General features: G+C 41.3%; 2 protein-coding genes across 12 annotated transcripts; both read right to left on the bottom strand.

Moving 5' to 3' along the window:
* Positions 1-25,390: 25,390 nt before the first annotated feature.
* Positions 25,391-67,583, bottom strand: LOC122564354 (activity-dependent neuroprotector homeobox protein 2-like). Of its 7 annotated transcripts, XM_043719102.2 has the most exons (6): positions 67,451-67,573; positions 66,141-66,272; positions 59,390-59,859; positions 47,896-48,014; positions 34,201-34,290; positions 25,391-32,003 (listed from the first exon to the last, which is right to left on the bottom strand). In XM_043719102.2, exons 3-6 carry the CDS (start codon positions 59,406-59,408, stop codon positions 29,319-29,321), a joined length of 2,913 nt encoding a protein of 970 aa, XP_043575037.2. In that variant the 5' UTR covers positions 59,409-59,859; positions 66,141-66,272; positions 67,451-67,573; the 3' UTR covers positions 25,391-29,318. The 7 variants fall into 7 exon arrangements, with proteins under 7 accessions (XP_043575037.2, XP_043575042.2, XP_043575041.2 ...); XM_043719107.2 differs by lacking the exon at positions 59,390-59,859 and having other exon boundaries at positions 66,115-66,272; XM_043719106.2 differs by lacking the exon at positions 59,390-59,859.
* A 6,236-nt stretch (positions 67,584-73,819) lies between these two features.
* On the bottom strand, positions 73,820-124,797 carry LOC122564279 (nuclear transport factor 2-like). 5 transcript variants are annotated; one of them, XM_043718958.2, is made up of 6 exons: positions 124,721-124,797; positions 116,053-116,179; positions 115,261-115,332; positions 103,813-103,911; positions 103,229-103,348; positions 91,730-92,210 (listed from the first exon to the last, which is right to left on the bottom strand). In XM_043718958.2, exons 2-6 carry the CDS (start codon positions 116,149-116,151, stop codon positions 92,097-92,099), a joined length of 504 nt encoding a protein of 167 aa, XP_043574893.2. In that variant the 5' UTR covers positions 116,152-116,179; positions 124,721-124,797; the 3' UTR covers positions 91,730-92,096. The 5 variants fall into 5 exon arrangements, with proteins under 5 accessions (XP_043574891.1, XP_043574893.2, XP_043574892.2 ...); XM_043718957.2 differs by having other exon boundaries at positions 124,660-124,781; XM_087978464.1 differs by lacking the exon at positions 124,721-124,797 and adding an exon at positions 124,147-124,250.
* Positions 124,798-144,179: the final 19,382 nt, after the last annotated feature.

Raw genomic sequence — 144,179 nt, 5'->3', positions numbered from 1 at the left:
ACTACACTCGATCCCCAACTCCAAATCATCTATCTAAATTATGAATAATTGCAGTCTCAACACTGATCCCTGAAGCACGCCACTAGTTACTGAATGCCACCTGAAGAAGGGTTACACCCAAACGTTGACTCCTCCACCTCCTGATGCTGCCTGGCTTGCTGTGTTCTTCCAGCCTCCTGCTTGTCTATCTTGGATTCTAGCATCTGCAGTTTTTTTTGTCTCTAATCAGGATAGCACTCATTTATTCCCACTTTTTGCCTCCTGTTATTAACCAATCCTCTAAGCATGCTAATTCATTGCCTGTAGTGCCTTGCAATATTTGCTGTCTCTAATTGTAAAACTCTCTCAATACAACCAAATTCACATTATCACACTGGCAGGACTGCCAGTCAGCTGCTCTCAACACATGCTTGTTTAAAATCATGGCTCCAGAAAGACTAACAAGTTAACTATTATATCCACTTTGAACAGAGCGGCTAGGAGATAGGGTGGAGTGAAGCGAGGGCTACCAGGAGGTTTTTAAGTGGATGAGATTTTCTCTTGTGGTTCGGGAGGGTTTAAACTAGTTTGGCAGTGGGGTGGGAATCAGAGCTGCATATCTGAGAGGGGGGCAGTTGTAGATGGGGCAGTGACAAGATGTAGTGAATCTATCTGGAAGGTTTTTCATGTGATGAAACAAAGGGATCGGTTAAAGTGTGTCTGCTTTAACGCAAGGAGTGTCAGAAATAAGAGTGATGAACTTAGTCCCAAGTACTGATCCATGCTCGATGATGTTTGGCCATAACGGAGACATGGGGCAGGAATGGTTGCTAGATGTTCCAGGGTTTATAACGTTTAAAAAGACCAGGGAGGGTGGAAAAAGAGAAGGGGGTGTAGCATTACTAATCAGAGAGTGCATCACAGCTACAGAAACAAAGGTTGTTGAGGAAGGTCTGTCTACTGAGTCAGTATGGGTGGAAGTTAGGAATAGCAAGGGAGCAGCCACCTCATTGGGGGATTTCTAAAGACCCCCTAATAGCAGTAGAGAGATTGAAGAACTCATAGGCCGGCAGATTTTGGAAAAATGCAGATGTAGCAGGGTTGTTGTTATGGGTGACTTCAACTTTCCCAATATTGACTGGAACCTCCTTAGTGCAGATGGTTTGGATGGAGCTGTTTTTGTTAGGTGTGTTCAGGAGGGTTTCCTTACTCAGTACGTAGACAGACTGATGAGGGGAGAGGCCATTTTGGATTTGGTGCTCATCAATGAGCCAGGACAGGTGTCAGATCTCGCAGTGGGAGAGCACTTTGGTGACAGTGACCACAACTGCCTCACATTTACTATGGTCTTGGAGAGGGAAAGGAGCAGATATCAAGGGAAGATATTTAATTGGGGTAAAGAAAATTATGACGCTATCAGACAGGAGTTGGAAAGTACAGAGTGGGAGCAATTGTTCCACAGAAAGGGCACAGCAGACATATTTAAGGAGCAGTTGTTGCGAGTGATGCACAAATTTGTTCCTCTGAGACAGGGAAGAAGGGGTAAGATTAAGGAGCCTTGAATGATGAGAACAGAGGAGCTTCTTGTCAAAAGGAAGAAGGCAGCTTACGAAAAGTGGAGGAGGCAAGGATCTAGCACAGCTTTAGAGGATTACAGGCTTGCTAGAAAGGAGCTCAGAAATGGACTCAGGAGAGCCAGGAGGGGGCACAAAAAAGGCTTGGCAGGAAGGAATACAGAGAACCTAAAGACATTTTACGCATATGTGAGGAATAAGAGAATGATTAGGGAGAAGGTAGGGCCGGTCAGGGGTAGCGGAGCGAATTTGTGCGTGGAGTCTGAGCAGATAGGGCAGCCCTAAATTAGTTTTTTGCTTTGGTTTTCACTAAGGAAAGGGACCTTGTTGTGAATGATAACTTTGAGGAGCTGGGAAACAGACTTGAACAGATCACGATTGATGAAGTTGATGTGCTGGAAATTTTGGAAAATGTTAAGATTGATAAGTCCCCAGGGCCAGACCAGATTTATCCTAGGCTGCTCCAGGAAGTAAGAAAGGAGGTTGCTAAGCCGCTGGTGAAGATCTTTGCTTCCTCACTCTCCACTGGAGTCATACTGGAGGATTGGAAGGAAGCGAATGTTGCTCCTCTTTTCAAGAAGGGGACTAGGGAAATCCCTGGCAATTACAGACCAGTCAGTCGTACGTCTGTGGTCAGCAAAGTTTTGGAAAGAACTCTGAAGGATAGGATTTATGACTATTTGGAAAAGCATAGTGTGATTAAAGGCAGTCAGCATGGCTTTGAGAGGGGCAGGTCATGCCTCACAAATCTTATTGAGTTCTTTGAGGAGGTGTCAAGACTGGTCGACAAAGATCAAGCAGTGGATGTGGTGTATATGGACTTCAGCAAGGCATTTGATAAGGTTCCCCATGGTAGGCTCATTCATAAAGTCAGGAGGTATGGGATACAGGGAGATTTGCCTGTCTGGATTCTGAATTGGTTGGCTGACAAGTCAGAGAGTGATAGTAGATGGGAAGTATCCTGCCTGGAGGTCAGTGGTGAGTGGTGTCACACAGAGCTCTATTCTTGGGCCTCTGCTGTTTGCAGTTTTCATAAATCACTTGGATGAGGAGGTTATAGGGTGGGTTAGTAAATTTGCGAATGACACAAAAGGTTGGAGGTGCCATTGATAGTATTGAGGGCGATTGCAGGCTGCAGCACGACATTGACAGGATGCAGAGCTGGGCTGAGAAATGATAGATGGAGTTCAACCTGGATAAATGCGAAGTGATGCATTTCGAAAGGTCAAACTTAAATGCTGAATAAAGGATTAAATTCAGGAATCTTGGCAGTGTGGAGGAACAGAGGGATCTTGGTGTGCAAGTACATAGATCCCTCAAAGTTGTCACCCCAGTGGATAGGGTTGTTAAGAAAGCATATGGTGTTTTGGCTTTCATTAACAAGGGTATTGAGTTTAAGAGCCACGAGGTTTTGCTGCAGCTCTACAAATCCCTGGTGAGACCACACTTGGATTATTTTGTCTAGTTCTGGTCGCCATATTATAGGAAAAATACGGAGGCTTTGGGGACGGTGGAAAGAAGGTTTACCAGGATGCTGCCTGGACTGGAGGGCTTGTCTTACAAAGAGAAGTTGACTAAGGTCAGACTTTTCTATCTGGAGAGAAGGAGGAAGAGAGGTGACCTGATCGAGGTATACAAGATAATGAGCGGAATGGATAGAGTCAATAGCCAGAGACTTTTCCCCAGGGCAGGATTGACAGGCATGAGGGGTCATAGTTTTAAGATATTAGGAGAAAGGTATAGAGGGGACATCAGAGGTAGGTTCTTTACGCAGAGAGTTGTGAATGCATGGAATGCATTGCCAGCAGTGGTGGTGGAAGCAGAGTCATTGGGGACATTTAAGCGACTACTGAACATGGACAGCAAGGAGCTGAGGGGAGCATAGGTTAGGTTATTTGATTTTAGATTAGGAATAATTCTTGTCACAACATCGTGTGCCGAAGGGCCTATTCTATGCTGTACCTTTCTATGTTCTCTATCCCTTCAAGCACATAATGGCATGTTGGCTTTCATCTATTTCAAAATCCAAATTCTGAAATAACTTATAAATATTAATATATACCTGTTGCAAATTCCTCATCGCTTCTATCTGTCTCTCCAAACGATCCACTCGATCTGATAAGATTCGCATCCAACAGCATTTATGGCAGATATAATCCGCAGTAACCCTTGAACTCTCTTTAAACTCCCATATCTGACAAGAAGTACATATCACTGCAAAGGCCATTTTTGCTCCTTCACAATCTACAGACCCAGAAAATAACACTGTCTTATTCCTCTGCAAAACACTGCCCCAGGTTACATTAATAGCTATGGCTTATATTTTAAGTTTAATCAAGAGACTTATCTCCAAAAACATATAATCAAGAAAGAATCCACTGTACCCACTATTGCAGCCTTTCTCTTGGACAGACTTAAAACAACGATTAACTTCTCTGATTCTGTGCTGTGAACTTCGCCCAACGGTTCCTCCAAGATTAGTTGTGAATTTCACTGTTTGCTAATTTTCCCAGATGCACTCCGATGTCCAGCGATACACGAAATCAAACAGCAAAGGTGGTAACTGTGCAGGTTCTCTCTCCCCTGCACTGTCCTCACCATGTAATACAAACTTCACATTTTATCCTCGGTATGGGAGGTGTTACTTGGTCTTGTATGCCGGCGTCCTAAAAAGTCAATTTTGCTCTAGAAAATTTACTCTTAGCAAAATTTAACAGGATTCACTAGTTATAGCTGATCACTACTCGAAACATCGACTTTCCTGCTCCTCAGATGCTGCCTGACCTGCTGTGCATTTCCAGCACCACACGTTTTGACTGATTGCCAGCATTTGCAGTCCTCACTTTCTCCTGTTAATTCAAACTATACAATTACATGACCTCCAATTACTTTATTGGTTAATCAATAGAACTTTACTGGTGCAGTTTTATTCCAAATGGAATAATATTGCATTGATATAGCTTATTTGGTATTATAAAATCTAATATTTCTTTGCTTCATCAGTCAATTGAACATTCCAATCGTGTTTTGGCAAGTTGATGCTGGTGAGCAATCACAAATGTTCGATTCATTCAATGCAGTCTTCCAATCTACAGTAAGATTGGAACTCCATTTTTATCACCACATTGACTTTGTAATAATCAATATGGAATCTTTATGACCCATCTGATTTTGGCACCATCACAATGGGTGAGGGCCAATTATTATGATGCAGTTCAATAATGTTATTCTCCACCATGAACTTAACATCTTCCCTCACTCGAGCTAATTTCTCCCGTTTGAATCTGTAAGAATGTCACTGCCGGTGTTGCATTTCTCAAATTAACATTATTTTCCTGGTCTATTCTCACAAATTGATTTATGTTTCTGCAATAGCTCTTACCAGTCACTTCAATAGTTCTCCGGAAAATAAAGCCTTATCCTACCTAACCTTTTCTGTACCACTGATTATGCAACTTGATGACTCAAGGGTCAACTTTGGAATTTTCCATTTTTGATTCATTTGCCAATTTTTCTGATGTTCCTTTGCACTCCCTACTTATTTTGTTACCATCAGACTTTCTTACTGTCTATTCACCCTGACATAATATCTCTTTAACACATTAACATGACACTGTTGATTCTTTCTCCTGTCTACAGTACTCACTACAGGCAACAACACTATCACTTTGGATCCAGCAGCAAAATTAAGTTTTGATCTTTTTATCTGCCTTGTTTGTTGAGGACCCTTCAAATATTTTTGGCCAATTTCTATGCTTTGTGGTCAGTTTCTCTCTGAAACCCTATAATGCCTGGAAGTATGGTCTCTGAGCTTTGGTTTATCCTGTTTTCAATTTAAGTGATTCTCTCACCTTATATCCATATTACTATTTCAAAGGACTAAAACCTGTGGACTCATTGTGGATACACCCAATGTCAAGCAATAACAAAGGAATACCCTATCCCAATCATTTGGACATTCTTAACAATTACTTTGAATCATGGTCTTCAAAGTTTCATACAATTTTTTTAAAGCATTATGAGATTGTGGGTGATGAACAGAAGATAGAAATTACTTTATTCCCTAATTATTTCTTTAAATATTTGAGCCAAAGTTTGAAACTGATCTGATTGAGATCTGGATTACCCAGTGTAATGAAAAGTTAACATTTATTATGAAATCTATAAAAGCATAGGGGAACAAAGAAAGAAGGGTTTGACTGAAACAAGGGGTACTGCAAACAGAAAATGTAAAGGCAAACAGACCTAACAGCAAGCTTACACAATGCCATATCAGCAGTCAACAAATGAGAAAAGCAACTCCATATATGGAAAGGAACTCAAATGTTCCAGGCCTCTAGTCATGCAGATGCTGATAATGGGAAGCGAATTATAGTATAAAGGGAGTATGTGAAAGCTATCAAATGCCCCCTTACATGAGGCGTCTTGCCAATGTATTGGGTCCCTTTGCAAAGGTCTGAAATAAACTTTTTCTTTGCTCTTGTAAACATTTGAGTCGGGTCGATCTAATTTCCTTGTCACTAAACTTGGGGACTTGCGCGGGATCCTAAGACTGAGGAAGATTCTGAAGGTTCCCAGGAAGCGTAAGCACTAGCACCTTGAAGGTCTTTCACTTCAACTCAAGCACAAAATTGGCCCCTTTGCGCAAGAGTGCTGGGAATCTGTGGATCGCCCCGGCGCTAGGATCCGAATTGAATAGGGTTGGGGTAAGAGTTGTGTCTTAAGTAATCCTATATAGAGACTCGTTCTAAGAGAATAAATGACTCAGGATGAGGGTTCAGTGAACTCTTGCGTGATATTCCAGCAAAACTCAAGGGAAAGGATTGCTGTCTCTAGAGTGTTTAAGAGACAGAGTGGTTTTAGACTTGGAACCACCACTGACTGAGTTGGACTCGCCAAAGGCATATCGGGTACGTGTTTTCTTGGTTTACAAAAACCAAGGCATTGAGGCGGACGTGCCCAATGAGAGGGGACCTCCAGAGTTAAAAGCAAGTCATATTGGCAAATAAGATAACGGTACCGCGAGAGAGACAGAGCTGAACATTTTTCCAATAACACTTAAAATGGGCTCCAGCAAGAGCAAACAAAAAGAGGGTCCACAGAAGACTTGGAATGGCCAACCAAAAATACCGTACATGTTAAATAATTACGGCCCAGAGTCTGTAAAGCAGTTAGAATTGTGGATCAAGGAATGTGGTTTTCCGGAAGGAGGAAGTTTTAGTAAAAGTCAGTTGGAGATACTGAGGTCATGGCTGGAAGAGAGAGAGAGGAGAAACGGAGGGGTAAAACAGAACCTGTGAATTGGATTGCTTATAACATGTGGAAGGCTGAGGCTGATTTCAGAGAAAGAAAATCTCAACTAAAAGATAGATCAAATACACGTACGAGAACCAGCGCACACACAGATGCACGCGGGAAACAACCTAATGAAGCTGTAATGGATCTGTACAGTGTTTCAGATCCTGATCTTGATGGCTGCCCTCCGAGACCAGCAGCCCCTCCACGAGATCCGCCTCCGTAGGAAGAAGAAAGAGAGCAGACAGCGACAGGACAACATCTATACCCGAGGATTGAAGATTCCAAGTCAGCGGCCGCTGTCTCAGGGTCTGCTGAATCACTGGTAGCATCTCATACCCGCAACAGGTCGAAGCAAGCAGGCCAAAAGAAGGACGCCACTCCAAGACAGAAAGGCATCCAGGGCCTGTCTGCGATCAACCCCAGATGGACGATGAGTCAGACAGTGAGAGTACTGACGTACGGTCACCTAACCAGGTGTTCCTGCAAGCACCAGTGGTTGAAGTTGCAGGTCCAGAAGGGTACCCAGTGTTGGTCCACTGGCCACGGACCATGAAGGATTTCGAAAGTGCCTATGGACAGTTGCCTGACCCACGCGAGGTTGGCAGTAATAAGTTCGCCGAAGAAGTGACAAAGTTCTGTACCATGTCACATGAGATGATTCATCTCCTGGGATGAAAACTGGGCACCGATGTCACCAAGATCAGGTAGAACTGACCAGTCACAAACCTCCATGCCAAAGCAGCTGACTCATAGGCGGAGCAGAATGGAGACTTTAATGATTTTGTCACAGTAGGGAGGCATTCCCAGTCCGAATGGACATGACCAAAATTGCAATGTGTAAACAATGAGAAGGTGAGATAGTGTCCCTGTACCTTACGCACCTCACTGAAGTCCATAATGCCCACAGTGGACTGACACCACCCGACGATATAACGGCAGCAGAGATCACGCCATATGAGGCAACAGCTTCATCAATAGAATGAAGGACAAAATAGTGAAAAAGGTAAAAGACACATGTGTTACCTGGGACACGGGAAAGCTGAATTTGATAGAACAACACGCGATGCATACTGAAAAATTGCTGGCCCAAAAAAAAAGGACAAGCAGAAACTAAAGACAGAACAGCAAATACATAAGGCTCAGCTTACTCTAATGGAAATGGTCGTCCAGCCAATTGGAGGGAGGTGCTGCGGGAAAAGGGAGAGGCAGAGGTGGCGGTCATGGAAGAGGAAGCGGAAGAGGGCCTGATAGAGGTAGATCCGGCGAGTGCATTGTTTGCGGAGAAATGGACCACTGGGTGAGGCAGTGTCCATGCAGACAGCCTCAGTCAGCCCTGGAGGCTGGACAGCAGGGTGACAGATGGGGGAAGGTTAAGGTGGAGGTGGGCAGCCACAAGGTACAGGTAAGCCTCTTTCCCTTATGCTTAGCAAAGAAGACTCGCTTATGCTAATCTCTTCTACTAACATTATGGGCACTGAAACATGACCCACCTCCATATTGAGCACTGAGATTGCAGAGCGTGGACCATATCTTCAGTATAATGATGGTGCATATAAGTCAATGCCTACCTCTACGTTGTATGTGGAAAGTACACCAGTTACCTTTTTGGTAGATACAGGGGCAACATATTCGGTCCTTAAGTCAAGCCAGTTCAGAGAGTTGACACAAATAAGGATGGGTGGAAGGTTCCTGAACTCAATGGGTACATCAGGAGTCATGATATGAGAGAGATTTACTGCACCCCTGTCGTGTGAAACCAGTAATGGGGAAACATTCCAATTCTCATTTTTGTTATCGGAAATTTGTCCTTTCAATCTGATGGCTCGGGGTCTCATAGTGAGATTGGGATTGGATTTACTTAGCACCCCTACAGGCTTACAAGTAATATGAAAAGAAGAATTGCCAGTACAGGCTGTAAAATACGACCCATGACCCTTGATGTATGTCTATGAGTAGAGGCTAAGCCAGAGACCGATAAGTTCAGTGAGCTATTCACTCACCTTGGAAGCAAGTGAGTATGTTAATCCTACTAACACCAATTTTCTACCTAGAGATATGCTGCATTGCACAGCTCATATACACCGCGATGGGTCTGACAAATTGTATGAGAGGGATGAAATTACTGCACATCTGGATAGGACAGAGTCAGCATGGATTTATGAAGGGGAAATCATGCTTGACTAATCTTCTTGAATTTTTTGAGGATGTAACTATGAAGTTGGACGAGGGAAATCCAGTAGATGTAGTGTACCTGGACTTTCAAAAAGCTTTTGATAAAGTCCCACACAGGAGGTTAGTGAGTAAAATTAGGGTGCATGGTATTGGGGGCAAAGTACTAGATTGGATTGAAAATTGGTTGGCTAATAGGAAACAAATGGTAGTGATAAACGGCTCCATTTCGGAATGGCAGGCAGTGACCAGTGGGGTACCGCAGGGATCCGTGCTGGGGCCACAGCTTTTTACAATATAGGTTAATGATATAGAAGATGGTATCAGCAATAACATTAGCAAATTTGCTGATGATACAAAGCTGGGTGGCAGGGTGAAAAGTGATGAGGATGTTAAGAGATTACAGGGTGACCTGGACAAGTTAGGGGAGTGGGCAGATGCATGGCAAATGCAGTTTAATGTGGATAAATGTATGGTTATCCACTTTGGTAGCAAGAACAGGAAGGCAGACTACTACCTCAATGGAATCAATTTATGTAAAGGGGCAGTACAGAGAGATCTGGGTGTTCTTGTACACCAGTCAATGAAGGCAAGCATGCAGGTACAGCAGGTAGTGAAGAAGGCTAACAGCATGCTGGTCTTCATAACAAGAGGAATTGAGTATAGAAGCAAAGAGGTGCTTCTGCAGCTGTACAGGGCCCTGGTGAGACCACACCTGGAGTACTATGGGCAGTTCTGGTCTCCAAATTTGAGAAAAGACATTCTGGCTATTGAGGGAGTGCAGCATAGGTTCACGAGGTCAATTCCTGGAATGGCAGGATTACCTTACGCCGAAAGACTGGAGCGACTGGGCTTGTATACCCTTGAGTTTCGAAGACTGAGAGGGGATCTGAATGAGACGTATAAGATTATGAAAGGATTGGACACTCTGGCAGTAGGAAACATATTTCCACTGATGAGTGAGTGCCGAACCAGAGGACACAGCTTAAAAATACAGGGTAGACCATTTAGGACAGAGCTCAGGAGAAACTTCTTCACCCAGAGAGTGGTGGCTGTGTGGAATGCTCTGCCACAGGGGGCAGTAGAGGCCCACTCACTGGATTAATTTAAGAAGGAGTTGGATAGCGCTCTCAAAGATAGTGGAATCAAGGGTTATGGAGATAAGGCAGGAACAGGATACTGATTAGGAATGATCAGCCATGATTATATTGAATGGCGGTGCAGGCTCGAAGGGCTGAATGGCCTACTCCTGCATCTATTGTCTATTGTCTATTGACTGGTTCAGGAGATTGGTTAAACCAGATCAGTTACTATTGTGCGAGCTCTACTGGAATGATCACAGATGTGCAGTCAGTGTGAACTTATCCAAAGTCTGTGTGACAGCAGGTAGACCCAATCTTGTTGATGTGAAAGGTGCTTTTCCTCATGTGTTATTGGCCTAGAGATCCAGTGACAGGTGGCAGGATTTGGGACCGTGGGTACTAAGGGCACAAAAAACGAAAGATTGGGTCTTGAGGAACGATGTGGGGATCTGGTTCAGTGAAGACATGCGAACATACAGGAAGTAACTAAATTGGATAACTCAGGCAGATAGGGCAGTCCAGGTAACCTCTGCTAGCCCTGCAGAGCCTAGGAGGTAGCCTGGCATTTTCCTAAGGTAGAAGTGTTGGGCCCAAGTTTGAGAAAGGTCCCTACTGAATTGTGGGCAAAAGGCAAACATGATGTGGGGCTCATACGAGGGTGTGAACCCATAAGATTAACCCTGAAGTCTGAGTATCGTCCTTGCAGAGCACAATACCCGTTAAAACCAGAGGCTATAGAAGGAATTACTCTAGTCTTTGAATCCCTCCTAAAGGCTGGAGTGATAGTCCCCTGTGAAAACTCACCGGTGAGAACTCCCATTTTTCCAGTCAAAAAGGCAAATATTCCAGGTGAACCAGAGGAATGGAGATTTGTTCAAGACCTGCAGGCAGTCAATAATGCTGTTGTCCCGCGCGCCCCAAATGTTCCTCACCCCTATACTATATTGGCTCAAATTCCACCGGAAAGTAAATGGTTCTCTGTTGTGGATTTAGCAAATGCCCTTTTTTAGTGCACCGGTACACCCAGATAGTCAATTCTGATTCGCTTCTTCATTCAAAGGAAAATCATATACCTTCACGTGACTTTGTCAAGATTACTGTGAGTCACCCCACCATATATAATGAGGCTCGACGCAGGAGTCTGGAGACTCTTGTTTTAACCCCGGGGTCAGGGCTTCTGCAGTATGTAGATGATTGCTTAATAGCAGCACCAACAGAGTAACAATGTGAGAAGATACCCTTGCATTGCTCTGCCATCTAGCGAGGGAAGGGCACAAAGCCAGTCTCACAAAGCTACGAGTTGTGCAACAACAGGTGAAGTTCTTAGGTCATTTAATATCTGAACAAGGGAAGGCCATTGGTCAAGACAGAGTTCAAGCAATCCAGCAAATCCCAAAGCCTCACACAAAGAATCAATTACTATCCTTTTTGGGCATGTGCTCCTACTGTAGAATGTTTATCCCACATTACGCAACCCTTGAGGCGCCCCCTAAGTGACATAGCCCATGGCAAGGAGTTGCAGAACCAGAGTCCATTGCAGTGGACCCCAGAGGCCGAAAATGCCTTGGTTGAATTGAAAAAGGTGCTCCAAACTACACCTACACTGGTGATTCCGAATCCAAACAAGCCTTTTGTACAAACGGTAGATGAGAAGCGAGGCTACATGACATCTGTGCTGTTGCAGAATCATGGGGGATAATTGAGGCCGGTAGCTTATTTTTCGGCAAAACTTGAAGGTGTAGCAGCAGGATTGCCTGCAAGCCATGGCTGCAGCTGAAGAGGCTGTTGTAGCCTCCAGGCACATAGTCGGCTATGGTGAATTAACCCTACTGGTCCCACATGCAGTATCCTTACTGCTTTCCGAGCAAAAAAACAGCACACATGTCGGCAGCACGTTGGCTCAGATACAATACTGTGTTATTGGAGATGCCTAACATTACAGTAAAGTGATGGAACGTCCTTAACGCTGCTAGCCTTCTCCCCACAGAAGTAGATGGAGACCTACATGACTGGGTTGCTGTAGCTAATGAAATTTGCAGCCGGATACCAGCTTTGCAGGATTCACCACTTCAGAATCTGGATATGGATTTTGTTTGTGGACGGGTCAGCATTCAGGAGCAAAGAGACAGGCCAGAATTGTGTTGAATATGCTGTAGTGACTACCCATGAGGTAGTCAAAGCAGGATCACTCCCTTCTCATCTGTCAGAGCAAGCAGTGGAGCTGATTGCCTTGACTGAGGCCTGTAAATTGGCTGAGGCAAGGACAGTGAATATTTACACGGACAGCAGACACGCATTTGGGGTTGTACATGATTTTGGAACCCTGTGGAAACACAGGGGGTCCTTGACCTCCACCGGAAAGCCCATCACACACATTTCTGACCTCCTGGAAGCGGTCCTTTTGCCCACTTCAAATCGCTGTGTGTAAATGTGAAGCCCACACAAAAAATAACAATTCCATTTCTCAAGGCAATGCAAAGGCAAACTCAGCAGCAAGGACGGCAGCCCAGCAGCCACCAAGTGATCAGTTTGACATGTGAATGACAAGAATTTGTACACCAACAGCAGACGTACGGAAGTTACAGTCGCAGGCCACACCAGAGGAGAAACGTGAGTGGAGGGTAGGGTGCAGCATGAGGGAAGGGGTGTGGTGTGGCCCCAATGGTAAACCCTGTTTACTGCAATCATTATTCCCATTCTATGCCAAACTGACACACGGTAAGGACTGTGTGTCAAAAGGGGGGAATATACGACAGTATTTCGGCACACTGGTACTCTAAGGGATTCACTAACTACTCCCAGAAATATTGTGAACGATGTGTTATCTGTGCCACTAATAATGTGGGGAGGGAAATACAGATGAGTCAGGCAGCACACCCCCAACCCCAAAAACCCTTTAAACATTTACAGATAGATTTTATTGAACTAACACTCAGCGAAGGGAAAAGATATTGCCTGGCAATAGTTGATGTGTTTTCCAAATGGGTGGAAGCAGTCCCCACGTTTAAACAGGATGCCAGTGCAGTAGCCAAGGCTTTGCTAATGGAAATAATGCCGAGATGGGGCATCTCTGAAAGGCTTAGTAACGACAATGGGACACCATTCGTCAATAACACCCTACAGCAGATCAGTGATCACTTGGGAATAAACATGACACAACACTGTGCCTACCACCCAGCGAGCACTGGGGCAGTGGAAAGAGAGAATGCTACCCTAAAATATAAATTGACAAAATGTTGTGAGGAACTAGGGGTGACATGGACAAAGGCACTTCCGATTGTGCTAATGTATATGAGATCTAGGAGGAGAGGAAGAGCCAAGCTTAGCACGTTTGAGATTTTGTTTGGTAGGTCTCCCAACACAGGAATGGGCCCAAGACCTAGAGTAAGACAAATAACAGGCCACTGTGAGGATGAGATGTTATGTTACTGTATGAAACTCTCTACATTTTTGTCTCAAATACAGAATCAAGTAAAGGCAGCACTACCCCAACCAGCAGGAGGGAAGTTTCATGATCTAGAACCTGGAGACCGGATAGTGGTAAAAGACTTCAGGAGGAAAAGCTGGAAGGCAAAAAGGTGGCTGAGACCGTTTCAAGTGCTCCTTATAACACAGACAGCTGTTAGGATCGCAGAAAGAGCCACGTGGATCCACGCCAGCCATTGCAAATGTGTAGCTGGACCTGATAAGACATCAGATGACACCAGAACCAAATAAGTGCAAATAGTGGCTTGACACCTCATACAAATATGTGACTGCCCCAGCTCGCCCAGAATGTCACTAGTGTAATTAATCATATAAACGCGGCAGTAAGACCACCTCCCCCAGCAGATGACTCCTGGTTCCAGTGGCTTCCCTCCCTTTGGGAAGGATGGGGATACTGGATCCTACACACTCTACTAGGTGTAGGGCTGGTCATACTGATAGTGCTTTGTATAGGACCCTGCTTGTATACCTGCCTACGGCATTTGCTTATGAGTAAGGTGGGATACCAAATGGTAAAACAATCAGAGGCCCCACAGCAGGAAGACTTGATTACGGTATGGTGGGATGCATGCAATGTTGAAGTGTGTGATGTGTGAAAATGGGCTGTGTACAGGGCACACCAGAGCAAGTGACGATACCACCAGAGAGCTGTGTTACAGGTAGATGGTGTCTGAGGAAAGGCCTGGTGCTCCCTACGCAGTTTGATGTATAGATATCCGGCTCTGTAGGTTTTTGTCATTGTTGTCATGAAATGACAAAAAGGGGGGGAAATGTAATGAAAAGTTAACATTTATTATGAAATCTATAAAAGCATAGGGGAACAAAGACGTAACGGTCTGACTGAAACAAGGAGCACTGCAAACCAACAGAAAATGTAAAGGCAATTCACTTAACAGCAGGCTAAACTGCCATATCAGCAGTCAAGAAATGAGAAAAATAACTCCATATATGGAAAGGAACTCTAATGTTCCAGGCCTCTAGTCATGCAGATGCTGATAATGGGAAGCAAATTATAGTATAGAGGGAGTAAATGAAAGCTATCAAACGCCCCTTACATGAGGCGGCTTGCCAATGGATTGGGTCCCTTTGCAAAGATCTGCAATAAACGTTTTCTTTGCTCTTGCAAACATTTGCGTCAAGTTGATCTAATTTCCACAACACCCAGAGAAATACAAAAATGAATGAATTTTTCCTAAAGGCTTTGCTTCAGGAAATCTTATGGCATCATCCCTAATCATGAAAAGACACTGATTCACCTGCCTGGTTTAAAGTAAGGTTTTGACACAATCTATTAAGATCCTGCTGAATGGTTCTTTGAAAGTATCAGACTAAAGGCACAGATTTAATTGATAGTCATGGCATATTAGACAAATCTGACCATATGTTTACATAATTCTAGTCAACAAAAAGCTTTTAATATTTCAGCCTGCGTTTTCCTAATCTTAAAGTGATCCTCCATTGAAATTTTGTGAGCCAGTTGTAAAATCTGGATACTCAGATGAAACTACCACCTAATGGACCACTGCCCATTCCTTATTGGCTGGTATTTGGATGACCTCCATTTTATCAAATCATTGAATCTTACAGCACAGTACCACCTCTGCACTCCCTCCAGTGAAATCACATCCCTTCTATAGTGTCCAGAATTGCACACAGTACTTCAGCTTGTTAAAGGTTTTGCTGAAATCTATATAAACCCCACCAACTACATTATCCTCAAATTGCACGTGGCCTCCTCAAAAAATTAAACCAAAAAATTGTTGTGCATATCTTCATTCTGACAAAGCCATATTGACTATCCCTGATCAAACCTTATCTCTCCTAGTGGAGATTAACTCTCTCTTTCAGAATCTTCTCCAATAGTTTCACTACCATATTTTTAATGCCCTGGTTTATCTCTCCCTTCTTGACAGGGGAACCCCATTAGCTGCACTGCCCCTATGGCTAGAGGGGAATTAAAAATTTGATCATAACCCTTGGAATTTCCTCCATCATCTCCCAAACCAACCTGGCATACAAGTCATCCAGACATGGAGATTTGTCCCCAAATCAGCCTGCCAAAACCATCTCACTCTTCAAGACAAACTGGTCAAGAACCTGAGTCTCTTTCCAAATTTTGTACCTATACCCTGACTCTCCAAAGTGAAGAGAGATGTGAAGTCACTTAGCACCCTACCAATGTCCTCCAGCTCCCCACACAGTTTTCACCCTTGGCCACTAATGGACCATGTTCTTTCCCTGGTTATCTTCTTCCCTTTTACATGTAGAACAACTGGAGAGTCTCCCAAATGTTACCTGCTGGTTTTCTACACCTTTTTTCTTTCCTAATTGTTTTATAGGGTCTCTATGATGTTTCCTTTGTAACGATTAAAGCCTTTCGATTCATTTAATCTAGTCCTGAATATTCCCAGATAATCCAGAGTTCTCTTGGCTTACTGCTCTTACAAAAGGAAGATGTTTAGCCGGTACTCCCATCAATTCCATTTTAAAGCCACACCCCTCCAAAGTGCGGATTTACTCATAAATAACTGTCCCTGTCTAATTTGGCCAGATCCTCTTATATTTTAATAAAATCTGCCTTCTTCTGCTGTTTGCAGAAGACCTGGCAGAGATCAGATTTAAGAACAATTTCTTTTGAAGAAAGGATTTAATTCAGAATAGAGTTCTCAGATAAACAAATCGTGCTGCCAGAATGTGCATTATGTCATTGAGGAATTAAGGAACGAGAGTTTTGAGAATGCTTACCTCTGTTTGCAATAGCACAATTCCAGCGGTATTCATTTCACACACTTTGTTCTGTGCATGCGCCAATGTCAGCTGCCAACACAGCAGCCTTCTGTACAGTACTGTACAGAGAGCAGCTTTCTGTGAAAGGTACACTACACCTAGATTATCCCTTTTTATTTGAAAGAATGGAAGGGCATAGTGACAAGAATGTTAGCAAGAAGCATCCTGGTTATAAAATTGCAAAAGAGAGGCTATTACACTGGATATCAAAAGCTAGATATCAAAAAATATTTTTGAGTGTAAGGACAGAATGTGATATAGCTCACTTAACAGGAATGAGGGGGGGTCTACATGAGCAATATTTTTTAAATGTACTGTTAAATTTATTTTTGATAAACATGATTTATACCTTCATTCAGGCTGTGCTATACTTTGTGTTAAGACTGTTGAGCGATTGTGAGTGATAATCTTTGCTGGTCTGCCCCAATATTGCTGATAAGTCTGTGTCAGTATAATTTAGAAAGGGCCACCACATCTTGTGAAACTGCTCTGTTTTGTGGTGCACCATATTTGTGAGGTAGTCTTGGGGGGAGATGCTCCATCACCAGCCTATGCCATCCCATAAGACCTGGCCATTTTTCCAATGTCCAATTAATTAAAATGTTCTTCCTTGCACAGTGGGTAAGAATGTTACACAATCTCTTCCTGTATTCCCCCTGAGGGGGCAAATTTGGCAACACCAGAAGAAATACTGGATCCACATTAATTTCAATCCCCAGGATGTCCTTTTGGTCCCTTACTATAGCACTCCAGTATCTCTGGATCTTACAACATGACCAATAGCAGTGTATGAGAGTGCTGATACTAACTTTACATTTGGGAAAGCCCGGTGATGCTCCTCTTGAACCCAGCTAGCCTCTCTGGCACCATATAAGCCCAGTGTAAAATGTTCAATTGCATGGCCTGCACTGTTACATACTGAAATTTTCCATACATTTTCCCATACCTCCAATAATGTATCCTCTCCTAGCTCTCAATTCCACGTCCTACAGAATGCCTCCATGTCCCCTAAGGCACGTCCTTTCTGTAAATGATACAAAGTACTAACTGAAAGAGCGCCCTTACACCAGAGCACTCTTTCTCCACGTCTGACTTGCAAGGCTGAGCCAGGAGCACGGTCTTCCTCTAAAAGGAAGACCTTACCTGAAAGTACCAGAAAAAGGTCCCTATTAGACAATCCATAATTCTGACTTAGCTGGCTAAATTACATCAAGACCTCCCCCTCAAATAAATCTCCCAGACAAGAGATTCCCTTATTCTCCCATAACTTAAAGCCGGAATCCATTGCCCCAGGTTTAAATCCTTGGGTTTTCACCAGTGGGCCTGAAGAAGGGCCTGTGCCCGAAACGTCGAATCTCCTGTTCCCTGGATGCTGCCTGACCTGCTGTGCTGTTCCAGCAATAAAGTTTCAACTTTTCACCAGTGGGGCAAATGGAGAGATCTTAAAGCCAATTGCCCTAATCTTGCCTCATTATCCTCCAGGCTTTCACCATATTTAAAGTGATTGAACTCTTACACTGCTCGGTCACCATTTCATCTTAACCATAAATAATAGATTAACGAGGCGGCATCTCGACCGCGAGGCTCCAATGTCAAGCCAAATTGACTCAGAATTCCTGAGCCAGTCACCAACATATGCTAACAGGGCTCTTATTTGATATCTCTTCAAGTCCAGAAGATCCACCCCTCCCTCACCTGCAAATTGGAAGATTTAGTTAGGGGGTGCCTGCGACACCAAATAAAAGAACCTAGCCAACTATTGAGCATCCGTAATACTCGTCTTAAGAAGCAATACCGGAAGCATTCTCATGGGGTATAACAGGCGAGGAAGAACATTCATTCTAATCAGGGCTATTTGGCCTTACCATGATAACGGTAATCCCTCCCACTGCTGCAGATCCTGTTTTATCCTCTCCAGTAGTTGTACATAGTTAGCATTATACAGCTGGTGGAAGGCAGGGGTATTAAAAATTCCCAAATACAAAAAAAACCTTTTGACTACCATCTAAATGGGAACTGCATTCCATTCTTCAGATCAGGCACCTCCAGTAACTCCCCCCCCCCCCCACTAGCACGGCTTCGGATTTTGTAAAGTTGGTCCTGTAGCCCAAAACAACTGCCAAATAAGTTAAATGGTTTGAATCAAAGAACAGACTCCTCCAGCTTGGTTAAGAACAAAAAGGACATCATCAGCGTATCGGTAATCTTATGCTCCACCATTCCCACCACTGGCACCATTATTTCAGTATCCTCTTGATCACCTCAGCTAACGGTCCAATTGCCAAGGTAAATGACAGCAGTGAAAGAGGACACCCGATTATCTCTCCCAGTATTAAAGGTATTTCACTTAGTGCAGTTTGCGATGACTGCTACCTTATGATCATGATACAACACCACCACCCATCTGGCAAAAGATCCGCCCAGACCAAAGCACTCTAGGACCCCAAACAGGTATGGCCATTCGATCCGGTCAAATGCCGAGGGAGACCACCAAACCCGGGACCAATCTTTGCTGGCTTTGGGAGACCACCAAACCCGGGACCAATACTTACACTATATTCATTACCCTCCTGATATCGTTGGAGGAGCTACGGCCTTTAACAAAACCTATCTGATCTTCTTTTCTAATATGGGACAGGATCTTTTCCAACCTCAGGGCAAGCATCTTAGATAGAATTTTAAAAGCTACATTCTACAATGAAATTGGTCTGTGAGATGCACATTCTTCGGGGTCTTGCCTTTTTTTTTTAAGATGAGTGAGATATTAGCCTCCCTAAGAGTGGACTGTAGACAATCCTGTGCATATGAATAGCTATACATCCTCAGAAGTGGCACCACTAACACATTTATGTATTTCTTATAGAATTCACTTGGGAATCCATCTGATCCAGGCACTTTGCCAACCTGGAGATGGTTTATTGCTTCTTGTACCCTCATAGGCGCATTCAACAGAGAAATCTGTTCTGTGTTTATATTGAAGTGGCCCAGGTTCTCAAAAAAGGACTGCATTCTTTCTGCACCGTGTTCGCCTTTCTCCGAAGGATATAACTCTCAAAGATATCCCCTAAATCTAACATTTTTCTTCAACTAATAGGTAACCATACCAGCCTTCTCTCTAATAAAGATAATAGATTGGGAAGCTTTCTTCTTCCCAGCCAGATATCTACATGGCTTACCTCCGAATTCAAACAAACAACCTTTGTATAGCAAAGGAGACTTATATGCTATACAAAGCATACCAATCGCCTTCTTCACTATCCTATCTACCTGCGACTCCACTTTCAAGGAGCTATGAACCTGCACTCCAAGGTCTCTTTGTTCAGCAACACTCCCTAGGACCTTACCATTAAGTGTATAAATCCTGCTAAGATTTGCTTTCCCAAAGTGCAGCACCTCGCATTTATCTGAATTAAACTCCATCTGCCACTTCTCAGCCCATTGGCCCATCTGGTCAAGATCCTGTTTTAATCTAAGGTAACCTTCTTCGCTGTCCACTACACCTCCAATTTTGGTGTCATCTGCAAACTTACTAACTATACCTCTTATATAAATGATTTGGATGCGAGCATAAATGACAAAAAAGGACCCCGCACCAATCCTTGTGGCACTCCACTGGTCACAGGCCTCCATTCTGAAAAACAACCCTCCACCACCACCCTCTGTCTTCTACCTTTGAGCCAGTTCTGTATCCTAATGGCTATTTCTCCCTGTATTCCGTGAGATCTAACCTTGCTAACCAGTCTCCCATGGGGAACCTTGTCGACCGCCTTACTGAAGTCCACATAAATCACATCTACCGCTCTGCCCTCATCAATCCTCTTTGTTACTTCCTCAAAAAAAAACTCAAGCAAGTTTGTGAGACATGATTTCCCCACACACAAAGCCATGTTAACTATCCCTCATCAGTCCTTGCCTTTCTAAATACATATACATTCTGTCCCTCAGGATTTCCTTCAACTTGCCTACCACTGACATCAGGCTCACTGGTCTATAGTTCTCTGGATTGTCCTTACTACTACTATTAAAGAATGATATCACGTTAGCCAACCTCCAGTCTTCTGCCACCTCACCTGTGACTATCGATGAAACACATATCTCAGTAAGAGGCCCAGCAATCACTTCCCTAACTTCCCACAGAGTTCTAAGGTACACCTGATCAGGTCCTGAGGATTTATCCACCTTTACCAGTTTCAAGACATCCAGCACTTCCTCCTCTGTAATATGGAAATTTTGCAAGGTATCACCATCTATTTCGCTACTTTCATACCCTTTTCCACAGTAAATACTGATGCAAAATACTTTAGTATGTCCCCCATTTTCTGCAGCTCCACACAAAGGCCGCCTTGCTGATCTTTGAGGGGCCCTATTCTCTCCCTAGTTACCCTTTTGTCCTGAATGTATTTGTAAAAACCCTTTGGATTCTCCTTAATTCCATTTGCCAAAGCTATGTTCCTTTTACCCTCCTGATTTCTCTCTTAAGTATACTCCTACTGCCTTTATACTCTAAGGATTCACTCGATCTATCCTGTCTATACCTTACATATGCTTCCTTCTTCTTAACCAAACCCTCAATTTCTTTAGTCATCCAGCATTCTCTATAACTACCAGCCTTTCCTTTCACCCCAACAGGAACATACTGTCTCTGGATTCTTATCTCATTTCTGAAGGCTTTCCATTTTCCAGCCGCCCCTTTACCTGTGAACATCTGCCCCCAGTCAGCTTTTGAAAGTTCTTGCCTAATACCTAAATCAGTTATCTTTGGCCTTTCTCCAATTTAGAACTTCAACTGTTAGTGATGGAAAAGGATAGACCAGATCTATTTTAAATCTAATGGAATTATAGTCACTGGCTCCAAAGTGCTCCCCCACTGACACCTCAGTCACCTGCCCGGCCTTATTTCCCAAGAGTAGGTCAAGTTTTGCACCTTCTCTAGTAGGTACATCTACATACTGAATCAGAACATTTTCTTGTACGCACTTAACACTATGGCAGACCAGTCTATGTTTGGAAAGTTAAAATCCCCTACAATAACCACACTATTACTCTTACAGATAGTGGAGATCCCCTTACAAGCTTGTTTCTCAATTTCCCTCTGACTATTAGGGGGTCTATACTACAGTCCCAATAAGGTGATCATCCCTTTACTTGTTTCAGGAGTTCATTTATTTCAGTTAGACCTCAACAAAATTTTGTAAGTAAGTATGTGTAATCGAGAAGTATGAAAAGATGACCTATACAATTTGAAAAGAAAATAATAGACATTTCTACCATAGGCAGCACGGCAGCTCAGTGGTTAGCACTGCTGCTTCACAGTGCCAAGGACCCAGCTTTGATTCCCACCTCAGGCAACTGAGTGTGGAGTTTGCACATTTTCCCTGTGTCTGTGTGGGTTTCCTCTGATTTTCTCCCGCAATCCAAAAAATGTGCAGGTCAGGTGAATTGGCTATGCTAAATTGCCCATAGTGTTATGTTTATTATTAGGGGTAAATATAGGGTAGGGGAACAGGTCTGGGTGGGTGACTCTTCAGAGGGTCACTGTGGATTTGTTGTGCCAAATGGCCTGTTTCCATACTGTAAGGAATCTAACCTTAAAAAAATGCTGCCTTTCTAGTAAGAACATATAAACTAGAATTGGAAAGAAAACTCAACAGTGGCAAATATTTCTTATTCCCAAGGATACAGTGCAGGTTATGCTGTGGGAAGAATTGTTGGGAATAGAAAGTCATTCCAAAGCAGCGATGGAAATAGTTGGGATGTAGCCTTAGGGCTACACCCTCTAACATACACAAGCACAAAGAGACAAGCTACAAAGGTGCAAAAGTTGGTTTAAAGTATTTTAATAACAATAAAGCCAACCATGAATTTTGCATTTTTGGTGCGACAGGTTGCCATTTGATAGTACATGACAAACGCCTGACCACAAGACTAGGGTGTCGAGGATTACAAAAAAACCTGCGATAGAGTCAGAAGTAGGGAAAGGTCAGCTTCACCTTGATAAATTTCTGCCAAGAGCTCTGAACTGAGGAGTTAGGGTTCAGTAACTATTAAGAGCGGTTACTCAATGCAGCAAAAAGTTGAGGTTCAGAAAGGTTCAGCTGTTTTCAACTCAGTGAAGTGGTCTACTCAACGAAGCAGCGCAATTGGGAAGAAAAGCTCACGAGCACCAATTGTTTTGTAGAGAAATGTGATCACATTGGTAATTAAATGCTGCAGTGCTACCTTGTAAATACTGTGGGACTTAGTCTCAGGAAAAGAGATTGAGCAACTGGGTGAGTTGGAACCACCTATTGGAAGCCAGTTGCTATATCCTCAAGAGAGCACCTGGAACCTCTTAGGAAAGCAATAATTTAAGAAATTTCAGTGACTCAGTAATGTTTGATGTCAGTGTTGTGTTGAGAAATTTAGGGGACATCTTCACGATGTCTATTACTTATGTGCAATTTATGGTAGGCTTGACCACAATTTGTTTATTAATTCATGTTCACCTCACCTTAATTATGAATTCGAGAATAGACAGTAAATGCACTGTACTTTGCTAACATTTCAATTTATATTTTTGTTTACTCAAGTAACAGATTTCAGACTTCATTTATTCTATGAAAAGTTACTGGATCATAAAATCAAAAATGGAGAGTTTAGACTGGATCAAAAGGGAAATGGATAAATTGAAGCAACAGAGATTGCAGTGCTGTGTGTGTGTGGGGGGGGGGGGGAAAAAGAGAGGGGCAGTGGTGGTGGAGAAGGGAAAAACCATCAGCTCTCTCTTTCAAAGAGAGTTGGCACAGATACCAAAAACAAACCAGAGGATCACCTTTTAACTTGCAAATTTAAAATCTTGTGATAAACTGCCATTGTCACAATGTAGGAGTGCAGTTTTGGAACAAGTTAATTCGGCATTTTTTTCAGAATTTGGGTATGGAGACCTAAATCTTTAACCCTCAAGGATGTACCCTTGGCTATTACCTATTACCCTTGTTATTTGTAATCTACACTGGTGTCCTTGAATGACATTGTCTGAAGCTATGATGTCACATTTCGCATGCAGACTAACACCATATTCTACAGTACCACCAACTCTGACTGCCTGTGTTGTCACAGTTCTTGTCTAACATTACAGGTAGATGAATAGGATACTAAAAGTTGTTAATGATATATTTGACCATGCAGTGAAGTTTTAAGTCCACATTAAAATCAGTATGCTCTGATTCTTTAGCACAAATGTTGACTTTTTGTGGAGTGATAATATCTAGACTCTGCAAGATTGAGGATTTCTCTCAACTCCTCTAGAAAACATATCTTTGTCAGGCAGCAACCCTATGCTCTCCAACCTATCAGCTATGATTCTATCAAGATCTGAATGGCCTATTCAGGTTTCTATTTCTCATGGTCTCGTCTTTGTAATGGAAGTCCCTCCTCTTTGGATGCATTATCAGAAATCCATTCTGCACCCTTTCTTGCATCACATCTGAAGTGCACTGTCCAGGATTGAACACAATACTTCATTGGAAGCCAGTCCAAATGTTAGTTGTTAAAAGGAGGGCACTTCAAGATCACCTTTTATCTAGTGGAGTCCCACAGGGATCAATGCTAAGGCCACAATTATTTATATATTAAATGACAGATGAGATAAGTAAATATACTGTAACCAAGTTTGAAGGTGGCACAATTGGTGGGAAGGCAAGTGGTGAGGGTGACTTGGTCTGTGGTGGAATATAGACATGGCAGTGGGCAAAAAACTTTGCAGATAGAATATAATATCTGAAATTGTAAGGTTGGGCAAGTAGATTCGGTAGTAATTTCCCCATTTTAAATAAAGTACAAAGGCCTTGTGCATAAATCACAAGCAGCTACTCAGCAGATAGTAGGGAAGGTAAATCAAATGAAGCAAAAAAAAAAAGATCTTGGTAAAACTATATAAAGAACTAGTTGGACCATATCCAGAATATTGTGAACAGTTTTAGCTCCTTATTGGAGGAAAATATGCTGGCATTAGAGTTAATTAAATTTACATTGACTGTCCTCCTCCTTTTTACCAAAATTCTTCACTTCAAATTTAATGAAAATTTAAATTCAAATTTCATTTCGTTTGCAATGGACTACAAATTCCTCTCATTTCCTCTTGAAGTTGATTACCATCATTTGCAAATTTTTAAATAGGTGCCCTATGAAAAAAATGCAATGCTTCTTGTACTATACCTTGGGAACGTAATTGTTTTTCAGACTGGTGGAAGGTATATAATAAATTTACCAGTTTGTTTCCATGCCATCACTGTCTCTTTTATTCCATAGGCTTCTACTTGAAGAGCCTGCCATGCAGCATGTTATCAAACATTTTTTTCTTCTGGATCTATGAAGACAGTCAGTCAATCTGTTTATATGAATAGCTTAGCACACATTGTAAACTATGGCTCTGTGAATGTTCATGTAAATCCTACATTGGATTCTTCAGTAATGTGAGCAGCACAGAAGATGACACTTCCTTCTTGGATATAGTTAGAGAATTTACCACCAGTGGTTTTGCTTTTACAGCTAAACCTACTGAGGAAAATGATTACATTGGGGGAGGGGGTGGGTGTTGGTGCATGCTGCTGTTTGCCCCCAGGCAAATTTGCACACAATCCCAGAGATGAGGAGGATTCAAAGTATTGAAATTACTCAACAGTTGGATTAGATGGATGTACGGCAGGTTTTCCTCTAATAGCTGCAGTTCACACTGTGATCATTGTACCATACAAGCTGAAAACATCATGTGGCCATTGCCTACAACTTCCTCTCTTGGCACTGTTGCTCAGCCAAACTGCCATCATTTTAAAATTGCATTATTTAATGCAGACTCATTTTTATTTCCTTGGGAAAACAAGGACCTCATTTTTGTGCTAAATATCAGCAGTTTTAATTATAGATTGCTGCATTATAAGCTGGCTTCAAAAGTTGCAAAATATTCATTAGGTTTCTGACCCAGTTTTATATCAGCCTTATAATACACTAGATAGTTACATACAAATTAGAAATTTAATTTAGGAGACATTTCAATATAACTATTTCATAATGAAAGAAATGACTACACGAGGGTGAAAAAAAATGATGACCAAAAACCACAAAAATGCAAAACGTTGTGCTTTTTAATTCTGTACTTGAGAAAAATTAAACCAATGAACGAATATAAAAAGGTCAAAAATTCCAAACCTAATACAATACTTCATAAAAAGGTCTTCTGCCTTTTGGAGGGGTGGGGGTAACTTTATAAAACAAATCACTGCACAAATACAGAGACAACCTTTTTTATAAAAAAGGTGTTTTGTATTACTATGTACAAATAATTACATCACTAAACCAACACAAAAAACCTGTCAATACAACACAGAAGCACATGGACCACAAACACACTTTATACTGAATATGCAGAAACTGTGAACATGCCTGGTCAAATCATATCTGGCATACAACAACAAAAACCAATGGAAACAAAAAAAATGGCAACTTAACTAGCTTATAAGACATATGCTGGAAGTGCATGTAAATGGACATACAAATAGAACATGCCTTAGACGCTCAGTAATAGGCACCTTTTATAACAATGCAAAAAAACTTGTCTATTTAAATAAGCAATAATAGTAGCAGAGATACAAACTCCAACGCAGTTTTAAAGTATCACCACAACTCAAAATACATTTAAGGGAAACTTTTACTCTTTCCAAGGGCAAACATTATTTGGATCCTTTATGTATATCCTGCATATAAATATAATCAAAACTAAAACACAAACATTATCAGACCAACAGAATGTGTTTGTTAAATCTTTGTTTAAAAACAACTTTTAAATATAGGTATTTATCATGTACAATCCATGGTTCTATTGTAAGATGAGCATTTTAGGGAGGATACATTGGAGTTTAGCCATTAACAATGCAATAAATACATCAAGATCATTAAGCTACAAAGCCATGTAAACATGAAAAGAAATTGCACTATAAAAAGTGAGTTAATATCTAGGCTATACATTAAAAAATTAGCCAAGAATGCATTGCAAATAGTTCAATTTGAAAACCCAATTTACAGGAACAGAGTTCTATCAATTGTATAATTGAACTAGCTGTGAATGTCCATAGTTTAATTGTTAGTGATCAAGGACAATTTGAAAACATGCTATTTATAAATCAGATAACAATTAAAATCCTACCAAATAGGTTTCTTTCTCTTTCCTCCCACCCCGCCACTATTTTTTTCTACTGTTAACAGATGCACTAACTTGAATTATGGTCTGTACAAAAGGACTCATGTTCTAGCTGGTAATTACCTTGTTGACCACCTTTTACTAATCCTTTTTTCCCCCCAAAACACACCTATGTATTCCAAACTAAACAGTGCACAGTACAAGATGTGACTATATATCGGCTGGCTACAATTGACATGATACACAGGCTATAGGTTCATACTCAGAACTATGAATCAGATTCTCTACTAAGCAGAGTTGCTGAAAAGGAAGACAAGTTAATAGCTTTTTAAAAATACAAGTGATATGGCATAAAAGAAGTTAACATATGTATAGATGGTCAACATTTGATGGACATTTAACAGATTTCGCCAGCTTCTACTACATGCCACTTTTATAGAAATCATAAAAGCCCTACAATGTGGAAACCGGTTACTTGGCCCAACAAGTTCACTGTTGTCCATTTCCACCTTGACCTCAAGGCACAAATGAAGAGGTCAGAATAAAAACCACATTTTTGTGACTAGATCACCGGCAATAAATTGGAAAGAAAAATATAATTTGAAAAATGCTGAGTCAAGAAAAAAAAAAAGAGGTATTGCAAAAACAAACAAAGAGGAAAATCGCAAATTGCAATTTGTTTCTTTTTGCATCAGGGATGATTTAAGACCAGCAACTGCCTGCTGCTGCAAAGACCTCCACTGTTCTAAATCAAGGGCATCTCACGAATCAACCTAGAGAAAAATGAACCAAAGGCAGTAAAAAGTCAGTGTTTTTGTCTGAAAATAGAGTACTCACAAAAATGGAACAAACATACAGCAATGTTCCTGATAAGTATCATTAACTTCAAGTGACAATGAAGCTCCACGGTGCAACATCTCGGTCAGAAATATGCTCCTACAAAGTGCACATTGGATTCAGCAAGTTACAACTCAAACTGAGCAAATTTAGAAGCTAATTTAAACAAAATCAAGAGAGACAGAACTGAACATTTCCTAAAGAAACTAGCACCTAACTTTATTACAATACAAATTTTGCAGGGCTTATGAAAAAGAAGATTCTGTAGCTATTCCAAACTTACCTTTATAGCACACTAATAGATACAATTTCTAGTAACTGAAAAAAAAAACATCCTTGTAAAGCTATCAAGACTCTACAAGAAGCTCAAGATTTACATAATTCTGAAGCCACAGATTAATATCGGATTTAAAGGTAGCACATAATAGAATGGGTCTGCAGTGGAGTTTTTTTTTGGGGGGGCGGGGCGAGAGAGAGAGATTGCAGATGTGAATCTTTAAATACAGGGGACAGGCGTGCTGTTGATCTAAATGAATATTAACATCAGCTTTAATGGAGCTTTTCCATCTGCAATATGCATCCACCAGTTTTGTGTGAACAATGGTAAGCATAATTTTCTTGCCCACAAATCTGTATTCAGGAATGACAAGTATTTCAGGCAAAGAACACAATAAGTTATCTTCAATCAAAAACAACTTCCAACATTTAGAAGATTTATGTATCATTCTTCAGCAAAGATAAATCAAAGTCATGCTTTAACAGTACCTAAATAACAAGCTAACCATACATTTCAAAAACTTTAAATGTGTGGTTTAGCGATCAGAGGACACGTGTTATCATTTCCTCCATTCCTATACATTCATTCGCTACCCAGTGGACAGTACATACAGTAGCAGGAATCAATACCATTTTTAAAAATGTTGTTTAAAAGTTTTAGGATTGACAAGTGAGGGTTGAAACAAAAGCAGTGCATTCTTTACAGTACAGAAGTGGATTTTAAAACAATGCAATTAACAGTCTCAAGATTTCTTTTAATCATAGGTGTAGATAAATTCAATACCCAAATTATCTATGATAAAATATTCAAGAAAAATAAAAAAGTTGTGAAAATACAAATATTGAAAATTTAAGAGATTAAATGATCAGTAATGGGAAGTACATATGGGATTGTTCAAGTGGTCTGAGGATTAGTGATTTATAGGTTTAATCTCAAAGTTCTGATAGAAAGAGTTAAAATGAGATAAGCAGCAGCTCCGACTCCCATTAACAACTATTGAAAAACTATCAAAAGAGCAAATTTACGCTCATGCAAAGAGCGACAAGGCCTGTGCCGGAAGCAACTCTGCATCAAGAACAACCAAATTTCTATTTTCTTACCCTCCTGTGAAAAAATAATTCAAAATCATTTATCCCCAGAGGAAGAGAGACTGCCACATCAACCAAATTTAAAACAAGACATGAAATGCAAGGCAAAGTAAATTGTACATAAACTTAGTTGAACAACATTACAGGATTGTACATTAATCTCATTCTGTAACAACATATCGACAGCACAATCATGCATTGTTATCCAATTCCAACAAATTCCTTCTTGCTTTTACACAAGGTTACATATTTCTGAAAACCACTGAGTAACTAGGCAGCATAAGTGGTTTTAAATAAACATGACATTTTTGGCTTCAAGTAGGATTCAAGTTAAACATTGCTATTTAAGTTCCGCTTGGCCTCTAGTTTCCAGCCATAAGACATTTTAGCCAAATTAGAACAAAAGGCACACCTCCCCTCTAAAAGCAAAATCATTTGACCCATTTGCTCTTGTACTCTGATTGTCTGAGTATTGGTGTCTCCTTGCATTTATGTCAACTGGTGGAGCACCCATACCTTCACTTCCAATTGATTCATCCCCTTATGCAAGTTTGGGAATAGCAGCTGTCAAATATTTGTACCAAGATCACCCAGTTTGAGATTGTGCTTCACTTTCCTTAATTCAGTCATATTGAATCCCAAAAGCACATATGGTTTGTACTTCATTGCTTTCAAGCAGAGCCTTTGCTTATTGTCAAAGACAAAGGCAACATCATTTTTCCATAGCCACAAGATTGAAGATAACATCTCAATTTCTTTATTACTGGGGTATGGCTGCTTGTGAAAGTAGTCAAGTAGGAATAGCTTTCTTTCTTCATATGAGCGATCCTCAAAGCCTTTTGGAACTAGCGCCAAGACCATAGATGGGTCCAGTAATGGTGGAGAATGTGGAGTGTTTGCAGAGTCAGTTAACGCCACAGGGGAGGCATCAAAATTATTTGCTATCACATCAGTTTTTATTCGTTTAGGAGAAGGCAATGCCAAGTCTCTCTTATCCCCATTTGTAAGTTCATTATTGCACTTAGTGGCTGTTTCTGGAAATTCACGCTTTGATTGAACACCACTCTTCGACAAAATATCACTTTGCTTTTTATTAAGGCCTCGACAACGCAACAGATGAAGAGATATTGTTGAAGTTGTCATGCTGTCTGTGTATACACCAAGACAGTGAATGCACTTGAAAGCCGGTATCCTCAGCAGTGGATGAACCATTGATGCTACATGATGATCTTCTTGCAAATGGTTTTCATAGGTTATGCTTGAAAAGTGTTCTGAACAAAAGGGACATTTTGAACTTTGGGGCTCTATTACATTTTCTTCCATATTAATTTCATCTGTTTGCCTGCATACCTCAATTACTAAAGGTGCATGAGGGGTAGACATTTTGTTTGGAATAAGTGTTAAATGGATATCATTAGGACCCATTTTAGCTTCTGGCAATTTAACTGTTAAATTAAAACTACCACCATTTATTTCATGAACAGTTGATACTCCATCTTTAACATTTTCAACAGCTTCAAATCTCAATCCAGCATGCATGGCCTTCACATGTTCTGAAAATTTTGGGAGCTCATGGAATGTCAGAGAGCAGAACAAACAAGTCAGGCCATGCATTAGCAAATGGGACATTAGTACATTTTTATCCATATAACTTCGACAGAAAAGACACTTACTTGTTTGAGCACGCACTCTCTGCAAGTAAGTAGCACAGGCTACAATCTTCTCTGGTTTATCAGAATATTCCTCAATTTTATGTGCTGTTGCAACATGATTATCATAAGCACTCAGTGGCAGCAATGCACTGCACACTGAGCAACTCTTCCACTGTTGAGCCTTGATATTTTGTGTAGTATAGTCGACAGCAGCTGCAGGTTCTGCTGCACTCTGCTTCTGTTCCCCAGTTGCAGACATCACTGCAATTTCAGCAGGCAATCCTTTTGTTTGTTGTTGAGAAACAGAAGCAAGTGTATTTGTTTGGGAAATATTAAGTGGCACTTGCGATGTAGAAAACACCCCAGGTTTGTTACTCAGTATACTACCTGGAGTAACAGGCAAAGAAAACTGAACTGGGGTTAGAGTGTATGCAGGTACACCATTGACATGCTTGTTGCTTTGAATTAAGTGTCTCACTGTCTGGGAATTAGTTGGCAGGGCATTTCTGGGAATATTAGCTCCTGCTGTATGATCCACGGTCAATCCTTGTGGCATCAAAAACGCCTGAGGAAGGACCGGACTTACTGCTCGGATTGTAAGGTTATTCTGAGTGACCTGAAAAGTTGCAGATACAAGGTTAACAGGTGCTGGTTTTGGAAAACCTCCAGGACCAGCAGTGGACACAGTTACTGGAATAACACTGTTTTGCAAAGGAAAAGAACTCATGCTTGGTCTTAATGATCCCAAAGCTACTGGTTTAATATTTTGAGGAAGTGTCAATATATTAACAGCCTGTTGCACAGGTGATCTCACACAGGAAGTTGATGGTATAGGTAAGGTAATATTTGCTGTTGATGCCACACTTGGAAATATTGATCCAATTGGTCTGATACTTTGTGCTGGTGCAGCCGATTTAACACAGGAAAGCACATGTCCTGTTAATTTGGGATTAAGTGGTGGTACTGGTGATCTCACACTCGGGAGTACTGGCAGAGAAACATTGCTCCCCTGAGCCTTAGGAGCAATGTGCAGCCTAGGGCTTAGCTCAGTTATGTGCCCAATTGTAGCTTTTACAGGACCTACCACTTCTTTATGTCTATCCAGGATATGATATAGAAAGGCATCATAGGTGACCATTTTCATTTGGCATCCTTTACAAAAATACTTATATACAGAAAGTAATAACGGTTCCTCCACCTGACCAATGTAATTATTTAATAAATTGCCAAAGTGCGAAAGAAAAACATGTTTCTTCATGGCATACAATGACACCTCTTTGTATGAGCACACCCTGCAAAAATAAACAGGCTGGACTAGGTTTGATATTTTACCCTGAAACATTTTGGGTTGAATCGGTCTTATTTGATCTGTATTCACATGGTTGGCAGTGTTGTACACTTTCCGAGAATCAGAATGAAATATTTTAACATGTTTTTTCATACTTTTCTGATGAGAGATAAATGTGCAATTAGGACAACTAGTCATCAGTTCTACATCCATCTCATCCTCATGGGAACATCGCATATGACTTTTATAAGCAGAAATAAATTTTGTTGAAAAATTGCATAGACTGCAGCAATATGGTTTTGTTCGGTAAGCCTGCAAACAAGAATAAAGACATTTTTAAAAATAGAATAGAAATTAGAGAGATTTACATAGCACTTTACAGCCAAAGGTAGAGAGTTGCTTTGAACTGACCAGTGAAGTACGTAGTGATTTCTTCTACAGCGCAATAGTCAAGTTCCTGTGACCTTGCACCATACAAGAATCACAATTCAAATAAAATATTGGCAATGCAACTGTGCTATAGCCAACACACATTTTTTAAAAAAGTATGCGCTTTAGAAACAGTATCCCCTACTCAATCACATTACAGCGAATTTGCATTGTTAAAAATGCATGCTATAGCAGAACAACCTGTACTTTACAAGTGCAGTTATGTTTTATGCAGCAAACAAATAGCCAAATTATACACATGGTTTAAAAGTAGTAACTTGATTTTTTTTGAATTTCAATAAGTTTTAGTAAAAGAAATGTTGATTAAGACATCAGGAAAAAAAAAGATAATCTTTAGTGTTAACACTTCATTAACAAGATATGTTAACACAATCTTTTCATACTTAATCTATCCAAATAATAGTCCAATATAACATTTCTGATGTGACTTTCTACTAAAAGTAAAGACTTTTTGTCTAACAAGGTTTTGGGATTTGAACCCAGACCTTCTATCCCAAGAGACAGGGATACTATGACAAGACCGCAAATCCGTTTTTTTTTAAATATAAAGTCAACTATTCAGACAAAGATTGCATACCTGTTCTTCAAGCATTGCTATTTTGACATGATACATACAGAGTCATACAGAATGGAGACAGGCCCTTTGGTCCAATTTGTTCATGTCAACCACTTCCAAAACCAAAATAGTCCCACTTGCTTGAACTTGGTCCACATCCCTCCAAACCTCTTATTCATGTACTTATCCAAATGTCTTTTAAATGTTATGTTATAACTGTACCTGCATCCACCACTTCCTCTGGCAGTTCATTCTACATATGATCTACCCTCTAAAAACAGATGCCCCGCATGTCCTTGTTAAATCTTTCTCCTCTCACCTTAAAAATATGCCCCCTCAGCATAGAGAAAAGACCCTTGCTACACACCTTATTCACCTCACTCAATTTCATAAATCTCTATAAAAGGTCACCTCTCAACCTCCTGCACTACAGTGAAAGTAGTCCCAGCCTATTCAGCTTCAGTTTATAACTCAAACCTTCCATTCCCAGCAACACCCTAGTAAATCTCTACTGAACCATCTGCAATTTAATGATATTCTTCCTAGAGAAGGGTGATCAGAGTTATACTCAAGAGTCTGAGCAATGAAAATAAGTGTGCTAAATGCCTTTAACTACCCTGTCTATATAGAGTCCTAGAGATGCACAGCACAGAAAATGGCTCTTCAGTCCAACTCATCCATGCTGGCCAAATATCCTAAAACCAATCTAGCCCCATTTGCCAGCACTTGGCCCATATTCCTCTAAACCCTTCCTATTCATATACCCACCCAGACGCCTTTAAAATGGTGCAATTGTACCAGTCTCCACCACTTCCTCTGGCAGCTCATTCCATACACACCAGCCTCTGCGGGAAAAGGTTGCCCCTAAGATCTCTTTTAAAACTTCTCCCCTCTCACCCTAAACTTATGACCCCCTTGTTCTTAACTCCTCCACCCCAAGGAAAGACCTTGTTTATTTTCCCTATCCATGCCCCTCATGATTTTATAAACCTCTATAAAAGATCACCCCTCAGTCTCTGACACTCCAGGGAAAACAGCCCCAGCCTATTCAACCTCTCCCTCCAACATCCTGGTAAACCTTTTCTGAACCCTTTCAAGTTTTACAACATCCTTCCTATAGGAGGGAGACCAGAATTGCATGCAATATTCTAAAAGTGGCCTAACCAACATCCTATACAGCCTCAACATGACCTCCAAACTTCTCTAGTCAATGCTCTGACCCATAAAGGAAAGCATACCAAACGCTGTCTTCACTATCCTTTCTACCTGCAACTCTAGTGCGATGAAATTTTCAGAGTCGTATGTATCTGAAGTCCCGAGATATCAATTGACAGGATAAACGTTGATAATGGATTCAAGGTTTACTGAACATACCCCAAACTCAAAGCAGGTTGCACCTGTTATCTTTGTTAGAGGCATAATCCAGCAAAAAATTTGCATTAACAAATGTAAGGATTCATTTCACATGCATGCATTAAAATTCAAGGAAATACTTGGGATTACCTTCGACCTTTTGACTGGCTGCCATACTGAAACGTCATTCCACGTTGTGTTTTTTATGTAGTATTCCCCTGGATTATAACTTTTAAATTCCTGAAAGCATATAAACATTTTCATTTGTCACAAATTTACATAAGATAAAAAGGTTACCAAAAATAATATTTTTTAATATACATTAAAGGGAAGACCATGGGTAGCATGGTGGCTCAGTGGTTAGCACTGCTACCTCTCAGCACCAGGGACACTGGTTTGATTCCTGACTCAGGCAACTATCTATATGGAGTTTGCACGTTCTCCCTGTGTCTGCGCGTTTCCTCCGGGTGCTCTGGTTTCCTCCCAGAATCCAAAGATGTGCAGGTCAGGTGAACCGGCCATGCTAAATTGCCCATTGGGTTAGGTGCATTAGTCAGGGGTAAATATAGGGTAGGGGAATGGGTCTGAGTGGGTTACTCTTCAGAGGGTCAGAGTGGACATGTTGGGCTGAAAGGCCTGTTTCCATACAGTAGGGAAGCTAATCTAAGACCAGTAAATTGATAACTCACAGCAAGCATAACATATCTCCAAACAATTTTTGACATGGCATTCAGCAATATTCTGGACCAGCTGCAGACATCAGGAAATGAACACATTCAGCAGAAATGAAAGTGGTACCTTACTTCAGATAACCAGCTCATAATATTAGCAATTACTATACAAAGTCAATATTATTTTTGAGTCAATTGCTCACATATCAAGAACATGGATGAATCTTAGACATTTATATCTGAACCACAGCAGTACTACAAGGGATGCACAAAAGTTACAGCAGTCAATTTTCTGAAATTCAGACCAGACAGAATTACAGCAAGATCGGTGAAGATCTGATAAATTAGAAAGTATTAAAATTAGTAACCATCTAAGTTCCACAAAACGTACAATGGAATATATGTTTTACACCAATATTGTCCTACCACCACCTTCCCCCAATCATGATTTAGATGGGGCAATTTATATTTTTTTAGTAAAACACCTTAAGGGAGCAGCTTTCAGAAGTCATGGGTTTTCATATACTTCAGGAGGGTTTACACAAACAAAATAAACAGCTATTATGTTAAACACAAAGATAACACCCATTGCTTGGAGAACACACACATGCGCGAGGGCAGGAAATGGCAAAGCTAGATTTCCTTGGGGTAAGGAGTTTAAATGATAGTCCCAGACCAGACCTGAGAAGGTTGTTTGAAGCAGAGAACATTTAACCTCAGGTAAATGAAAGCTCCAGGAAAAAGGATCTCAGATTTCCCATACTGGATTCTGAAGTCAAAATTAATTTAAGCCTGCTTGTGGTGGTAGAAAAACATTTTTCTCTGGTGAGTGTACCTAAAAATACCCCTTGTACAGTGTTAGCAAGAGCGTGAGCATCAGAGGAGCAGGAAAATGTATGTTTCGGGCAGAAGCCCTTCCTGATGAAGGGCTCCTGCCCGAAATTTAGATTTTCCTGTTCCTTGGATGCTGCCTGACCTGCTGTCTCTTTCCAGCATCACTCTAATCTGGAGTCTGATCTCCAGCATCAGCAGTCCTCACTTCCGCCTATTATCAAGAGAGTGTGCTAATGAGACTATACTTTGACCACATGCTTCAAAAGGTATTTTAAGGTGTACAAAGTGCAAACAGTTTGGTTTATCCTATTTTATTTTTATTTTATTCCAAAGTAAAATAATTTTATTTCTAAAACTAAATCTGCAACATTGTGTTTTGTTTTAGTAAGACCACATCAGCAAAACAAAACATGACCCATCAAGCCAGATTTCAATCTGGAATCCGACTTGACCAGTATCATCATCAACTGGGATATCACATCACAACAAATCAATGTTCTGATGAAGTAGATCATTCAGCCCTTTGAGTCTTCTCTATCATTTGATAATGTCACGGGAGCTGAACTAATCAAAAGGTCTTAACTCTTTCTCTCCTGTCAATCAATCAATAACCTATCCAACAGGAAAAGGGACATTTTGAGACTCACCCCTGAAGGCAGCAGTCTTGATGTTGTTGACCAGTCCAGCTGCCTGGGTGGGAATGTGGACAGGGGTGGGGGGGGGGGGGGGGGGGGGGGGTTGGGGTGAACTCGCACAGTGTGCCGCTGCTTATCTCCTGAATAGGGAGCTTGACTTCGCAAGTGCTGGCTGTGTCAATCCCATTCAACTGATGAAGGTGGAGGTGGGGCAGGGGCTGGGTGGGAGGCTTCAGCATTGCTACAGGTCCCTTACACACGAGCGTGTGTTTGCTTAAAAACAAACCCTGAGGCAGAGAGATAGAGCAAGGCAGGCAGAGTGAGGAAAAAAGGAAACTTCAGAAAACTCGAGCTCCACAGGAGAGGCATTGAATCAATTATCCGAACGAAATACTGCCCACTTATCTTCAGATAAATCGAGGTTCCTGTGTACACACACAGTACTGATAGGCAGTGAGTTCCAAGACAGTGAGTTGACGCCATAACAAAGCAGCAATATAAACATACAAAACACATTAACAATACAAGTAGACCATTTTATCTCTTCAGCCTTCACTGCCATTCAGTAAAATCATGGCTATTGGTTTGCATTTCAACTGCTGCTCTCATTCAGCCTAATAATCCTTGATTCCCTTTCCAAAAATAATCCATCCACCTCAGTCTTAAAAATATTCAGCGATTCTGTCTGCACTACCTTCTGATGTGGACACTTCCAAAGTGTCTCAGGCTCCTGAGAGGAAAAAAACCTCTACTTACACAACCCCAAATTTGTACAAACAATGGTCCCTTGATCTGGACTGACATACAATAGGAAACACCCTTTCCACACCCACCTTATCAACAATCTATGTTCAGGATCTGAATGCTATACTTCAAATCAAGTTATTATTTGCTTAACTCCAGTGAAAACAAGACTACTTATCCTCATAGGTCAAACCAAATCATTCCGAAAGAGACTAAAACTGCACATAGTATTTAAAATAGGGCACTGGTAAGACTGAAATGAAAAACAAATTAAGCACAAGATAGTGTGATAAAAAGGACAGCATTCCACTTGTCTTAGTTATTTGCTGTCCATTCATAGTGACTAATGCACTAGAACAGAGTTCTCAATGCACCTCAATTCCATAGCTGTTACAAGTCATGAGTAATTCACATTTTGCCATACAATACTTCCTCTCCAGATGTTTTCCCCAACTCATTTAACTTATCTCCATCTGTATTATGTCCTTTACACAGCATACTCTTCTACCCATCTTGTTGTGCGAAAATTTAGCTACCAAGCTTTCATTTCATTCATCCAGCTCTGATATAAACCGTAAAAGTTGATAACCCAGCATAGACACCTGTGGGATTCCACTCATCACACCTGCCTAGCTTTTTCTCCCCGATGCTACAAAGTTACTCTCTACATTATTACCTTACTTTGCATGGTAAATCATGTGGCACCTTCTCAAATGCCTTTCAGAAATTCAAATAGAGTATGCCAACAGTAGTGTTCTTAAATCTTTTCACTGTAGGGATGAATTTCAAGAAAAAAAAATCCGAAGCAATAGATTGTTAATTTTAGTAAACAAATAATTCTGGATGTAGGTTTGCTCACTCCAGAACTTCAACCAGAATTACAAATCTTTTCAAAACTTGCAAGGAAATAACAAAATTTGCTATTTAACAAGTGCCAAGCAGAAGTAACCCCCTAAAAGCTATTTTGTTAGGAAGCAGAGCTAGAGACAGACTAGGACCCACATCCTGGTCACTGTAGGGAACAGGACCAGGGTCAAGGTAAATAGTTGAATTTAACTAACATTGACCTTGCATTTCTAGTGATACACATTGTGACTGGCTAGGGTGAAGCAAAGACTGAAGATTTCTGCAACTAAGTTTCCCAAGAAAATACTCATGTCCCTACCCAGTGTGAGGCTAGGGTTTTTAAACTGCTTGGAGCAGGCTTGATCTCACATTCCCTCAACCTCAATCTCACTTCCTCATCCTCACAATTATTCACATACAGACACACATGCAAAGAGAGACCATCACTTATGCACAGACAAACTGAAACTCATTGAGCCTTGTTGCCCTGCCTTCTTGGCACTTGCACATGCTGCTCTTCACTACATGCTATTGCTTTAGAAACAAAAACCTGGTCACTGCCGCTTGCTTTTCCACTGTACCCTGTGTCCAACCACAGGCTGCTTTTTCCTGGGTGTCTTCTGATGATTTACAAGTGAGCATATCTTCTAGCACATACAGGTGAGAAACAGCCTATGACTGGACAAACAACTCTACAAGGCCCAGCAAACCATAGATACATCCTTTGCTGACCAAATGTTGGCTGTTCACCAAGTCAGGTCTATAGGCACTGCATACTACTCCTTTCAAGAACTCTGTCAAATCAGATAAATAAGATTTCATTGCCAATAAACCGTGTTGACTCTTCCTGACTTAAAAAAACCTCAATGAGGTTACGGCTGTACACAATGATTGATTTAACATCTCCTGTGACAGAAAAAGCTAACTTATCTATATAGGTTCCTGCTTTCTGCCCTCCTTCTCGAGAAGAATTATATTGTCACTTTCCAGTCTGGTGGAAAAGAGGAAGTTTTGAAAACTCCAATGCATCTATTACCTTATTAACCACCTCAAAGCCTTAGGAAGTCCATCAGGATTCAGGCATTTGCCAGTCACCAACTCCACCTGTTTGTTCTGTACTACTTCCATTGTAAGTTATCAACTTCCAATCTTCCTTCCCCACCTTCTGATTTACAGAAATTACTCTAAGCACAGAATCAAAAGATTTGTCAATGTTTACTGAAACTTCCTCATTAGCTACTATTAACTCCTTACTATCTCATTCCAGAGAACCAATACTCCCTTTTACTTATATTTTTGTATTTTAAAATACCTGTTGAAACTCTAGCTATACTTTTTTTTTAAAAACACACTTCCAGCCAGCTTCCCCTCATGCTCTGAAGTTTAGTCATTCTCTGTGGATCTTTTTTATTTTGTTCAAACATCAGACCTGCCAATCACCTTTGCAATCTACATGCTTTTTCTTTAAGTTTGAGATGATCCTTAACTTCCTTAGGTGAGCCACAGGTGGTGGGTCCTCCCCTTAGACTTTTTCTGTGAAAAATGTACTTAGGCTGGATATTGAAATATGTGTTAAACATCTACGATTTCTGATGATCAAATCTAGCCCACAATGCAGTTCAGCTAGCTCAACTTTTGTGTGTAAATAGTTACCATTATTTAAATTACTAACTTTGGATCCAATCTCTTTCGTTTCATTGTAAAGATTGTAAGATTCAATTATATTGTGTCGTTGCTACCCAAAGTGCCTTTACTCCAAGATCATTAATGCTGTCACATTACACAGTACCAAATCTAACTAAACCACTGCCTGATAGCTTCTTACAGTAACATCCTAAAACCAATTTCAAAGATCATCCATGAGCACTGGCAATTTTCTAGTTTATTACAGTTTAAAAATTATTGCCAATCCTTGATCACAAGCATCTAGCACACCTTTTTAGATATTCAGTTCTACATTGTGATTATTAGGGGGCCTGTAGGGCACTCAGACTAGTCCTCCTCCCAATCCCGATAGATTCTACATTCTGCTCTTCTGAACAAAGGTGAGGATGGTATGTGGCTTGGAGGGGGAACAAGTTTCTGTGTGTCTGTTGCAATGCTACTTTGAATTCTAATGCAATTATATATCTCAAGATCATCAACTTTTCTCTACTTTTATATTCTAGCCCCCTTGCAATAATCAACATCCCATTTACCTCCCTATTCATTTTCTGTACATGCAAACTCTCATTTTATGATTCATCCCATCTTTGCAGCTGATGAATAAAATTTAAAATTTTATTCAAAAACCCAGTAATTGAATGACAGTTTCTGCAATGGTGGCTATTAAACCAATCAAATGCTGTAAAGACCCATTTGGTTCACTTTCAGAGAGAAATCTGTTGTCCAACTCAGTCTTTGAAGGAATAATATACATGTGATTACAGATGCACAGCAATGTGTTAACGCTTAATGGCCCTCCATAATATCCCAGCAAGCTATTCTATCCAAGGGCAGTTAAGATTCCGTAATGCTGGCCTTACGCGGAGTCTTGATCCCTTGAAAAAAAAAAGGGGAAAAACAAAACAACGCATCAGAACTCCCACATCACTCTGCAACTCAGTGTTAGAACATAGAACATAGAAGAATACAGCGCAGTACAGGCCCTTCGGCCCTCGATGTTGCGCCGATCCAAGCCCACCTAACCTACACTAGCCCACTATCCTCCATATGCCTATCCAATGCCCGCTTAAATGCCCATAAATGAGGGAGTGTCCACCACTGCTACTGGCAGGGCATTCCATGAACTCGCTGAGTAAAGAACCTACCCCTAACATCTGTCCTATACCTACCCCCCCCCCCCTTAATTTAAAGCTATGCACCCTTGTAATAGCTGACTCCATACGTGGAAAACGATTCTCACTGTCGACCCTATCTAAACCCCTAATCATCTTGTACACCTCTATCAAGTCACCCCTAAACCTTCTTTTCTCCAATGAAAACAACCCCAAGTGCCTCAGCCTTTCCTCATACGATCTTTCTACCATACCAGGCAACATCCTGGTAAACCTCCTCTGCACCCGTTCCAGTGCATCCACATCCTTCCTATAGTATGGCGACCAAAACTGCACACAATACTCCAGATGCGGCCGCACCAGAGTCTTATACAACTGCAACATGATCTCAGGGCTCCGGAACTCAATTCCTCTACCAATAAAAGCCAGTACGCAATATGCCTTCTTCACCGCACTATTTACCTGGGTGGCAACTTTCAAAGATCTGTGTACATGGACACCAAGATCCCTCTGCTCATCCACACTACCAAGTATCCGACCATTAGCCCAGTACCCCATCTTTTTGTTACTCTTACCAAAGTGAATCACCTCACACTTAGCTACATTGAACTCCATTTGCCACCTTTCTGCCCAGTTCTGCAGCTTATCTATATCCCGCTGTAACCTGCCACATCCTTCCTCACTGTCTACAACTCCTCCGACTTTCGTATCATCCGCAAACTTGCTCACCCAACCTTCTAACCCCTCCTCCAGGTCATTTATAAAAATGACAAACAGCAATGGTCCCAAAACAGATCCTTGCGGAACACCGCTAGTGACGGCACTCCAAGATGAACCTTTGCCATCAACTACTACCCTCTATCTTCTTCCGGCCAGCCAACTCCTAATCCAAACCTCCAACTCACCCTCAATGCCATACCTCCGTATTTTTTGCAGTAGTCTACCATGGGGAACCTTATCAAACGCCTTACTAAAATCCATGTACACCACATCTACCGCTTTCCCCTCGTCCAACTCCTTAGTCACCTTCTCAAAGAATTCAATAAGGTTTGTGAGGCACGACCTGCCCTTCACAAAACCATGCTGACTATCCTTGATCACATTATTCCTATCCAGATGTTCATAAATCCTATCCCTTACAATTCTCTCTAAGATTTTGCCCACAACAGAAGTGAGACTCACCGGCCTATAGTTACTAGGGTTATCCCTACTCCCCTTCTTGAACAAGGGAACCACATTTGCTAGCCTCCAATCTTCTGGCACTACTCCTGTAGACAACGAGGACATAAAAATCAAGGCCAATGGCTCTGCAATCTCCTCCCTTGCTTCCCAGAGAATCCTAGGATAAATGCCAGCAGGCCCAGGGGACTTATTTTCACTCTTTCCAGAATTTCCAACACCTCTTCTCTACATACCTCAAAGCCATCCATTCTACTTAATTGTGACTCAGTACTCACATTGACAACAATGTCCTGTTCCTGATTGAATACTGATGAAAAGTATTCATTCAGTGTCTCCCCAATCTCTTCAGCCTCCACACGCAACTTCCCACTATCCTTGACTGGACCTATTCCTACCCTAGTCATTCTTTTATTCCGGACATACCTATAGAAAGCCTTAGGGTTTTCCCTAATCCTACCAACTAAGGACCTTTCATGTCCCCTCCTTGCTGCTCTTAGCTCTCTTCAGGTCCTTCCTGGCTACCTTATAACTCTCAATCGCCCCAATTGAACCTTCACGCCTCATCTTTACATAGGCCGCCCTCTTCCATTTAACAAGGGATTCCAATTCCTTATTAAACCACGGCTCCCTCACGCGACCCTTTCCTCCCTGCCTGACGGGTACATACTTATCAAGGACACTCAATAGTTGCTCCTTGAACAAGCTCCACATATCAATTACGCCCTTGCCTTGAAGCTTACTTTTCCAAGCCACACATCCTAAGTCATGCCTCACCGCATCATAATTTCCCTGCCCCCAGCTATAACTCTTGCCCTGTAGTGCACACTTATCCCTCTCCATCACTAGAGAGAAAGTCACCGAATTGTGGTCACTGTCCCCAAAGTGCTCACCTACCTCTAATTCTAACACCTGGCCTGGTTCATTACCCAGAACCAAATCCAGTATGGCCTCACCTCTTGTTGGCCTATCTACATATTGTGTCAGGAAACCCTCCTGCACACATTGGACAAACACTGACCCATCTAACTAACTTGAGCTATAGCTTTCCCAATCAATATCAGGAAAGTTAAAATCCCCCTTAACAACCACCCTATTACTTTCACTCTTCTCTTGAATCATCCTCGCAATCCTTTCTTCTACGTTTCTAGGACTATTAGGAGGCCTGTAAAAAACTCCTAACAGGGTGAGCTCACCTTTCCTATTCCTAACCTCAGCCCAAACTACCTCAGATGGCGAGTCTTCATCCATCGTCCTTTCCACAGCTGTAATACTATCTTTGACAAGCAATGCCACACCTTCCCCTCTTTTACCCCCACCTCTGACCCTACTAAAACATTTAAACCCTGGAACCTGCAACAGCCAATCCTGTCCCTGTTCTACCCATGTCTACGTAATAGCCACAACATCGAAGTCCCAGGTACCAACCCACGCTGCGAGCTCACCTACCTTATTTCGTATACTTCTGTAATCTCTCTATGTGAATAAGTTTATTTTCTATTCTACCTGCCAGAGTGGACAAGTTCACATTTCCCCCACAACATAACCTAACTGGAGATTTATGCTCACTTAGATAAGGAGTCTGCAAAGGGTTATAAATAAATTGCGCACTATTCGCATATTACGCTTCCATTTAAACATCTTTGTCATTGACAATTTAGCAACTATACATTGGTTCCTTCATTAATATAGACTGAATGCAGTTGAGGACCCAGCACTGATCCCATGGCACTCCACTGGTTACACTTTGCAAATCTGAAAACTACCCACTTCTCCCTGTTTCCTCCCAGATAACCAAAGCTTTATCTAGGTTAAGTTAAACCTATCTCCCATCCACCGCCTCCAACCTCAGTCCCACAACCCCGCACCGCCCGTTTCTACCTCCTGTCCAAAATTCACAAACCTGACTGCCCCGGCCGACCCGTTGTCTCAGCCTGCTCCTGCCCCACCGAACTCATCTCTGCATACCTCGACACGGTCCTGTCCCCCTTAGTCCAAGAACTCCCCACCTACGTTCGAGACACCACCCACGCCCTCCACCTCCTCCATGATTTTCGCTTTCCCGGTCCCCAACGCCTTATCTTCACCATGGACATCCAGTCCCTGTACACCTCCATCCCCCATCACGAAGGACTCAAAGCCCTCCGCTTCTTCCTTTCCTATCCCCCTTACAACCAGTACCCTTCCACTGACACCCTCCTTCGACTGACTGAACTGGTCCTCACCCTCAAAAACTTCGCTTTCCAATCCTCCCACTTCCTCCAAACCAAAGGAGTAGCCATGGGCAGCCGCATGGGCCCCAGCTATGCCTGTCTCTTCGTAGGATATGTGGAACAGTCCACCTTCCGCAACTACACTGGCACCACCCCCCACATTGTGCTCCCACGAGGAGATTGAACAGTTCATCCACTTTACTAACACCTTCCACCCCGACCTCAAATTTACCTGGACCGTCTCAGACTCCTCCCTTCCCTTCCTAGACCTTTCCATTTCTATCTCGGGCGACCGACTCAACATGGACATTTACTATAAACCGACCGACTCCCACAGCTACCTAGACTATACCTCCGCCCACCTGCCCCCTGTAAAAACACCATCCTATATCCCCAATTCCTTAGTCTCCGCCGCATCTGCTCCCAGGAGGACCAGTTCCAATACTGTACAACCCAGATGGCGTCCTTCTTCAAAAGACCGCAATTTCCCCCCAAACGTGATCGACGATGCCCTCCACCGCATCTCCTCCACTTCCCGCTCCTCTGCCCTTGTGCCCCGCCCCTCCAACCACCACCAGGACAGAACCCCACTGGTCCTCACCTACCACCCCACCAATCTCCATATACAGTATATCATCCGCCGTCATTTCCGCCACCTCCAAACGCACCCCACCACCAGGAATATATTTCCCTCCCCTATCAGCGTTCCGAAAAGACCACTCCCTCCGTGACTCCCTAGTCAGGTCCACACCCCCCCCCACCAACCCAACCTCCACTCCCGGCACCTTCCCCTGCAACCGCAAGAAATGCAAAACTTGCGCCGACACCTCCCCCCTTACTTCCCTCCAAGGCCCCAAGGGATACTTCCATATCCGCCACAAATTCACCTGCACCTCCACACACATCATCTATTGCATCCGCTGCACCTGATGTGGCCTCCTCTATATTGGGGAGACAGGCCGCCTACTTGCAGAACGTTTCAGAGAGCACCTCTGGGACACCCGGACCAACCAACCCAACCATCCCGTGGCTCTACACTTCAACTCCCCCTCCCACTCCACCAAGGACATGCAGGTCCTTGGACTCCATCGCCAGACCATAGCAACACGACGGTTGGAGGAAGAACGCCTCATCTTCCGCCTAGGAACCCTCCAACCATAAGGGATGAACTCAGATTTCTCCAGTTTCCTCATTTCCCCTCCCCCCACCTTGTCTCAGTCAAATCCCTCAAACTCAGCACCACCTTCCTAACCTGCAATCTTCTTCCTGACCTCTCCACCCCCACCCCCACTCCAGCCTATCACCCTCACCTTTACCTCCTTCCACCCATCACATTTCCACACCCCTCCCCCAAAGTCCCTCCTCCCTACCTTTTTATCTTAGCCTGCTGGACACACTTTCCTCATTCCTGAAGGGCTCATGCCCGAAACGTCGATTTTCCTGCTCCTTGGATGCTGCCTGACCTGCTGCGCTTTTCCAGCAACCCATTTTCAGCTAAGTTAAACCTACACCCAGAGCTCTTGTCTAGTCATTTTTGATGGGCAACCTTGTCAAATAGCTTCCGGCAATCCAACGACATCATACCTATAACTTCTGCTTTATCCATGTTTATTACTTTCTCAAACTCAAATAAAAAATGAGTCAAAACACAATTTCGCCTTCTCAAAACCATGTTGACTCTGCCTGATTACAAAAAGATATTTTAGTTCACTACTTTAAACTCCTTAATAAGCTCTGGTATCTTTCCTGTGACAGACATTAGGCTAACTGGCCTGCAGTTTTTTTTAAATTGTCTCTTTCCTTTCTTGAATAGAAGAGTCCCATGTTTTATTTTCCAATCTGATGGGATTTGCCAGAATCTACAGAATACCGCAAAATCATAAACATTTAGAATCTTATCAACCACATGTTTTCTGACTCTAGGATGAAGCCAGTTTTAAGTCCCTTTATTTGTTTCACCTCCTGAATCACTATTTAGACAATAGCAGGATGTATTTCTAGGATGTATTTTGTATGCTTTCACCATTTCTTTACTCCAAAGTCTTATTTTCTCAAGTATCGATAGAAAATCTCACTGTTTTGTAGCTAGATTCCTCTCACTCATTTTCCCTTCTGTTTAAGTCATTATTTGATTTCATTTTTACATTCAATCTGATCTGACATGCCAGATCCACCACCAAAATGCACATTTTCCTTTCAATCTTTAATGCCCTTGATCACAAATGACATATTCATCTCATTAGCCATTGTAATGAGGTTAGCCAGTTGGATCTCAGAATAGGAGCTCTCTGACTGGACTGAATTAACAGCCCCAAACAAGGAATCCAAGCTGACACAGATAAAAATGGAGTGTCAGGCATCCTGCTCATTCTGAGAGCTGGCATTGGAAGCTCGCTCAACATTAAGGCCTCCATGTATAAATAAAGGGTAACTTGGTGACAGGATACCAGCCTCTGGCATTATTTCAGGGGCAATGACAGTAGGATTGATGATGTAACCATGTAAAAGCACTTATCAGCTGAAGCCCAACTAGACTTCAAACAAGCACGATTTGGTTTTATCACATGTTGAACATTTGCGTTGTAGGAATGGATGTGGACGCTCTCACCAACCTGACTGAGCTTGGGGAACACCACTTGCGTGGAGGCATAGCCACACTCAGGACATATCCTGAATAGAGGAACTCTACGTCAACCCACAAAAATACCCTAAACAAATGCAATCATCCACCCAACAGTAGTAAAAGGCTTGGGGTCAGGTTTGGTAGAGTGAAACTGGTTGAAAAAAAAAAGAAAAATTCACCCAGATTGGCTCAACATTTTTGATTAGTAAATAGCTGCTGAGCATCCCGAGTCATTATAGAGTTCAATAATTTTAGGGCTCGAATACCTGGTCCCATGTCCTTCCTCCAACTCTCACACCAGACCTTGTCATGACATAGGAGAAAGTGAGGACTGCAAATGCTGGAGATCAGAGCTGAAAAAGGTGTTGCTGGAAAAGCACAGGTCAAGCAGCATCCAAGGAGCAGGAGAATCGAAGTTTCGGGCATAAGCCCTTCTTCAGGAAGAAGGGGATTCCGGGAGAAGGGCTTATGCCCGGAACGTCGAATCTCCTGCTCCTTGGATGCTGCCTGAACTGCTGCGCTTTTCCAGCACCCCATTTTTCAGCTTGTCATGACATAGGCTGCTGCGACAACCACCAAACCACTGTCAGCAACTGAAGCTCCAAATTAGCAGCTGGTTAGGGATGCTCCCAGACTGACCTTTACCCATTTCTTTGTCTCTCCAACTGTTGTTCTCTGTTCCATTTCCACCTTTCATTGCTCCTACCACTTTTTCCACCCCTCCACCCCATATTCAGCATATATACCAACCATTTCCCAACCACAATCAACTCTGAAGGTCACCAGATGTGAAACATTAACTCTACTTTCTCTCCAGAGATGCTACAAGGCCTGCTGAATATTTCAAGCTATTTCTGTTTTTGTTTCTACTTGTCTTCGCTCCCCATCCTTCCAAAATAGCACATGCTCTTTAATATTCAGGTCCCAGACTTTGCTGGATATACAGTACATATGACCGTTATTTGATAAAGCTAGGATTTTACAAATACTTCATGCAGAGGAATACTAATAAACTAGTACATGCTAAAAATAGGGATTTAAATCCCTATATTACCAACTTCTAGAAAGCTGGGGCATGATAACACAAAAGTAAAATCACAACCTGAGGTTATCAAATTGCTGATATCACAAAGAGCTTTTAAATCCCTTGTTCTTCAGTGAATGAGATCCAAGGCTGAAAAATGGTTAGAATACACATGATAAATTATGGAAAAATATAAAATTCCAAATTTTAAATTTGCATAATTCAATTAAAATTAGAAATTTACTTGCTAGCTGTACAGAGGGATAATTTTATTTTCTACAGGTATCCCAATTACATACCTCCAATAGTTCTTTACAGTATTCCAGACCAATATCAGACAGGATCCTTTTCACCTTCTTTCTGGATTTTCTGATAGTTTCCAGCTTGGTTACAGGAAGTTGATACATTTTTACCTTGACTTAATAAACAAGGAAATAAAAGGTCAGCACTGGGTGAAAACCAGAGACTTTTGCACATCTGAAATGGTTAGCCCCAAATGAGGCCTGGTCAACAGGATAACAGCACCTTTACTAACCTCACCCATCTGTTGCTTTGGCATAAATGAATTAGTGCGCGGCTTAGGCATTTATCGATGCTGGTATACAGCAATTTTCACATTAGTAATTTCACTCAATAGCGCAGCTGGAAATTACTTTTAAAAGCCATTGCACTGCTACAGTAGGACAGACTTCTCAGATTGACACAATGTGCATTAAGCCCAATGACAAACACTCTTTGCGCATGTAATACCACAAGCGTACTCTATACAGAAAACTTACCAGAAGTGATTCGTTCACCAACGTTGACATCTTTCACACTGATGCGCACAAAATTATTGGACTCAAATATAATAGTTGATTATCCCTAGCACTACTTATTTGTCAGACATTGCAAGTCTCTCTCATCTACAGGTTCTCTCTTATATGGCTTCCTCACTCCTTTACTGGCTGTTTCACAAAGTTAAAGTCAGTCTTACATGGCAGGAAAAGATAGTATTACTTTATCTCCTCTCCTTTTACATACACTTGTAGGAAAAGCTCTTGCAATCGGTTATTATTTCACTAGCTCCTCATTTTCTTTTCTCACCAACATTTTGTTCATCCTTTGGCTTCTAGAACACAATTCTTAAGTTCCAACTTCTAGAAAGCTGGGGCATGATAACAAAAGGAAAATCACAACCTGAGGTTATCAAATTACTGATATCACAAAGATCTTTTGGAATCATTATAAATCCTAATCACCTCAATGACATTAAACAGCATTACCAGCACAAAGCCCCAATGGCATACTCACCACTTGCATGAATGAGTGCAACTCCAACTTCACAAGAAAAAGCATGCATTTTCAATGTCACATTTACCACTTTAAACATTCAATTCCTCCACCATTATTGCAAAATGACTGCAACATTAGAATCTACAAGAGTCAATGCAGCATCTTGCCAAGGCTTTGAAATCATCTTCCCAATCTGCAGCCTCTAGCCTCTGAATTAGAATGTCTGACGGGGAAAAACAATAAGTTACCCTCTAAGATACACACCATCCTGAGTTAGATTAATGCAGAATGTTTAGGGCACATGGACTATCCATAGTGGTCCTCTGCAAGAACACACCAGTCTATTTCTACTACTCTACCTGCAGCCCTGCAAATTTAACTTCAGGTACTTATCAAATTTCCCTTTAAAAGCCTGAAGTGAATTAGCCTCCACTACATGCAAAATCAAAATGTAAAACTACTGTCAAAATCCTAGAACTTAACAACGGTGACCTGATGAAACTATTCTTGTTTGAGTATTTGAACTATAAAAAGGTGGAACATAAAGCTTCAAGCCTAAATAGTAATTTTTATTGTGTTAAGCAGGGGAAGACAGACTTTAGTTACCACTTTAGTATGTTCTGCACATCAAGAGTGTCTGGAGATTCAGTTAATTTTTTTCTTTATTCATTCATGGGAAGGTGTAGTCACTGGCTAGGCCCAGCATTTATTGCCCATTCCTAATTACCCAGGGAGTGGCTAAGATAAGAGTTAAACACATTGCTGAGAGTCTGGAGTTACATGCTGGCCAGACCAGGTAAGGATGACAGTTTCCTTCCCTAAAGGATAGTGAACCAGATGGGTTTTTCCAACAATTGACAATTGATTCATGGTCATCATTAGACTCTTAAATTCCAGATTTTGTTTTATATTGAATTAAAATTCCACCATCTGCCATGGCAGGATTTGAATCCAGATTCCCAGAGCATTATCTGGGCATTTGGATTAACAGTCCAGCAATACTACTACTCGGCCACCATGTCAGTTTACACGCACGTTAAATGAGGTCTTTAAAGCCTGGAGGTGAACAGCGCAGTGTATTAGAAAATAAGCGCTCTGATTCAATCAGACTGAAATGATCCATAACTGCAGAAGCACAATTAAGTCTCCAGGTAGCCTTGACTGAAAATAACTTCTGAAGATTTAAAAGTTAGTAGAAGCAGACGGCTGTTGAGATGTCAGATACAAAAAGATTCCTGACAAGGTTATTAAAAGATAGCAGTTTAAAAAGAATGCATGGAAACTCTCAGAGCTGAGTCAGCAACCTATTTAAAAGGGCTCAGGAAGAGACATTAAAGAAAATAACATTGAGTGAATGCACAGAAACCAATTAAAACCATGCCAGCTGAACAAGGGCAGTTAGCACAGTGAAAAGTGATGAGTCTTCACTGAGACTTGGGAGCCTGAGACGGAGTTTGTTGTGGAAATAAAGTTTACAATCTTGATTTCTGACAAATTGCATCAAAATGGTTTCAAATGGTCCTTGTTTGCCGTAACAGTTCATTTTTTGTGCATAAAGTTCCTTTGTTAAAAGTATACTGGTAGACTTTTGTGAATATGTTCAGTGACTAACCATTATAAACAAAAGTAACAAAACAAAAACGTAACTGTCAAGCTGGATTTCACTATAGGACTGACTTATCTATGAAGATTAGCTGGAATTACTTTCACTCAAGGTATCATAAATGGTCTGATAGTACAACACATTTCCAGCAACACATTTTTAAGCTCTGATCTCCAGCATCTGCAGTCCTCACTTTCTCCTGATTGACTCTTTGTACTATTTCATTATAAACCTGGCTAAAAATAAAATTCCAAAGCAGAAGTAATCTATTTGGATTACACTGAACAAGGCCAGATTGCACACACTGAAGTAGAAGAGCAAACTGTGAAGTTTCTCATGCTGAAGACAAAATGGGAAGAAAAGGGCTTGGTTTACATCCCTGCACAAGTTAGTTTTATCTGAATTTGTTCAGAATTTCAGCACTGTAGTGGCTCTTTTGACAAGTCTTTCAAATTAAGAAAAACTTAAATGGGTAAAATGAATGTCAGAATGCCTTTGACAGACAAAGCTGTACACCCTGGTGCACTGATTTTAGCAGCAATGAATAATACGAAGTCCCATAAATTGGCTGTTGATGTCAAAGACTGTTCTCGTGCAGTGTTATAACAGAAGCACAGGGGGACTGACAACCAATTACTTTTCACAAAAGGTGAATGTGTGTCAGAGACTGAGTTTGACACTGGTTTTACAATACTGAAGTCTACATATCTAACAACTTTGCAAAGACTTATTTATACTGACCATAATCTACAAATGCACTTAGTAAGGTTTCATAATAAAAATCTGAGATTGTTTCATGAAAGTTCAATGTCAAAACGACAATTTAAAAATCACATAGCAGGAAGAAACAATAACACAGCAAATACTTTTATCAAGAAAAAGTGCGAAGAAAACAAAGGTTATGATCAAAATTAACTTGTGCAGTTTATGATCATAAACTGCACAAAAACCTTTCATGGTAATGTTGTTATTGTCAGAGTGAAATCTGTACAAGTAGAATAAAAAGGAAGAAATTGCAATTGAAAAATGAAAATGCATTTTCATTTTTCTCTCGGCCTCAATGTGACGAAGGCTCAAAGTTTTCATTGATTAAAACCCAAGTTTTCAAGGTGGAAGACCAACATACAGCTAAGTTGAAATGATAGATTTGTTTCAAGAATGGCATCAAGATTCCTGCTTTGTTTATGTGCATCTTAAATAAGATCTTTAAGTGAATAGCTCAGTGCCTTTGCCAAAACAAAAATGGTGAAAAGAAATAGTGGCTCAGTGGTTAGCACTGCTTACTCATAGCAGCCAGGTACCTGGATTCAATTCCACCCTTAGGTAACTGTGTGGTTCATGCGTGTCTGCATGTGTTTCCTTTAGGTGCTCTCGTTTCCTCCCACAGTCCAAAGATGGGCAGATTAGGTGAACTGGCCACACTAAGCGGTTTGTAAGGGAAGTAAAGGCTATATGTGGATTGCCATGGTAAATGCAAGGTTATGAGGATAGGGTAGGGCATTGAGTCTGTGTAGGATGGCTTTCAGAGGGTCAGTGCAGACTCAATGCTAAATGGCCTCTTTCCACATTGAGCAGTTATGCAGAAGCAGTCACACCAGTGTGTAGACTCGGATAGAGGAGAGATCACTAACAGCAGAGGTGCTGATATTAACTATGTCTAAGCAGTCTTGATTGTAAAAGTAAAGTCCGGTGTGGCTTAGAAATCAGCAAGTCAAAAGTCCCATTCGCAGAAGCCTATTGAACGGTGAGGAAGCCATTCTACTAGACTCTTAAAGATACAAGTGTAAGTAGCACATGTTAATTAGTAAGTGATTGAAGTCAGCAGTTGAGGGTCTCAAGAAAATATGTCAACTAAAAAAAATTGTGTGAATGCACAGAACATTTCTAACAATGACCATGCCAACTGAACAAGGATCTTTAGTGCAAATACAGAAATGACCCTTCACTGAAGTTTCAGTGCTGTAAGATTGTTGTGAGAGTAAAATACATTGACATTTACTTTGATATTCACAATAAGATTGCTTTAAAATGGTCCCTCTCTATAATAAGCTTATATTATTAAGCAGAGGACAAAATGACGACATTGTTCAGTGACTGACCTACATTGTAAGTAAAAATAAAAACAAACTATGAAACCAGGTCTCACCCTCGGATCTGATTTATCAAACATTACTATCAGCTGGGATCATAAAGTGGGTGCACTCTCAAAAAGCATGTTCACAGGCAACAAAGAGCAAAGGTTGGCCTTACAGCAAAGCTCAATTCCATGAATAAAGCATTTTAAATGTCACCTTTATATTCTCCTACCCATTACTTCAGTACCTCTTACTCTCACCATTAAATGTGTCACCATCACCCATAGCTCTGTCCAAAGTTAACCAGAGTGGCCACTGACCACATACAACTATTCTTCTCCAACTACTGCTTCCTCACCTTGTCCAAAATGTAAAAGCATTCAATGAAGATGGGAATAATACCTGTGGTTAACTTGCTGGTAGTGTCAGCAATTAGAATGTTTACACTTTTGAAGTATGACCAAACCAAGAAAGGTCATTAACCAAAAGACAGGAGTGGAAGTAAGGCCATTCGGCCCATCGAGTCCACTCCGCCATTTAATCATGGCTGATGGGCATTTCAACTCCACTTACCCGCATTCTCCCTGTAGCCCTTAATTCCTTGTGACATCAAGTATTTATCAATCTAACTTCATCAGATTTATCAGATTAAAGAATGTTTGTTCTGATTCTTTTTAAACTAAATTCATATTATGAGAACACATTTAGCACGATGTTTTTAGCTGTATAGAAAAGCAAAACGGTCACAGGCAAATGTTAAAGAAAAATAAATCAAAATCCTCAGTGACATAAAACAAAAACTTCTAGAAGATAGAAGCTTTATGCCAACAGTTAGCCGAATAAAATGGTACTGACAATTTGGGAATGGAGGGTCACATTCTTCCAGTAACTTCTGGATCACATTTACATTCTTCTGCTACTATTTTTTCCAAAGAGACAAACTTATCTACTGGTTCAAGAGTGACTATCCACTTCAATTTTCACTCTGGTCTCTAACGTATTCCTTTAACCACCATTCTGTCTTTTTGATGTTCATACCCAATTCATATTCAAACTTAAAAGAAACGAGAAGAAAGATTGAAAATGGATTATGTTAAAAATAGAACAAGGAAATATTTGTCTATATAGGACAAACTGACAAATTGGCAAAAGGTAGAAGGATAAAGACAGCAAAAGCAAGTTTTATGAAGAATGCCATAAGAATGCCCAAGTTTATAAGAACGAACTCACGCTACTGTAATCAAGTTTTCCATATAGCTTAGAGAGCTGGGAAATAAAGGGAAGAAAACAGATATATCTTTGAAATGTGGATGCTAAAGATTGTCGTCGTCTTACGGTCATAAATGAAGATGATACTTTAGGCTCTTGAAAAAGAACCACTAAAAATTGTGGCACTCAGGAAACAAAAAACGCTAATATTTTGGACATTTGATCAGAGCTGAAAAACTACACAAATCTCTTTGCAAAGAGAAAGTGGAGCACAGCGGAAGTAGGAAGGAAGGGAGGAAGGAATCAACCTTTGTGTACTTGAACAATAGATGGCAAAGCGTTTGCAGACAAGCAACAGTAAATGTCTAAGAATGGCGCAAGACAGACAAAGCATACATGATGTGTCACTTTGCAGGAGTAGTTTCAAGCAGATTATGAAACAGAAAAAAGGGTGATTTTAAAACAACTACAGAAACAAAGCATTTCAAAGTGTTGCACATCTTCTAGTCCTACTACACTATGTTGGGACGTAGTTAAATGAAGAGCAGCAATATATTTTATGAGTAGAAAGTAGCTCCTGACATTGATGAGTAACTGCAAGTTGTTGCAGGCGGTTAAATAGTGACCAGCCTAGGTCAGATCAAAGTGCTCACTCAATCCTGGAGCTTCAGTCGCCTGATGGGAAGATATATAAATGGCTCAAAAATGCTTTCCAAAACTGCTTTAAAAAAAAATTCCCTTCCAAGTCAATGTGCAACATTTCATTGTTCACTCAAGTTTAGTTGAAACCTACAAAACGTGTAAATTCTACACTGAACTATTATACCTCAACCAATTTTACAAGCTGAACAGTAACCAAGAGACAACCTAAACTACTCATAAGGAACAGAGAATTGAAGAGGTAACAAGAGATTAATAAAGACGAGACAGTAGTCAAACTAATTTCATGCGAACCCCTCAAACACCTTTTCACTTGTGCGGTCGTGGGTTTCACTGGTTGGCCAGCACTTATTGCCTGTCCCTAGTTGTCCTTGAGAAGGTGGTGGTGAGCTACCTTCTTGAACCACTGCAGTCCACATGCTGTAGGAACACTCAACTCTGCCATAGTTGTAAATTGTAAAGCTGGCAAATTGCTCTGCCTCAAAGTCTATGAATGTGTTTTAGCCTTAAATTATTGCACATTTTTCCAGCAACGCCATGTTTCAAACTCTCTAAATGTGTTTCCACAGCAATGAAATGGCATCAATTAAGGCCACAAATGCATTGTGATTATGATGCATTAGACTTCAACAATAAACCACTGCATCCTCCAAAACTTCCCTTTCATTGTTCAATTTGATGGTTTCTTTAACTGGGTTCACTCATCCTGGCAGCGAATATCCTGCAATACCACTTCCACATTATTAACCTTACCCTGCAATCAGACTCTAACATCCTATTTAAAGTTGCTGATATCAAACAACAGGACATCTGAGCCAGCTTATCTGTGTCAATTAAAAAAAGTAAAGCTCCCCAAACAGAGGCATCCATGAAGCACTACATCATTCACTCAAATTTAAATTTACAAGTATATAAATTCAAGACAGAGGACACTTAACTCTACCTCAACATAATCTCTCAAACCCTCCAAAACCAGCATTGCCAGATTAGCCAGAATTTCATAGATAACTGGATTCAGTATTTATTAATCCAATACTAATCGCTAGCCAATTCCATTCCTCTCCCCATCAGTAAGGGACATCTGGTTAGGAGACCATGCCTGAATGGCAGGCAGAATCTCGTACTGAAATTAGTTCTTGTGGGAATTTGGTGCACATAGGGAAAGGACTGCCTCAATATTATTGTGACTAGTAAATTACATTAAGTATTAATCAGATATATCAGTAATAAGATTCTATTAACAGTTGCAAGGTTTATTAGTATTGGCGAGTCATTTTAGCAGTAGTAAAAGGTTAACAAAAAAGAAATGGCAGGGCTGTACCAACCTTGAGAATGCATGCCCTGTGCAACTTGGAAACTCCAGGACACATGCAATAACAAGTTGTGCAGCAAGTGTAATGAGCTTCACCTCCACATTCCAGGACATGAGCAGCAGGTGGTATCACTGCAGTGAGGCTGAAACCCAAGTGGGTTTATTGACATAGTCACTCCCTAGCTCAACAGAAAACAGGGAGAAGGGAATGGGTGACTGCCAAACAGTGAAAATGCAACAGCTTTGGTAGGACAGAGACCTCAGAGTGCATCCCAGTCCCCAACTAGCGTTAGAGTTTGTACACTGACAAGAGATGGTTCTGACTGCGGTACCCAGTTAAACCAAGTTCATGGCATCACAGGTGGCTCAGCTGTAGAGGTTGCACAAGACTACTAGAAAGGTCATAGTGAAAAGGTAATTCAATAGTAAGGATAGGAACTGTATAGGCCGGATGGTCTGCGCTGGAACGGAGTTCGTTGTGGGGTGTTTTGCTACTGCTAGCAGAAAGGTTTACAATTAAACTTTACAGGCTGAGAAAACTAGGATATCAAAGAAAACTTATACAAAGTACTTCTAGATACTTCTAAAGTTGACAAGTTAGTTAATAGGGAACGTCAAAGTCATTACAGATCAGGGCTACTGTGAACATTCTGTGAATACACAAAAGTGTATCAGTAACCCTGATTTAGAGATATACAATCTGCACTTTCTACTTGCCTATGAAAAGGTGATGCTGTAGCTCTAACCTAGACCAAACACCTAGTCTGCCTTTTCATGAGCTAAATAAAAGAATTATGGCTGTCGAAGATCTGGAACACAATCAAACTGCTCGAGAAACTCAAGTCTGGCATGTTCTCTGGACAGAAAGCAGAGGCATGTGACCCTTCTTCAGTTAAGTTTTAAATAATCCTGCAGTGTTCAGGAAAAGTTGAGAAAGACAAAAAAAGAGAGGGGTGAAAGTAATGGTCAAGGTGAGCATTGCAGTGGTCCAGTAAGAAGCTGCCTCAAAGAAATCAAAGGACAGAGTGAAATTGGTTGGAGCTAAGAAACAAAAACAAAAGTATAATTACATTGTTTGAGTAGTCTACTGCCATCAACTAAATGAGAAGAAAGCAGAGGAAGAAATCTGCAAAATTGAAGAGATGCAAAAATTCTAGATAAGTTACAATGTGGACCTTCAATATAATTACGTAGCTCTAATTAATTTAGACAGGGATAGTAAATAGTATGGGGGGGGGGGTGGGGTGGGGCCGGGCTGCAAAACACAAGTGTGTTCAGGAACATTTCTTTTGATAGCAGTACATTTTCAATCTAATGAGACATTAGGCACTGCTAGACCTGGCTCTTGAGATCAAGATCGGAAAAAGATGGCTTGACTGCACAAAAACAATATTGCCTTGAAAGGGAAAGGTAGAGCAAAAAATTCAAAAGCTCCCTGGATGACAAGAGAGATAGAAGTTAAGAAAAACAGAAAAAAAAAGTGTGCTTACGACAGATGTCACGTAGGAAATAAGGTGGTGGCGGCAGAGGACCAATTTCAAACAAAGCACTGACTTTGAATTTTCCTTTACTACAGATGCCACTAGGCAATGGTGACAGGAAAATTAAAATTACTAAAAAGTTTGAAATTGGTAAATTTGACAAGGCAAAGGCACCAGATGAAAAGAAGAATAAAGTGAGAAGGGAGAACTAAAATTAGCCTTAGATTCAGGGTGTTGCCAGAGGACTGCAAAATTGCAAACTTCATGCCTCTACTCAGACAAGAGATAACCCAGGTTAGTGTAAACTAATACAATTTTAAGGGTTGGGAAATTTTTCTGGAAACAATAACTTTGAATAAAATCACACGGACAAACGGGTTAACAAGTCAACAGATTTTGTTGTACGGGAAAATTTTGTTTAACTACCTCAACAAGGCACTGGTAAGTTAATGAAGCATTAATGAGGATAATGCTGTTGATGTGGTGTACAAGGACTTCCAAAAGATCTGATGCAGTATTTTACAGCATACTTATGAGTAAATTTAGAGCTCATGGAATAAAGAAAGTAGCAATATAGTACAAAATTAGCCAAGTGACGAAAACAGAGCAATGGTTAATGGATATTGGTCATGCTGTGGGAGTTTTCTATTGTAGCTCCCAGTGTTTAGATCCTTGCTTTCATGGATTTATATATCAATGGTGACAGACAGACAATCTCAGTCTCAGCCCCATATCTTCCTCAGACTCCTGCTGTATAGAGAACAATCATCTGTACTCCCTTAGTGGGCGGCACGGTGGCACAGTGGTTAGCACTGCTGCCTCACAGCGCCAGAGACCCGGGTTCAATTCCCGCCTCAGGCGACTGACTGCGTGGAGTTTGCACGTTCTCCCCGTGTCTGCGTGGGTTTCCTCCGGGTGCTCCAGTTTCCTCCCACAGTCCAAAGATGTGCGGGTCAGGTGAATTGGTCATGCTAAATTGCCCGTAGTGTTAGGTAAGGGGTAAATGTAGGGGCATGGGTGGGTTGCGCTTCGGAGGGGCGGTGTGGACTTGTTGGGCCGAAGGGCCTGTTTCCACACTAAGTAATCTAATCTAATTCTGCTATCCGCACACACAAAAATCTTATTGCTGCACAACTTCCGCTTCCAGAAGGGTTACACAGAATGAAGGCAGGAGAATGCCATTAGACGAGATGCTCATTTAATGTACCAACACAGACATAAGTCAAAGGCTGTAATAGTTCTGATTGTGTCTACTATCCTTAGTTGAACTAGCCAGATTCCATCTCAAGCATATTATTTGGCTTTGAGCTCATCTTAGAATATCATAGATGACCTAACATCAAAATTGCCTATTTGTACCCCTGTAACATCACATGCCCTACACAGTCCATCTACTGCTGAAACCCATGCCAAAATTGTCACTTTCAGATATGCCTGTTCCAAAGCTCAAACCTGGCTTCCTTCCTGTTTTGCACCTCTCAAACTTAGGATGCATGGTTTTGACAAACTATTTTCTAACTTGCAACCTTGCATGCTTACCATCCGTCATTGATTCCTGGTACACAAATACCCAAACTTGAAAGTGGGTGGCATAGTGGCTCAGTGGTTAGCACTGTAGCCTCACGTGTCAGGGACCCGGGTTCAATTCCAGCCTCGGGCGATTGTTTGTGTGGAGTTTGCACATCCTCTCACAATCCAAAGATTGGCCATACTAAATTGCCCATAGTGTTTGGTGCATTAGTCAGAGGGAAATGGGTCTGGGTGGACTGCTCTTTGAAGGATCAGTGTGGACTTGTTGGGCCAAATAGCCTGTTTCCACACTGTGGGGAATCTAATCTACCAACAGCCTTGCCATGCTATTCTTACCACTGCCTCCATTTCCTCTAATCTTTTCAGTGTCACCAAGAGTTGATACAAGCCAAAGGAAAGCTTAGGCACCATTACAATACACTATATTGTAATAAGTTTATTGTACAACTGAACTATGCAACAGTTCAGCAGTAGTGGTAATAATACAGCTTTAGTATACACACCTCTGAAAAAAGCATGAGCACTAGCATAATGGCTTTATTAATTCTGACTAAGTGTGTAACTGTCAATTATGACAAGAGGAAAAAAAAAACCATTTCATCCAGAGGTTACTGCTTTCACAGTCAAACCACTTTCAGTGGTACTCACCGAAGGAAAAGAGCTGCATGAATAGTTCCTAAATAATCAAGGGAAAGCGAAACTCCAGAATGAACATTAAATGTCAGCTTAATCATTGCCTTCTGAATCTCTTATGATCAGAGTTCCATTTTAGAATGTAGATTCCACCCGAAAGCATTGCTTCTGTCTTGAAATTCCTCTGTAGGATTCTCACCTCAATAGTAACCAATTAATCTTCAAAAGTATCAGACTGAGCTTTGGTGTCAGAAAACCTGTGGCTCCAATTGGTGAAGAACTAATCCAGTGATAATCCATTCCAAAACTGGGATCCAGCAAAATGGATCCTTATTTTGATTCAACTTCAAGAAAAGAAGTCATTCGTGGGATGTGAGCATCACTTTAGCCAGCATTCATTGCCCATCTGTGGTTACCCTTGAGAAGGTAGCGGTGGTGATGATAATAAGCATAGCATTCTATGTTCTGCAAGTGGATCCAAACTGCTGTTAGAGAAAAAGAGTGTTAAGGGATTTTGACCTAACAATACAGAAAAGACAACATATTTCCAAGTCAGGATGGTAAGTGGTTTGGAGAGGAACTTACAGGCGATGGCATTCCCATGAATCAGCTGCTCATCCTTCTCGATGGAAATGGTTATATGTTTGGAAGGTGCTGTCTAAGGATCTTTGGTGAATTTCTACAGTCCATCTTGGAGATGGTATACACTGCTGCTACTGAGTATTGGTGGCAGAGTGAGTAATGCTTCTCGATTTGGTATCAATCATGCAGCCTGCTTGGTCCTGGAGAGCATCAAGCTTAAGTACTGCACATTGTTGGAGTTGCACTCAAGGCAACATGGGGAGGGGGAGGGGGAGGGGGAATTCCATCACACTCCTGACTTGTGCCTTGTGGACAGGCTTGAAGAATCAGGTGGTGACTTACTCACTGGCCCTGTTCTTGTAGACAGTATTCATATAGCTAATCCATGTCAATTTCTAGTCAAATGGTAACTCCCAGGATGTGAATACTGGCGGTCCAGTGATGACATTGCCACGGAATGTAAAAAGAGCAGTGGTTAAATTGTCTCTTACTAGAGAGGTCATTGCCTGGCATTTGAGCAGCATGAATATTACTTGTTATTTTTCAGCACCAACCTGGATATTGTCACATTTGAAATGGACTGCTTCAGTATCTGAGTTGCAAACGGTGCTGAACATTGACTACTGTAGCAATTGAAGATAGTTGGGCAGAGATACTACCCTGACGAATTCCTGAAGAAATGTGTGGGAGCTTAGAGGACTAATCTTCAACTATCACAACCATCTTCCTGTGCCAGGCCAGGTATTACTCCAAACAGCAGATGATTTTCTTCCCAATTCTTGTCTCCAGTTTTGCTCAGGTTTCTGATGCCACACCCAGTCAAATGTGGCCTTGATGTCCAGAGGTGTTGCTCTGGATTTCAGCTCTTTTGCCCATGTTTGAACAAGGAGGTAAAAAGAGTCGAGAACCTAAACTATAGCTGCACTGCAACATTGGTTAAGAGTATATCAAGCTCTGGAGCATAAGAATTCAGTACCCAGGGCCTATAACATTTATAGTATTCAGCACCTCCAACTATTTCTTGTTATCACATGGAATTAATCTGATAGACTGAAGACTGGCATCTGTGGTGCTAGGGACCTAGTGGAGGAGTTTAAGATGGATTGGTCACTCTCCACTTCTGGTTGAAGATTGTTGCAAATGCTTTAGCCTTTTGCACGGAGGTGCTGGGTTCCTACATTGTTGGTAATCTTATTGGAAGCTCCTCCTCTGGCGAGTTGTTTAATTGTTCACCACTGGATGTAATAGGACTGTGGATCTTAGATCTGATCCACCGATTGTAAAACCACTGGTTTCTTTTGATCATTTACTGCTAATGTCTTGTGTGCAAGTAGCCTTGTTATGAAACTTTACCAAAGTTAATACCCCATGTTAGGGTAGTCCTGGAGCTATTCCTAGTATGCCCTCCTGCACTCTTCTCTGAAACAGGGCTGATCTCCTGGCTTGATGGTAATGGTAGAGTGGAGGGAATATGCCATGCCATGTGGTTGCAGATTGAATTAGAGCAGGATTCTGATGCCCACAACACTTCATGGATGCCCAGTCTTTAGTTGCTCAATCTGTTTGAAGTATGTCCCATTTAGCACAGTGATTGTGCTGTGTGGCACTATGGAGGGTATTCTCAACATGAAGGTAGGACTTCCTTTCCACAAGGAGAGGGTAGTGGCCACTCTTACTACTACTGACATGGAAAAGCACATCTGCAGCTGGCAGACTGGTGAAGAGCATATCAACTATGTTTCTTCCTCCTGTTGGTTTCCTCCCCACTTGCCCCAGACCCACTTCAACAGCAACGTTGTTTAAGACTTGACCAGTCGTGCGGCTGCCGAGCCACTGTGGTGGATATTGAAATCCTCCACCCCAGAGTATATTCTGTCCCTTTACCATCGTCAGTGCTTCCTCAACATTGCGGTTTGCTTACCCATTTTTGACCTGACGCCCTGACACTGCATGGTTTCCAAATGTAGAGGTCTTCCAAAGCAGCTTTCTCCTGACTGCATACCAGCATCACCACCTCTACTGGTCTTGTCTAATAGAAGAAATATATCCATAGATGATAGTAGTGCCTGGGACATTGCCCGTGAAACTGCTCACCCAATTTTGACACTAACACACACATGTAAGTAAGGGGGACTTTGCAGGTTCAGAGCTGTTTTTGCCACTGTTATTTCTGATGCCTAGAGTGACACTAGGTGGTCTGCTCTGCTTCATTTCTTTTGAGACTTTAAAGGTCATGATACATCTGAAGGGCAGTTGAGAGTCCTTGCAGTGGGGCTAGAGTCTGTAGATAAAAACAGCACTTTGCTGGCCCGATGGACATGAGTGAACCAGATTAGTTCTTCCAATAAATCAACATGGTTATCAAACTTATAATTCCAGATATTAAATGAATTCAAACTCCACGCTGAGACTCAAGCCTGACCCTAGAACATTACCCAATTTCTAGATTAACAGTCAAGCAATAATACGAGGTCCTTACCTCACCCTTACATTGGTTAAGTTAAAATGAAACAAAGTGAAATTATGACTTAAACAGAATACAAATCTCTCCTAAAGTCAAAAAGCTTTTTCTTAGTTTCATCAGCCTGAGTAAGCTTTTGTAAATTTTGACCTAATAATAAAGGTACATTTGGTACCTCTCCCCTGTAGCATTTTGCCAGCTATAAAAATGCTATAACCTTTAAATATATTGATTTATTTTATCCTTTAAAAACCACAAATGCAAAAGACACACTTGAAAGGCTAAATCATACCTAACTATAATCGATCAAGGGAGGGGTGCTGGTTGACAGTTTATATATAGAACCTACCTCCATGTCTTTGTATAGTATCACAAAGAGACAACATTTGGATAAGGAAGAGACAGCCAAGAACAGATGGTATTAGCATAGGGCAAGAAAAAAAAAGTGAGCTGGATCACAGATGAGCATTATTGGAAAAGATGGGGCATAGAAGATATAATACATGTTTTGACTCATGCTAGTTATCTAAAACAAGCAGACTACTGATGGGAAAGATTCATACATAGAATTAAAAGAAAGAAGGGCAAGGAGATAGGAGGCAATGACAGTCAAGGCCTGAGCAAAAAGAGGCTGGAAACTGGAAAGGAACTTACAAGGACAAGGTGTAGGGTGGAATTTCCTACAAGGGCGATGATTTTGGAAGGGAAAGAATATTTACAATATTAATTGGAAAGTTGAATAATCAACTGTTCAGTGGAAATTAAGTCAAGGGAGCAAAAGGTAGTGGTGTAAAATAAACAGCTAAACAGACATGTATTCATGCTGCCATTAATATACTGCAGTTGACACAAAGCAGCTTAGAAAGATGCCACCATGAAGTGACTTGAAGAAACATTAGTAATGTTTGAGCATTTTATACAAGATGTTGGTACAGTTGTTCCTTTTCCATTGCCCTTTTTTAAATCTTTGAATATAATCTGAACTACAGAGCTGAAAGAAATATATTAGTATTTTAATAAGTATACCTGTTAACATTGAATGAGATCACCAACAAAAACTTGAATAGTTTAAATAGGTCATTTTAAAAAAAAATTCCCAGCAGGAAGTAAACAGAATGACCTAAGGGGTTATATGGCAAGGTGGGAATCCAAAAAGGTAGACATGTGCTGCAGGCCTTGATTTACTAAGTGGAAAGGGTGAGAAAAGGAATTGACGCAGGTGGTTGAACAGGTAATTTTAATCTTAACAAGAAATCCATCAACTCCACATCCCTGTCCTCTCCTCAATTACTAAGTTTAAAATCAGGGCCCCTTGTGATACAGTGTCTCTACCTCTGAACTGGGATGCACAGGTTAAAGTCTCACCTGTTCTGGGAGGTATGTAATAACATCTCTGATCAGGTTGATTAGAAAAATATAGATTAAAAACAAAAAAATTCAATAAGTAGTTAAAGTCAGTATGTAATGGAAAAACGCAGTGTGATCTTTGCTTATGATCCAAGTGTAGGGAGCAACATTGGCAGAGGGCACTGAGGCCCAATCGTGTTTGGTATGACCAATGTAGGTCTAATTATTAAGCATACTTGATTTAGCAATAAATCATCAACACTGAACTTGACTACACAAAGATACAGGTGAAATGACCAAGATGGGATAACGTTTCACTAGCTACAAGGGCAAAACAAACAGCAGAAATGACTGAACAAAATCAACAGCTGCAGTCACATCTTATGGAATGGAGTACCAAAGGTTAGATGCTTGAAAGTTAAGTGCTGTTAGCTGAGAGCTTGAGAAAAAGATTACTACTTCACTCCTCCTCCCTGCCCCACACTATACAACAGGTACAGAAGAAAACCATGTTGAGGGGGGTTTCGGTGGTGAGGTATGCAAAGTCATACTCAGATTGTCTCACTCACAGACAAGGCTGTTGGAATAGATAAGTCACACAAGGTAGCAAGGTCTGAAGTTGGACATAAATCTGAGTAGGAGAGATGATGTCTAAATTTAAGTGAGGAACTGGATGCAGTGAAATCAGAGAGCAAGATAAGAGGTGTTGAGAGAAAGATGATCATCAATACAGTAAGGAGAGTTGAAAGAAATTGTAGGACTAGGAAGTGAGGCAGTCGAAAAAGATGACAAGAGACAAAGTACAAACTAAAATGCTTGAGGAAGATAATGTTGCCAAGAGGAGAAAAAATTATTTGATGCAAAGGTGTCAAAACCACAAGAGTAGTGTGGATAGTTTCCATCACAGCAATATCAATATTTAATAAAGTTGTAGAGAATCACTGATATCCAGGACAGTCACAAATACTGCAGAATGGAAATCACAGTGATGCAACAGTGCAGGAAGATTCCTACTGGTCAATTTTTCAGCCCACGTTCAGACAACAAAAGTTGAAATATTATTGAAAAAAAAAATGTGAGGAAGCCAAAATTCATTACAGGTTTCAATTTGAAAGTCCAATACTAAAAAATAACAGCCACTCATTGGAATATGCTTTGTCAGCAAAATATTATGACCAAGAGGCATCTTGATTTGTATTGATATATTTTAAGAGCAGTCAAGGAAAACTGCACTGAGTGGGTTTGGCAGGAGGAAAAAAGCTGACTTGTATTTCCAGCAGTACTGGGTATAATGAGTTGGTCCTGTTACCAGACAGGAGGATGGGGGGGGGGGGGGGGGGGGGGGGGGGGGGGGGGAGAAAGAGATCATTAATTCTCTCTGCGCTAGGGGTGTAATTGGGTTTGTAATTATTTAAGCTTTCCTCCCACCATTCTGACATGGCAGAATATCACTGTTCCTCCCCTATTGTCAGAATCCGAGAACTCCCTCTCAAATAGCATTGTATTCCTACACCAATGCACTGGAGCACTTCAAAGACATCCTCCACTACCTTCAAGACAACCTTCATATTCGAGAAATTATTTCTTAAAAAAAAATGTAGTTGAATGAACAGCCTTTGGATAACTAGTAGTTATTTTAAAGTTAGATGAGTTCTTGGAGAAGATCAATAGCTCCTGAGCTTTAAGAAAGGATAAGTCAGTCTTACTTCCATAGTATCCAATGAGCTTGGTATACACATTTGGAATGCATTGGTTGTACAATGCTTGGGATTTAAGCAGTTATTTGTAGTACGTTCTGTGCACTGCAGCATATTTTCCCTCATTTCAGTGCAAGCTTGCTTACATGTCTCAGTTGAGGAAATGGTATGACATCCCAATCCATATTTGGATCAACATTGAAAGAGACAAATAAACATACAATGATGACATCAAAACTGAGGGGTTGTAATTATCAGGAATACTGAAAAGATTGGAGTTTGTTTTCCTCAAAGGCATACCGAGAAGTGAACTCAAACTACAAGAGGGTACAATAGGGTAGTTGTAAAGATACATTCACTTGACAGAGTCCAAATTCTGTCTTACAAATAAGGCAATTACTAATAAAGTGAAACTGTCAGAAAATGGAAATGCCCACAACATGAAGGAAGCAATGAAAATTTAAGTGGAAACCATAAAGTGGGAGAAGAGAAAAGACATGAAGACGACACCAGTAGAGCATCAACCAGTTGAGCCAACTAGATTATTCTAGACCCCATGGAAGTATTGAACAATTGCTGAGGTCACTGTCTTTGTGAAGTGATTTGGTGGCCACGTGATTATGAACAACCAATAAAGTGCAGCACTTACTAACCAATGACAGATCAACTCTCCAATCACCTTGTTTCCACAGGCCAATCACACCATTCAGAACTCAAAGAGCTGGTTACCACGGAAACAATCACGTGGTTAACACAGAACCAAGCCAAATCCCGCCCACGCGGCTGTCTTCTCTGGCATTTGCTGAAAGCCCTGTCAAACAGAATGAATACCAGTTGATCACGTGATTATTTTCTTCCAGTCTGGTAGCTAATCAGATGAAATTAGATTAGTTTAGAAATAGTGCTGTACTTAAAAAAAAAGAGCATTCCACATCTTAAGTACTTCAAACTAGCCAAAATCAAGTTGATCCAGGTATCAATAATTGTCTAGTTCGTTATAATACTCCATTAACCCATGGGATGGGATGGGGTTAAGCAAAAGTATTTGACACTTGCAACCAACTTGGCTCGCTCGTTGAGCGATGAACTATGTTTAGAAGAATTCTCGACAGTTGCAGACAGCTTGTATAAAAAGATATTCCAAAATCTTGATCAAGCAAAAAAGTTAGCCCTCACGTGAAGTGTACATCGCAAACATTCAGTGCAATATTTCACCATCACTGCACATAAAATTTAAACTCATTACACCCGTGCACTTTACAAAGTGCTGCAAAAGTACACAAAAAGAAAATCAGATAGAATAAAGCAACTACAGAAAAAGTCGTGGTGTGTGCCTATTTGTTCCATACTTTATTAAATATTTTGTATTTTTGCCACATCCTGAAAAATAATCAAGTATCTAAATACGCTGAGTACTTATGAAAGTTACTCCAAAAAGGCGCAAGGCAATATTCTGACACAAACTAACGAAAAGTACTGAATCATCCTTGCACAAATACAATTCACACCAATAGTTTTGTTTGCGAGGGAAACCCTTATATGCCCCTTCCCTCACCTTTGCAGAACGTCATATCAAATGGTCCAAGTTTGCGCTTATGAACAAGTTGAAGGCATCATCTATGGGAAGAGGGAGGGAGTGCAGTCCAGGTAGTCCTGCACCAGGAGTAGCCAGCCAGTCATTGGGCTGCAGTGAATCCCTCACCTGTTGGAGGATATTTATGTAGAAGACACAGCAATACAAAACAGAGGGAAAGGGTAAAAAAAAAAGTAGCTACGAGGAAAATAAAAGTAAATGCAAAGTTCAGTCAAAGGGGATGGATGTGCATGCCTCTTGTTGGATTGGGACTGGGGAAAAGGGGAGGGGTTGTGGAAAACACGAAAAGAGACCAACACCGCTACCTCAGCCCCTCACTACCAAACAGAGCTGAAAGAGGGAGCTCTTCATTCCCACTCAAAACATTGCGCGCCAAATCCCTCACCCCGACTAACCTTAGCCCGTTTTCCAACTTCCCGCTGTCTCGCTCTTAGGCAGTCAAACCACAATGATTTTTTTCCTCTAATTTCTTATCTTTTATCATAATTCACTTCAGAACCGCAACGTTCTTGACAAAATGGCGCTCGATTCCACCTGGAAGTGACGTATAACATGATTTACATAACGATGAATGGACCAATTGGAATGGAGTATAGAATGCACCTATTAAAATATGCATGAAGCAATTTGTTGAAACTTACTCCAAAGCTCATAATGCAACACATGGCAGACTTCGTAAATGTTGTGATTTGTCCATTTCAGTTGGGTGCTGGGCCCCCAAAATGGGTAATCCTCGCGAGAATGATGGGCCTACGTCATTGAGGCATATTTTAGAGAGGCGTTGCCTTATGAGTTCAGGGGCAGTCAACAACCATGTGGGGAAACTTAACACTTGACCAATTTTGCATATGATGGGATGTAGTATCATGGTTTAGCACATGCAGTGGCAAGTCATCAAATTGTTACTTGATGGCAAAGGAAACTCTATGAATGAAGGTTATCCGATGAGGGTAACATTAGGAAATTGAGTTATTTATTTCTAAATGTATAAAGTATCTGTTAATCTCAATGATAAAATTAAGCGTCCCATAACAGCTATGTTGACTGAGAAGGGTTACATATGTACAATCCCAGGGTGAGCACTCATCAAGTGATATGCAGGTAAATAACATTATTGACCCAAAAAATGGAAGGATCACTTTTAAACAAAAACAGAACTTGTTGGTGAAGTTCAGCAGGTCTGGCCGTACCTGTAGGGAGAATGCAGAGTTAATTTTTTGAGTCCGCTGACAGTTCATTAGAATGCTAAAATATGCAACTGAATAACCTAGTTAGGTGAGGCTAGTTAACTTTGATTTGTCAAGTCAGCATTATGAATGGTGAGAAAGATCGTTAAAAAGGGCATAGACAATTGGTGGAGTGGATGGATAGCTGACAAATGAAGTTCAATGTGGAGAAGTGTGAGGTGATACATTTTGATAAGAACATGGAGAGATAATACAAAAGTTCAGGAGCAGAATGACCTGGACATGTTCATGCATATGGCAGGATAGATTAAGAGAGCAATTAATAAAACATATAGTATCCTGGCATTTATTAACAGAGACATAGATTATGAGAACAAAGAGGTTATGTTGAATTTGTTTAAGATATTAGTTTAGCTTCAACTGGAATAATCCACCCAAGATTAGGCACTGGACATTAGGGAAGATGTGAAGGCGCTGGAGAGAGCACATAAGTGGTTTATGAGAATGGGTTCCAGTGTATGAGGAATTTCAGGTACTAAGATCGATTGGAGCAGCTGTGAGGAGATTTGATTGAAGTAATCAAAATGATGGGGGATCTGGACAGACTAAGTAGTGGGAAAACACTCCCACTCATGAAAGGATTCAGAACAAATGGGCACAAATTCAAAAGTAATTCAAGAAGAAAAAGTGATATGAGACAAAGCTTTTTATGGAGAGACTTGATAAGGTCTGGGAATGAAGCATGCAGAGGCAAGTTCAACTGAGGCATTCAAAGAGGGGAAATTAAATACCTACTTGAAAAATTAAATGAATAATAAATCAGGATTTAGTTTTAGCTGATAGATACATCGCTTCTGTAAACCTGCAAATGTGTTGGCCAATTCTCTTGACACATCTACATTTTGACTAAATTACAACAAAATTAATAACTGTGATATTGAATTACTTTATTTCTAATTAACTATCTTCTGATATTTGGACATCCGGATCTGTTACAATATCCTTGGTGCCATCAAATGTTTAAGTCAGGTAACTTTGTAGATATCTGCAACTGATATACTGCTGCAATAAATTATCACTAATTTCCCTTGGGCATCTTTTTATATGTTACCAAATTTTGTGGCACTCCTCCTCACACTCTTTATTTTGAAATAATGATTGGGCAATTTGTTGTCAAGTAAGAGAATTTTGGGAATTGGATTAATGTAGCAATTTTTGTTTACGATTTCCATCAGTCACAGTGATATTTTTTTCCTGAAGTTGAATAGGCTAACCAAAGACTTAATGTTAAAATAAAGAAAATAGACAACTCTTAGACTCCTAAGTGGTTACATAGTTTTCCCCCCTGTTTTAGATTACTCTTGCCTTCTCCACTGCTCCAATTATTCTGTAACAGTGAATTACTTGTACAGTTTTGTAATGATGGCCAGGTAGATTTCAACTGTTAATTTTAAGCACTTTTTTGTGTATGACAATTGAAAGACAAACACATCATGCAGAATTCCAACAAGGTTAAAAATGATTTTTGAAAAATTGTGATAATTCAAAAAAAGTAACTGATAACTTTTTATTCAATAATGCTTGGCCCATGAAAACCAATTCTGGTAAAAGACCAATTCTGATGTTCTCAAGACTAATGAATACCAAAACTGCGCATTGACGTTTTATGTATTTTAGATAGGAAGGATAGAAAAGTGCAGCTAATTTCCATAAGATGCAGATACATTATCTTCAAGTCACAAACGGGTGGCACAGTGGCTCAGTGGTTAGCACTGCTGCCTCACAGCACCAGAGACCTGGGTTCAATTCCCGCCTCAGGCAACTGTCTGTGTGGAGTTTGCACATTCTCCCAGTGTCTGCATGGGTTTCCTCCGAGTTCTCTGGTTTCCTCCCACTGTCCAAAAATGTGCAGGTTAGGTGAATTGGCCATGCTAAATTGCCCGTAGTGTTAGGTGAAGGGGTAAATGTAGGGGAATGCGTCTGGGTGGGTTGCTCTTTGGAGGGTCGGTGTGGACTTGTAGGGCCAAAGGGGCCTGTTTCCACACTGTAAGTAATCTAAACTTATAATTAGATATTGGAATTCTTGTCTGATAAATATCTTCTGGATTAGAGTGGCGCTGGAAAAGCACAGCAGTTCAGGCAGCATCCGAAGTGCAGGAAAATCGATGTTTCGGGTAAAAGCCCGAAATCAGGAATACAGGCAGAGTGCCTGAAGGGTGGAGAGATAAATGAGAGAAGGGTGGGGGTTTCTATAAGTACCGTTAAATTAAAGGTATGATATATTTTAATTGATTTGATGCTATCAATCCTTTTCAAAGCTGATGATTGGTTCAGAACAAGATATGAAATGTAACTAATAAAGTGATTGGCATGGAAAAAATACTAGAGTTATGATAAAAGGAAGATGTATGCAATTCAAACTGACTTTTCATGATTGTACACCTATACACTTTGCATTATGCTTGTCAAAAGACAATTCTAGTCTCTTCTATAAATTAAGAATTCCAAGTGTATTAGTTACTCCTTTGGAAGCTAGTTTGCTCTCATGCTAAGTATAGAATACATAAGTAATTAGAAGAGCAAAATGGGTAGAAAGCAGTAATGCAGTCTCTTCAACAAAATGTTGCCAATGAAAAGTAGCATTAAGAGATCCCTGAGAATGAATGATGAAGGTTTTGTTAAAAACCAGGAGAGTTAAGGACTATTTGGGATGGACAACAAACTAATGATGTCCAAATGTATGAAAAATTGTATAAGTAAGTTATCCAAAGGAAGCAGATAGATAAGTGAATAGGAGAAAAAAAATTATAATCATCAAAAATATTCTGTTCATTAAGCTAACCCAAATTTGAGATGTCATTATACTATTCTGTAATCTTAGGTAGTCTATATCAACCCTAGGTGATATTTTTGAATCATTGTTAGCCACAGGTGAGGTCCAGAATACTGGAGAGTAGTGAATGTTGTGCCCTTATTCAAGAAGGGCCGCAAAAAAAACCTGGGAACGAAAGACCAGTAAGCCTAACATCTGTGGTTGGTACGTGACTTGAGAAGATTCTGAGGGATGATATATATGCATTTGGAAAGACAGGGTTTGATTAGGACTAGTCAACATGGCTTTGTGCATGGGAGATCATGCCTCACAAATTTGTTTTGATGACAAGGGAAAGTTGGCAGGGGCAGGGGGGTGGACATAGTCAACATGGATTTCAGTAAGACTTTTGATAAGGTTCCACATTGTAGGCTGCTCTGGAAGGTTAGATTGCATGGAATCCAGGGGAGCTGGCAAATTGGATACACAATTGGCTTGATGGTAGGAAGCAGAGGGTAATAGAGGAAGAATGCTTGACAAACTGGAGATCTGTGACTAGTGGTTTAACTCAGGAGTTGGTGTTAGGCTCAATGCTGTTTGTCATCTATATCAATGATTTGGATGAGAATGTATAAGGCGTGATTAGTAAGTTTGCAGTTGACACTAAAATAAGCAGTATTGTGCATAGTGAGGAAAGTTATCTGAATGAGCAGCAGGACCTTGATCAGCTGGGGAAATGGGCCGAGAAATGGCAAATGGAGTTTAACATAGATAAGTGTGAGATCTTGCTTTTGGAAAGTCAAATCAAGGTAGGATTTTCATGGTGAATGGTAGGGCCTTAAAGGATGTAGTGGAACAGAGGGATCTTGGAGTTCAGGTGCACAGTTCTTTGAAAGTGGAGTCACAGGCAGACAGGACGGTGAAGAAGGCTTTTGGCACATTGGCCTTCATCAGGCAGGGCATTGAGTATAGAAGTTGGGAAGTCATGTTGCAGTTGTACTGGACACTGATGAGGCTGCATGTGTGTTCAATTTTGGTCACCTTGCTATGGGATGTTATTAAAATGGAAAGAGTGCAGAAGAAATTTGCAAGCAGGTTGCCTGGACTCAATAGTCTGAGTTATAGGGAGAGGTTGGGCAAGCTAGGACCTTTTTCTTGAGAATGTAGGAGACTGGGGGGGGGGGGGAGGGGGGGATCTTATAGAGATGTATAAGATCATGAGAGGCACAGATTGGGTGAATGCACTTAGTCTTTTTCCCAGGCTTGGGGAATCAAGGACTAGAGGATATCAGTTTAAGGTTAGAAGGGAAAGAAGGCAACTTTTTTTTTAAAACACTGAACGTGGTACACATATGGGAATGAGCTGCCAGTGGAAGTGGTTGAAGCAGGTACATTAACAACATTTAAAAGGCATTTGGACAAATACATGGATAGGAAAGGTTTAGAAGGATATGGGCCAAGTGCAGGGTAGTGGAGTTAGCGTGAATGGACATTTTGGTTGGCATGGACTGGTTTGCGTCAAAGGGTTGTTGGACTCTATAACAATGTGAAATCAGCAGTGTGAATTAAAGATTGCTCCATAAAATGACACAGATGTTAGGCAAAAGTTGAATATATATGCTGGCAGGGGAGACTAGATTGGGTTGGGATAGCTGCTCGGCATGGACAGGTTTGACCAAAGGGTCTGTTTCTGTGTTGTACATCTCTATGACTCTATATGGTTAAGATGAAGAAATATAGAGGGAACTGCTACTCAGTCTATTGTGAACTATTGTATGGTGGAAAGAAATAGATCAAGAAAAAATAGTGAAGCAGAAGTAGATCCATCCTGGACAGTTTTAATTATGCAAATTCAGATAGGAATGCAAGTGTTATATATAAATCTTTCGTAGGTAAGAAGTAGTAGTACACTGCCTTCTCCTTGTTAAAAAGGTGCAATGGAGTCAGCCTACTCCTGCTGCACCCCATGGCAGTGTCATGACCAGTCTCCCTGTCTGTTTTAAATTTAATCTGTTAATTTAGATGTTTAACAGATCCTGCTGTGTCTTTGCCAACCATAGTCCAATTAATCAGCACCCAGTTGTCATGCTGCATATATCATTGTTCCCTTACTAAAGTTTTTCATTTCGGAGGACTGAAGATGAAAAACTTTGACTTTGTCTTTTTTTCCCACAATAAGTAATTTAAGTTGTAAATCAAGAAATGAATTTATATAATGAGATAAAAGTAAACCTTGAGGATTCACAATGAGTGAACTGAATTGACTTATTTCACTATTTATTTGTTAAATACAAGGGATAAAAGTGTATTATAGCTCCATTTTGATTTACAGAAGATATTAAGGTACAAGACTGAAATTAAGGTATAGGACTTAAATATAATTTTAAAAAGTCACCTTCCTCCTTTCTTTTGCATGTTTGATATCATTGGCGGGAGGAGGGGGGGGTCTCTCCACAATGGGCCCTGAGCCCACCAATGGCCCCATATCATAGTCCATTCCAGGAGTACCAATTCAGATTTAGTGCATGGCTGCAGCTGAAGCTCAACATGTTCGAGGTAGAAGTGGTACTGCAGATACTGGACATTAGAGTCAAGATTAGAGTGGTGCTGCAAAAGCACAGCAGGTCAGGCAGCATCGGAGGAGCAGGAAAATGGACTTCATCAGGAGAGCTTTTGCCCGAAACGTTGATTTTCCTGCTCCTCCGATGCTGCCTGACCTGATGTGCTTTTCCAGCACCACTTTAATCTTGATCCCAACATGTTTGATTCTGATGCCAACTGCAGACGTTGCTGTGATGTTCATTTTGCCACTGTTTTGCTGCCACTAGTGCCAGACCCAAATAACGGCCAAGTCGCTGATCATCAGACACTGGGCCTACCATGCCAACGTTACCTTCGCCAAATGTATCAACCAAATATGATACCAGGTTCCATGCTTGCCCCTTCACCAACTCCTCTTCCTCTACAAGTCCATAGGGTCCAGTAGCTGCAATCACAGAAGAAAAAGGGGGAAAAAAGAAGAAACGCAAAGGCAGATGGAGTGGATTAGCCCTGGGCTTGGGAGCTCTACTTCACCACCATCTTGGTGTTCAGTGGTGAAGGATCTCTGCCTGTGATGAATTACGTTTGATTTCCTTTTCCAATTAATTCAAAATCAGACGAGGCATGTGATAGGCAGCAATTGCATAATTCCAAGTTTTGTGTACTACTGAACTTGGAGTTTTGTCCCCAGTTGATTAAAGACTGCATGTTCGAACACATCTGAAAGCAGAAAAAGAGGCAACATTAGATCTGCCTCAAGGAAATAAGGTAGACTGAGTAGACATTTTAATGGTTCAGGAATAATTAGGAAACAGTGATCACCACATAATTAGAGTCATACAGATGTACAGCACGAAACAGGCCCTTCAGTCCAACAGATATTCTAAATTAATCTAGTCCCATTTGCCAGCATTTGGCCTATATCCCTCTAAACTGTTCCTATTCATATACCCATCCAGATGCCTTTTAAAATCCTGTAATTGTACCAGCCTCCACCACTTCCTCTGGCAGCTCATTCCATACACGCACCACTGTCTGAGTGAAAAAGTTGCCCCTTATGTCCCTTTTAAATTTTTCTCTCACCCTAAACCTATGCCCTCTAGTTCAGGATTTGCCCATCCCAGGGAAAAGACCTTGTCCGTTTACCCTATCCAAGCCCCTCATAATTTTATAAAACTCTACAAGGTCACCCCTGAGCCTCTGACACGCCAGGGAAAACAGCCCCAGCCTATTCAGTCTCTCCCTGTAGCCCAAATCCTCCAGCACTGGCAACATTCTTGTAAATTTGAGGAGCAGCAGAGTTGATGTTTCATTGATTATAACCTTATTGCAAAACCTCTTCCAAGGATGCCAACCTTGAAGAAATTCTCCTCCTCCCACTATAAGGACCTCAGTGAGTCTGTCTCTCACTGTACCCCCCAGGTCACCTCCTTTGCCCTCTCCTGTTCCTCGGATGCTACCTAATTGGCGTGCTTTTCCAGCACCACATTCTTCAACTCTGATCTCCAGCATCTGCAGTCCTCACTTTCTCCTAACATCCTTGTCAATCTTTTCTGAATTCTTTCAAGTTTCACAACATGCTTCTGATACGAGGGAGACCAGAATTGCACACAATATTCCAAAAGTGGCCTAACCAATGTCCTGTACAGCCACAACATGACCTCCCAACTCCTATACTCAATGCTCTGTCCAGTAAAGGAAAGCATACCAAACACTTTCTTCATTGTCCAATCTTAGGTTCCACACAAAAACTAAGAAAAGGCATTTGCTTAGAAAAAGAGTAATTTACTGACAACAATTTCCTAAAGTCTCTGCCCCTTTTCATTTTAAGATGCTTGTTATTTCATTAACAAAGCTATGAAATGTACTAAACAGAGCTATAAAAGATAAGAAAAAAAATAACCTAGGGACAACAGGGTTCTGGTGAGGGAAGATTCAGGAATCCAGAAATAAACGTTGGGAAGTCTGATCAGCAGCAAGTTCATGAGAAATAGGCTGTGATTGGACAAACAGCAAGCTAGTCTCAGGGCAACAGGAGTGAACAGCAGGACGCTTAAGACCTGGGAATACGAGCAGCAAGGGCTCCAGCAGTGTGAACCTTTGTTAGTCCTCAGACCTTGTTCAGCAGAGGGGAAGGTTGTAAGCTTTTGTCACTGAGGCAAAGGCAATAATTCCTGCAATAGTGAAGAATAACAAAGTCAATTTGCTGGAAGTGTGGATGAAGTAAGTTAATTTGAGCCAATCAAAAGGGCGTTAGATGATTCCTTGAATATATGTGCAGAGTTACGAGGGAAAGACATTTAGTCTTAATGCTCATCTGGAAAACCAGTACAGATAAGATAGGCTGAGTGGCCTCTTCCTGCACCATAACATTACTAAGAATACGAGATTCTTTGAAGAGTGGGAACCAGCGACTTTGCATAAGGAAGAATAAACACGTGGGATCACAAGAAGCGAAGGTTTTTGTGTCCCAAGAAATCGAGTCTTTGTTCTGTGATGGTACTCAATGTACCCTCCTACAAAGAGTAACTAGAGTAGTGATGTGTTGCCCCGTGGTGCGCCGACCACCACTTGCTACATTTTCTAGTTCCCATGGAGAAAAATAAATCATTTGTAGACTCGATATACTGAAGCTTCATCGAGTGAATTGTTGACTATTCTATATCTGGTGGCCGGAGACTCACGTTTTCACTCGGCGCATGTATGCAAGATGATAGTAAGCGCCGCACCCTTATATTCACATTCACAATGAGTACCTAGCTCTTAGTGAATAGTAAGACCGTACAAAATAGCTGCCTCACGACCATGGGTTTGAATCCTGCACAACTGGTCAGCCCCAGCGTTCCTCTTCATTTTCTGTGCAATTCATGCAGCATTTGCTTTCAAATGAAGAATGCATCAGCCAGTTAGTCTGCTTCTCATGTTTCACGAGAGAAGTGTGAGACCTCAATTATGTACCTTGAAGTTATTTTTCCAGTGTCCTGGTGATGGTGCTGAATGTACTACTGGCGGGTAGCAGAATTAGAGCAAATCTAATCGCAATGCCAATTTTAAAGTACATTGGCATATCCTTAATGTTATCATTTTTGTATATGGATTACGAGGTAGGTATCTGCTATTATTGAAGTTCTATCAGCGGCCAGGCTAACTCGGAGGAAGAAATAATCGGAACCTCAAATACCATGGTGCAAGCATTTCTGCTAGTGCTTATTCTGGACCCGAATGGGTTCAATCGGCCCAACATTATTAATAGTGACAGGAGACACCTAGTCCGATTGAAAATACTAACTCATTAACCATGAAGGAACAGATACATTTTAAGAATTCCTCTCACGATAGGCATTGACCTGTTTAATTATATTCACAGTACCCTACAACGGAACGCTCACCTCTAACCACTCTAAGAAAAAGACTTCTTTATTTTCGGATTCCAACACATAACTCTGACTAAATCTGAATTCTCCGAGAAACAATCTTGAGTTTCGTATTGGTATCAACAGAAAACAGTTCAGCTTTCTCTGCGGTGGTGCACTCGGGACTTAGTGTGCCACTTACAGCTTCTCCATCCGCTTCCAACCAGCATTCTCTCAAACCAGGAATATCTGATTCTGTTGACACCATGAGGCTGTATGTGTATGACCATGGGAAGGGAGGTGTCCACCATACGGGAAACACTACCAGAGTGGTGGTTTGGGGCGGGGGAAGAGAAAAGGGGCACGGTCAAAGAGGTTGCGGGAGAATTGCGATGGTTGGTGAAATATACTGGAAACATCACCGTCTTCTTTTGCAAACTTTCAGAGGAAGAGCTTAGCCTTCTTTACAGATTACAAAAAAGATCTGGTGAGATTAAGAGAAACTCTATCATATGAAGGACTGGGAATTATACAACTAACCACACAAGTTGCATTAAAATGGATCAATGAGACAGAGGCTTCCAGGTTTGATTGGACTTTCAGACTGGTTAATTTTTAAAAAAAAGATGCTACATTAGAGGCATAGTGTACACATGTCAAGAAAAGATAGCTGTTTTCAAAAATACATCAAAAGGCTTTATTGCACACAGCATGCTAGCAAACTTAACAGCTTCCAAAGCCAAGTGAATCAAATGAAACAATAGTATTAGGCAACAATCATTCTTTAACCCGCAAATTAAATCCTGAGGTGGCAACCAAGATTTTTTGATGCACAAAGCAAGCAGAGACAGAGGAAAGCATACATCTGATTGGGAATTTGTGGAAGGCTGCTTGAGTACTTTATCATCTGATTAAAGTCCTATTAATGTCAACAGCTGAGAAATCTAACCATTCAAATCATATCATTATTAAATTAGTTGATGATTTAGCATCTAATATTCAAAGCTTTCTGAACAAAAAAACACAATACCTGTCCATTTTAGTGTTTTGGGCTCACTAACAGCATAAATGGTGAATAACGTCATTCAACTGAAAGTCTTTATCTAAAGGAGTTCGATAACCTTTGGAGTCATTAGTACCTGTTTAATCTATGTGCAATGAAAAGCAAAACGAGGTATTTTGAAGGAAAAAGCATTTTGGTAAAATTCAGATTTCCAAAGGGTAAACTTTGTGGTTTGACAACTGACGGAGATTTTGAGACGGGTGAAGAAAGGATGAGGAACATATGCTTGAAATGTTGACTCTCCTGCTCTTTGGATACTGCCTGACGAGCTGCGCTTTTCCAACGCCACACTTTTTGACTGATCCCTAGCATCTGCAGTCTTCACTTTCTCCCAGGAGCTTGTGACACAGGCAACCATCCTCGGATGCTACCTGAACTGCTGTGCTTTTCCGGCACCACTAATCCAGAATCTGGTTTCCAGCATCTGCAGTCATTGTTTTTACCTAGTTCAAATCAGTATCTCAAATCAGTCATCACATATTACTACCATCCACCAAAAACTGTACAAAGGCCTGAACCATGAAAAATGGATAAATTTTTCAGACCATATGCATGTCCAGTTGTGTCCAGAAATTAGACTGGTTTCAGAAAGTTAACCATGAAGATAATTAGCAATGATGGCACAGTGGTTAGCATTGCTGCCTCACAGTGCCAGAGACCCGGGTTCATTCCTGTCTCGGGCAACTGCCTGTAGGGAGTTTGCACATTCTCCCCCTGTCTGCGTGGGTTTCCTCCCACAGTCAAAAGATGTGCAAGTTAGGTGAACTGGCCATGCTAAACTGCCCGTAGTGTGAGGTGTAGGGGAATGGGTCTGGGTGGGTTGCTCTTCGGAGGGTCGCTCTTCAGAGGGTCAGTGTGGACTTGTTGGACTGAAGGGCCTGTTTCCACACTGAGTCATCAAATAACATGCTCAGATAGTGAACAATGGAATGTACACCACATTCATTGGTAGCTGAGATCAAACAGAGATTTGAGGATTTCAGGGGACACTGGTGTTTACAGATGCATTTGGAGCTGATGTGATCAAAACATGGTCCAACTAGGACTAACTGAGGACCAAAATGACAATGACATGAAGATAATGTTTGCACATCATGATCTTCTGACACTTGTCAATTTCTATTCAGTTTGCCCATTGCCGAAATCTAGCAAAACTGGTAACTTGGTTCATTGTCCCATTTGGCAGCACAGATTGCTATGAAAAACTTTAAGTGGAGTCAAACTGGACTGATTGTTTTCATTTCATATCATATGAAACCATTTTGCTGATGAAAATTATACTTAATCACATTACCAAGACATCAAGCATGCAGCTGTTGTACAAGGAAAAACTACTCCAGATATCACTGAGTCAGCATTCTACCCAGTGCCAAGACAAAAATGTAAAGTAACAAATTGGTCTTCTCATTTGAAGCATATTCATTAAAATACACTTTTTTTGCATGTTTTTGGTCAGTTTTATTAATAGAGTTCTATTCAGATTATGGTTCCATTTTCCCTGAAAAATCTGCTCAATCAAGTGAAGAAAAACTTGAAACATGGCTCTGCACATGCAGTTGTTGGACAACTTCTGTCTATGTCTGGACTTTCAAAGAATGAGTAGTAGTCACATTGAAAAATATGATGTCAAAAAGCTTGATAGGTGAGATACTGAAACATTAGCTCGATATTGCCCAGTTAGGGGAAACAGTAGCTTTAGGATAATGGACCAATTATTTAGGACTGCAACGTGGACAAACATATTCAGAGGACTGGGAATTGGAACTTTCTACCTCGGTAGACATTTAAGGGTGAACATGTCTGACCTTTGGTCTCTGGTAGGTCGTTAAATGTGGTGCACTGACATATACCCAATTTGCCTATGGTAGTTTGCAAAGGCCTACCTCCTTCCTGTGCCAACTCTTGAATTAGAATGACCTCCCTCAACCAATAAAACCAATTCTCTCCTGATAATGAATAGACATTTCTATGGTCCTTCATGGACTACAGTTTACTACGATTAGTGGGGAATCAAAGGAAATGGGGAACAGATGGGAAAGTGGAGTTGAAACCCAAGATCAGCCAGCATAAAACGGACTGGCAGAGCAATCATTACAGGCTGCACAGTTTTCTCCTGCTACTATTTCTTGTGTTCCCTGTTAGGACTATAGATGTTCAGCTGCAAGTAATATGGAGTGTGCTGTACAGGAACAAAGAAACTACACATAGATTAAGATGCAGGAAATTAGAGGAAAAAGAGAATCCTTAAAAATAAAAGGCCAACATTTGACCAAATATGGAATGGAGCATAGTAAAGTCAAGATCAATGGGGAAACTGAAGGTTGGTATGGGGAACGCTCCACTCTGGAATCATATCAAGCACAAAGGAAGATGACTGTGGCTGTTGGAGGCCAACCATCTCAGTCCTAAGTCATCGTTAAAGCTCCTCAGAATAGTATCCTAGTTCCAGCTATTTCATCAACATCCTTTACTCCAACACAAGGTTAGAAGTGTAGACGCACGCTGAAAATTGTAGCGTTCAGTATCATTCACAAGTCCTCAGACATGGAAGAATTCTTTCTTATTGCAGTAGGAAGTTCTACTGCATGCAGTAAGATTTGAATAAAGTTCAGGCAGAGGCTGATGATGATGCGAGTTATGTTTATTGCAAGGCAATATAACAGGCTCCACTTGACATTCAAAGGCATCACCGGTGCTGAATCACTTACCATCAACATCTTAGCACCATTATAAAGAGGTCATTGGCTGGAATTTCTGCACCCAGTGAGGCACATATCAGAAGCAAAATGGAATATTAGTATTGATCTGGATGACCACAACTCCAAGAAAATGCAAGAAGTTCTATTAAAACCAGGAAAAATAAACCTGCTTAATTGGTACCCTATCCATCACCAGCGTACCGTGGCTATACTGTGCATTGCATAGAAGATACAGTACAGCCATTTACCACGATTTATTTGAGGCAACCTTTCCAACCCATGACAACTACCATCCAGAAGACAAAAACAAATTGCGAGAGCAACTCAGCAAGTCTGGCAGCATCTGTGGAGAGAACACAGTTAACATTGTGTCCAGTGATCCTATCTCAAAGCTATTAGTAGTTTGGAGGAAGTTGTATTTATATTGACGGCAGGGGTTGGGAAAAGGAGTGAGTGGCTAGATGGTGATGGAGGTGAGACAGGAAGCAAGCTAGACAAGTGGGATAGCTGAAACCAAGCCAGGGAAGAATAGCTGATAATGGGAACAATGAGAATGTGAAAATGAGTTGAAAGAAGCCCATATCATGGCAGGGCCTGGGATGTGGGTAAAGGACATGGAAGGAGGAGATTGGCCAAAAATGATTGTACTTTATATTGAGTTCTGAAGGCCACAGGGCCCTCAAGTAGAAAACGAGGTGCTGTCCAGCTTGCATTGAGCTCGCTGGGGTAGTGCGCCAGGCCCAAGACACACATATTGGGCACAGAACACTGTTGTATTGCAGGAGCAAGTAACTGAAAGCTGTCAGTCATGGACAAAACATAGGTGTTCTGCAAAGCAGTCACTCATCCGCATTATCTCCCCAGTCTGGACACCACTTTGTGAGCAGTGAATATGCCGGGACTACATTGAGTGCAGGCAAATTGCTGTTTCATGTGGATGAGGAGTCTGGAACCTTAGTGAGGAAGGGAGTAAGTAAACAGGCAAGTGTTGACCTACTGCGATCTAGAAGAACAAGGGCAACAGATGTGGAACACTACTCCCTGCAAGTTCCTGCCAAACCATATACCATCCTGACTTGAAACTATACTGCCATTCCTTCTCCACCCTAAAAGAACTGAGAGTGTACCTAGTTCATGGACTGCAGCAAAATGATTTAATTACCATCAACAAGGTAAAGATAAGGATAAACAATATTTGCTAGCCTTGCTTATATCACAGAAGAAAAAGAGTATCACTGCTCATTAATCTGAATAGGAGCAAAACATGTAAACAAGTCAGCCATGTACAGTAAACAAATTAGCAGGACATTGCTATAGACGAGACAAATTTTCATTATAAAAAATATAATGCATGCTACTTGTGGCAGACCCATCACACTCTTCTAAAAGGCCTCTGCAAAGCAGGTCCAGAGAAGGATGCGATGGGTTCTTTTGTTCTTTACATTCCAAGTTGGTTATGGCAAGTGTAGTGAAACCACTCATTTTGTTGAACAAAGCCAATATATACTGCAGCTTCTAATATTAAATTTGAACTATCATACCAGTTTTATTTATAATCTAAATTTGGAAAAAAATGATAATTCAGCAAAAACAAACTTTTCAAAAACAGCTCAATGAACAGTTTAAAATTCAAGATTTTAAAATCAGTGCATGATTAATAAAGAAAATCAAGCTGACCATAGAAAATAGAGTAGAGGAACAAAGATACTTTAATTATAAAAGGCTAAGAGGTTTGAGGAAAAATGGAGTATCTGGCTTTGATCCTATTGTTACCTCAATGCTGTTCCTGACTATTTAGAGCTGTAAAAATGTGAAACTCAAAACCATCTGGACTTGAAATGAAAAGCATAGATCGCTTTCAGGGGAATTAAACAGATACATGAGGAGAAAGAAACAAGGATCTTAGGCCAGGGAAGAGGATGAGAGAGGTCTGCATGGAAAGTAAATCTGTTTGGTCAATTCAATCAGTTCTCTACATACCAAAAAAATCCTCTTACTTTGCCTGTGCTACTTTTGGTGATTTTAAGATATGATTTCTAGTGACGATCTTGCTTACTTCTGGGAAATCATTTTCTTTAATGGAAATAAAATCCCTTTATTCTTCTTCCCAAACTGCATAATCCTATTTTCCTGTTTTTAGTTCCATCTGACAGCTACACAATTTACTTAGTCCACATTGTGCTGTAGCATTTTAGGTAACTCTTCACAACTAAACATGCTTGCTCTTGTTGTAATGTGCATAGTTTTGATAGTATGCCTTCTTGTCCGGGTCACATAATGAGCAATGATCTCCCAATAGTCTTGTAAGCATATAAACTTGTTTACAGCTGTCTAGCTTGTAAAAGATACTAACTTATTTTCTATCGATGATAAACTTCCTATGTATTTGTTAGATTTTTAATGTTTGTTATTTCAGGTTAATGTGTTGATCATTACAGATCACAAACTTATTATAATCACCTAAAGAATAAGAGCAGAATTGAGGATTTTTTTTATGCAGAGAAAAATTAGGACATGGAATTCCCTACCCAGAATAGTGATGGCGGATTGTATATAGGGATTTTAAAAATGGATAAATATTTCACAAAATAACTTAATTCGTTCACCCCCACAAGAGGAATGTCAGAGAGCAAGAGATTGCACATATTATATGATACTCTGGAATTTGCTGATACAAATTTAGTAGTTCTTTGGAAGGTATGAGCTTTTAGAACTAAAGTTCAATAGAAATACTGAGGGAAAATATCCCTTAGCCCCATCATGGCAAGTCTATTTTAATCCTAGATTTTTTGGACTATTTCACCATTTCAGTAAATCCTTAATTCAAAAGGAAGTACCCATGTTCTTTAAGCAGCTGCATTTACTCTGGATTAATGATCTCGTAGGGTTTATATGCTAACAACATATTATCAACGATTATTTTTTTCTGAATTTGTTTAACTCATTGTAAGATCACATACCTGTGTTACTGATTTTGTGAAATAGATATTCTGTTTATTCATTTCCTTGAAATTTTTGACCAGATTACTATATCTCTGGGAAACACAACCCAAAAATATATAATCATAATTCATTCCCTTCGTTATCACTGGATGTTTTAGAAGGCCAATATGCATTTCCTAATCTGGGCACCTTAAACTAAACATTTCAAATACGATCTAATGTGATCCTCAATATGTTACAGGATTTTCTTACTTTTGATTTGATGTTCATCATCTAATTTTTCAAATATCTTTGTTAATTTTTCTTTTCTGTTGTTCCTCAATTTGTCTCAAAGTGGCTTTCTCTCACAACAAAATGTACTTACCATCATTCTGCTGTCATTTGATCTTTTGCATGCTTTGTATTTTCTTTTTCTTTGCAGTTCAATATGCCTCAAACCTTATAAAATCTTTGTATACCATATGTTGCACTAAGATCCAATTCCTGATCATTCATATATGAAATACAAAGGTGTGAGCACAGCATTGACCCTTGGAGGACATTACTTATCATCGACCATTAATCTAAGAAATGCCAACTGAAAGATTTAGTCTTAAAAAAAAGGGCATAGTCCAACCGAACTCAAACAGAAGCAGAATTGGAGAACAATACATTTGTTATTTATTGCAAAGGGGTCAATAAGGAGGCATAAAAACTAAGGATCACATAAAACACATTCAGGCAATGCAGTTAAAGACATAAATGTACTCAATATTCTCAGAAAAAGACCCTCTCGACCAGAAATCTCTTTTACTCTTGCTATCTGCAATTAGGATATGTTGGAAGCTTTACAAGTTGATAACCTGTTTACCTGCATTACAAATGCACCTTTCTTGGCCAAGTCCTGAAGTCAAATTTGATCCCAAAATTAGACTAAATCCTAGAGATGGTTCCACTGCAACACATCGCCTCTCATCATTCCTATCACATTCAACATTTGAAAAGTGCCAAGAATACATCAAATTACCTTGAGAAGATTTAAGTGTACATATATTCTGAAGGAAGAAAGGAATGTGTGAAGGAATTGCACCTTTTTAAAATATAAACAAAAGTATGGGAAAAAATTGGCATATCTGTCATGGCAACACTTTGACCAATGCAGACTTGCCAACCAATCAGCACCATTTCAGTATACAGTAAATTGTTGGTCCCTTTGTAATTTGGCACTCATGTCTATCCTGATGAAGACAAGGCAAAAGTTGTTGACAGCATTTAATTTTCAACAATACTCAAAATGTTATATTTCAGACTGAAGGAAATAAGGGACACAAGATTCTGCAAAGAAATCATCCCCACTTCCAGTGCATAGAGCTCTTTTAGCTGGAGTACTTCAAATCTACTATTTTTAAAAATGGGCCGTGATAACATAGTTGACTCAACAAACATCATCCGCTACTTCAATCTAATGAAACCAATCCTCAGAACCCTGGTAAGGAAACACCTTAATCTACAAAGCTATGTACAACCATGATTCATGAAACTCCAAATACAGTGAAACTTACACTTTCCAAGCAAGGTGAACATTTTGGTGCAAAGACAAATTACCTATTCTGTCAGATACACCATTATCAGTGAGCCCCAACCCTAGTTTATGTGGACTCACTTCTCTAAGCAATAGAAGTAAGACCAACACGTAAATTTGTACCAGCCCACTGTAATCTTCCTGTCCATTTGAAAAATATCATTTGTTCACATCTAGTCAGGGCTGTCATTCTGGAATTAAACAAGCGTTAATAGAACCAAAAGAAATGTTGAACATACTCACCAGTTAATTTTTGCTTTGATGATCCGTCATCAGGTGGCTGACTGGAAATGTTCACTATTTCTCTTGCTACTTCCTGATCTGATACACATTTCCAATGGGGATTTTTTTTTTGCTTTAGTTCAGATTTTCAGCATCCACAATATTTTCCTTTTGTATTGTTGCAAGTATTAATTGATACTCATTTCAAGTTGTGAACGTTAACTAATTTCTGCCAGCCATGTTCAAAGAATGCACAACTGTGAAGATTACCTAACAATGTGTGGCAGATAGTTACAATTTTGGTGTCAATTTCAAAAATGGCTGAAACCTAATGAAACTTAAATCAAAAGAATGCTTTTTAGAATTCAGGATGCTACTTGGCTCAGTTTCCTGTGTTATTCATTATGGATAGAATTATATAAATTAGTATGCATCTCCTGAAGGCTTTCCAACGTGGAAACTGGAAAGAAAGTTGTTGTAAACTTTATTTGTAACTACTAACTCATAGCATTTCATTTTTTTGTCTTCATTTATTTTTAAATTGGAACAATACTTTAGCTTGTAGAGCGTGAATGTTTTCTTGGTTGAATGACTTATATAATGGCAGACATTCTCAAGTTAGTATGTTACTTGAATCAAGGTTCATTGTTAGTTAATGTAGTCTACGTACAGGAACTAGTAAAGGGCTGCAAATCATAAAACAAACTGCCTGCAGGTTACTGTCTTTTGGAGAAGTCAAGCTGGAACAAGCCGCCAGACAGCACTGGAAACTTCAATTTTGTGCAACTCGTTATGAAGGAGGGGGCAGGATAGTTCCCCATTCAAACTGGGCAAACCAAGTTTCCAAACCAAAAACTGCATTGTACAATATTTAAATTTCCATCAGCCATACGCTATGCACATGCAGGTGTAGGACAGCATCCATCTTGTTCGACTAGTCTAAAGCTGACACCATAATGCTGACAGTGGTGTTTGACTGTTTCACAGCATCAAGGCAAAAACAAAAACAATAGGAAAAACATACAAACCCATGAATCCTCACACAAATCCTGTTTGGGATTTGATCAAATGTGACAATTATAATTATTGCAGTGATTTGATAGACTGGATCATGATTAAATGTACACATTAAGCAGTTAAACTCCAGATGCTAACATTTTTCCCCTCCGTCATTTAATCTGAAAGTAATGCTGAGCATAGTTAGAATAGCTTAAGATATCAAGTACACAATGAAGGAATATATTTTTAAAAGTATTCATCCATAAGATGTGTTTCACTGATCTGGTCAACATTTATTACCCATTGCTAATTGTCCTGGATAATGAGGTAGTGAGCTATCAACTTGAACCACTGCAGTCTTTTGAATATGGCTACTCCCTACACTGCTGTTAGGAAGGAAATTCCACGATTTTGACACTGCAATAGTGAAATGACAGTCTAGCTTCAAGGCAGAGGTGTGTAGCTTGGAGAGAAACTTGCCAATGGTGGTGGTCCCATGTATCTGTTGCCCTTGTTTTTCTAGATGGTAAAGGTCACAGGTTTTGGAGATACTTTGAAAACAGCAGTGAACTGTTGCAAAAGCACCTCATAGATGGTACATTGTGGCAGCAAAAGGTATCAGTGGTGAAGGCAGGTTGCTTTGTCCTGGATGGTGACAAGTTGAGTGCATTTTAGGAGCTGCACCAATCCAGGTAAAATGGAGACGATTCCACCACACTCCTGACTTACCTCTTGTAGATAGTGAACAGGCTTTGAGCAGCTCACGACCACAGTATTTATATGGCTTGTCCAGTTCAGATTCTGGTAAGCATTAACTTCAAGCATATTGATAGTGGGAGATTCAGCCAATGCAATGTTAAGGAACATTAAGGTAAGACGGTTAGATGCACTTTTTGGAGATGGTCATTGCCTGGCATTTGTTTGCACAAAATGTAACTTGTCACTTGATGGCCCAAGCCTAGATATTGTCTGAATCTTGCCGTACATAGACATTGGTTTCTTCAGGATCCACTGAATGGCAAACACAGCTGAACAGTGTAAAATCAGAAGCAAACATCCCCAATTCTGACCGTTACATTGCTCAAGAACCAGATAGTCTGGCTCAACAATTAACCTGATCATTTACACACAATGATGTATTTCACCCACCTCCTCTCACTCACCTCCCACCAAAAACTTAAAAGCATATTGTTTTTCATAAATCTACATTTCTCTTGTTCCATTCCATGAGCAACACTCAAACTTGTTTTCAGTTCCAAATTAGATTAGATTAGATTAGATTACTTACAGTGTGGAAACAGGCCCTTCGGCCCAACAAGTCCACATCAACCCGCCGAAGCGTAACCCACCCATTCCCCTACATTTACCCCTTTACCTAACACTACGGGCAATTTAGCATGGCCAATTCACCTGACTTGCACATCTTTGGACTGTGGGAGCACCCGGAGGAAACCCACACAGACACGGGGAGAACTTGCAAACTCCATACAGTCAGTCGCCTAAGGCGGGAATTGAAACGGGTCTCTGGTGCTCTGAGGCAGCAGTGCTAACCACTGTGCCACCATGCTGCCCACATTCCTTCAACCTCTACTTCACTTTTCTCTTGGAACAGAACATTACAGCGCAGTACAGGCCCTTTGGCCCTCGATGTTGCACTGCCCTATGAAACTAATCTGAAGCCCAAGTAACCTACACTATTCCATTTTCATCCATATGCCTATCCATTGACCATTTAAATGCCCTTAAAGTTGGCAAGTCTACTACTGTTGCAGGCAGTGCGTTCCACACCCCTGCATAAAGAAACTACCTCTGACATCTGTCTTATACCTATTACCCCTCAATTTGAAGCTATGCCCCCTTGTGCTATCCATCACCATCCAAAGAAAAAGGCTCTCACTATCCACCTGATCTAACCCTCTGATTATCTCATGTCTCAATTAAGTCACTTCCCAACATTCTTTTAACAAAAACAACTTAAGTTCCTCAACCCTTCCTGGTAAGACCTTCCCTCCATACCAGGCAATATCCTAATATATATCCTCTGAATCCTTTCCAAAGCTTCCACATCCTTCCTATAAATGCGGTGACCAGAACTGCATGCAATACTCCAAGTGCGGCCACACCAGAGTTTTGTACAGCTGCATGACCTCATGGTTCAGAATCTTGATCCTGCTACCAATAAAAGCTAACATACTGTATGCCTTCTTAACAGCCCTACTAACCTGGGCGGCAACTTCCAGGGATCTATACACATGGACACAGATCTCTGCTCATCTACACTACCAAGAATCTTACCATCAGCCCAGTAATCTGCATTCCTGTTACTCCTTCCAAAGTGAATCACCTCACACTTTTCTGCATTAAACTCCATTTGCCACCTCTGCAGCTCACCTATGTCCCTGCACCGACCTTAGTGTCGTCCGCAAGTTTACGAACCCATCCTTGTTCGCCCTTGTCCAGGTCATTTATAAAAATGGCAGACAGCAGTGGACCCAAAACAGAGCCTTGCGGTGCCCCACTAGTAATTGAACTCAAGGGTGACCATTTCTGATCAACCACCACCCTTGGTCTTCTTTCAGCTAGCCAACTTCTGCTCCAAACTGCTAAAATCAACCTCCATCCCATGCCTCTGTATCTTGTGCAATAACCTACCATGGGGAACCTTATCAAACACCTTACTGAAATTCATATACACCATATCAACAGCTTTACCCTCATCCACCTGTTTGGTCACCTCCTCAAAGAACTGAGTTCGTGAGGCATGACCTACCCTTCACGAAACTGATGTTGACTATCCCTAATCAACTTATTCCTATCGAGATTATAAATCCTCTCTCAATCTTTTCTAACATTTTACACACATCCGAAAGCTCACTGGTCTATAATTGTCAGGGTTGTCTCTACTCCCCTTCTTGAACAAGAGGTCAACATTTGCTATCCTCCAGTCTTCAGGGACTATTCTTGGAGATAATCTTGGCAAAGATCAAAGCCAAAGGCTCTGCAATCCCCTCCCTTGCTTCCCAGAGAATCCTAAAATAAATCCCCTGGGCTGGATGAGATTTATCTATTTTCACAATTTCCAGAATTTCTAACATTTCCTTGTGAACCTCAATCCCATCCAGTCTAGATTCTCACTATTCTTCTTGACAACCATTGGAATATTGCGTGCAATTCTGGTCTCTTTCCTATCGGAAAGATGTTGTGAAACTTGAAACGGGTTCAGAAAAGATTTACAAGGATGTTGCTAGAGTTGGAGGATTTGAGCTCCAGGGAGAGACTGAACAGGCTGGGACTATTTAGTGGGCGGCACGGTGGCACAGTGGTTAGCACTGCTGCTTCACAGCGCCAGAGACCCGGGTTCAATTCCCGCCTTAGGCGACTGACTGTGTGGAGTTTGCACGTTCTCCCCGTGTCTGCGTGGGTTTCCTCCGGGTGCTCCGGTTTCCTCCCACCATCCAAAGATGTGCAGGATCAGGTGAATTGGCCATGCTAAATTGCCTGTAGTGTTAGGTAAGGGGTAAATGTAGGGGTATGGGTGGGTTTCGCTTTGGCGGGTCGGTGTGGACTTGTTGGGCCAAAGGGCCTGTTTCCACACTGTAATGTAATCTAAAATCTAATCTAATTTGCCCTGGAGCATCAGAGGCTACGGGGTAACCTTATAGAGGTTTATAAAATCATGAGAGGCATGGATAGGATAAATAGACAAAGTCTCTTCCCTAGGGAGGGGAAGTCCAGAACTAGACAGCATAGGTTTAGGGTGACAGGGGAACAATATAAAAGAGACCTACGGGGCAACGTTTTCACACAGAGGGTGGTATGTGTATAGAATGAGGTGCCAGAAGAAGTGGTGGCGGCTAGTACAATTGCAACACTTAAAAAGCATTTGGATGGATATGTGAATAGGAAGTGTTTGGAGGGATATGGGCTCAGTGCTGGCAGGTGGGGCTAGATTGGGTTAGGATATCTGGTCGACATGGACAGATTAGACCAAAGGGTCTGTTTCCATATTGTGCATCTCTAGGACTCCATAACATTGTCTTTTTCCAGTGTGAATACTGATGAAAAATATTCATTTCGTGTTTCCCCTATCTCCTCTGACTCCACGTACAACTTCCCACTATAGTCCTTGGTTGGCCCTAATCTTACTCTAGTCATTCTTTTATCATTTATATACCTATAGAACATACCCTGATCTTTATGAAGACAATGGCTGTGGGCTGAAGAACAATGTTGAATCACAGTAATGTTTCAAATAATTGATTTATAATCTATTAGTTGTTGATATGGTGTTTAGAAATGTCTATTCTGGTGGTGATATTCCAAATTTGAGACTCGATTGCCTCAGCGACCTTCAAAAGTTCTGATATGCTCCGATACACTACACTTCAAGTGCCATCATGATACCCACGAAAAGTTTTGTCAGAGGCTATCTTTTTTTTAAATCCATGAGTGAACTTCAAAAATGTGTCATGATTCGGAGATGCCGGTGTTGGACTGGGGTGTACAAAGTTAAAAATCACAACACCAGGTTATAGTCCAACAGGTTTAATTGGAAGCACACTAGCTTTCATCAGGTGACTGTGATGAAGGAGCGTCGCTCCGAAAGCTAGTGTGCTTCCAATTAAACCTGTTGGACTATAACCTGGTGTTGAGATTTTTAACTCAAAAATGTGTGTTCTCTTTCCAGTAATTTATCTGCCAAGCTCAGTTAGTTTCATCATTTTGCATTTAGTGACTATTTGATGGTCCTCAGCTTTGGATTACAATCTCTCACCCCAGTTTCACTTTTCCTTCCCCATTTTTAAAAATCAGTGCTGCTCATCAACGCTATACTGCTGCTAATTTCCGATTCACTTAAACTTTTAATTTTAAAAGCCATTTAAAAATGCCTTTAGAAAGTCTTGATTTAGTCCCTCATTCACTGTAGTCAAGTGATTGTTTGACTGGTTATAGTTGAGATAGTGAGGACTACAGATACTAGAGACAGAGTTGATAAAGTGTGGAATTGGAAAAAAAGCCCAGGTCAGGCAGCATCTGAGGATCAGGATCAAGATCAACATTTCAGGCAGGACCGTTCAGTCATTTTCCCAGCGCCGCACTATCAACTTATTAGTGGTAACCAAAGGTCCTTCCAAAACTGCACTTGTCACAGCTCCACTTCTAACAATGTTTAAATATTAAAAGATGCCACTAAAGGCATTCACCAGTGTTACCTTTAAAATGGTATTAGACTTTGTTGTCCAATACCATGTGTTGAATAAAATGGTCACATCAGTTTTCATTTTGATTATGGCTTAGTTTGACTAATTTTATTTTTTTTTCAAAAATTCTTCATATAATAAAGTCAGAATAAATTTTTATATATCTAACAAGTTCAAAATTCAAATATTTCATGAAAAAGTTGACATTTATGGAAACCATTTACAGAACTTGAAACATTGACATTTTCAGTCACTGGATAAGTAAACACTGATCATGCATCTGACCTTTGAATGCTGAACAGATGGGAAATCTCGTAGGCAAATACCGCAACCATTTTTGTTAAGCAATTCAGGTCATTATATTGGTCCTGTACCAAAAAGCACCCATATGAATACACTTTCACTATCAGACTAAAGACAACCAGCTGATTGAAGTATGGACTAGAGTTGTAAAACAAGCCTAGCAAAAGTTATGCAAAGCCAATCTGAACATGTCATTTGTGCAGATCCACTTATCATTATCATTTTTCAGAAGGAATAACTGATGAAAACCCATCACCGGGTCATCATCCACCTATAAGAGAAACAGAAGATTCTAATTAATAGAGGTTACAAACTGCAACAAAAAAGATAAATAGAGTGCTGTACAGAAGTAGTAAGATCAGGCAAGTGCAGTAGTAGGGCCCCTGCCTCTGGACCATCTGGCTCATGTCCCACCCGTTCTCAAGGTATGTAATAAATATGTTTTAATCAATCTGTTCAAAGATATTAAAATCTGGTAGATATATGCATTACTTTAGTGCACCAGGTCCAAACTCAAACTCTGGTATAGTACTATGCTGTTATGCAATGCGTCGTTTAGAGTCAGAGATGTACAGCATGGAAACAGACCCTTTGGTCCAACCCATCCATGCTGACCAGATAGCCCAACCCAATCTAGTCCCACCTGCCAGCACGCGGCCCATATCCCACTAAACCCTTGCTATTCATATACCGATCCAAATGCCTCTTAAAATGTTGCAATTGTACCAGCCTCCACCACTTCCTCTGGCAGTTCATTCCATACACTTACCACTCAAAAAGTTGCCCCGTAGATCTCTTTTATATCTTTCCCCTCTCACCCTAAACATATGCCCTCTAGTTCTGGACTCCCCCATCCCAGGGGGAAGACTTTGCCTATTTACCCTATCCATGCCACTCAATTTTGTAAGCCTCTGACGCTCCAGGGAAAACAGCCCCTGCCTGTTCAGCCTCTCCCTGTAGCTCAAATCCTCCAACCCTGGCAAAATCCTTGTAAATCTTTTCTGAACCCTTTCAAGTTTCACAACATCTTTCCGATAGGAAGGAGACCAGAATTGCATGCAATATTCCAACAGTGGCCTAACCAATGTCCTGTACAGCAGCAACATGACCTCCCAACTCCTGTACTCAATACTCTGACCAATAAAGGAAAGCATACCAAACGCCTTCTTCACTATCCTATCTACTTGCGGCTCCACTTTTAAGGAGCTATGAACCTGCACTCCAAGGTCTCTTTGTTCAACAACACTCCCTAGGACCTTACCAATAAGGTATAGAAGTTCTGCTAAGATCTGCTTTCCCAAAATGCAGCACCTCACATTTATCTGAATTAAACTCCATCTGCCACTTTTCAGCCCATTGGCCCATCTGGTCAAGATCCTGTTGTAATCTAGCGAGAACCTCCTTCGCTGTCCACAACACCTTCAATTTTGGTGTCATCTGCAAACTTACTAACTGTCCCTCTTATGCTCGCATCCAAATCATTTATGTAAATGACAAAAAGTTGAGGACCCAGCACCGATCCTTCTGGCGCTCCACTGGTCACAGGCCTCCAGTCTGAAAAACAACCCTCCACCACCATCCTCTGTCTCCTAACTTTGAGCCAGTTCTGTATCCAAATGGCTAGTTCTCCCTGTATTCCATGAGATCTAACCTTGCTAATCAGTCTCCCATGGGGAACCTTGTCAAACCTTACTGAAGTCCACATAGATCACATCTACTGCTCTGCCCTCATCAATCTTCTTTGTTACTTCTTCAAAAAACTCAATCAAGTTTGAGAGATATGATTTCCCACGCACAAAACCATGTTGAGTATCCCTAATCAGTCCTTGCCTTTCCAAATACATGTACATCCTGTCCCTCAGGATTCCCTCCAACAATTTGCCCACCACCGACGTCAGGCTCACTGGTCTATAGTTCCTTGGCTTGTCCTACCACTCTTCTCAAACAGTGGCACATTAGCCAACTTCCAGTCTTCCAGCACCTCACCTGTGACGATCGATGCTAAAAATATCTCAGCAAGAGGCCCAGCAATCACTTCTCTAGCTTCCCACAGAGTTCTAGGGTGCACCTGATCAGGTCCTGGGGATTTATCCACTTTTATGCGTTTCAAGACATTCAGCACTTCCTCCTCTGTATTATGGACATTTTTGCAAGATGTCACCACCTATCTCCCTACAGTCTATGTCTTCCATATCCTCTTCCACAGTAAAGACTGATGCAAAATACTCATTTAGTATCTCTCCCATTTTCTGCCACTCCCCACAAAGGTCACCTTGCTGATCTTTGAGGGGCCGTATTCTCTCCCTCGTTACTCTTTTGTCCTTAATATATTTGTAAAAAAACCTTTGGATTCTCCTTAATTCTATTTGCCAAAGTTATCTCATGTTCCCTTTTTTCCCTCCTCATTTCTCTCTTTCCTCCTACTTCCTTTATACTCTAAGGATTCACTTGATCTATCCTGTCTATACTTTACATATGCTTCCTCCTTTTTCTTAACCAAGCCCTCAATTTCTTTAGTCATCCAGCATTCCCTATACCTATCAGCCTTTCCTTTCACCCTGACAGAACTATACTCTCTGGATTCTCGTTTTCTCATTTCTGAAGGCTTCCTGTTTTCCAGCCGTCCCTTTACCTGCGAACATCTGCCCCCAATCAGCTTTTGAAAGTTCTTGCCCAATACTGTCAAAATTAGCCTTTCTCCAATTTAGAACTTCAACTTTTAGATCTGGTCTATCCTTTTCCATCATTATTTTATATCTAATAGAATTATGGTCACTGGCCCCAAAGTGCTCATCCACTGACACCTCAGTCACCTGCCCTGCCTTATTTCCTCAACAGTAGGTCAAGTTTTACATCCACAGACTGAATCAGAAAATTTTCTTGTACACACAAATTCCTCTCCATCTAAACTCTTAACACTATGGCAGTCCCAATCTATGTTTGCAAAGTTAAAATCCCCTACCAAACCACCCTATTATCTTACAGATAGCTGAGATCTCCTTACAAGTTTGTTTCTCAATTTCCTGACTATTGGAGGGGGTCTATAATACAATCCCAAAAAGGTGATCATCCCTTTCTTATTTCTCAGTTCCACCCAAATAACTTCCCTAGATGCGTTTCTGGGACTTTCCTCCCTCAGCACAGCAGTAATGCTATCCCTTATCAAAAAGGCCACCCACCCCCCTTTCTATCCTTCCTGTAGGATTTGCATCCTGGAACATTAAGCTGCCAGCCCTGCCCATCCCCAAGCCATGTTTGTAATTTAGATGAGACTTTCACAGAAGTCCCATCTGCCCCCTCAGGTGAACAAAGGATCTCATGATCATATTGAAGAGTAGGAGAGCTCTCATTGCCTGTCTCAACAGTTCTCCTGGTATAGCAGAGACCATAAAACACATTTTTTTCTTCTCTTACGACAGCTGCACAGACAGCAGAAAGATACAATGTACAAAAATACATTTGAGTATAGAAATAAAAGTACACTACATTTTAATGCAAAACTTTTCACCTTAAGATGGCAGTTGACTGCTTATTAGAACTTGTTAGTACTCATTTTAGATGATTGGTTTTACCTTTATTTCCCATCAATCTGGTTTCAAATCTCAAATACTGTCAAGAAGCAAAGTTATTGTCACCAGAAATGAACTGATAAAATAAAATCAATGCATCTTTTATGTCAGATGTTCTCTCTCCTCTGCAGATTTTTAAATTCTTAGGATGTAGGTGTTGCTAGCTGGCTAGGATTTAATACTGTTATGAAGTTGCAAGCGTGTACTGTACCTTTGAGTGTGAATGCTCTCGTAAACTGAGCTTTTTACATGCACCTGTGATATGACTATGGTGGTCTCAGTGTACTGAGAAATTGAAAAAAATGTAATATTTGGCTGTGAAATGGATACGAGTTGGTTGCTGTTTTGGCAATTTGAATTGAACCAGATTAAATTATGCCCCAGGATGGTAAAACCCAACTGTGTTTGAATTTATTGTTTTGCCAACATTGAACTAATGAGACAATCTGATGTTGGGGATAAAAATGTAGGCATTTTGAAAATTGGACACAAAGCAACTGCAATTGAAAGAGACCCATGAAATTAGGAACACTATCAAAGGTACCTTTTCATACGAAACATTCACAGTTAAAAAGACAGAGGGAGATCTTCAGCCAGAAGAGTAAAAATTCAAGACGTCAGAAACGGTGTGGTTTTGAAATTAAGTTGGTGTAATTTTAACAATATGCTGTTCCAATAAGGTACTTGAGTTGGAGGCAGATAAGAGAAGGTCATTTTGTTCTGCATGGTGTCATTGGAGCAGGCAAATGCAGAGTATACCATCAGCTTTGTAGTTCAGAGACAGGCATTTGGGAGACACAAGTTAAGTTACTTACCACAGGATTCCTAATGTGACTTGTTCTTGTAGCCACAATATCTGTATAGTTAGTCTAGTTCTGTGCCTCATCAATGGTAATGCCCAGAATGTTGATGTAGGGGATTTGACAATGGTAATACCTTTGAATGCCAAGGGGTGATGGCTAGATTCTTTCCTTTTGGATGTAGCCATTGCCTGGCATTTGAATGGTGCAAATATTACTTTCCACTTATTAGATAAGCTTGGAGGTTGTCCATGTTTTGAGCACATCGACACAATGTCAGTTTCTGCAATGTCACAAATGGTTCTGAACATTCAGAGTTGACTGCACAATATCCCAACTGACCTTATAATGAAAGGAAGGTCATTGATGAAGCAACTGGCTGGGACAAGGCAGCAGCCTGAGGAACTGCTGTAATGACATTCTGAGGCTGAATGATTTACCTTCAACTAGAACCATCTTCCTTTGTATTGGGAATAATCTTAACCAGTGTTTTCTCTTTTGATTTTCACTGACTGCAGTTTGTTAGGGTTCCTTAGTGCCACTCAGTAAAATGTTGCCTTGGTATCAAAAACAGCCACTCAACTCTTTCTCTTTCTTTCAGGTATTAAGGAATACAAGTCTTTTCGCCTGTCAACATAAAAGCTACCACTTTACAGCTCTTTTCTATTAAGAGTCATATCAGATTCAAAACACTGTTTGCCTCTCCACAGATACTGCCAAGCCTGCCAAGTTTCTCCAGCATCTGCAGTATTTTATTTTTATTTGCTGCTTTTCATTGAATGCCAACCTCTAGGTAGTTCTGCTCTTCTCTCCGGTGAAATTTGTTTTAATTTTGACCTTTTAACCTTAATTGCTTTCTTTCCTTGTTTTATACACTTTTACAACCAGATCTCCTTCCCCAGTCAACATCTCCTGCTCAGTCTTATCCTGCATGAATCCATATTTCAAATCCACCCAAGATTATAAACATCTCAAACACATATGCTCCTCAGATAGCTGCTCCTGCTGCATTGAGACCCACACTGTGCCATGCACCACCACATGCACATTAAAATTTCCTGGTGCATAGTTCCATTTCATTCACCATCTCATTTGAATCTATAAACAGAAACAGTCTTTCTTTCAGGTGTTAAGACAAGCTCAGGTATGAAACCCCTTTGGATTCTTCCTCCTTTCTGACTCCATTCCTTCTCACCACACTATCTCTTGCTAAATATTCCCCTTTCGGATGCTCAGTTCTTAAAAGGAAGTAGTTTTATTCATTTACAGCCCCAGTTCAAATAATTTCAGCCAAAAGATATTATTGAATTCTTTGTCACCTTTGCCTCTGTGCCCACTTCTTTGGGCAAGAGTCCTCGTCCCACACCAGTGACCCTTTAACCCACCTCCAATAATCACCCTCCACCTGAACTCTCCACCTATACTTGATCTCTTCATTAAGAACTACCAACATGACATCATCAACTGCCTTAATTTCTCTGCTCCCCTCACCCATTCTAGCCTCTCACTGAACTTGCTGCACTCCACTCCCTCAAGTCCAATCCTGACCTTGCTATCAACCTCGTCGATAAAAGGTGGTGCAGTTGTCATCTGGCATGCCCACCTCAAACTGACAGAGGTGGAGTGCCAACTCTCAGATATTCTCCCACAATCGTGACTCAAACATTGAATATCAAGGTTTGGTTTCTAGTGCTGTCACAGACCTCTTTCTCTCAAGATCTCCCTTCCAAAGCTTCCAACCTCAGTCCCCCAACTATACACAGCTCATTTCTACCTCCTTCCTAAAATCCACAAATATCCTGGCAAGTCCAGCATTTAAGCTTGTTCCCACTCCTCTGAATTTATTTCTGCGTATCTTGACTCTACTATTCACTCCTTATTTAGTTTCTTCCCACTTAAATTCACAATTCGTCTGACCAATGTTGGTTCCACAATTTACACATTTCTGGCTGTCGCAATCCCTTCCTCACCATATTGTCATCTCCCTACACATCCATTCTCCATGATTTTCTGAAGGCTCATCACTTCTTCCTTGAGGCCAGAACAATCGCCATCCAGCACTATCCTCCTTCACCTGATTAAGCTTGTTCTCATATTGAACAACTTTTACCTTTAAGTCGTCTGACTTTCTCCAGGGCAAAGGTGTGGCTATGGGTACTTGCATGGGGCCCAGTCATGTCTGTCTCTTTGGAGGATGTAGAACTTTTCTTGTTTCAGCCAGTTACAGAGAATACACCCACAGTTCTTTCTCCAATACACTAACAATGTGATCAGTGCTTATGTTAGTCCTTAGAAAAATTCAATGTTTTTGCTTCCAACGTCCATCCTCTAACCTTCATCTGGTCCATTTCAGATTCTTCACTTCCATCCTTAATTTCACATTTCCACTGCTGAGGATAGGCTGTCCACCAATATCCATAGTAAACCAATCGATTCCCATTGGGAATTAACAACCTTAACTATCCATCCTGTCACCCTGCTTTCTGCAAGGATTTTATTTCATCCTTCCAGTTTCTTGAATAGGAAAGGTTTAGAGGGAAAATGGGCCAAATGCAGACAAACAGGACCAGTTTAGCTTGGGAACCTGGTCAGCATGGACGGGTTGGATGAAGGATTGGTTTCTGTGCTGTATGGCTGTATGACTTTATGACTCTTTGTTGAATCTGCTCAGCTTCCACTGTCTCTGCAACATGACCTCTTCCTTCCTCAACTAAGGATTCCCTCCTCCCCCACTATTCGTGGCAGGGCCCTCAACTATTTCTAATTCATCTCCTGTACTCTCCTCATCCATTTGCCTCTCAGTTGATAGCTTGTCATCAGCAGATTTTTGCTGTTTTTGTTTGACTCAATGCCATGAGACTTTATGTCTGCCAAAGTGAACTTTCAGGACTTCTAGGGTAACTCCCATCAACTGTATACCAGTGTGTCACCCATCTGGCAGGTATATCCAGTGGGTCAAAGCCAATGTTGCCTCGAATCTGCACAAGCAGCTTCTCCAAAGGTTCTGCTCACACCACACTGATCACAGCACATACTTCCAGTTTCTGAAGATGCTGCCACACACGCTGAAGTCAGGGAATCAGAAAAAAGTTAGAGAGAATTTTCGGATAGGATATATCCAGGAAAGCGATGCCTGGGTTATTATAAAGGTTAGATTCTGAAAGTATCTGTTGCTGAACTGATTTGTGGGACAATTCTCACTATTCTGGAACAAGCCATCAGATGTTGGCAAGGATGACTTTGCAGCATTACTACGGATGTTGTCATTTCAGGCACAGACTCATGTCAGGTGGGGCATACAGTTTTTTTCTTTGTTTAGACTTTAGCATTGTGATAGAGTTACTTGCTAGGCCATTTCAAAAGGACAGTTAAATATCAACTGTTATGGATCTGGAGTCCCTTGTAGGTTAAATCGGGTAAGGATCTGGAGTCCCTTTCTGAAAGAACATAAATGAACCAGATGGGAATTTACCACAAACAGTAATTGCACATTTGCCATTAGCTTTAGATTTTATTCCATGGAAATTTCAACATCTGCCTTGGTGGGATTCAAACCTATGTCCCCAGATAATTAATTTGGGATGCTAAATTAGTGCAGTGACATCACCATAACACCACCACCTCCCACCATTTGCAATGAGAACCTTACATTGAAAGTGTTTCTGAAATAACTCCAAATGAAGGGCTGATACGATTCCATGCAGCAAGAAAAAATGAGAAAGGGGGACTTGGGAGTCACAAAAAACACCTTTCTACAGAAATTAATAAGTAGCTTATTAACCAATCTTATAGAGTCGTAGAATCACAGATGTACAGCATGGAAACAGACCCTTCGGTCCAACCAGACCATGCTGACCAGATATTCCAACCCAATCTAGTCCTACCTGCTAGCACCCAGCCCATATCCCTCCATCTAAACAACCCAGCTTGGGTATTTTATCATTTCAAAGAGATACTGCTCAACTGTACAATTCATTGTATGTTAAAACTTACATTTACCATTCAGATTAAGTGATATAGTGGTATTGTTAATAACCTGGAGAAAAGGTCAAACCCCACCACATGCAGAACTTGAATTCAAAACAAAAATACACGGAATTGAAAGCATGAAGTTACCATAGACTGTTAGAAAAAAACATCTAGTTCACTAATGTTCCTTAAGGATGGGGTACTTACATGTTACTTCAAATCCAAAACATGTGTTGGACTCAACTGACTTGTGAAATGGTCTAACAAGCCACTCAGTTCAAGGAGGACTAGGACAAATGTTGGCCTTGCCAACAATGCTCACATCTCATGAAAGTCCTTGCTAGCTAACACAATTACCAGCAAGAATAGTGCATTAACAATTTAAAATTGCTCAATGGTAGCTAATGGGCTGCTATATAGTTTCTGACAGAGTCTGCATTCCTAATCAGCAGTTTTACACCAAAGACACAGAGCCAGTTACATGAAGGATTTTGATAAAAAGTCACATTAAATGGATACTCAAACAAAGAATTCAACTATTTAGTAATTGAATTAACTCCAATTGAGATGCTGAACCAATTCCTAACTTTTTCCAGTTTTGCCATAATGAGATACTGTTGAATTTTTAAAAAAATTGTTAAACAGTGCCTTTAAAACACAATCTGGTTGTCAGAAATGAGATGGCTAAGTAGATTGAATGTCTGGGGATAGATTTAGGAGTGACCATTGCATCATTAGGTTTATGATAACAAAAAAGGACAATAGGCAATCAAGTGTAAGAATAATCAATTGGAAGAGAGTTGACTCAATAGACAAGTATAAGGCTGGGCCAAATAAACAAACCAGACGTTGATGGATAAAACTACAAGTGAACAATGGAAAGCATTCAAATACAATCAAGGTATATTCCCTCAAAAAGAAAAAGGGGACCCAATCTAATGTAAGTGCCCTTGGATGAAAAAGAATATAGAAATTAAAAGTAGTTAAAGTACGCGAGTGTGTCAGGTAGAAAAGAAATCAAGAACCAAGAAGAATACAGAAGGTTAAAAGGGGAGGTGAAAGAGAACTAAGTGGGTTTGAGATAAGACTGGTGATTGACGCAAGAGGGAATCCTAAAATCTTCTATATGCATTTCAATTGTAAATTGATAGCGAAAAGATGGTGTAGAACTAATGAGAGACTAAAGGGGGATTAACACATGGAGAAGAAGGGCATGGCTGGATGTTAAGTGAATGTTATCAACATCTTTTCTAGGGCACTTGGGGGGTAAGTGATAAATGCTGGACCAACCAGCAATGTCCACATTCCAAAAAGAGGTAAATAAAAGAAGCTTTGCATCTGTCTTGAATCAAGGCTATGATGACCGAGGAAGAAGCTGCGTCACCAGAAATGTTAAAAATTGATGGAGGAAGTGTTCACTAAGCTGCATGACAAATGTAGCAGGACCAACTGAGATACGCCAAAAACTGAAGCAAGCAAGCAAGAATGGAAATTGCAAACGCATTAACTTCCTGGTGGGGAAGCTTCTAGGAGCAATTATCTGGATAGAATTAGGAATCACAAGAAAATGCTGGACTGTTTAGGAAAGCCAGTATGGATTTCTGGCAGAAATCACATTTAACTAATTTGCTAGAGTTTTCTTTTGAAGAGGTAACAGAAAAAGGTCGATGAGGATGCTGCTGATGTGCTGAACATGGACATCAAAAGGCACTCAATACAGTGTCACATAACAGTGAAAATATAGCTCATGGAGTTAAACAAGAGAGTAGTAAGGAGAGTCCAAAACTGGCTGGCTGATAGGAGACAATAATGGTCAATGGTTTTCACACTGGATGAAAGTTTGTAGTGGAGTCTCCCACTGTTTGGAATTGTAACCTATTATATATAGAAAAGTGATCTAGACCTTGACATGCAGGGGACAATTTAAAAATGTTCGCAAAACTTGGAAGCATTTGTAAATCATGCAGAAGACAGAGGCAAGTTGATGGAGTGAGCAGAAGTTTGGAAGATGGGGTTCAATATGAAAAACGATGATGCATTTTGATAAGAACATGGACAGACAAAATATGGGGCACATTGGGGGATTTAAAGCCTAATGGTGTTATCACTAGAATATTAATCCAGAAACTCAGCTAATGTTCTGGGGACCTGGGTTTAAATCCTGCCATGGCAGAGGGTGGGATTTAAATTCAACAAAGAGCCTGGAATTAAGGGTCTAATGAGGATCATAAGACCATGGTTAGTTGTCTGAAAAAAACAACTCATCTAGTTCACAGATTCCATTAGGGAAGGAAATCTGCCATCTTTTCCTGATCTGGCCTTACGTGTGAGACTCCAGACCCACAGCATGTGGTTGACTCTTAACTGCCCTCTAGGCAATTAGGGATGGGCAATAAATGCTGGCCTAGACATGATGTCCAGGTGCAAATTTTAAAAATCATCAGGGGTTCAGGAGTAGAGCATATATGATTAAAGATAGCAGTTAAAACATACAGCATCTTGGACATTATATATAGGGACAGAGTACAAGACACTAATTCGACCTCAGCTGGAGTACAGAGTACAGTTTTAGGCACAAGATAGGATGATTTTAGAGGGATTACCGAAGAGATTTACAAAAATGATTCTAGGGATAAGCAACTTCACTTGAGAATTGAATGGAGAGAACAGGACTTCTGTAGAGAGAAAACTAAGAAGATATTTAATAGAAGTTTGCAAAATTATGAGATGTCTGGATGGATACATGGAGATAAATTTCTGGTTGTAAAAGAATCAAGAAGATGGCACAGATGAAAATCGATTTGCAAACGCAGCAAATATGATACACCAAAAAAACCCTATAAAACTACTAGTTTTAGTTTAGAGTGTGCTGCCTGGAAGTGGAATGGAGGGAGAGTTAGACATTCAATGATTCTTTGAATCGAAAAATGTGCAAGACAAGAGATTGGTACCAAGTCATTATGCTCACTGAACTCCAATGCAGACCCTAGCTTGACTGGCCTCCTTCTGCAACATGGCAATTTTATGATCGATCTTGGAAGACTGCACTGTAGATTCATCAGGTACTGGAGCTATGATAAGAGGACAGATTGAATAGGCTAGGCTTGTATTTCTTTGAATGGAAAATCTGATGGACAATTAAAGGATTTGGTCAGGTCAAGAAAGACTTTATGAAAAAGAGTATTGCAAACGTGGAGACTTTCTCCCAACCCAGACAGTTTAAGATTTTTATTGGGAAATGCTATTAAGGATTACAGAACAAGAAAGGTGGGTAAATTCATGAGATACAGATCAGCCATGGTCAAATTGAAATGACAGAAGATGCCAGCAAGGTTCAATAGCCTAATCCATTTCTCTGCCCTTTAACTGTTTAAATAAATGCAACTACTAATTTTAACAGTAAAATGAAACAGAAAATAAAAGGACATTTTAACTGATCAAGCATTTAACAATTTCAAACATCTAGTTTGCTACTGACAAGATTGTTTAAGTTACTAAATTGAACAACATAGGTAATTCCAAAATTCCTGCTCACCTTTAGCTGCCCTACAACCATACTCAGAACACAAGTGTCTGGTGCTGGTTGATGGTCCTCTGCAGTTATACTATGTTGAATTTTCTGAAATGGTAGGCTCTAGAGGGAGAAGGACAAAAATAGAAATGGTGAATGAAGTTTGTAAATTATTACTATTATTAATAGAAGAAATTGTGATGCTGCAAGTTTCCAAAACCTGAAGAAATAATGAATATTAAAAATCCCATTATTCAAGGTGGAGATTTTGCAGATAACATAATTGGCAAACACCCTTTGGTTCAAGTTATTATACAGCTTTTGTATTCAGCCAACACAAAATAACCAGCATGCTTTAATTTGCAAAACACTAGGTTACTGTGCAATCAGGCATGTGCAAGGAGAAACGGCACTACAGGAAGCACACATTTAGAAATCACAGGCAGAAAGCCCTTGTAAGTACCAGTGAAATGGAATCACAAATAAGCCTTGCTCAAAATGGAAAACATTACACAGTAGATCCTAAATTTCATTTACGAACTGCAAGATTTCTGAAAATATTCTGATTCTGAAATTTCCTGGCAAACAGACATTACGACTGCTATTTATTGGAATCACCAAACACACCATATACAAAGGACTTTGAATTGAGTGAATTACAAGGCTTGATGGATAACTTTTCCTTACACAGATCCCACAGCCAGAATACACATTTATGACAAATTATTCAAGCATATTCCCAGTTTTCTAAAATTACATTACACAATATCTTGACTGGTTCATCAAATTTTAGAATCCCACAATTTAACCTCAGCTCACATCGCAACACCCAAAGTCATCATGACTTATTAGGAAAACAAAATCCAATGGCAAAGCTCCTTGTTTCTATCACAAACCTTATTCAAACTCTAGTAGCTTTGTACATTGCATCAGATTTCATAGCGAAAGATGCCAGCAGCATACTAGAGAGTTGGGTTGGGGAAGAAAAGGTGAATGAGGTGGCCAGCACTAAGGAAAAGTGCTGGAAAAGCAGAAAAGTCCAAAGGTGAATAAATCAGCAGGACAAGATGGACCACACCCAGGTTCTGAAGGAGACAGCTGGGGGAGATTGTGGAGGCATTAGTGGTGATCTTTCAGGGATCACTGGAGTCAGGAGAGTCCTAAGAGATCAGAAAATGGCTAATGCAAAACCCCTGTTTTAAGAAAATGTAGGAGGCAGAATATAGGAAGGTGGTTAATACTGATTAACCTGACCTCAGTCCATTGTTAAGGATGAGATTGCAAAGTACTTGGAAGGAGGGACGGGATGGTGTAACATAGGGCTGAGTCTCAGTTTTATCAAAGGGAGGTCATGTCTGACAAATCCTGTTCAAATTCTTTGAGGAAGCAACAAGTTAGGGAAAGGAGAGCCAGTGGATGTGATATATTTGGATTTCCAAAAGGCATTTGACAAGGTGCTGCTAAGTAAAATAAGAGAAAGTGGTATTAGGGGCAAGATGCTGGCATGAATGGAGGATTAGCTGACTGGCAGACAGGTCTTTTTTGGATGACAGCTGGTGACTAGTGGAGTTCCACAGCTGTGCTGGAACCACAACTGTTCACATTATACATTAACGATCTGGACTAAGCAACTAAGGCATTGTTGTTAAGTTTGCAGATGGCACAAAGATCGGTGAATGGACAGATGTTGAGGAAGCTTGGAGGCCACACAAGGATGTAAACTTCCTAAGTGGGCAAAGGATTAGCAGATGGAATACAACGTGGGAAAATGTGAGGTTATGCACTCTAGGAAGAGCAGAGGCACACAGACTATTTTCTAAATGGGGAAAGGTTTCGGAATTCTGAAGCAGAGGACTTAGGAGTCTAGTTCAAGATTAACGTGCAGGTTCAGTTGGCAGTTGAGAAGTCAAATGCAATGATAGCATTTTTTGGACCGAAGGGTCTGTTTCCATGCTGTACATCTGTATGACTCTGACTATGACTAGAATACAAACAGCAGAGGTGCTGAGACTGTAGGAGGCTCTGGTCAGACCACATTTGGAATATTGAGGGCAATTTTGGGCGCTGTATCTAAGTAAGAATGTACTAGTAGTGGATGTGGTCCAAAGGAGATTTACAAGAATGATCCCAGGGACGAAGGCCTTGTTGTACAAGCAGTTGACAACTCTAGGTCTATTCTTGGATTTTGGAAGGATTTGGAGGGGGATCTGATTGAAATTTATAGAATTCTGGAGGGGCCTGGATAGTATGGACAGAAGTGCTTTCAACAGGAGACACTATGGCCTAAGGGCTCAGTCTCCCAGTGAAGGGATGACCATTTTACAGTGGAGATGAGGAGGAAATTCTTCAGACACTAATTCATTTATAAAACTTATTGCTGCAGAGGGCTGTAGAGACCAAGTCAGTATGTATTTAAGTCAAAGATGGAGTAGGGGGTGGATCTGGGCAGGATGCTCTTCAGAGCATCGGTGTGGAATTGATGGACAATCTATAGGGATTCTGATTCTTATCAATCCTTGATTAAAAAAATGAAGGAAAACATCTAGTAAAAATCATTTTACACAAAAACTATGCATGTTGAGTTTCCCTGTCTGCTTCAGTTCAGAGTCATAGATAGAAACAATCCCCTGCACACAGGAGTAAATCCCACAACCTGTTCTTTTTCATTGCACTTGATATAACTGTTTCCGTGCCAAGCTTGACTCAGTGGTAACAACTCTCTCAAAGGTCGAGCGCTCAAATCACACTCCAACATCTTGAATACATAATTTTACCTGGCAGATTAATGCAGTTCTAAAGGGAGTCCCCCACAATTGAAGGTGCTATATTGTAAGAATGATACATTTCAGCTTGCTTGAAACTGATATAATTGATATGTTAAACAAAATGGTGTCAGAGCAGGGTGTGGACATGGCCACGTGTAAACAAAGAAAGTAAAGAAACAAAGAGCATCAAGATAACAAGTGCACATGACCAAAGGCTTGTTCCAACATGTCCCAGCAGTAGTCCTGCCCCAACATATCCCAGAAGTAACTGAATTGGAGGCAGTGGCATATGAAACTGCAGGAAACTATTTTTCCCCCCCCTCAAAAAAAAAGTATAAAAAGCCTTGGCTTGTGTACTCACCCGGGAGAGTGCTTGCAGCACTGCCTAGTATGTAAGCACACTCTGGATTGCTGGGCTCCCCATCACGTGGTGAGAAGCAATCAGTAAAGGACTTTTAATGCTTTAATTTTTTCTCGTTCTCTTGTTTTTAGTAGGAAAGCCAAGCAAGCTTTAACATTTTGGGGGCTCGTCCAGGATCCATTGCAGGAACAACTCCTCGAAGAAGTGCAAGTGACTGTGGTGAACTCAGGAGTAAAGAGTGCACAACCGAATCCCTTGTGTTCGGACTCTGGTAAACGACTCTTGGAAATGCTGTGGTCCCTCGCTCGAGGTTGATCTGGCTCCCCACTGGGATCCATGAGAGAATGAGGTGAAAGAAGGACTAGACTTAAGGTAGGAAAAAGTTTTGGTGTTAATTTACAGGAATATGGTGGCCCCTTAGGGATTTGTCATGGGTGGATGACTTGTTCAGAAAAAAATCGGGTCAGACAGATTTCTTTCGGGTCGGTTGTGGGTGGACGACTAACAGCCAAAAGATAGAAGTCTTGTTATAGGATTACTTTAGGAGGACAAAAGAATTAGGAAAAACTACAAACTAATCTGTTCGGAGGACATACTCTGAAACAAGCTCTGACTGATACTTGAGGCTGTGTAAATTCTTTGAGATTTAGGTGTAAATTCATCTAATCTTTTAAAAGATGGGACAACGCTGAAAATGTGTTGCTGGAAAAGCACAGCAGGTCAAGCAGCATCCAAGGAACAGGAGAATCGACGTTTCAGGCATAAGCCCTTCTTCAGGCCCGAAACGTCGATTCTCCTGTTCCTTGGATGCTGCCTGACCTGCTGCGCTTTTCCAGCAACACATTTTCAGCTCTGATCTCCAGCATCTGCAGTCCTCACTTTCTCCTCAAAGATGGGACAACGCCTAGACAAGAGTGATGGGGATTCCCCAGTACACCACATGTATGAATAGAATTTGGAAAAGGGAAAAAAGACTATCGAGTATTGAGAGCACAGTCGACTAAATATCTGGGCACTGATAAATGGCCAGAAGGGGGTGCCTGGAATGTAGCTGCAATCAAAGAAGCTGAAAAGAAAATATGGGATAAAAAGGCGAGTGATAAATGGAAGGGATCGATTAAGGACTGGAACCAGGAGGCCAAGAGAAGGTAGGACGAAATGAAAATTAAGAGTTGGCAAGATAATGCATGTAAGAGGGACAGGGTTATGTACAATGACGGGGGAGTAAAAGAAACGGAAAGTTTTAAAAGCAGAGTGTGATTGGCATGGCTGTTCATCTGAGTCTGACTCTATGATAGGAATCAAAACCAGATCAGAAACCTGAGTGAGCTCTCCGACTGGCTGGAACTCAAAAAGGATAAGGTTAAAGGCTTAAAATGTCCGGACGACCTGTCGGGTATGGCTGCACTGTTTTTAAATTCTGACGATGAGGATCCCGGGGAAATCAGATATCTCTCACGGAAATAGACTGGTGGGTAAGTTCGCCCGGCAGGGAGCGCAATGACAGCACCTCCTTATTAACACAGCATCCTTAACTTTACAACACTGCAGCTCTGCCCAATAGTGAAGGTAAAGAGATTACAGGGCAACAAGCAGGGCTTACCAATGACTGTGCAACAGGTCTTTGGCTAACCCCAAACAGTAAAGTTTGTGTACGTGATTCCTCCCTCCTAACCGTGCTCAATTAGGTCAACTCGTTAACTCCCATGGGTAAGGGGGAGAATGGTAAAATTATGTAACCCAACCTGGTGGCACCCAAACATGAATAAGGAAACTGGTGAAATTGTGGCGTCTTTCTGCACGTGACAAGCACAACCCAGGAAAATCGGTGCCAAGTCCAGGAGGGAAAACGCTGTTTCCGCAACAGCCTTTTCAATGTATTCAGCTCGTTTTCATAGAACTACCACCTGTGCACTGTTACAAATATTGTTTGGTTATCATTGATGTTTTTAGCCGGTGGGTCGAAGCACAGACCAACAGGGACGAGATTGCGGAAATCACCATTATGATTCTGCTACGGGACTGCATTCGGAGTTTCGGTCTTCCTGAAATCATCAGTTCTGATAATGGCCCCCATTTTGTGGCCAAGATAAATAAGGAACAGTGTGAACACTTTAATATCAGACAGCAGTTCCACTGTGTACAGTACCCGCAGGCAGTGGGTGTAATGGAAAGAGCTAATGGGGTCCAAAACAAAATTAGCAAAACCGGCTGACGAGATTGGTCTAAAGTCGTTAAAGGTCTTACCCCAATCCTTTTTGAAATAAGGGTCACTCCGCACTCTACAACTAAACTGAATCCAGCAGAATTGATATACAGCAGGCCTCTAAGGACGCCATGGGAAGCCATGCGAAGCCCAGAGATCACTTTTGATCTACATGCAATGAATGAGAAACTGACAACATGTGCTCAATCTTTAACAAAATCTCTTTTAGCTGTACATTTCCAGGTTCGGGAAGCCCAGAAGGGTAACTACAGACTGGGGGAAGTGCCTACCCTCACCACAGGAGACCTGGTCTTAATACTAAACGGGGGACAGAAGTAGTTAGAGCCACAGTGGAAAGGACCATCCCAAGTTCTGCTCACTTCTCCCACTGCTGTGAAGGTTGAAGTGCTGTCCAACTGGACTCATCTATCAGATTAATGGAGCAGTGGGTCCAGTCCCACCACCACAGATGACTAGAAGAACTACGACCACCAAGGACTGACTTTAACCATGCTTGTCTTGCTCCTTGTATCTTTTCTAAGATCTTCTGTTGTGGGTCTGCGAGATAATTTATTCTGGCGCACCGATCTTAAAATTCACGGGAGGGGAAGGTAGTAGGTTATCCCCTATCACACTCAACCGCCTCAATGTTAGTTGCTACCCCCGTTTGATCACTAACCAGGGGCCAGCTCCGCACCCTCAAAGTCTCCAACAGTACCAAAGACAAATGTCAGGAGGATGCCTGGAAGACCACCTGGTAGGGAAAGCCCCATGTGGAGTCAGACACCTTCAGAGACACCTGAGAAAGTGGGTAACCTAATTTGTCGTAGGGGAAAAATGAGGTTTCTAGGGAGTTAGTACATATGCCAAGGTCCCAGGTGAAGTGGAGAAACCAAACAAACAGGTGTCCCAATCCCACTTGTCAATACCACTAGTTACCATATGTGCCACGACAGAAAGGGACGGATGTGTGGAATGGTAATTGTACCCCACAATATCTCATGTGCTGAAGCACTGCTTCCAACACCGCTGCGACTTAAGTGGCAAACGATATCATTGTTCCTGTACCAAGTCCCAGTGTGTAAACTTCACTCGAGGCACTCTGGCGATGGAAATGGGACTCACATCAAGGTTAGAAACTGGTCTTTCCTCGTCAAAAATCATAATCCCAATGAGGAATGGTCATCTACAGATGATTGGCTCGAGGAGGGTTATTCTCGGGCAAAATTGCCTAGAAATTCCACTTGTTACCAACTGACAAGTGGATGTGATCATGTTCAGTGGTACCTGTGCTACCACTGTTAGGAAGCTCCCCACCTGATTTGCTATTGGTACCATCAGATTGGTAACCATTCCCTGTCCTTATAATATCAAAGTCCCTCATAGACTTTCGTCCTGATCTGTCTTAGAAGAATTTTGTGAGCAGTGGAGGGATCCTAAGACCTTTGGGTCCTCAAAAGAGGATGGTTTCCTAGGTACCCTCAGTCTTGGCAAGTCAGCAGGAGTGATAGCCGCCAAGAACAGAAACTTTCTAATCTGTGGCCTCACCATCCTAGGAAACGCCACTGCCAAGGCCCTCGATAGCATGAATAAGGAACTCAGGGAATTGCGAATCTTTGCCTTACAGAACCATTATGCCCTAGATTACCTGTTGGCTAAGGAGGGTGACATATGTAAGGTGATTAGTAACATGTGCATTATTAATATCACCGACTCGTATTACAATGTGATCCAAGACAGGGAGACCATAAAAACCTACTTTGAAGGAATGCAGGAGGGCCCTTCTGTGGGATGGTGGCCTTTTAATTTATTGGGCAATTTCTGGTGCATGATCAGTCATAACACCTCTATTATTCTGTTGTTTGTAGGGGTTATATTTCTGCTTAAATGTTTGCATGGTATTATCACAAAGGTTGTCAGCTAGAAATGTTATTATGGAATAATCAAAGGGGGGGAATGTAAGAATGGTACATTTTAGCTTGCTTGAAACCGATAACTGATATGTTAAACAAAATGGTGATGGGGCAGGGTGTGGTCAGCTTGGACATGGTTAAGTAAACAAAGAAAATAAAGAGGAGAAAGTAAGGACTGCAGATGCTGGAGATCAGAACTGAAAATGTGTTGCTGGAAAAGCACAGGAGGTCAGGCAGCATCCAAGGAGCAGGAGAGTCGACGTTTCGGGCATGAGCCCTTCTTCAGGCTTCCTGAAGAAGGGCTCATGCCTGAAACATCAATTCTCCTGCTCCTTGGATGCTGCCTGACCTGCTGCGCTTTTCCAGCAACACATTTTCAGCAAAGAAAATAAAGAAACAAGAACAGCAAGATAATGAGTGCATATGACCAAAAGCTTGTCCCATCATGTCCCAGCAGTAGTCCTGCCCCAATATATCCCAGAAGTAACTAAATTGGGAGCAGTTGCACATGAAACTACAAGAAATGCCTCTTTTTTTTGTTAAAAGAGGTATAAAAAGCCTTGGCTTGCGTAATCACATGGAAGAGTGCTTGCAGCACTGTCTAGTGTATAAGCACACACCTGGGATTGCTGGGCTCCCCCGCCACGTGGTGAGAAGCAATACATTTTTTCTTGTTCTCTCGTTTTTAGTAAGAAAGCCGAGCGAGCTTTAACAATATTTTATGACTCATTAAGGTCCCATCTGCTCCCATCTGTGGTGGGACTGTTAAAAGCGAACCTGAAGTGTACTCTTGGTATCCTGACAAACATTCAATCCCAAATCAAAATCAAACAGCTAGTTTAGTGGTAATGTTGAGACAAAGCAACCAAAGTAACTTGCACACTGCGAAATTAGATTAGATTGGATTAGTGTGGAAACAGGCCCTTAGGCCCAACAAGTCCACACCGACCCTCCAAAGAGTAACCCACCCAGACCCATTTCCCTCTGACTAATGCACCTAACACCATGGGTAATTTAGAATAGCCAATTCACCTAACCTGCATATCTTTGGACTGTGGGAGGAAACCGGAGCACCCGGAGGAAACCCACACAGACATGGGGAGAATGTGCAAACTCCACACAGTCAGTTGCCACAGGCTGGAACTGAACCTGGGTACCGGCGCTGTGAGGCAGCAGTGCTAACCACTGAGCCACCATGCTGCCCGGTAAAGGTTCAATGCTGAGAGCCGGATATTAGGAGTGTCATTATATAAAACTTTTCCTTCTATTTTAAAAATTTGCCAGATTTGGCCAAGCACCTTTCCTTCCTTTCACTTTTACTTTCAACTAGGGCGCCAGCTTCAACCTCTCAGACTTTGGAAATTGGCCTAAAAATATCTTTGGCCATTTAATAGCATCCACCTGATCAGTAAAGACAAACATAGCAGAGACTTAAACTGTACAAGTATATTAGTGACTACAAAAGATTTGATGTGGCAATGCAGCACACAGTATAGATGCTCTGATTTAGCAAATCAAGTTCATTGTCGGGCCAACATCTATTCCAAAAAAAAAAAGCAAATTGTGACTTTGGCTTGCTATCAGTCCAAAGTTCAGAATATAGCAGCTACTTATAAGTGCATTAATAATGTATCATCCTGAAGGTAATACACAAGTTAAAATTTGCATCTTCCAAGGCTTACCAGAATGATTCAAAGTCTAAATTCATTATTTCTGACTTTAACTAAAAAAAAAAGACTGACGTCAACTACCATAAATCCCAGGTCAACAATCTAAGATGCAACTCTAAACCAAAATTCTTAAGTTTTGTTTTAAATTAAGTAACTTGTGGGATGTGGGAATCTCGAGCTGGACAGCTTTTATTGCCCGTCCTTAGTTGCCTTCAAGGTGGTGGTGGTGAGCTGTCTTGAACCGCTGTAGTCCATATACTATAGGTAGTCATTGAGGGAATTCCAGAATTTTAAGCCAACACCACTGAGGGAACAGTGATATATTTCCAAGTCAGGATGGAGAGAGGCATGGAGCAGAACTTGCAGATGGTGATGTTCCCATGTATTTGCTGCCCATGTACTTCTAGAATGAAGTGGATAATGGATTTGGAAGGTACTAAGGATGTTTGGTGAATTTCTGCAGTGCGTCTTGCAGATAGCACACAATGCTGCGACAGATACGTGGTAGTGGATGTGGTGCCAATCAAGCAGCTGTTTTGCCCTTGATGGCGTCAAGCTTTTCTTGTGTGTTCAGGAGTTGCACTCATCTAGGGAAGTGGGAAATATACCATCACATTGCTGATGTGTGCCTCAGATGGCAGACAGGCTTTGGGGAGTCACACATGAGTTACTTGCCGCAGTATTTCTAGCTTCTGATCTGCTTTTGTAGCCACTGCGTTTATGTGCATGTCTAATTGCATTTCTGATTAATTAAAATACCCAGTAGGTTAATAGTGGAGGATTCAGTGGAGTCTTCGAACGTCAGTGGGTGGTGGTTAAATCATCTCTTATTGGCGATGGCCATTGCTTGGCATTTGTGTTGAACAAATGTTACTTGCCAAGTATCAGCCCAAGCCTGGATATTGTCCAGATTGTGTTGCATTTGAACACAGACTGCTCAAACAACTAAGGAGTTGTGAATGGTGCGTAATCATAAACATCCCAACTTCTGACTTCATGATGGAGTGAAAGTCATCGATAAAGCAGCTGAAGATGGCTGGACATTGGAGTTCCTCAGAGTCGTGCCCTAAAGAGATACCATGGAGCTGAGATGATTGTGTGGTTGTGGGAGGTCAATCTTCCTGTGTGCTAGGTATGACTCCGACCAATGGAGAGCTTGCCTCCTTGATTCCAGTTTTGCTAGGGCTGCTTGATGTCTCACACAGTCAAACATGGCCTTGATGTCAGGGATATCATGTTCACCTCACCTTGAGAATTCAGCTCTTTTGTCCAATGTTTGAACCAAGGCTGTAGTGAGGTCAGAAGTTGAGTAAATGTGGTAGAATCCAACCTGGGCATCAGTGAGCAGGTTGTTGCAGAGCAGCTGTTGCTACATGGTACTGTTGATCACACCTTCCATTACTTTTCAACCATGCTGCAAATACAAAACCACAAATAACAATCTTCCCTTGAATTTGATTTACAGAAATGGCATGAATCCATTCCCAGGCAAAAGTTATTTTAAATTCTAGATAGCAGAGACCAGACTTTTCAGAAGAATTATGTTTCTGTTAGAGACTTCTCTTTTTGAAATGTATGCATGCAGCCTTAACACTTTTTTGTAATGAGGGTCAATATAGTGAAGCAACAACTGAACAAGTATGACCAAATATTTTTAAGGGATCAGCATGACTGTGAGAGACATCAGGTTCAAACATTGGACAAAAGAGCTGAATTCTCAAGGTGAGGTGAACATGATATCCCTGACATCAAGGCCATGTTTGACTGTGTGAGACATCAAGCAGCCCTAGCAAAACTGGAATCAAGGAGGCAAGCTCTCCATTGGTCGGAGTCATACCTAGCACACAGGAAGATTGACCTCCCACAACCACACAATCATTTCAGCTCCATGGTATCTCTTTAGGGCACGACTCTGAGGAACTCCAATGTCCAGCCATCTTCAGCTGCTTTATCAATGACTTTCACTCCATCATGAAGTCAGAAGTTGGGATGTTTATGATTACGCACTAGTTTATGGTACGAGCACTAGTGAAGACTTTGTGATTCAAGGTAGTGCTGTGGGGACTTTTGCACATGTTGGAGGGGCAGACAGAGCACAAGTTTAGCATTTCATCCAAAGAATGGCACCTACAAAGGAGCACTCACTACAAATATCAATTTATGGACTAAAGACCTGGAATTGGTTTTCTGATAACATGCACTATTATTCTTGACAAACAAATAGCAATTGAATAGACTGAGATAAAGTAAGTTATTTTGGGACTGGATACAGCAGAACCAGCTGATATGGAAAGGATGATACTGAATTAATCACTCAGCAATCATACTTTAAAAAATACATTATTATACACTGCAAACTTGAGTTTGTATCAGCAACATTACAAAGAATAGCCCACTGGCAAAATCCAGAGGTGATTTTGGATAGAGACTAAAATAATGGTTTAAATGCTTTACTCAGAAGGTGCCTAAATGCTACATTACCGTGGTAATCATAATGTGAATGCACCTGACCAGCAAAACATGTGATAATACAAGAGATGTACATAACTATACATACAGCTATTTTCTCCATTATTGCAGCTTTCCCCTGGAAAGGTTGTCCTTCCCATGTTAAGCAGGAAGTGTCACTCTGGAACCAAAAAAAAATTAAAATTAATTGCATTTGATCAAGAGCAGATATTTTACAATTTTCTGACAAATAGTCATGCAGCTCAAATTGTAACAGGACTATTTTTCCTCTGTTTTTTTTCTTTTGCATAAAACAAACTAGAACTTTGCACAGTCCATACTACATACCAAAAATCTAAATTTGTTTTTTGAAGTTCAAGTTCCAGGATTTAATTTTAAATATTCTTGCTAAGAAATAGAATGTTTTGCCTTATATAATTACTGCAACCAAGTCAATTATATTTAAAGGGAAAACGCTATGCACATACTAGAAGAGTCCAGGGAAAAGAGGTTTGTGCACTACTGGGGAAGCTTTTACTGAGTGGGGCAACTGCTTTCCTCCTGCAACAAAAAAACCCATGATTCTTGACTCTCAAAGTTTGCACAGTTGCTGGGACCTCAGTTAGCCTTCATAATTTACACAGTGCATAGGTTCAAGTCTCTCTTGACCATAGAGTTTTCTCAAGCCTGGTTCAGCAAGCAAGTGTCCTTTTCCCATTACATGGATTCTCTGTCAGCTGTATTTGGTCATATCATGCTGTTGGTATATACCAATCCTACTCTCAGATGGCAAACCACACAAGTGCAGTATGAGATACAGTGAGAGCAGTGAAGTGGAAACCACACAGCAAAAGCAAAGATAACACCACAACTTGTGCACTGAATACAAAACACAACTTACATACAGAGTGCCAAGCTGATTTCGGTCTAGATCAAACTGTTGATAATAATGATGCACAAAACTTCTACCGATTTGTTCCCACAATGGGTGTTCAGCCATTCTGCTGTATAATAGTGAAGATTCAGTCCTGTTGAAGATATTCATTAAATTAATATTTCCAATATAATTCAAATTCACATGCTTAGTTCAGCTGTTGGCAATACAATACTATCTGTTCAAGAGTATTCGCAGTAAAAGGTTAAATTAGATTCCCTACAGTGCAGAAACAGACTCTTCAGCCCAACCAGTCCACACCGACCCTCTGAAGAGTAACCCACCCAGACCCATTTCCCTCTGACTAATGCACCTAACACTATGGGCAATTTATCATGGCCAATTCACCTGACCTGCACATCTTTGGACTGTGGGAGGAAACCCACGCAGACATGGGGAGAATGTGCAAACTCCACACAGACAGACAGTCACCCAAGGCTGGAATTGAACCTGGTGCTGCAAGGCAGCAATGCTAACCACTGAGCCACCCTATCCTCTTGATTGCATATAGTTCGAGATCCAATTTGTAAAACTGCAGTCTCAAACATTACCATTCATGCTCTGAACGCAATCACAATAATTGTCATTGTGAGAGGAGACTGATTAGCAAGGTTAGATCTCACGCAATACAGGGAGAACTAGCCATTTGGATACAGAACTGGCTCAAAGATAGAAGACAGAGGGTGGTGGTGGAGGGTTGTTTTTCAGACCAGAGGCCTATGATCAGTGGAGTGCCACAAGGATCGGTGCTGGGTCCTCTAGTTTTTGTCATTTACATAAATTATTTGGATGCAAGCATAAGAGTTACAGTTAGTAAGTTTGCAGATGACACCAAAATTGGAGTTGTAGTGAACAGCAAAGAGAGTTATTTCATTACAACAGGATCTTGATCAGATGGGCCAGTGGGCTGAGAAGTGGCAGATGAAGTCTAATTCAGATAAATGCGAGGTGCTGCATTTTGGGAAAGCCAATCTTAGCAGGACTTATACACTTAATGGTAAGGTCCTAGGGAGTGTTGCTGGAACAAAGAGACCTTGGAGTGCAGGTTCATAGCTCCTTGAAATTGGCGTCACAGGTAGAAAGGATAGTGAAGACAGCGTTTGGTATGCTTTCCTTTATGGATCACAGCATTGAGTATAGGAGTTCAGAGATCATGGTGCGGCTGTACAGGACATTGGTTAGGCCACTGTTGGAACACGGCATGCAATTCAGGTCTCCTTCTTATTGGAAAGAGGTTGTGAAACTTGAAAGGGTTCAGAAAAGATTTACAAGGTTGTTGCCAGGGTTGGAGGATTTGAGCTTTAGGGAGAGGCTGAACAGGCGAGGGCTGTTTTCCCTGGAGCATCGGAGGCTGAGGGGTGACCTTATAGAGGTTTACAAAATTATGAGGGGCACGGATAGGGTAAATAAGCAAAATCTTTTCCCTGGAGTCGAGGAAAGATATAAGAGAGACCTAAGGGGCAATTTTTCACACAGAGGGTGGTACGTGTATGGAATGAACTGCCAGAGGAAGCGGTGGAGGCTGGTACAATTGCAACATTTAAGAGGCATTCATATGGGTATATGAAAAGGAAGGTTTGGAGGGATATGGGCCGGGTCCTGGCAGGTGGGACTCGATTGGGTTGGGATATCTGGTTGGCATGGACGGGTTGGACCGAAGGGTCCGTTTCCATGCTATGACTTTGACTGTCTGCCTAAGCTCCACATTGGCAATTTTCAGTCAGAACCAGATCAGGAACACACAATCTTATTTACTCTATGCCAACTCACTCATGATTCAGATAATAATCCAGAGATTATCTTCAAGTCTGCTTTTTAAGCCCCTAGTTGCTCATATTCCCTAAAGAGAAACTCTTTTCAAGTTCTACGTTGTTAGTACCAATATAGGACCACACTTTGCACGTAAAAGTCGTCACATCCATTCCTCTGCATAAATCCAAAAGACTTGCTGACCTTTTTGCACCACTTGGGCATCTCCATGAATGGAGGAGTGATTGCCAACTGATGCTGGCAACATATTTTGTGCACTTGGGGAATTCATTAGCCTGAGAGAAAAAAAGTGTTTGCCACTGCTGGGATCTTCTAGCATATATTTAGAGCTTGGCTGCACACTACTTCAGTAACTACAAACGAGGAACCAGCCTTCATTCATATGGTGCTCAACATCACCACTGAGGACATGACCCAGAAGAATGGAAAGCTCACTCCCTACTGACAGACAGACCTGAAAGTCTTGGTGAACAGGCTGTTGGAGAGGACAGCAGTCCTTCTTGCTGCCAGTGGAGGTCACACCACTACAACAATCTAAACCCGAACTCAAATGGCAGATTGGGGCAGCTGAAAAGGATGCCCAACACTACAGGAAAGTTAGTATTTTTTTGCACCCACAAGGGTAAGTACCATGTCTTCCCTGCTACCTCTCACTCAAGTACACTCCAACTCTGCCACTGTACACCAAGGCTCATGGACACACACACTTCCATATTTATCACATCAGGTTGAGGGCTCTCACCTCTGTATCCTCCTGAACTATCTGACCTATGCTTCCAACTCACTCACTGGGGAAAACTCATCTCCTCATCTGCCCATGCATCACCACTAATGGCTGTACCATCCACTTGGATCATACTTCAATTCCACCACAGGGAATGTTCACCCAACACCCTTCATATATGCCTTCATAGCATCCCAAAAACCTACCTGTATCACTGGATTAACACGACCTGCAGGACTCACCATGGTCCAAATCCTGAACTACAAGGTCATGGATGCCCAGACCCATAGGACCCAGCACCTGACTGACCATGGCCAAACTCCTCAAATGTATGGAGTTCCCTTGACTGCAGTCCCCATTCACACAACTAAGGACTGGTTCGCTTTGAAATACAGAGTGTACGTTTGCTGTGTAAAGTGCTTCCACATGCTTAGGTGAGACACTGATGTTGCCCAGTGCTGGTCAACACCACCCAGTTGACTGTTCAGCACTTCCAAATTCAATAAGTTGCCTGTCTCTCCCTCTACTAAAAAGGAAAACAGAGGTTTGACTGTAATTAAACATTAAACACTGAGGGAAGAAAGTAATGTGACCGACAGGGAAGCTGACAAACATAACCAGGACTGAAGTCACTAAGAAGCCAAAAGATGCATGCTATATGCAGTTGGTCCAATAGCAGACAGTGAAAAGGCTGAGGATTTGCTGATGCCAACTTGCATGGATAAAGGGTTGAAAAGGACAATCGCTGTGGTGTTCTCTGGAACATCATTGTGAAGCAGAAAAAAAAATGGCTGGGATAAAGCACTGGTGTTACAACTGCCAGGGACTATTTACAAGCCATGCTTTTCCACTATCTAGCTTCCCAGAAAAGGAAAGAATTGGAAATGGTGCATAAATAAGGAGATTTGGGATTGTAATGAAATGCAAACATGTGGAAATAAGGTAGCTTCTACTCAAAGGCAAGTTTCTGAACTCAACATTTAAGGATCAAGGAATTGAACTAAGAAAAAAATAACCTTCACAATTCCCTGACTTTACTCACCATGCTCATGCCACATCAGGAAGGCGGGGGGGGGGGGGGGGGGGGGAGGGATTCTACCTCATGGCTAGCAGTTCGTAAATATACCAATGAAGCATGTAAGGGTCTGATTAGAAATCATTTGAAAGCAAAAGCTAAGTACAGAGGATGGAGATCTGAAGCATAAGCAGAAGATGCAAAGGATTCTAAGTTTGCATAGGGATATAGATAGTTTGAGTGGGTAAAAGTCTGGCAGATGGAGTATAATGTTGATAAATATGAAGTCAGCCTTTTTGGTAAAAAGGACTGTCATTTGAATGGTAAAACAAACTGTAGCAGAGGAACCTGTGTCCTTCTGAATGAATTGTACAAGGTTGGTTTGCAGGTGCAACTGCTAATTTAGGTAATGGAATTTTGTCTTTCACCTGCTGGAGGGATTGAGTTTAAAAGCAGGGAGGTTATGTTGCAGCTGTATAAGGGGCTGGTGAGGCTACACCTGGAGTACTGCATCCAATCTGTCTCCTTACTTGAGAAAGGCTGTACTGGCACTAGAGGGGTGCAGAAAAGATTCTCTAGGTTGATTGTGGAGTTGAGAGGGTGAGCTTACGAGGCGTAGACTGGATTATATTCATTGGAATTTATAAGAGTGAGGGATGATCTTATAGAAAGATAAAATTATGAAGAGAATAGATAAGATAGAAGTAGGGAGGTTATTTCCATGGGCGTGAGAAACTAGAATAAGAGCGCATAGACTCAAAATTAGGGGGATCAGATTTAGGACTGAATTGAGGAGGAACTTATTCACACAAAAGGTTGTGAATGTATGCAATTCTCTAGCCAGGGAAGTAGTTGAAGCTTCCTCAATAAATGTTTTTAAAGCTAAGACAGATTTTTTGAACAGTAAAGGAATTAAGCGTTATGGTGAGAGGGCATGAAAAGATCAGCCATGATATTCCCCATGGTAGGCTACTGCAGAAAATACGGAGATATGGCATTGAGGGTGAGTTGGAGGTTTGGATTAGGAATTGGCTGGATGGAAGAAGACAGAGGGTAGTAGTTGATGGCAAAGTTTCTTCATGGAGTGCCGTCACTAGCGGTGTTCCGCAAGGATCTGTTTTGGGACCATTGCTGTTTGTCATTTTTATAAATGACCTGGAAGAGGGGTTAGAAGGTTGGGTGAGCAAGTTTGCGGATGATACGAAAGTCGGAGGAGTTGTTGACAGTGAGGAAGCATGTGGCAGGTTACAGCAGGATATAGAGAAGCTGCAGAGCTGGGCAGAAAGGTGGCAGATGGAATTCAATGTAGCTAAGTGCGAGGTGATTCACTTTGGGAAGAATAACAAAAAGATGGGGTACTGGGCTAATGGTCGGATACTTGGTAGTGTGGATGAGCAGAGGGATCTTGGTGTCCATGTACACAGATCTCTGAAAGTTGCCACCCAGGTAAATAGTGCGGTGAGGAAGGCATATGGCGTACTGGCTTTTATTGGTAGAGGAATTGAGTTCCGGAGTCCTGAGGTCATGATGCAGTTGTATAAGACTCTGGTACGGCCGCATCTGGAATATTGTGTGCAGTTTTGGTCGCCATACTATAGGAAGGATGTGGAGGCATTGGAACGGGTGCAGAGGAGGTTTACCAGGATGTTGCCTGGTATGGAAGGAAAATCATATGAGGAAAGACTGAGGCACTTGGGGCTGTTTTCACTAGAGAAAAGAAGGTTTAGGGGTGACTTGATTGAGGTGTACAAGATGATTAGGGGGTTAGATAGGGTCGACAGTATGAACCTTTTCCCGCGTATTGAGTCGGGTATTACAAGGGGGCATAGCTTTAAATTAAGGGGGGGTAGATATAGGACTGATGTTAGGGGTAGATTCTTCACTCAGCGAGTCGTTAGTTCATGGAATGCCCTGCCAGTAACAGTGGTGGACTCTCCCTCTTTATGGGCATTTAAGAGGGCATTGGATAGGTATATGGAGGATAGTGGGTTAGTGTAGTTTAGGTGGGCTTGGATCGGCGCAACATCGAGGGCCCAAGGGCCTGTACTGCGCTGTATTCTTCTATGTTCTATGATATTGAATGGTGGAGCAAGCTCAAAAGGGGCACATGGCTTTCTTCTTCTCAATAAACTCATCATGTCAGACAGCATTTATGGAGACAAACAGTTGAAATTTCAAGTCAATACTAGTCTCTCAGTCATAGAATGGACACAGAACCTTTGGTTCAAACAGCCAATGCCAAACATAATCCCAAACTAAACTGCCTATTCCTGGCCCACATCCCTCCAAACCTTTCCCATTCATGTACTTACCCAAAAGTCTTTTAAAACACTAACTGTGCCCTTATCTACCACTTCCTCAGGAAGTTCATTCTACATACTACAACCCTCAAAAATTGTCCCTCATGACTTTTTAAAGTCTCTCCTCTCTCCTTAAATCCCTGCATAACATTCTTCTGAAAAATTTGTTTTGAAACTCAAAATTTGAAAAATCTTTCATACAATGGCAACATCTTAAGATTAGAGATTCTAGAGCAATGTGAATGAATGCACATAAGTGGCAGACATCATAGAAGCCAACGTCTGGAAATAGATGCAGTTGACTACCCTAAGCTGGAGTCATGGAGCAGACCCTTCAATCCAACTAGTCCATGCTGACCTTATTCCCAAACTAAACTAGTCCCACCTACCTGTGTTTGGCCTGTATCCCTCCAAACATTTCCTATTCATCTACTTATCCAAATGTCTTTTAAATATCTTTAAACATTGTAAATGTACCTGCATCCACCACTCCCTGTGGAAGTTCATTCCACACATGAAAACACTAAAATAAATTCTCTTTTGAAAATGACATGAGGGGCAACTTTCTCCTCTCATCTTAAACATGTCCCCTAGCTCTGAACTCCCACACCCTATAGAAAAGACCCATATTATTCATCTTATGTCCTTCATGAAGTTATAAACCTCAACAAGGTCACTCCTCAACCTTCTACACAAATGAAAAAACTCCCAGCTTATTTTCATTACATAAGCCCTTCATTCCCAGCAACATACTGGTAAATCTTTTCTGAACCCTCTGCAGTTTAACAATTTCCATCCTATAGCTGGCAACCAGAACTGGGCACAATACTCCAAAAAGGGGGCTCATCAACATCCGATACAACTTCAATATGACAGCTCAATTGCTATACTCAAAGGTCAGAATCTTGCCAATGAAGGCAAGCGCACTAAATACCTTCTTAACCATCCACCTGCAATGTGAATTTGAAAGAGTTATGTACAGGAACCTCCAAGTCTCTGTTCTACAACATTGCCCAGTGCCCTACTTTTAACTGTATAAGTCCTGCCCTTGTTTATTTTATCAATATGCTGCATTTACCCAAATTAAACTCTGCCACTCTTCAGCCTATTGACCCAATTGATCAAGATCTCGGTCACCTTCAATAACTGTATTGTGAAAGGACTGAACACTTCAGCGTTTGAGAACTTGATTAAGAATTAACCACATTTTGAAAGGACTATGTACAATAAACTCTATTATTAGTTAAGTCAATTTTCTAGTAAGTGTCCCAAATTCACATCAAGATTACATACGTATTTTGGTCAGTCTTTCAAATGAGGTTAACGGAAATGCCCTGTCGAGGTCAGGTAAGAGAAACACCTATGTGACTATTTCAAGAGGTAAAACAGAAATTACTCCGGACAGCTATTACGGAAAGAAAACGATGACGTTGATATTATCACAGTTCTCTTCGTCGAAATTTGACTGCATAAATCAGCTGAGTTACATTACTGTTCTTCAAAAAAATACACAACGTTAAGTATTTAGGGACTTTGACACTTTGAAAGTGTCTATATAAAATTTAAATTCATAGCACTTTTGAGAACAATCGAATCAGCAAGTTGTAAAACTTATCAGAATGCGAGGAACACGCTGCAATGTATTAGTATCTTTAATGAAATACATTTTTAAAGGAACTGGTGGCACAGTAGTTAGCACTGCTGCCTCTCAGCGCCTGAGACGTGGGTTCAATTCCCGCCTCAGGCAACTGACTGTGTGGAGTTTGTACGTTCTCCCCGTGTCTGCGTGGGTTTCCTCCGGGTGCTCCGGTTTCCTCCCACAGTCAGGTGAATTGGCCATGCTAAATTGACCGTAGTATTAGGTGAAGGGGTAAATGTAGGGGAATGGGTGGGTTACGCTTCGGTGGGTCGGTGTGGACTTGTTGGGCCGAAGGGCCTGTTTCCACACTAAGTAATTTAATCTAATCTAAAAAAAAAACAAACAGAGGACGGCAATTTCATTCAATGCTGAATGCAAAGCGAGCGAGCAAACGGCCAGATTGTAGAAGTTACACAATCGGCGAAATGATCGTAAATATTTAAGATTAATTATATTAATTCAAGATTAAAAAACATACATTTGAACGTAAGTGTTCAATGCGCTTATCAGACACGTGATAAATGGCAGTCACGAACTGTGTGGAAGTTGCATACCAGCCGCCGATTAGTGAATTAATGAACTCCTCAGCAAGAGGAAAGCTCCAGTCACTAACCATAGCGTGCAAACTGTCAGCAGCTTCCCAGCGGCATTTGTACAGAAGACACTGCATTCGCACGCTCTCACCAATCTTGAAACTGTCATTCATTTCATATTAAGCATGTAAATATGCAGCATCGTCACTCCAGTGACACATGCTCACGCACTCAAAGATAACGGTGCGGGGGTGATTCTGACGTTTAAAATCCTTTAATTCAAAATACAAAACAGCGCGAAAAATACCCGAAAGCTAAATATAGACCCTCGTGGGCACTACAAATGCCGGAAGCATACAGAATTGTTTCTGCAAAGTCTGCGGAATGAATGCACCAAACCCAATTGAGTTAGTAATTGAAAGAAAGCCTTTCAATCTTTTGCAGGTAAAATTGGCGCAACACACAAAACTGCGAAACAATTGTGTGGAAAGCAGCAACAGAATGTTGCATTTCAGTTTGCAACAAGGCCTCTGGGTCAGATCACTGACCATGTGAGGGGGGGAATATAACCGAGCCCAAGACAAAAACTTTACCAGCCAACACGCGCGCGCTTTTGGCAAGGCAGCGGGAATTCAGAAGAAACTCAATCCCAACCTCGCGTGTTCTGCCCGAGCCAACAGGAAACTCCGAAACCCTCACAGCCTCTTTCAGACCGACACCAAGGGAAGAGCCCCGCCCAAAGGTCAGTGCACGTGCCCACCAGCCCCGCCCAAAGGTCAGTGCACGTGCCCACCAGCCCCGCCCAAAGGTCAGTGCACGTGCCCACCAGCCCCGCCCAAAGGTCAGTACACGTGCCCACCATCCCCTCCCTTGGAACTGAGTTCACAAGCTCCGCCCAAAGGTCACTGCACGTCCCACCATCCCCACCCTCGGGACTGAGTTCACAAGCTCCGCCCAAAGGTCAGTGCACGTGCCCACCATCCCCGCTCTCGAGCCCATGTTCACAAGCTCCGCGCAAAGGCCTATGGACGTATCCGTGAACTCCCCTCTGGTGCAGTCAGGCAAGTTTGTCCATAGGGCAATGCGTTGTTTGTTTGATCGACATGATGACTCATCTGGATGTTTTCATGTTTAAAACTTATTGAAAATCCTAAAGTAACAACCATCCAGAAATATTCTGTTTTGACACATCTATCCAAACGTATTCGATTTTGGGATTACTGAGCTTCTGTTCATGTGTACCTGTTGGCATCATTAAAGTTCTAACAGTCCAGCTCTGTTAAACCACTCTTCCTCAGTTACTGCGTTGACTAAAGAAGTGTTAAAAGCAAATTTAAAATATGTTTTAGTGCCCTTGTCATTTTTCTGTAATGGTTTGCTGCAGCAAAGTCCAGGTGAGTGATTTTTAATTCCTGAAAAATTCTGGAACATCTGAGAAGAATCCTGTCATCAGTCAGGAGACAGGAAATTGAAAATAGTGACAACAGATATTTAGGTATGGGAATCTGTACAGCTTTTCACTATATTTGTACATGATTTAGATACATGAATAGCTATATACTCAAGTTTACTTGATCACCACGTTTAATGGCACCAGTAATAGCATAGGCACTGTTATGAAAGAGTTGATGCTCAGAAGTGCCTTAAATTTGAATCATAGAATCCCTACGGTATAGAAGCAGGCCCTTCAGCCCAACAAGTCCACACTGACACTCTGAAGAGTAACCCATTCACACCCTGCCCTGTTCTCCTACGTTTACCACTGAACAATGCACCTAACCTGGACACTATGGGCAATTTAGCTTGGCCAAGTTACGCAAACTGTACATCTTTGGATTGTGGCAGGAAACTGGAGCACCCTGAGGAAACTCACGCAGACACGAGGAGAATGTGCAAACTCCACACAGTCGCCTGACATTCAGTGGTTGAAAAAGCTGAACATGGAAGATTGCTACAAAAGAGAATCTTATGGTAAGATTCTGCAAGGAAGAAACTTAAAAAGCAATTGTGAAAACCCTGGTAAGAAGTGCATAGAAGCTCTGAACTTGTTTATTCCTTCAAGGGATGTGCACATCACTGATGAGGCCAGATTTCATTGCCCATCCCTAAATGCCCTGGAAAAGGTGGCAGTGAGCTACCATCTTGAATCACAGATGTCTTTAGGGGTGGGTGGGAAGGAAATGTAAGGGGCATCCACAAGTGGTGTTATGAAGAGGATTCCAGTATTCTGTCCCAGTGATAGGGAATTATGATAGAGTTCTAACTCAGGATGATATGTGATTTTGAGACTTGCAGGTGATGCTATTTCAAAACATCTGTTGCCTTTATCCTCGGAAGTGTTGCAAAGCTAGTCCCTTTTTTTCTAAAAGTTGCTCCTTGGCTCAAGGATACTCTACTCTTGATTTTTTTCAGAGGGGTAATAAACCAGGCGGGGAACCAATCAGTCTGGTTTGGTACAGAGATGAAAAGGATTTTGAGCGGCCTTTTGTTTATATGTAAACAGATGAGACTTCAGACCAAAGTGGTCATATTTTAGAAGTGACCTGGATAATGAAAGGGGAGTGGTTAGCTGAGCAGTTTAGTTCAGTCCTGAACAGGTGAGGAGTTCAATAGTAAGCTGTGTAGAAACTCTCTCTCTCTTTCTGCCCTTCAACTTCAACCTGTAAGCATGTGTTCCACTTATACTGGTTTTTAAAGGGAGTTTGCTTATTGGGACTGTTGTGTATGTTCGAAACAGCATACTTAGTTTGGATAGACTGAGTTCTGTAATTTTGTGAATACATTTTTGTCTGTTTTAAAATCTAGTAGTCAACCTAGCTAACTTACTCTGGGTAATTTTCACTGTACCCATACTGAAACAAATGGCAAAGTTATGGTCTGGGCTGCCTGCTTAAGAATGTTTTGAGTGGTTTGGCCTAGTCCGTAACAGATTGGGGGCTCTTTGCGGTATTTTGAACCGCGAGTGGTAGGTGCTAATGTCTCTATTTCGGGTGTTGGGTAGACAAAGCTTGGGATAGTAATTGCTCTTTCAGTGCCCAAAAGTTTTTTGGAACTGGATGAGGTGACTTCGAACGTTTGCAAAAGGTAAATAAGTCCAAGCTGCAGGAATTAGCAGAGAAGCTGGAATTGGAGAAACCATCAGAATCTATGTAGATGGCAAGAATTCAATTGCAAATGAAGTAGCTTGAGTTAGAGGCAAGACATAAGGAAAGAGCAGCAGAAATGAAATGGTTTGAGTTATGATTAAAATCAGAAGGGAGGGAAAAAGAGAGAGCAGCAGAATAGAGAGAAAAAGAGGAAGCAGCAGAAGAGAAAGAAAAAGAGAGGGCTTTTGAACTTCAAAAACTGACACTTCAAAAGGAAAGTCAGCATAAAAGGCTGGAGATAAAGGCTGAAGGTAGGCTTAGTAAGGAAAAGAATATGGATGAGCAAGTCCCTGGTAGTCAGAAGCCCAGTGAAAAACTGTTTAAGTATGTTTAAGCATTGCCTAAATTTGGTGAGAAGGATGTGGAAGCTATTTTCATCTCATTTGAAACGTGGCTAAACAAATGCAGTGGCCAGTGGCAATGTGGATTTTGTTGATCCAAACAAAACTTGTAGCTAGGGCTAGTGAGGTATTCACATCACTATCAGAGGAGGTACCTGGGGAGTATGTGGAAGTGAAAAAAGCCATTTTAAATGCATATGAGCTTGTACCAGAAACCTATAGACAACGTTTCAGGAATCTAAGGAGGGACCCTGGTCAAACCTATATTGAGTTTGAAAGGATCAAACATTAATTTCAATAGATGGATATGCGCTTTAAAAATCGATCAAACCTATGGTGCCCTTAGGTAATTATTTTGGAGGAATTCAAAAATTCACTGCCTGAAGTAGTGCGAACTTATGTGGAAGAGTAGAGAATTAAAACAGCAAGATTAGCAGCTGAAGTGGCTGATGATTATGAATTGGGACACAGGATCATTTCAGTCTGTAATGCTGAAGGATGAGGAGATATGCATTCCTGAGAGACTATTGCCAGAAAAGGTACTTGTAACAGGAATTCATGGTGAGACAAAAAGTGCTCAATTATGTAAAGTGAGGCTAGAGAGCCCAGAGAAGAGTGGAGAATTTGTGGTAGGAGTACTGGACAAACTCTCAGCTCCAGGAATACAATTTGTCCTTGAAAACGATATAGCTGATTCACCAGCAGGCGTGCTGCCTACTCTATTTGAAAAGCCAGTGGACATGAAGGCAACTGAAGACATGAAGAATGTTTTGCCAGGAATTTTCCCTGATTGTGTGATCACAAGATTACAGAGGCACAAGTTGAAGCAGGAGAGATCAAAAGGCACAGATAAGGAAGCTGACCATAGCTTTATCAGAAACCTTCTTCGATCAGATAAGTGGAACAGAAAAGCAGCAAATAGATAAATATACAAGTATCTTTAGTTCTGCTAAGCTGATTGAATTACAGCAGAAAGATGAGAACTTAAAACAGATACATCAAAAGGCATTTGCAGAGAAGGAAAGTGTGTTTCTGTGTGTTATTACTTAACAAATGATGTCTTAATGAGGAAATGGAGACCATCAAACATTCAAGCAGATGAGAAATGGACAGAGATTCATCAAATTGTTTTGCCAGTCGAGTATAGTGCAGCGAGTGGTGCATGAGCTATTACTTGGAGGTTATTTAGAGTTGAGGAAAACACAGGCTAAAATACAAAGACATTTTTATGGGCCTGGACTACACAAAGATGTAGTTGAATTTTGCCAAACGTGTCATACATGTCAGCTAATCGGAAAGCCACATGCAGTAATAAAACCTGCACCTTTAATACCTATTCCAGCATTTGAGGAACAAGAGTCTCGATTGATTGTGTAGGTGCCCTAACTCAAACAAAATGTGGGAATAAGTATTTATTAACAATAATGGATGTGTCAACTAGATTTCCAGAGGCAATCCCATAATGCAATATCACAGCTAAAAGAGTTGTAGAAGAATTGGTTAAATTTTTTACTAGATACGGATTACCAATAGAGATCCATTCAGATCAAGGATTAAACGTCACATCCAAACTATTCAAGGAGGTTATGGATAACTTGGGAATAAAGCAATTCAAATCTACTCTGTAACATCCAGAATCACAGGGAGTGCTAGAGAGATGGCATCAAACACTAAAGACCATGTTGAGAGCTTATGTTCAGGATTATCCAAATGGTTGGGATAAGGGAGTTCCGTTTGTACTTTCTGTGATCAGAGATGCACCAAATGAGTCGACCAAATTTAGTCTGTATGAATTAATTTTGGGGCATGAAGTAAGGGGACTCTTAAAATTGATTAAGGAGAAATTAATAAGTCAGAATTCAGAGACCACCCATTTGGACTATGTGTCAAATTTTAGAGAACGATTAAAAAGAGCTGAAGAGCGGCAGCATTTAAAAGTATCACAGCATACAATGAAACAGGAAGCAGATAAGAAATCACAAATTCACAATTTTGCAATTGGGGATGAGGTATTGGTGTTATGTCCAGTAACAGGTGAACCTTTAAAAGCAGGTTTAGTGGACCATATCAAATTAAGAGGAAATTGAGTGAGGTGAAGTACTTGATAAGGAAGAAATCTCAGAGTGTGTCATGTGAATATGCTCAAAAGATATTTTGATTGGGAAGGAAAGCAAGAGGAGAAGCGGTTAATGCTTACAGCACAGAAGGAAGAACCAAGTTCAGAGGATCCTGAATGGGACATTCCTCAAATCAAAGTGGACAATGAGGAAGTTGTCAAAAATTGGGATAAATTATTGAGTTGCCTTGCACAAGAAAATCTAAATGATCTGAAAGATTTATTACTATATATATGGGGAGATATGCGGAATTAAACTGGGAAGTACTAACCTAATTGTGCATGATATAGATATAGGAGATACTATTCCGATTAAGCAACATCCTTATAGGCATAGGATGCCTCTAAATTTGGCACAGGTTCAGAAGGAGACAGAGTGCATGCTCCAAGATGGCATAATTGAAGTGAGTTACAGTGACTGGAGCTCACCGATAGTCATAGTGGCAAAGCCAGGTGGTACCCAACAGTTACGTGTGGACTATCACAAAGTCAATGCTGTTACAAAGACTGATACATATCCAATTCCATGGTTGGAGGACTGTGTCGAAAAAGTGGGATAAGCAACTTGCGTTTCTAAGTTGGACTTGCTCAGAGACTATTGGCAAATACTTCTGTCATAGAGAGCAAAGGCAATTTCGGCTTTCGTAACGCCAAATGGATTATATCAGTTCAAAGTTATACTATTTGGTTTGAAAAACGCTCCAGCCACATTTCAGAGACTGACTAATAAGGTCATTGCCAGATTACCCAACTGTGTGGTTGGTGACCTGGTGATTTTTAGTCACTCATGGAAGGAACATTTACAGAGTTTTTTGGACTTGTTTGATCAACTTTGGAAGGCAGGCTTGGTGGTAAACCTAGCTAAAAGTGAATTTGCCAAAGCCCAAGTCACCTTCCTGGGCCGTGTTATTGGACGTGGACAAATGGCCCCACGAGATGCAAAAACGAAAGTAATTGGGGAATTTCCCACACCGTCGACAAAAAAGGTGGTACTACAGTTCCTGGGGTTGAGTGGATTTTACCGCAAGTTTGTGCTGAACTTTAGCAGTGTGGCTGCTCCACTCACTGAATTGTTAAAAAAGGGCAAGAATTTTCAGTGGACAGCAGACTGTCAAAAGGCAGTTGACAGTCCAAAAACTGTGTTAACCACTGCCCCAATATTAGCTACACCGGATTACACATGGCCTTTTAAGGTGGCTATTGATCCCAGTGATGTGGGTGATGGTGCAGTGCTCCTGTCGGAGGGAATAGGAAGACCCATCGGGTATTTTTACAGGGAGTTGAATGTTCAAAGAAATATTCGATGGTGGAGAAAGAGATTTTAAGCTTGGTGTTAGCCTTACACATTTCAGTTTTTATATTATCAGCAATGCATCTGAGACAATTGTATACACTGATCATAACCAATTGTGGAAAAATTTAAGGACAAAAATGCCCCACTGTTTAGATGAAGCTTGTTGTTGCAGTTCAATTTGGTAATTGTGCATGTGGCAGGTCATGAGAACGTGATTGCCGATGCGTTGTTGAGACTCAAATGACATACGGAGGCGTTAGGTGGTGGGTGTACTGCGGCATGAATTTGCATGTGGTAGTGCATGTTTGCATATTTATAGTAAGAACAGTGGATATGTGTGTTTAGACTACCACCTGGGTTTTGAAGGGTTAAAAATGAAGCCATCTTTTGGTATTGATGGTTCATTTATTTTAAGGGTGGGGAGGTGTCACAAAGCTAGTTTCTTTTTTATTCTAAAATCTGTTCCTTGGCTCAAGGACACTCTCTGATTTTTTTCAGAGGGGTAATAAACTAGGCCAGACTCTGATCAGTCTGGTCTGGTAAAGAGATGAAAAGAATTTTGAGAGGCCTTTTGTTTATATGTAAACAGATGCGACTTAAGGCCAAAGTGGTCATGTTTTAGAAGTGACCTGTATAAAGAAAGGAGAGTGTCAGCTCTCTAGCTGAGCAGTTTAGTTCAGTCCTGTACTGGTAAGGAGTTCAACAGTAAGCTGTGTGGAAACTCTCTCTCTCTCTCTCTTTCTGCCCTTAACTTCACCCTGTAAGCATGTGTTCCATTTATACTGGTTTTTAAAGGGAGTTTGCTTATTGGGACTGTTGTGTATATTCGGAGTTCTGTGAGGGCTCTTTATTCTGTTCTTTGTGTTTCATTGTGTAATTTTGTGAATAAACAAATGGCAAAGTTATGGTCTGCGCTGCCTGCTTAAGAATGTTTTGTCTGGCCAAGTAGAAGGTTGGAAAATCTTAGTGAGTTCATGCATCTTGAAAATGGTGCACATTGTTGTAACTGTGTTGGCGGTGAAGGGAGTGAATGATGACGATGGTGGATGGAGTGCTAATCAAGCCCAGCCTATTTTCTCTTGGAATGTGTCAAGCTTCTTAACTTTTATTAGAGCTTTAATTACATAGGCAAATAGGGAGTATGTTGTCGCACTCCTGACTTGTGCCTTATAGATAGCAAACAGGCATTTGGAAAACATGAGTAGAGTTACTTCCCAAAGATCTCTAAACATTTGACTTCCTCTTGTAGCCACAATACTTGTACGATTGGTCCAGTTCAGTTTTTGGTCAATGGTAATCCCCAAATTGTAGGTGGTGAGGTAATCAGTGATGGTAATGTTAAAGGGTGATAGCTTGATTCTTTGCCAAGCACTTGTGAATGGTACTTGTCACATTTCAGCCCAAATATGATGTTGTCCAAGTGTTGCTGCATGTGGGTATGCCGAGAAAAGGCACAACATCTATTATTTAAACAGATGTAGAGGTGGAAAGCATTAGTTCATGTTATAGACAGTAAGGCTCAGCCGGAAAAAAATTTGAAGTATCAGAGTTTATTAGTAGCATGCAGCTAATGGGAATCGTATCGAGAGTGTGGTGCTTGTAAAGCATAGCAGGTCAGGCAGCATCTGTGGAGCAGGGGAATCGATGTTTCGGGCATAAGCCCTTTATCAAGAATTCCAACATCACACTCTCAACTCTGATCTCTAGAATCTGCAGTCCTCACTTTCTCCTAGATAATGGGAATAACCTAAGGAAATTCATTAAAGGAACAGATTTCATCTTGTACAGGCAGCGAAACTAATTCAATAAAGCTGTCAAGAGAAGGGGAATCATTTATTAAGACCACAATTAATAGGATCTGTCTACAGAATCACAAGAGTGGAAAACATCTAGAATAGTAGTGCCATTGCTATACTGCAAAATTAAAGTCTTCTCAATCAAGCAGAAAACATTAAACAAATAAAATCACTTTAGGAAGACAGCATCACAATGAATGTTGCCAGGAAGATTTAATTTCAGAGAGGGATCAAATAGAACACAGCAATGGACATTATGGAGAAAACTATTCCTATAATTGGAAATTGCTTCCAAACTAGGTACTAAATTAGAAGCTGTACTAAATAAAAATACTTTTGTATTCAATTGGGAGACAGAATGCAAGGAACTACTATAGGAGTAAATGAACAACTAATAGTTTAATTAAATAGTTGTCTTTGGTAACTATTTAAACAGAACAAATAAAATCTTGAAAGAACAAAATTTAACGAAAGAGTTCAACATCCTGGCAAATCCATGGATAATTTCATTAATGACCAGTGGAAAATGTGTGTATAGAGATTTAAGATCAGAATTTGTCAGACAGAATTATTGTTGGAACTGCTGTCGAGGCTTTGTCAGATTTATTACACTAAAAAGATTTGACTCGAGAGAATATAATACAAATGGTGAGTGAAAGTGACACTTGGAGGCAACACAGATGAGGCAACACAAGCTGATCAAACCTTCATGAGAGATGAAAAGAATGTTTTTTTTCTTAGTATGGAAACAGGTCCTTCAGCCCAACAAGTCCACACCGACCCACAACCCACCAGACCCATTCCCCTACATTTACCCCTTCACCTAATACTATGGGCCAATTCACCTAACTAGCACATTTTTGCACTGTGGGAGGAAACTGGAGCACTTGGAGGAAACCCATGCAGAATGTGCAAATGTCCACATAGACAGTTGCCTGAGGTAGGAATTGAACCCGGGTCTCTAGCGCTGTGAGGCAGTAGTGCTAACCACTGTGCCGCCACGGTGTATTCAGTTCTTGAGATTAAAAATCCTTAAAGATGTATGTGAGAAACCAGTGTAGTGAGGAAGACAAAAGTAAGATAGAAACAATAATCTTGCTACACCCCCTAGCCAAGATGTTCCAATGTACCAACCTGGACATCTACCCAATAGTGTGGGAAATTGTCCAGTATACGAATAACAAGACAACTCTAATGTGACCAATTACTGACCTGTCAGTCTACTCTCGATCATCAGTAAAAGGGTCATCAACAGTGCTAAGAAGCAGCACCTGCTCAGCAATAACTTGCTTATGGATGCCAGGGCTACCCAGATGACCTCATTACAGCCTTGCTTCAAACACAGACATATGAGCTGAATTCCAGAGGTGAGGCGCATAAGGGCTCTTGAACTCCAGGCATATCCACGACAGTCTTCTCAGCTTCAGGACATTTCTTCAGTCATTTCTCAGGGCACTGTCCTCGGCCCAACTATCTTCAGCTACTTCATTTGTCCTTTGTCCATCAGAAGATCAGATGTAGGGATGTTTGCTGATATTTGAACAATTTTCAGCGTCATTCGTGATGCATACTGAAACATTCCATGTCCAAATGCAGCAAGATCTGAACATTATCCAGGCTTGGATTGAAAACTGGCAAGTAACATTAATGACACAGAAGTGCAAGGCAATGGGCATCTCCAATAAGAATTAGTTAAGCCATTATCCCTTGACACTGAATCCCCTATCAACATTCTGTGTTTTACCATGATCAGAAACCGAACTGGACTAGCCATAAATATGGTGGCTAAAACAACAAGTTAGAGGTTAGGAATACTGCAGCGAGTAACTCACCTCCTAACTCCCCAAAGCCTGTCTGATATCTACAAGGCACATGTCAGTAGTGTGATGTAATACTCCACCCTTGCCTGGATGAATGCAGCTCCAACAGTACTCAATATGTTTGACATATTCCAGGACAAAACAGCTAGTTTGATTGGCATCACACCCACAAACATCCACTCCCTTCACCACCAACGTTCAACAGCAGCAGTGTGCACTATCTACAAGATGCACTGTTGAAATTCACCAAAGATCCTTAGACTGTCCCTTCCAACTACACAACCACTATTATCTAGAAGGACAAGGGCACCATATACATGGGAATACCATGACCTGTAAACTCCACTCCATGCCACACACCATCCTGGCTAAGTAATACATTTCTAGTCCTTCAATGTTTCTGGGTGAAAATCTTCAAACTCCCTTCCTAATGGCATTGTAGGTCTATCTATAAAGCATGGACTGCAATGATTCAAAAGGCAGCTTACCATGAGCCATTGAGGGTCATATCTCAATTGAATAATGATTTACTATCTGTGCTGTGGAGGAAAAAAACCCACATAGGCACAAGCAGTGCACTACTATTTCAAAAGAATGCTCTATATACAAAACAATGGGTGATTTTTCAAAAATATGAAGTAGGACAGTGTCACAGGGCAGCAATATTTCAAACAACTACTCACAGAATCTAGTTGATGAGGTCAAATAGGCCAAAAAATTAAAACGAGGTCGAGAATGTGGTGCTAGAAAAGCACAGCAGGTCAGGCAGCATCTGAGGAGCAGAAGAATCGACTTTTTGGGTATAAGCCCTTCATCAGAAAACATCACAAATATAGATTCTCCTGCTCCTCAGATGCTGCCTGACCTGCTATGCTTTTCCAGCACCACACTCTTGACTCTGATCTCCAGCATCTGCAGTCCTCACTTTCTCCTATAGAAGAAAAGCGAAAGGTATTCCCAAAGGAAATAATTGATCCAGGTCTAGCTTTTGGATAAGAAGGTATTTATGTCAATGGATCTCTCACTAATATAGGACAACTGTTACTAAGTTATCAGATAGTGTACCAAAGGTTGAACAAACAGCTGACAGCAGTGCAACCACATGGTCTAGGAGGTGTAGCAGTTAGAATTAAAGGCATGTTCTAACTTTGTATTGGTTGAGAATTTCCACCGCATCTTCTCCATTTCCAGCTCCTCTGCCCTTGAGCCCCGCCCCTCCAATCGCCACCAGGATAGAATCCTACTGGTCCTCACCTACCACCCCACCAGCCTCCATGTACGTCGTATCATCTGTCATCATTTCCGCCACCTCCAAACGGACCCCACCACCAGGGATATATTTCCCTCCCGTCCCCCTCAGCGTTCAGAAAAGACCACTCCCTCCGTGACTCCCTCGTCAGGTCCACACCCCCCACCAGCCCAACCTCCACTCCTAGCACCTTCCCCTGCAACCGCAAGAAATGCAAAACTTGCGCCCACACCTCCCCCGTTACTTCCCTCCAAGGCCCCAAGGGATCCTTCCATATCTGCCACAAATTCACCTGCACCTCCACACACATCATTTACTGCATCCGCTGCGCCCGATGTGGCCTCCTCTATATTGGGGAGACAGGCCACCTACTTGTGGAACGTTTCCGAGAACACCTCTGGGACACCCGGACCAACCAACCCAACCACCTTATGGCCCAACACTTCAACTCCCCCTCCCACTCCACCAAGGACATGCAGGTCCTTGGACTCCTCCATCGCCAGACCATAGCAACACAATGGCTGGAGGAAGAGCGCCTCATCTTCCGCCTAGAAACCCTCCAACCACAAGGGATGAACTCATATATCTCAAGTTTCCTCATTTTCCCTCCCCCCACCTTGTCTCAGTCCCAACCCTCGAACTCAGCACCACCTTCCTAACCTGCAATCTTCTTCCTGACCTCTCCGCCCCACCCCCAATCCAGCCTATCACCCTCACCTTTACCTCCTTCCACCTATCGCATTTCCAACGCCCTCCCCCAAGTCCCTCCTCCCTATCTTAGCCTGCTTGGCACACCTTTCTCATTCCTGAAGAAGGGCTCATGCCCGAAACGTCGATTCTCCTGCTCCTTGGATGCTGCCTGACCTGCTGCGCTTTTCCAGCAACACATTTTCAGCTCTGATCTCCAGCATCTGCAATCCTCACTTTCTCCTAGTTGAGAATTTGTACATATTCAAAAGGTGGTAAGGAAAAGCCAGGGAACTATTGACCGGTGAGCCCAACATCAGCGGTGGGCAGGTTGTTGGAGGGAATCCTGAGGGACAGCATTTACATTTGGATAGGCAAGTACTGTTTAGGGATAGTTAAGATGGCTTTGTACGCGGGAAATCATGTCTTTGACTATTGCTTGCGTTTTTTGAAGAAGTAACAAAGAGGATTGATGAGGGCAGAGCAGTGGACATTATCTATATGGACTTCAGTAAGGCTTTCGACAAGGTTCCTCATGGTAGACTGGTTAGTAAGGTTAGATCACATGGAAGACAGGGAAAACTAGCACTGGAAGGTAGGAGACAGAGCATGATGGTGGAGGGTTGTTTTTCAGACTGGAGGCTTGTGACCAGTGGTGTGCCACAAGGATAAGTGCTGGGTCCACTGCTTTTCATCATTTGTATAAATGATTTGGATGTGAACATAGAAGCTATAGTTAGTAAGTTTGTAATGACACCAAAATTGAAGGTTTAGTGGACAGTGAAGAAGGTTACCTCAGATTACCAACAAGATCTTGATCAGATGGGCCAATGGGGCGAGAAGTGGCAATTTGAGTTTAATTTAGGTAAATCTGATGTGCTGCATTTTGGAAAGGCAGGGCTTGTACACTTAATGTACACTGGGGAGTCTTGCTGAGTAAAGAGATCTTGTAGTGCAAATTCATAGTTCCTTGAAAGTGGATGGGTATCGCGGGTAGATAGGATAGTAAAGAAAGCATTTGGTATGTTTTACTTTATTGGTCAGAGCATTGAGTATGGGAGGTGGGAGATCATGTTGTGGCTGTACAGGACACTAGTTAGGCCATTTTTGGAATATTGTATGCAATCCTGGTCGCCCTTCTTTAGGAGGGGTGTTGTGAAACTTGCAAAGGTTCAGAAAAGATTTATAAGAATGTTGCCAGGAGCTATAGGGAGAGGCTGAATAGGCTCGGGCTGTTTTCCCTGGAGCATCAGAGGGTGAGGGGTGACCTTATAGAGGTTTATAAAATAGACAGGGTCTTTTTCCTGGTGTGGAGGAGTCCAGTTCTAGAGGTCATGGGTTTAGGGTGAGAGGGGAAATATTTAAAAGGGACCTAAGGAACAGTGGGTAGCGCGTTTATGGAATGAGCTGCCAGAGGAAGTGGTGGAGGCTGGTACAATTACAACATTTAAAAGGCATCTGGATGTGTATATGAATAGGGAGGATTTAGAAGGATATGGGCCAAGTGCTAGCAAATAGGACGAGATTAGGTTAGGATATTTGGTCCGCATGGACGAGTTGGACCAAAGGATCTGTTTCCATGCTGTATATCTCTATGACTCTAAGAATCCTAATTTTTGAATGCATGTCTTAGACTTAATATTCTTCAAATGGCAAAAGGAGTCAAACTAAAATAAAATAGGTCAAATGAAAGAGTGAGGTGCATAAATTAGTGTTGGATAGAGATTCAAGATACCTAAGGAAGCCCAATTTAACTCACATTGGTGTATTTTGCCTACAAACTGTGTCAAAGAATGAAAACGGTAACAATAATTATGTGAAAAAAAAATCTATTTTTCAATATGGTCACATCTTATAATGGCCTTATCTTGTCCAGTTAAATGGAATTTTTAAAAAATCGGAAGCTAGCTCTGGAAAAGCTTAGTAATCTTTTCTGTTTGTCATGTTGCTTTTGGACAAGTCTGCAATGTTTTAAATATTTTTTCCCATGTTTTCGTGCTGCAGTGGAACATCCCAGAGCATCTCTATGGTCTTTGTGTCTCCAGTTAGGGAAGGAAGATAAGTGCACATTCATGAGATTTTTAAGCATTAGTGAGGTTACCATTTTTTTTCTTCCACATTTCAAATCAGTGGAGATGGAGCCCAGCGAGAGAGAATAGTAAGCAAAGGGATGGTTAATAGTAAGCCAGGGAAGAAAAGCTAAATAGTTAATAATGGGGACTGAATGGATGAAAATGGGCTGGCTGTGCTGAAAGCAACCCACATCATGAGTTTTTTGCTTCTGTCTTTACGAAAGAAATGAACTTTTTAGTGAATGAAACCTTTGAAGAGCAGGTGTGCATGCTGGAATGGATAGAGATAGGGGAAGCTGATGTGCTGAAAATTTTGTCAAACATTAAGAATGACAAGTCGCCAGGCCCAGACCAGATTTGTCCTCGGCTGCTTTGGGAAACGAGAAATGCGATTGCTTCGCCACTTGCGAAGATATTTGCATCCTCGCTCTCCACTGGAGTTGTACCTGAGGACTGGAGAGAGGCAAATGTAATTCCTCTCTTCAAGAAAGGAAATAGGGAAATCCCCGGCAATTACAGACCAGTAAGTCTCACGTCTGTCGTCTGCAAGGTGTCAGAAAGGATTCTGAGGGATAGGATTTATGACCATCTGGAAGACCATGGCTTTATTAAATGCAGTCAACATGGCTTTGTGAGGGGCAGATCATGCCTCACAAACCTTATTGAGTTCTTTGAGGATGTGACTAGAAAAGCTGATGAGGGTCGAGCTGTGGATGTGGTGTATATGGACTTTAGCAAGGCATTTGATAAGGTTCCCCAAGGTAGGCTCATTCAGAAGGTCAGGAGGAATGGGATACAGGGGAACTTAGCTGTCTGGATACAGAATTGGCTGGCCAACAGAAGACAGTGAGTGGTAGTAGAAGGAAAATATTCTGCCTGGAAGTCATTGGTGAGTGGTGTTCCACAGGGCTCTGTCCTTGGGCCTCCACTGTTTGTAATTTTTATTAATGACTTGGATGAGGGGATTGAAGGATGGGTCAGCAAGTTTGCAGACAACACAAAGGTTGGAGGTGTCGTTGACAGTATAGAGGGCTGTTGTAGGCTGCAGCGGGACATTGACAGGATGCAGAGATGGCCTGAGAGGTGGCAAATGGAGTTCAACCTGGATAAATGCGAGGTGATGCATTTTGGAAGGTCGAATTTGAAAGCTGAGTACAGGATTAAGGATAGGATTCTTGGCAGTGTGGAAGAACAGAGGGATCTTGGTGTGTAGGTACATAGATCCCTTGCATATGGTGTTTTGGCTTTCATTAACAAGGGGGTTGAGTTTAAGAGACGTGAGATCTTGTTGGTTAGACCGCACTTGGAATACTGCGTCCAGTTCTGGTCGTCCTATTATAGGAAAGATGTGGATGCTTTGGAGAGGGTTCAGAGGAGGTTTACCAGGATGCTGCCTGGACTAGAGGGCTTATCTTATGAAGAGAGGTTGACTGAGCTCGGACTTTTTTCATTGGAGAAAAGGAGGAGGAGAGGGCACCTAATTGAGGTATACAAGATAATGAGAGGCATAGATAGAGTCAGTAGCCAGAGACTATTTCCCAGGGCAGAAATGGCTAACATGAGTGGTCATAGTTTTAAGCTGGTTGGAAGAAAGTATAGAGGGGATGGCAGAGGCAGGTTCTTTACACAGAAAGTTGTGAGAGCATGGAATGCATTGCCAGCAGCAGTTGTGGAAGCAAGGTCATTGGGGACGTTTAAGAGACTGCTGGACATGCATATGGTCACAGAAATTTGAGGGTGCATAATGAGGATCAATGGTCGGCACAACATCGTGGGCTGAAGGGCCTGTTCTGTACTGTTCTATGATGACAGAACCTGGGATGTGGGAGTGAGTAGAAGACTTGGAAGGAGATGTTCAACTTTTATAATTATTAAAATTGTTATCCAGTATTGATGGTTGCAAGGCGCACAAGTAGAAAATGAAATGTTGTTCGTCTAGCTTGTGCTGAGTCTCGCTGGAGCATTGCAGCAGGCCTGAGAAATAAATTTTGGCACTGTGTGTTGGATGGCAGGTAACTGGAAGCTTAGGGTCATTTTTCCAATAGAATGTAGGTGTTCCATAAAGTAGTCACCCAGTCTGCATTTCCTCTCCTCAATGCAGAGGAGATTGCATTGTAAGCAGCAAATACAGTAAACTAGATTGAGTCAAGTGCAAGTAAATCGCTGCTTCACCTGGAAGGTGTGTCTGGGGCCTCAAGAGATAGGATTTAAAAGTACAACTGTTGCTAATTGATGGGAATATGCTATAGGGACATTTGATGTGGAGGACTGGATCCTGGTATCCTGAAAGGAACAGTTCCAGCGCAATGCTTACAAGGGAACCTTTGCCTTAAAAATATTGATGGACTTTGCTTCCACTACTTTTTGGGGAAGACAGTTGGAAAGCTCCTAACCCTCCGGGTAAAAAGTCAGGGTGACTCATTATAAAGTAATGACTAGCTCTATTCTTCCATCAAATGAAATATCATCTCCACACCTAGTCTGACAAGATCCCTTGTGTTCAATAAGTCACCACTTACTCCTCTAAATGCTAGCAGCACGTAGCCTGTTCAATCTTTCCTTATAATACAACCCAGTCATTCCATTAGCTTTGGAAATCCTCTCAGAACTGCCTTCAATGCATTTACATCCTTTCTGAAAGAAGGAAACCAATACTGCACCCAGTACTTTAGATGTGGGCTCAAGTTTCCTCTTGATGAAGTGACATTTGAATCATAGAATCCCTACAGTATAGAAAGAGGCCATTTGACCGTTGAATCCATACTAACCCTCCAAAGAGCATCCTACCCAGCTCAACCATTATCCCAGTAACCCAACATATTACCATGGCTAATTCACTCCCAGCCACTACAGACAGTTTAGCCTGGCCAGTCCACCCATCCTGCACATCTTTGGACTGTGCAAGGAAACCCACACAGACACGGTGAGAATGTGCAGTCTCCACACAAGCTGTTGCTTGAGGCTGGAATTGAACCTGGGTCCCTGGTGCTTTGAGGCAACAGTGCTAATTGCTGAGCCACTGTGCTACCCAGGTTAATCTGTTTGGACCCATGGTCTTGAGTTTTGCTTTGGATTTCAGAATTATGTATTTCAGCCTCTCAATAGTTTTTTTTCTCTTTTAACTGAAAATTGTAGAGATCAGCTTTGCAGAGAAAGTGGTGATGCAGTAGCTTCTTGCAAACAGAAACATGGAGAAACTGTAATTCTATCACAGGGTTTGTGTTAAGTTGCAGCCGGACCAATCAAAAGGGTGGTTACTATGCTGAGCTCTACTGAACTCGTATAAGTGCTACCAATCCATCTGGACTCAATGTACCCAAAAAGTAACATTAATTCACACATATTAGTTAGCTTTATTAATTTGATTCCCCCCAAGCTGCAATTAACTTTTACATTTTCCCATTTTAAAAGCAGCAGTTTTCCTATTTTCAGTCTACAGTCCAAAAAAATGTGGTCTCTCTAGGTTATTAATTAATCCCAAAATGCTAAAGGAACTCAGTAAGTCTAGCAGCATCTGTGGAGAGAAGCAGAGTTAAAATTTCAAGTGTGATATGGAATCATAGAGATGTACAGCACGGAAACAGATCCTCCAGTCCAACTGATCTGTGCTGAACAAATATCCTAAATTAATCTAGTCCATTTGCCTCTAAACTCTTCCTATTGATATACCCATCCAGATGCCTTTTAAATGTTGTAGTTATATCAGCCTGCACCACTATCTCTGCTCATTCCATACCATCACTACATTCTGCGTGAAAGGTTACCCCTTACGTTCCTTTTAAAATCTTTCCCCTCTCTCCTTAAACTTATGCCTCTAATTTTGAACTCCCTTACCCTGATAAAAAGAACCTGGCCAGTCACCCTATCCATGCCCCTCATGATTCTGTAAACCTCTATAAAGGACACTCCTCAGTCTCTGACACTCCAAGGAAAATAGCTCCAGTCAATTTAGTCTCTCCCTACAGCTCAAACCTTCCAACCCTGGCAACATCCTTGTAAATTTTTTCTGAACCCTTTCAAGTTTCACAACATCCTTCCTATACCAGGGAGACCAGAATTGCACATGGTATTCCGAAAGTAGCCTAACCAGTTGTCCTGTACAGTCACATCATGATTTCTCAACTTCTATACTCAATGCACTGACCAATAATGGAAAGCATACCGAACACCTTTTTCACTACCGTGTCAACCTGTGACTCCACTTTCAAGGAACTATGAACCTACACTCCAAGATCTCTTTCTTCAGCAAGACTCCTGCGGATCTTACCATTAAGTGTACAAGTCCTGTCTTGATCCGCCCTACCAAAATGTTATGAACCAGGCCAGACCCCCTCAAAACATTGCAAGAAAGCAGTCCAGACCCTAACTTTTCTAGTTGTTTTAAACAGGTGTAATGTGGATATTCCAGGATGATACAGCTGGCCCAACCTCTCAATTTCAAACAAAATAGAATTTACTTATATGCATTTAAAAGAGAAGAGAATATAGAATAATATAATTTATCTGAAAACTCAATTGGCGTGAAAACGCAACTTAATGATGTTGTTCCAATACCCCATGAACACCCCCTTGGGAAAAAAGGTAAAATCTAACACAGGTTCTTACTGGAGAGATGTCAGAGAGAGGATCAGCATGGAACTGCTTCTTCATGTCCCCAGCTAAAGCTTGACCAGCAGCTGTAAACAAACAGCCAGACTACTAAAACCAAACCAAACCCTGAACTGGGAAAACTGGCCACTCCTCTTTCATTGTACAAGTGTTTAAAAAAAAACTCTTAAACAATTTCTCAAATAGGTTCTCCAGACATATCAGAACCTCTGCCTTTATGACCCCTTTGAAAATAAAACAAGGACAGAATAGTCTTGTTAAAGGAGCAGCATCATCACACCTTCCCCCCCCCCCACCCCCATAAAAAATGGACTAGCAATATCCATAGATGGCTTCATTTTAAAACCGCCATGATCTTACACTGTTACTACCCTACAACACATATATCACATTGATTTTAAACATGTACTACTACATTCTATTTCAGTCCGTATTCCTGAATGTCTCAGTTTCTCATTCAAGTCTCGACAATGCATTAGCAATCACAATTTCTCATCCTGCCACATGCACACTTTTCAAATTGAATGGCGTAACAACAAGCTCCATCTAAACAGTCTGGAATTTTTGTCCTTAAATTTCTGCAGACACTTCAGTGAGTTATGATCAGTATATGATTGTTCAGTTACATTACTGGTAACATAAACATTGAAACGTTACGCCAACACCAAGCTCAAAGTCTCCTTCTCAATTGTCGAATATTTCTGCTGATGAATGTTCAATTTCCTGGAGAAATGTCCTTTAGGTCTTTCTTTCTTCTCATTGTCTTTCTATAAGAGCACGGCAGCAATACCTATATCACTCGCATCGATAGCCATCTTGAATTGCCTTGCGTAATTAGGTGTGACTCACACTGAGGCAGTGGTTAACATAGTTTTCAGGCTGGCAAATGCCTTCTGACAGTCTGCTGTCCACTGAACCTTATTACCTTTCTTTAATAATTCAGTAAGTGGAGCAGCCACACTGCTAAAATTAGGTATGAATTTC

The sequence above is a fragment of the Chiloscyllium plagiosum genome, unplaced genomic scaffold (genome assembly GCF_037043375.1).
Source record: "Chiloscyllium plagiosum isolate Xiang-an unplaced genomic scaffold, Cpla_swu_hap1 HiC_scaffold_34, whole genome shotgun sequence".
NCBI lineage: Eukaryota > Metazoa > Chordata > Chondrichthyes > Orectolobiformes > Hemiscylliidae > Chiloscyllium > Chiloscyllium plagiosum.
The sequence above is the reverse complement of the archived record's forward strand: the minus strand, read 5'-3'. Positions and strand labels throughout refer to the sequence as shown.

What these genes read in the sequence shown, in the direction of transcription:
- LOC122564279 (XM_087978464.1), bottom strand. Translation starts at nt 124,235, where the DNA reads ATGACAGTTTCAAGATTGGTGAGAGCGTGCGAATGCAGTGTCTTCTGT. An exon ending in ATCAGCTTGGCACTCTGTAT is followed by an intron (nt 115,333 to 116,052) that starts GTAAGTTGTGTT and finishes TTTTGGTTCCAG; the next exon opens with AGTGACACTTCCTGCTTAAC. An exon ending in TCAGTGAGCATAATGACTTG is followed by an intron (nt 92,211 to 103,228) that starts GTACCAATCTCT and finishes TTTCTCTTATAG; the next exon opens with GTGGATGATGACCCGGTGAT.
- LOC122564354 (XM_043719102.2), bottom strand. An exon ending in ACTGTAAAGAACTATTGGAG is followed by an intron (nt 34,291 to 47,895) that starts GTATGTAATTGG and finishes ATATGCTTTCAG; the next exon opens with GAATTTAAAAGTTATAATCC. An exon ending in AGCCAGTCAAAAGGTCGAAG is followed by an intron (nt 32,004 to 34,200) that starts GTAATCCCAAGT and finishes TCTTGTTTGCAG; the next exon opens with GCTTACCGAACAAAACCATA.